The 127,064-nt window shown below is 40.9% G+C and overlaps 4 protein-coding genes and 1 long non-coding RNA gene across 10 annotated transcripts; 1 reads left to right on the forward strand and 4 right to left on the reverse strand.

Annotated features, from left to right (window-relative positions):
* Positions 1-3,409: 3,409 nt before the first annotated feature.
* On the reverse strand, positions 3,410-4,003 carry LOC119484886 (alpha-1-acid glycoprotein 1-like). The gene has a single exon (XM_037764061.1). The coding sequence runs from the start codon at positions 4,001-4,003 to the stop codon at positions 3,410-3,412; it is 594 nt and encodes a 197-aa protein (XP_037619989.1).
* A 6,628-nt stretch (positions 4,004-10,631) lies between these two features.
* Positions 10,632-12,864, reverse strand: LOC119485287. Its single transcript, XM_037764776.1, has 4 exons — positions 12,594-12,864; positions 12,241-12,396; positions 11,831-11,923; positions 10,632-11,010 (listed from the first exon to the last, which is right to left on the reverse strand). The coding sequence occupies exons 1-4, from the start codon at positions 12,693-12,695 to the stop codon at positions 10,702-10,704; spliced, it is 660 nt and encodes a 219-aa protein (XP_037620704.1). The 5' UTR covers positions 12,696-12,864; the 3' UTR covers positions 10,632-10,701.
* Positions 12,865-12,902: 38 nt separating this feature from the next.
* On the reverse strand, positions 12,903-16,503 carry LOC119485288. The gene is made up of 4 exons (XR_005206242.1): positions 16,208-16,503; positions 14,258-14,296; positions 14,011-14,062; positions 12,903-13,606 (listed from the first exon to the last, which is right to left on the reverse strand). It is a non-coding gene; the product is annotated as an uncharacterized LOC119485288 (long non-coding RNA).
* Positions 16,504-23,113: 6,610 nt separating this feature from the next.
* palm3 (paralemmin 3) lies at positions 23,114-61,812 on the reverse strand. Of its 4 annotated transcripts, XM_037764772.1 has the most exons (9): positions 61,315-61,812; positions 38,557-38,618; positions 35,991-36,043; positions 34,209-34,289; positions 29,410-29,555; positions 28,722-28,794; positions 27,588-27,618; positions 26,285-26,338; positions 23,114-25,100 (listed from the first exon to the last, which is right to left on the reverse strand). In XM_037764772.1, the coding sequence occupies exons 3-9, from the start codon at positions 36,033-36,035 to the stop codon at positions 24,091-24,093; spliced, it is 1,440 nt and encodes a 479-aa protein (XP_037620700.1). In that variant the 5' UTR covers positions 36,036-36,043; positions 38,557-38,618; positions 61,315-61,812; the 3' UTR covers positions 23,114-24,090. The 4 variants fall into 4 exon arrangements, with proteins under 4 accessions (XP_037620700.1, XP_037620699.1, XP_037620702.1 ...); XM_037764771.1 differs by lacking the exon at positions 38,557-38,618 and having other exon boundaries at positions 61,315-61,811; XM_037764774.1 differs by lacking the exon at positions 38,557-38,618 and having other exon boundaries at positions 61,736-61,756.
* Positions 61,813-69,674: 7,862 nt separating this feature from the next.
* On the forward strand, positions 69,675-123,898 carry plppr2b (phospholipid phosphatase related 2b). Of its 3 annotated transcripts, none has more exons than XM_037765312.1 (8): positions 69,675-70,189; positions 75,551-75,661; positions 94,373-94,561; positions 116,111-116,231; positions 117,526-117,776; positions 118,976-119,152; positions 120,946-121,076; positions 122,516-123,898. In XM_037765312.1, exons 2-8 carry the CDS (start codon positions 75,551-75,553, stop codon positions 122,622-122,624), a joined length of 1,089 nt encoding a protein of 362 aa, XP_037621240.1. In that variant the 5' UTR covers positions 69,675-70,189; the 3' UTR covers positions 122,625-123,898. The 3 variants fall into 3 exon arrangements, with proteins under 3 accessions (XP_037621240.1, XP_037621241.1, XP_037621242.1); XM_037765313.1 differs by having other exon boundaries at positions 69,676-70,189; positions 120,946-121,092; XM_037765314.1 differs by lacking the exons at positions 69,675-70,189; positions 75,551-75,661 and having other exon boundaries at positions 93,410-94,561; positions 120,946-121,092.
* The last annotated feature ends 3,166 nt before the right edge of the window (positions 123,899-127,064 follow it).

The following is a 127,064-nucleotide window of genomic DNA, read 5'->3' on the forward strand; positions in this document are numbered from 1 at the left end:
AGCCGGAGCAAACTTGCTCATTTTACAGCTAAACAGTACAGTACAAGATGTTTCTGAAAACATTTGAGGTGAGAAATAGACATTACAGTAACAGAATATTGATTCATATTTGATCAGCGCTGCCTAGTTTGACCATTTGATCTGAGTTTGGGAGTGATTGACAGCTGCTCAGAGACGGCAAGGCTCCAGATCGGCTCTGATTGGTTGTTTTTCTCCGGTCTGTGAAATCTTGCAGATGGCATTAGGAGCACCGGAGGACACCGGAGGACACCAGAGGACACAGAGACACAGAGACACATGATTGTTTTTTCTTTTGTCTCAGGATATAGTGACTGTATTATACAAATAACCTTTAAAATCGTATTTGCTCCACTTCTACCCACTGCAGCTTTAAATAACTGAGCATCTAGCTTAACTATAAAGATTTTTGCCTGAAACAACGCTAACTACTTAGCATTTTGCTTACAGGGGTAATTGTCGCCTTGTTATCACTCTACCTAGAATGAATGCTTATCAGCTTCCATGAAACTGAACACTTTCACCTGGGATGCCCCCAACACCATGTGCCTCTCTCACTCACTCTGCACCCTCATATAAACTTGAATAAACAAAAAAAGTACCCCAAATAGCAAGTGTCCACCCTAGAGGCATGCCAAATGCTTTTACTTACAGTATATTTTGATAATACAAGAAAAAAGTATTACAAGGTGAAAAAGGTTCTTATGTCTTATGTATGTTTAACCCTCATCCGACCAACTGCGGCCCTGCAGACCCCAGAGGTAACCTATACTATTTTGTCATATCTCACAGGTGCTTTATTCTATCATTACTATTTTTCATGACTTTGTCAATCAATTTGTTCCTAATGAATACATATCATTGTTTTCTGTCTCTGCTTTAATTAGTGCTTTTTATATAACACTTTTAAATATCAATATATTGGGGTCCTGGGGGACCCTAGTCAAAAGCACCCCATTGTAGCATATGCAGTTTTAATAGATGCAATAGAATAGATATAAAATGTTTGCCATGGGTCCCAATTTAAAGTATGACACACTGTCATTTTAAAGGAGATTTCCTCATGTACACAATATGCAAGTTAACTGTAACTTTCCTAAAATAATAATAATCTTTTTTTTCTTTTTTTTCCAATTAAGTTATACAAGAGTTTTTCTATTAAGGCAGGAACCTGCCACCAGAACAGTGGACTTTTCCAGTGTTCACTTCTAATCTCTTGCACAAGTGGTGCATTTGCAATTACTGTAAAGCATGCAATTAAAAGGTAAAAACCATTAAATCTTAATTTCTCTGTCTGTCAACCACATATGGATTTTGAAAGAATATACAATTGAAAATTGGCAATGATAGTTTTGCAGAAATGCAGGTTTTGTGTATTTTGCTTGTGAGCCACGTCAAAGAAAACGTCCCAGTGCCTTGTAATGGACAATAAAGTTGATCTGATTCTGAATGTTCAATATTCTGATTCACTGATCAAAGTAATCTGAATCTTAATGTAATTATCTGTATAAATAACATTGAGAGGAAATATGAGAAGGACACACATTATACTGCAACAAATAGTGAATAAAAAAGCCCTCTTAAAAATCATTTTTGCACATCCAACTAAACATGTTATTGATTTATTATTAATTTACAGACACAAATTTGAAGCAATTTTGTTTAATTCAAACTGAAATTTACAAAATACATCTTTGGATTCATTTACAGCAAGTTCAAATATGTGGCTTGAAATATAATGCTGGTATTAATCTTTTTACCACACATCATTTAGCATGAGTCTGTAACAAATGTATTTCTGGGAAACAATGCATTACAAAGTAACAAATACAAACATAATGCTTTGCTTACTCCTGCATCATATCAAGGATGCTGTATGTCTGCTTAAATAACATTATAGAGACATAAAACTCTTTCCCTGAAGTTATCCAGTCAGTCCATGTTATGTTGGCAGTGTCTGAAGACTGATTTAAGCATAGCATCATTTGTTATTCACTGCATTTCCCTCATTAACTCTGAATTATTTGCAAAAATAGGAGGAACAGCACAATTTAACATTTGTACAAAGCACCCGCTGATAATTCATTTAATCCATGTGACCATATATCATGAGCCAGAGTGTCTCTTAGGCCTCTGTTTTCTATTCAGGTTGAGCAGTTGGATTGCCGGCCGGCTCCTCTGGACAAAGTTCTTTGGTAGGATCCATCACAACAGGTGGAGGCATGTTCAGACACTCCACCTGAGCCCTGAACTCCTCCATCTCCTTCTTCTCCAGCTCCCTCCTCTTGCTGAACAGGAACAAACGCAGGGGTTCCTTTGACTCAATGCGTGCCACATAACAGTCTGGACAGGACGTACGGAGGTAGGTCACAGTGCTGTTTAGCTGATCCATGGTGAAGCCGCTGCCATGGTTGGTGATGTTGGAGGACTTATATTTACAGCTGTCATTGAAACCATAGATGCGTGTGAAGACCATTTTGGAGGCTTCGCTGGCATTGGCAAAGATGACCCAGGTACTGTCTATGCGTTTGAAGTCCTCCAGATTTTTTGCACCGCTCAGGCCGCCCGCAACTGAATTCCAACTCCCCTCCAAATGATGACGATACACTTGATCCAACGGCCGGACCAAGTCCTCACAGGCCGGAGGAGCTGAATGGCTCACAGCCATCGAGCAGAGGAGAGTGATGACATACACAGCCAACATGTCTTTGTGAAATACTGTCTGCTGTCTGTTGTATTGTGTGCAAGCAACACGGTCTAACTGAACTGACTGGCTGGTAATAAGGCCCTGCTGGTTTTATAGTTGTTTTAGAGACCTCCAATTCCTCAATGCCAAAGAGCAGAGTCCCCTTTTCCATGTGTTTTGACTATTAAACATTAACACTGGTTGCCTCTGTGATGTTGTTGTTGGTCCACTGTTATGTACGAATTCTTAATCAAATACAATTGTGCTGTTTTTTTTACATTTTCAGTACGTTTGTACTGAAATCATTTTATGAAATGCATTTTTTTGCCCACTATTTTGCAGGCAATGCTTTTATTTAGTGGTCCTGGAATTATATACACTCCTTTTCTCGTGGTATTTTATGTGATGAAAACATCTAAGCCAGAGAACACAAAATAAAGAGACTATCAAAATCTCCACTTTGCATACAGAGTATCTGGCTGTCAACTTGCACAAACAATGGTGGTATTGAGCAAAATGTGTGCCAACATGCAAGCATACATATGGATAAAACTTTTGAATAAATTGAAAATCATGTTTGTTCAGATCCATTTAATTAGTGAAATGATTGAAGTTCCAAAGCTAGAATGGCATCAGAGGCAAATTTAACTTTTAGATTTAACTTTAAACTCTACTTTAAATGTCACTTTATCTTCTAAATGTCTTTCAGTCTTTCTGTCCCTCTGTTTTCTCTTCAGTTTGAGCTGCTGGATCGCCGGCCGTCTCCTCCGGACAAAGCTCCTTGGAAGGATCCATGACAGCAGGTGGAGGCATGTTCAGACACTCCACCTGAGCCCTGAACTCCTCCATCTCCTTCTGCTCCAGCTCCCTCCTCCTGCTGTACAGGTAGAAATGCTGCCGCTTCCCCGACTCTACATCAAAGCTCATCAGTATGCAGTCACGACAGGATGTGTGGATGAAGGTGGTGGTGACGTTGCCATCGTCAAAGGTGAAGCTGTTGCCTTCCAGGGAGATGTTGGGGAAATGATAGTGGCACTTGTCATCTAAACGCATGCTGCGACTCAAGGCGATGTTGGTTTCACTGGTGTTGCTGGAGAAGGTAGCGGTGGCACTGTCTCTACGTCTTAACCGCTCCATGAATGGTAGATGACTCAGACTGCCTGCAACTAAAACCCATCTGCCCTCCAAATGACGAGGATCCAGGTGATCTAACGGTCGGACCAGGTCCTCACAGGCCAGAGGAGCTGAATGGCTCACACACACCATGCAGAGGAGAGTGATGGCACCCACAGCAAACATGTCTCTATATGCTGAAATCATGTGTTCTTGGGATAATTATGGTCTCAGTTGCATCTGTAGTATAAATAATATGGTGGTTTTCTGATTTTTATAGTTATTTAAGAAACCTCCAGTTTCACAATACTGAAAACACCAGAGAGCAGAGTCCCTATTTCACCTGTGGATTTCTGTGATTGTGAAATAATGTTATTGTGACTTTTGAATGTTTACACTGGAGGTTTATTCGTTGGCTCAATCTTACCTGCAGGAAATGCTGTTATTAATGCAAGAAAACCATTATTTTGGTGTTTTTACTTTTCTTGGATTAAAGCTGCGGTGGGTAGAATTGGAGCAAATATGATTAAAAGAAGTTTTTTAGAAAGAATTTTATAAAACGGTTACTGTATCCTGACAGTAATGCATGACACAGGTAATCTGAAAATAATCATGTGCCTCTGTATTAATTAGGTGCTCCTAATCAAGCCCCCAGGAGGAGCACTGGTCGTCGATGCCAATTTTCGTAGTGGCCAAATTGCAGTATTACAACTTCTGTGTCCGTCACGTGATGCTATTGGGCCCAAAAAGAATTTGCAACTTTTTGCACCATTGGGCCGAATCCAGAGTTATTTACCTTCCTCTATTCATGTGAATGAGACCCAGGCCGAGGCTGGAGATTTTTTAAAGCCTGAAAACAGCCATGAGGAGGTGCAGAAGTCTATTTATCTCTCAGAACACTTGAATTACAATATGCTGAAAGGTTATTATGGAATTTTTGCCTAATGATGCCAAAAATATTCTGCCTACTGAAGCTTTAAAATTTAATTTCAAATAGGTGTTAAACTTGAGGTCTGTCGTGACGACAGCTTTATTTTGCATGTTTTCTGCCATTCATCAGCTGAACTTCTCCTGTCATTCCCTGCTTATCCCTCTCCGTCAAGCAGTTGTCTTCACATCTGAAAATCATTTGTCTAATCAGCCTTTCAGTAGCTATACACTCACTGGCCACTTTATTAAGGTACACCTTGCTAGTACCGGGTGGTCTTCTGCTGCTGTAGCCCATCTGCTTCAAGGTTTGACGTGTTGTGCGTTCAGAGATGGTATTCTGCATACCTTGGTTGTAACGAGTGGTTATTTGAGTTACTGTTGCCTTTCTATCATCTCGAACCACTCTGCCCATTCTCCTCTGACCTCTGACATCAACAAGCCATTTCCGTCCACACAACTGCCGCTCACTGGATATTTTCTCTTTTTCGGACCATTCTCTGTAAACCCTAGAGATGGTTGTGCGTGAAAATCCCAATAGATCAGCAGTTTTTGAAATACTCAGACCAGCCCGTTTGGCACCAACAACCATGCCACGTTCAAAGTCACTTAAATCCCCTTTCTTCCCCATTCTGATGCTCTGTTTGAACTTCAGCAAGTCGTCTTCACCACGTCTAGATGCCTAAATGCATTGAGTTGCTGCCATGTTATTGGCTGATTAGCTATTAGTGTTAACAAGCAATTGAACAGGTGTGCCTAATAAAGTGGCCGGTGAGTGTGTACACACACCTGTTTGGACTCATTGCTTTAGCTAATGGATTAGCTGTTTCCGAGCCTTTTCCAAACCAACACCAAGTAAAGTAAACTGGCTTTTTTCCTTACCAAAATGTCATTCATGTATCCTGTGAATTATCTCTGTTTCTCTAATGAAGAATGCAATCCCTGCAGCACTATCCTTTTGTGACACTCAGTTATGTTATGGAGGCTACAGCATGTCTGACGGATGAATAAACTCAGTGATTATCATATTGCAAGTCAAAATCAGCAAAGTATCTTCAAAGGAGCTGAAAAACTTTCCAAAAGTTGCATCTTAAAAAACTATTTTATTTCCAGTTTAAAAGTAAGAACTACAGATGTGACGGTTTCATAACTTCTCCTGTATCACATGTTAATAACACAACAGAGAAAAACAGTCAAATCCAGTCTTTTTCATAGAGCCATGTTGATGTTGTTTTATTTAGAAGCGTACAAAACATAAAAGCAATTTAATATTACTACAAAACATCCACTGATATACACATTATCAACATTATGGGTTCTTTTCACTGTCTCTCAGTTGTTTAGTCCCTCTGTTTCCTCTTCAGTTTGAACTGCTGGATCTCCGGCCGGCTCCTCTGGACAAAGCTCCTTGGTAGGATCCTTCACGACAGGTGGAGGCATGTTCAGACACTCCACCTGAGCCCTGAACTCCTCCATCTCCTTCTGCTCCACCTCCCTCCTCCTGCTGAACAGGTAGAAATGCTGCCGCTTCCCCGACTCCAAGTCCATGCGCATCAGCATGCAGTCTGGGCAGGATGTGTGGACGAAGTTTGCTGTGAGGTTGCTTTTATCTCTCCCATCATAGGTGAAGCTGCTGCCTTCCAGGGTGATGTTATAGGACTTATACAGGCACTTGTTATCTAAACGGATGCCGCGAGAGTAGGACATGTGAGTGTCACTGGTGTTGCTGGAGACCTTTATGGCGGCACTGTCTCTTAGTTTGAATCGCTCCAGGTATGGGAGATGGCTCACACTGCCTGCAACTAGAGCCCATCTTCCCTCCATATGACGAAGATCCAGTCGATCCACTGGCCGGACCAGGTCTTCACAGGACAGAGGAGCTGAATGGCTCACACACACCAAACAGAGAAGAGTGATGGCAACAAAAAACATATTGTATTGTTTGAGGGCTGTCGGTCACTGTTGTGTTAAACAGAGAATGTGGACGGTGAAGAGGTCTAGCTAGTTATAGTTGTTTCAGAAACCTCCAGTTTCACAATACTGAAAATACCAGCGAGCAGAGTCCCTTTTTCACCTGTTGATTCTGTGACTGTGAAATGATATAACGTTTTGAGTCATCTTTTGTTTACTAGTTGTCTCTCTCTTATCTGTGGTAACGTTGCACTATAGTTCAAGTATACTTAATATTCAAGTTACCCCAGGTATACTTTATGTAGTAAATATACTAATATCAATGCACTAGTAGAATACTTGTAAGTGTACTACTTTAATACTTTTTAGGACTAAATTTTCCCACTTTTTAGTTTATAAAAGTATACTTTTAAGTGTATGAATAGTATACTTTGAATACACAACTAGTTTACATCTAAGTTGTATTTTGCACTGCAACCATACTATGAACTATAGTACAAGTGAATAGGTATATACGGTTAGTTTACTAGTTATATACCCACTTTTTAGTTTATGAAAGTACACTTTAAAGTACTCTCAGGAAACTAGTTTAAGAAGGATTTTAACAAACACCACATCCCTGTGTCGTTCAAGCCCAGTAACCCCCTCAGACAGAAACTGGTCCACCTTAAGGACCGCACACCCAAACACAAGCAAAGTAATTTGGTGTATGCAGTGAGGAGTGCACAGATTTGTACATTGGTGAAACCAAACAACCACTAAACAGACGGGCCAACTCCTCAGGTTTGGACTCAGCAGTCTATCTACACCGGAAGGACAAGGGACACTCTTTTGAGGACAATAACGTACATATTATTGCTCCAGTTGCAGCTGATTTAACCCTTACTCGGATACTAGTTCAATAGTTTTGCAAGTATACTTTTATATACTTGTAGCCTACTTTTTAGTCTATGAAAGTACATTTTATATACTTTAACTTATAGTACTTAGCCAACGATTTATGTATTACATAAAGAGACTTGCTCCTTTTGCTATTTGACTTGGTGTTTTGTGATGATTAAATGCCTCCATGGTGACGGGAGAATGTAAAAACATAAAAAATTCTTTATGAATTGAAGTAAATTTACTACACGACATCCGTTTACAAACTGTATTTGTATCAAAAAGTGAGCACGACCACAAGCCAAGTTGACCTTTCTGTAGGCCTATAAGGCAAGAATACTTAGTTATACTTTTCTTAAGTATACCTCTATTAAACGATTAAGTACAAGTATAAACCAAGTAAACTTTTGTTAAGTATATCTCTGATAAGTATAAACAAGTATAAAGTATAAACTGAATGTATACTATTTTAAGTTTAAGAAGAATTTTAAGAAGTATACTAATAGTACACTTGAATAAACTGTTTTGTTATCTTTTCTCCTGGATTGAAGTTCTGTAAAATGAACATTTGTAATGGAATAGTAGTAGTAGTAGATATAACAGTAGGTTGTCTGTGAATGCAAGCTGCACACACTCATTTTCTGATTTAGTTAACTTAATGTGATCAATACACATCTGAGTGGAGGATCTTTGGAGGACTTTAATTGTTTGGCATATTGCAACCAACTTGTCGTTAAAGTATAGAGCAATAGATATATTAACTGCTTCAAACTGAATAGAATAATAATAGATTTTGACAGGTCAAATTTGCTTTTTAGATTTGAAATTTTCCTTCATTCACATTGAGCTGCCTGAGACACATCTATCTGTATACTAAAATCATATAAGTGGTTATATTGTACATGCATGAAGGTAGTGGAAAGGATGTTTACTCTCTGCTGTCGCCCACGGTGTGTACAAATATACTTAGTTGGATCAGAAACCTCCAGTTTTGCAACACTGTCGATGTCAGAGGGCAAAGTCCCGTCTCTGCCTGTTGATTCTGTTGATTGTGAAATGATGAAATATTTTGGAGAAACCTTGACAAAATCTAATTTAATTCTAGATAAAAGATGTGAACTCCGACCAAACGGTCAAGCTGGGCAGAGCTGATCAAATATGAATCAATATTCTGTTACGTTAATGCCTATTTCTTGCCTCAAATGTTTTCAGAAACATCTAGTAGTGTACCGTTTAGCTGTAAAATGAGAAAGTGTGCTCCGACTGGTGGGCGGTGCTTGGTATTTCCTCAACTGATCTCAACATGGCTGCCAGGTCACAAACTTTCTAATTTTACAGCTAAAACCTAAGGAATCCATTGGTCCCAACCATGTCATACTAGTTTGTTGTGAAAGAGGCAAAATAACGCTTCAAACTTGTGCAAAATTTTGGCGAGGAAAAACTGGCATGGCCATTTTTAAAAGGGGTCCCCTTGACCTCTGACCTCAAGATACACTGAAAAAAATGTTACTTTGGATTAACTTAAAAAAATCAAGTTAATTTGTTACATCTAATTTTATTAGTTTTTCTCAAATTGTATTTATGATTTGGTTGAAACCGTAATTATGATTTAATATAAATCAAAATATTTGTTTGGCCAAAGTCAAAAACTTACATTCACACAAAGTAAAAAGATTATTTATTATGAAGACCATAAACTATTTTTTTACTTTGTTACAACTTAATTTTTCAATTTGGAAAAAACTAATATTTACCATTACATCCAAGTAGAGTTTTACTTTGGAATAAACTAATTAAAATGCTTTAATTTGTTACATGCAATTTATTACTTTGTTACAACTTAGAGTTTTACTTTGGATTAACTTAAAAAAATCAAGTTAATTTATTACATCTAATTTTATTAAGTTTTCTCAAGTCAAATTTCTGATTCAGTACAAACAAACTAAAATTTTAATTTACCTTAATCAATATATTTTCTTTAGTTGCAAGCCAAAATGATACTTTATCTGTGTCAATATAATAGCATTTTTTGCTTTTTTACAACTTACATTTTCACATAAACAAAAGCTAGTAGAATTTTCACATAAGATCAAATTCAAAAAACATTTTGTTACAGACAATGTTTAGTTTAGTTTACTATTAATAAAGACAGGAATATTCTCTTCAAATATCTAAATGTTTATTGTGATGTCCTTTTAAAATATGCATCACCTTTTCTGTTATGTACTAAAAAAAAGAAAAAAAAAAAAACCCAAAAAAGGAAACCCACAATGAATTGTGCGGCCAATAAAGCCAGCAAGTATACTCAACACTTGAGGAAAAATACATAGTAACTATAAAATCAAATAAATCATGATCTTTTCAATGTTTTTTAGACCTTATGCAACCTTTCTGTAACCTTAACCACAGATATCTTAACATGTGAAACGGGTTTGTACAGCTCTCCTTTAGAACCTGAGCTATGTAATGTAATAGCCATTAAGAAGTGTAAAAATAGATTCTAACAGTGTTAAAACTTAACTATCCTTTGATAAAATGACCAGAATGTATGAATGTCACATTATTTTGAACCATTACAAATGTGAGATCAAGAGACCCAAAAAAACAACCAAGGAAAAGTGCAGTTCAATTGCTGGGGGTGCAATCTATGAACAAAGCTTGCTCTTTTGTGCATAAGTCAGTTTAAGAACATTACCATTACTAGTACTGAATTGCTGGTCATTGTGAATTTAGCATTATTCACATTTCAGTGTTAATAACAGTGCCACAATATTTATATCACAGAAATAATTCTGTTAACAGGGAAAATCTGAAATTAAGGCCATCTATCTTTCAACTCTTCCACTCCTGATTCCTTTCCCATAATGTCCTGTCTTTGCAGTGAAAAAGTCTTGTCCATTTTGTCCTTTATCACTGCACAGTTGTTTCGCTTCTTCACATCACTTAAAAGTGACAGTCTCTGTTAGGTATGTCGTTGGCCTTTCCACTTTTTTTTGCTGGCAATGCATCCTCTGGAGCCAGTTTTGAATTAAAGTCTGTTTCTCTCTCTTATTTACAATTAACAATGAAACTCTTCCATCATCTTGTAATGTATTTGAATACAAGCTATAAAACAGAACAAAAAACATGCTGTATCCAAATGTCTTTCTTGATTGATCCAGTATTTAGAGCTTGACACTCAGACTGCACACTTTGCGTGTCATTTTCTTTGGCTCTATCTCCATGAATATTTTCTGTAGTGCATCAAAAGTGTATTTGAGCTCACCTGGATAGCTCAAGTTTAGAGCATAGATGAAGCCAAATAACATGGCACATGCATGTGCGACCGATGGCAACTCATTAAGGACTTCCACACCTTCAAGAACAATCCCAATGTCATGTGGTGGCTGGAGAGGATCCTCCTCCTCCCTGATGACAAACACTGCCATTGTACACCTCTCAAGCTCGGTTTCAGCTTCATCCTTCTGCACAACCTGATAAAAAACAAGACATTTATGAGAAAACGATTCTGATGAAACCACTGACTGATGTACCAATACAAGAAAATATCTATACAAACAATTCTCTCAATCAAATCTCAATAAAAAACTTAAATTGGGGTTCTAGTGATGCGAAAATGTTAATGACTTGCAAAGTCCAGCAGATTTAATGGCAGCTCCTCCAAATATTTTCCTCATAGCAAACATTTGACTTTATCGCAAGTAAAGCATTGGTACACGTATTAATAAAAGCTATATCCAAAAAGTTATAACATCTTAAATAGTACAATACAGTCGCATACATACCACTATAAGATTCACTATAATGTTAAAAGATACAACTGCCTTGTGTCTTCATATTTTCATTAATTTCAGAATCTTCAGACACTTTCCACAATCCAATATTTGGATGTAATATCCATTTTATGTCCAGGCTTTTCGCTACTCCATCTGCACTTCTGCTGCTGCTCTGAAGTGACAAATATTTCACACTGCAATTAAAATATCTTAATAGGTTCCAGCCAAATATAGCCACACTATATAGTGTTTTACAAAATATAAAATATAAACCAGCACAGAGACTTAAGTCGTTGTGTTAGACATATTCAATTTAAAAAAAATTGTGATGATTAATGACCACTGGGGGGGCAGAGAACTCCACAATAATTATACGCAGTCAAATGTACAGTACATGCATGTACGATACGCTTGAGTATTTTTATAGGAACTGACACCATGTATATGAGCTTTAAAGTTTGAATATTCAATGTTTTATCTTGTGTATAGCTTAAGTGATTCATGCAAAACTACTTACCAGATACTCCTTGATAAGTTTGTCCACATCTTCCCCAAGGTACAGAATAAGGCACTTCAGCAGACACTCTCTTTTTTGATTCACCTCGAGGCTCTAGGTGAGAGCACAAACACACGCACATAATGCAAAACTATACTTTCCAATTTTTCAACTTGAAGATGCAACCTGAAGATTCAAACACTGCACAATGCAAAAATGGGAGTTACAGTAATTGTGATTTACAAATGCTTTGAGCAAACCAGTTATAAGGCCTGTCAAACTGAGAAGACAAACGTAGTACATCTTCCAACGTGTAATCTAACTCCACAATCAAATGTGTTGACAAGATGAGCACTATTGCTTCTATTTACAATGTTACTATTTATGTGATATAAGGCAAATGTTTATGCATTGTATGTACCAGTACATACTTGATCAAGAACTTTCAGTATGTTCCGGGTCTTCTCCCTGACAACTCCTCCCTTGTTTCTGATGATGTCAATCAGCTTGCTGTGGTGCTTGTCCAAGGAAGCCAGGAATCGCGGTTGAAGTGGAACAGTTGTGATCCTCATGAATTCAGCATTGACCTTTAAAAAACAAAATAGCACATGCAAATGTTCTTGCACTGCATGTTACATTACAGCTGTGTGATGCATGAGATTTTATTTTTGATATCAAGGGCCAAAACATGCATTTTAAATTGGTTCGGCTCCATTTCTTAGCAGGTTTCTTATGATAGGGGATAATATTATTTACTATACAGGCCACCACTGAAGTTACTTACCTCATCCATTGTGAACAATGCAGGCCATCTCTCTTTCATCTCTTCCACTCCTGATTCCTTTCCCACAACGTCCTGTCTTCGTAGTGAAAAAGTCTTGTCCATTTTGTCCTTTATCACTGCACAGTTGTTTCGCTTCTTCACTTCGCTTAAAAGTGTCAGTCTCTCATTTTCTAATTTTTCAGGGGTCTCTCCAGTTGGAATGTCAGGTATGTGGTTGGCCTCTCCTCTCCTAGGTCTCTTTACTTTTTTTGCTGGCAATGCATCCTCTGGAGCTTTGGACCTCAATGAATTTGTAAGTAATTCAGAACACCCGATGCCCTTGAGCTGAGTTCGGTAGTTGCACATTTTTGTCTTCAGTCGCTGCTTCCACCCGTAGCAACCGTTGTACGAACCAGGCTCAGAGAGGCATGGATGCTTCTTGATTAGTGTTTCGGCAATGTCACTGAAGTCAGCATCTGTTGGGTAGGCTTTGTACTTGAATATCTCTTCAGCTACCTTTTCCAGAATATCTGAATTTGTTTTTGAACTCAGTGTCAACCTTGTCTTGTTTGACCTATACACGGCATTTCCCTTTCCTAACTGCAGTTCAGTGTCATAGGAAAATGTTGGTATTGGAAATTATCTTGGCCACATCTGAGTTCTTGTAGAGACAGTGCTGGAGGGTGTGGACAGGAGCTCTGTGTCATCTGATTGAGTTGACACTAAATCATCACAGAAAGTGAGAATAAATTCTTGGCTGCAATCATCAGTTATGGGGACGACCTTGACGGTTGCAAAATCCTCAAGTTCCGCAGTAGATGTCAAGTTCACTAGTGCATCTCCAAAGTCTCTGTCTTGGTACTGCAGTCTAAAATTCCCATATAATCCACATACTTCCCTGACTTCATTCATAAGCTGCTCCATTGACTCTGGTATTCCATCAGGCAGAATTAGCTTCCTGGTGTCATCAGAATTCAGAATAACTCGCAACTTGGCTGGCCTTTTCACGGCCATGGCAGCCCATCCAAAAGGATCTAGTAAAAGCAAGAATAAAAACAGTAGTGTTAGTTGGAGTGCAAAATCGGCCATTAACTTACATCTGATTCATATTCACAAATTCATTGATTCACAATTCTGGTGAAAAGAAGTTGTTTTTTATTTGTGTTTATAATTCTTAAAATATAATAATAAATTAAACATGTAAAAATACTGATATGAAGTGAACCTGCCAATAAATGTTCATACTGTCATGTAATTTCCACTGCATTACTAATTCAACTGAAATTATTGAAATTGCATTTATATACTACATTAGTAAGTTGGCCTATACATCTGTGGTAACTTATTCTCTAAAGTGCTGTATTTCTATTTTGGGTTTGTCATTCCTATTTAAACATACATGAAAATGATGTTCACTGTTGTTCATTTTGGGACTTACCAAATTCAGCAATGTGGCTAAATTGTGACCTTTTCATGAAACAACAGCAAACCTGTAAACACAAAGCAAAAGGTGAGATTTCACATTTAGTTTTTTGTTGGGATAGTTAACATTGTCCATAATTGTCACTACAGACTCTAATTTAATAATTAGGCCATAGACATACTGGTGGTATTACAGTATACTGCATTAACATTGACAAATGAGAGAATGTGATATGAATTCTTCCTCTTTAATCGATACTCACCGTCTAGTACTCAATCCATTCTCATCATTTTTGATTATGCTTAAAAAGAGTAAAAGTAATATTCATATGAGTTCACAATATTTATATTACAACATGTTGTTTCAAGAGCAAAAAGAGCAAAGTCACCATATAAACTAACGTATTCCTCTTAGCAAAACGGTAACTCTGGATTAAAAAATGTGTAGGGCACAGAAAATTGTCATTCACCTGTCGTACTATCAATCCCTCCCTGTGTTGCTAATCTGAGCGGATTCACTGCTTGGAGGGTACCCTGATAGAGGGAGGTGGGGGTCTGGAGGGTACCCTGATAGAGGGAGGTGGGGGTCTGGAGGAGCTGCATGGTTTTTCTGGCCTTTTCAGACATGGGATACCTAACTTTTAAAATAAACGAGGTTCCATGCAGTAACCAGAGAGAGAGCTGAGGCTGTAAACAGACCGGCTGTGGATGAGAGACGGCCGGTGAACGTGCGTCACCTCCGTCAAATTACGTTTTGTTTGTTAAACACAAGTTTTAATAAATTGATTTCGTTTTTACTCCAAAGGTTTATGACACTTACAGTAACGTTCATTATGGTCGTCAATTCAGTAACGTTAAAGTGTCCGCGGAGTTTCACCATGTCCTCCTCACCTGGCTCTGCTTGCTGCAGCTCTCTGTGTGTCTCTGTGTGTCTCTGTGTCTCTGTGTGTCTCTGTGTCTCTGTGTGTCTCTGTGTCTCTGTGTGTCTCTGTGTCTCTGTGTCTCTGTGTCTCTGTGTCTCTGTGTGTCTCTGTGTGTCTCTGTGTCTCTGTGTGTCTCTGTGTCTTGTGTGTCTCTGTGTCTCTGTGTGTCTCTGTGTGTCTCTGTGTTGTCTCTGTGTGTCTCTGTGTGTCTCTGTGTCTCTGTGTCTCTGTGTGTCTCTGTGTCTCTGTGTGTCTCTGTGTCTCTGTGTGTCTCTTGTGTCTCTGTTGTCTCTGTGTCCTGTGTGTCCTCTTGTGTGTCCTGTGTGTCCTGTGTGTCCTGTGTTGTCTCTGTGTCTCTGTGTGTCCTCTGTGTGTCTCTGTCTCTGTGTTTGTCTCTGTGTCTCTGTGTGTCTCTGTGTGTCTCTGTGTGTCTCTGTGTCTCTGTGTGTCTCTGTGTGTCTCTGTGTCTCTGTGTCTCTGTGTGTCTCTGTGTCTCTGTGTGTCTCTGTGTGTCTGTGTGTCTCTGTGTGTCTCTGTGTGTCTGTGTGTCTCTGTGTGTCTCTGTGTCTCTCTGTGTCTCTGTGAGTCTCTGTGTGTCTCTGTGTGTCTGTGTGTCTCTGTGTGTCTCTGTGTGTCTCTGTGTGTCTGTGTGTCTCTGTGTGTCTGTGTGTCTCTGTGTGTCTCTGTGTGTCTCTGTGTCTCTGTGTGTCTCTGTGTCTCTCTGTGTCTCTGTGTGTCTGTGTGTCTCTGTGTGTCTCTGTGTGTCTCTCTGTGTCTCTGTGTGTCTCTGTGTCTCTGTGTGTCTCTGTGTGTCTCTGTGTCTCTGTGTGTCTCTGTGTCTCTGTGTGTCTCTGTGTGTCTCTGTGTCTCTGTGTGTCTCTGTGTGTGAGAGCGGCGGAGGAGCCCAGCCCAGCCCTGGTAGAAACATGTCCAGACCCGCCGGCCCTCTACCCTTCTCCCGGTCTCCCGGTCTCCCGGTATAACAGCCATGCCTCTCCCGAGCACTTTTCTCAGGTGAACTCCGGACAATGTCCGAAGAAAATGACTTTAGCTAACAACATTAGCATTAGCATTAGCGCCAGTATTGACTTAGCACTTGTGAAACGTTGGTAAAGAAAGGTTTCTCTCTACATGAGACATTAAAGCAGATAACCTGGTTCAGCTAGTGTTAGCTAACAACCGCGCAAAATACAAGAGACAGTGTAAAATAGTTGTCCATCCTGCCACTAACCATAAATGTACACGGAAAACACACGTGCCCCTAAAAACAACACAATTCAGAGTTCTTACCTTGTTTAAAAGAGTCTTCTTGAACAGCAGTCGTCCTCTCTGTTGAAGCGAGGTAATGGCGGACAGCACACTTCAGGAAGGAGCGAGCTGATGTGACGTCATGTGGTCACGTGACATGAAAATCTCTGGTTTGAAGTGAAAATACTATTTGAGTTAAATTATTGCTTTACTTTACTCCAGGGGGAGTATTATTTGCTTTAAAGCAAAGTGAAAAAAACTGGTTTAAACCAGAAAGCATGATTTTCAATCAGACCAATATAGAAATGCACTTTAAATGAATGACACAGTCGTTGCACTTTTTTCAGTGTATGTGAATGAAAATGGGTTCTATGGGTACCCACGAGTCTCCCCTTTACAGACATGCCCACTTTATGATAATCACATGCAGTTTTGTGCAAGTCATAGTCAAGTCAGCACACTGATTTCCAATAATAAATATATACATTTGCATAAAGCAAGCATATTTGTCCACTCCCATGTTGATAAGAGTATTAAATACTTGACAAATCTCCTTTTAAGGTACATTTTGAACTGTCAAAAAATGTGTGATTTGTGATTAATCGTGTTTAACTATGGACAATCATGCGATTAATCACGATTAATTATTTGAATCGATTGACAGCCGTAATGCATACACATACGTACAGTACATACCTGTCAAATTCTCACTACCAACAACTGCGTCAACATAATGTATTAACTGCTTGGTTGTAAACTCTGAAGCCTGGAGCACACAGCGCGCTTCATGCTCGCGTGACGGCAACGTCGCGTGTTGTTTTTTATTTCGGCGTCCATGTTAACAGGTTAGAGTGGACACACTGCCCGCATGAGACGCACGTCAGACGCGCGTCAGACGCACGTCAGACGCGCGTCTATTTTATAGAATAGAAGGCTCGCCTATTTTACACGCTAGCCGCTTACCTCTCGGCTGCGTCTTCCAGCAGCAACAGACAGTGACGCCGGTGCCACACAGCACGCATCATGGCCGCGTGACGGCAACGTCACGTCGTGGTCGCATCATGCCCACCTAGGGTGTTCACACTAGACGCGAGTTACCAACGTCTCGGGAGCGTCCCGGAGCTACCTGTCAGCTGTGTTTTTGCTGTTGCTGACAGCCCTTTCTTTCTACATAGAGTTTGCCTTTTAATGGCCATTTAACTTCATAATAAATGTGATTTATATTTATTTAAGACAAAAAAGGGTAAGAACTGTGTGGTAATTTGTAAATATTATTAAAAACAAGCAAATAAATGCATACATAAATATTAATATATAGCCCATATAAATCCCTCTTTTCTGTCAGTGAAGAGGGATTTATATATATATATATATAAATCCCTCTTCACTGACAGTGAGGAGGGATTTCTATGGGCTATATATATAAATCCCTCTTCATTGACAGTGAAGAGGGATTTCTATGGGCTATATATATATAAATCCCTCTTCATTGACAGTGAAGAGGGATTTCTGTGGGCTATATATTAATACAAAAAAATAAATAAATACATTAGTAGTAAGAGAGAGCCTACAGCAATCCCTCTTCACTTTGACTGGCACAGTTTTAAACAACATTTCCATTTTTTCGGGTTCCTGTTCTACAGCATTCCAGGTTGCGGCTTTTATCGAAAACGACTTCATTTACATTATAAATGCTGATGTTCCGACATCTCAGGCAACTTGGAGCTTTTCACCACCTTGTTGCTGAACTTCGCCTTGATGGAGAAAAACACCTGAAGTATTTCAGAATGATAAATATAAGTAAATTGGTTTTTTTTATTATTATAAAACAAAGTAAAATAAACAGTTTCGTTATTTGTTAACCTTTAGAAAACGAAAATTATTATTAAATATCTTTAAAAAAATTAAATAACACCTCTAAAAGAAAGAACAATAAAGTTACGTGGTGTTTGTTGAGAGAGAGAGAGAGAGAGAGAGAGGGAGAGAGAGAGAGAGAGAGAGAGAGAGAGAGCATCGAAAAATACTGCCCATCACCTGATGTTCTTATAACCTATTAACCCAGTCTATTATATTTATAGCATATGTAGGGTTTCTGCTATGACTACTACAGTGTTTACAAAATTAAAAGCCTGTACTATATTAACTTGATGGAAACCTGCAAGTAGACAACTGCTTTATTTAGAGTATTTCAGAATAAAAGCATTGTGTTAATGAATGAATGATTCTGTGCACTAAAAACGCTAGAGGACTTTTATTTTGAAATCTAGATAGGAAGTGTAAAATATTGATGTCTAGACATGGAAACTGTAGTAATCTTGCTGGTATGATGTTCATATACTGTCAATAGATCACCTTCACTGTCTGTTGCTGCTGGGAGACGCAGCCGAGAGGTAAGCGGCACGCGTGAAAAATAGGCGAGCCTTCTATTCTATAAAATTGACGCGCGTCTGACGTGCGTCTCATGCGGGCAGTGTGTCCACTCTAACCTGTTAACATGGACGCCGAAATGAAAAACAACACGCGACGTTGCCGTCACGCGGCCATGATGCGTCCTGTGTGGTCCGGACTTGAAGCGCGCTGTGTGGCCCCAGCGTCAGAAAGCATGGTATGGGAATATGGAAGAAGAGATCAGTAGCTGCGCAGTTGTGTGATTGAAATGTGTAAATACATGAGTTATAGATGAAATATAAGGGAGTATCACTAAATTTGTAGTTTTATTCTTGAAATTGTTCATTCGGTGACAACTGTGACCGGTGGTTGCATCAAGAATATTTTCATAATACATATCAATCTGTGTTTCTGGAAAGCTGAATGCTAAATAGAGTAGGTATCTAATATTGCATGTGCAAGTGAAATTTGAGGTTTTCAGCGTTGTAATAAAGATATAGTAGTGATTATTTTGTTATCATTTAGCTACACCGCAGGAGGCTTTATTATTATTGTTTTATCTCAATTACCCCAGACAACAGGAATCCATGTTTTCTAAAATCATTTATTTTTCACTGATGGAATAAAATTGAAATGCATTAACATTTATTGACTTTGTGTGAACAGACACCATGAATCAAAGTCTCTTAAGCCTCTTGTCACTCTGTTTTCTCCTCAGTTTCAGCTGCTGGTTCGCTGGCAGTCTGCTCTGGACAAAGTTCCTGGGTTCCATCCATTACGACAGGTGGCGGCAATTTCAGACACTCCACCTGAGCTCGGAACTCCTCCATGTCTTTCTGCTCCACCGCCCTGCTCCTGCTGAACAGGTAGAAGTCTACCGACTCGTATTTTAGTGCTACCAGGTCTAACTTCAACACCATACAGTCTTGACAGGACGTATGGACGAAGGTCCCGGTAAAGTTAAAGCCCCTCACTTTGAGCGTAACGGTCTGGCCTTCGATTGAGAAGTTGCGGGAATGATATTGACACTGGTCAGCATTACGGTTGGCTTGGGTGAATGAACCATTGTGGAGATCAATAGTTACACTGAGTCTTGCTTTTAAGACGTCCGCAGCTGCGCTGTCATTCAGACCGCCTGCAATGAAAGCCCACCTTCCCTGCAGATGACCAGGATCCAGTTGAGCCAAAGGCCGAATCAGGTCTTCACAGGCCAGAGGAGCTGAATGGCTCAAAGACGCCAAGCACAGAACGGTTAAAAATACAGCAAACATCTCTCCGTCTGTTGTCTTGTTGTCGGATATTTATATCACGTCTCAGTTGCACTGCGGTGTCTGACTGAAAATGTGTCTGTTAAAGAGGCTTTGCTGGTTTTATAGTCCCTTATCCAACTGTGGATTTAGTGATTGCAAAATAAGGAGACAGTTGATGTATTACTCATAGTTTACTGGGTTCACAGTCTGACTCACACATATTGTTAATCAAATAAAATGAGGGGGAAAAACATTATAATGTTTGTATTCATCCTGACTTGAAGTTCTGTACATATTCAGTGCTGGAACACCAGTAGTTTTCTTGTAGTATTTTAGAAAATGTATTGCGATGAATATACATTTGAGGATGGGAAGGCATAAAAAAAGCACTATTAAAAACGTGCATACTGCTAAGCTTTTAGATGTTAAAGTCTGGAGATTAGTGCCAGCATACAATATATATATAACTATTCAAACTGAATAAGACCTGTCAGGTAAAATGGGCTTTCCAATTTGATATTCATCATTCTTTATTCCCAAAGTGAGATACATTTCTGGAAATTAAGGACACACAAGCAAACAGTATGTGCTGAAATCATAAGATTTCACCTGTGCTTTTCCTACTGTGACATGCCGAAGTGTTTTACATGAAAGGGCCTGCTGTGAAATAAAATGTTTTTTCGAAAACTGAAGTTTTTATCAAGCCAAACTAAACAAGAAGACAGTATATGCTTATTACCCGTACTTTGTTTGCTAAACTATATTATCTGCTTTGTTGTGAACCCTCACAAGGAGTGTAAGTATTGAAACTGCAGATTGAATTTGAAACATATTAGAAAATTAAATTATTGGTGAGTGAAGATGAAGCCAATACACTAAGGGAGTGTAAATTAATTTATTTTTTAATCACATTTTCATTTGGTTACATCTGAAGTGGTTGCATCAAGAATATTTTCACAACACATTTTTTATTATATCAAACATATCAGTAGGAGAGGATGTTTGGAGATTAGCAAATGAGCTTCCTTCCACTGGATTTATTTGAGGATATGTCATTAAGGAAGACATATTTCACCTTTAATTAAGAATTTTTAAATTGGTTATTGTCGCTCACATAGATCATCATGCAGGGGATGAACTGAGTGTGGCTGACCAAGCAGTTCATCTGTCTTTCTGTGAACCTGAAACATAATACTGTATGATTGTTTACTGTTGTACTTGTAAGTAAAAGCACCTTATGATCACAGTGGGAGAGTTTTTCTGATTATTCATGAAATCTCACATTCACTTTTTACCATAAAAGCAATCACAGACACTGTATATTATATCGACATCTATTTTATTGACACTGTGAACAGATATCATGTACCAAAGTGTCCCAAAGCCTTTGGATCCTCTGTTTTCTCCTCAGTCTGCTCAGCTGCGAGGGGACTGGATTGGACAAAGCTCTTTGGTAGGATCCATCACAACATGTTTAGGCATGTTCAGACACTCCACCTGAGCTTTGAACTCCTCCAACTCCTTCTGGGTCACCTCCCTCCTCCTGCTGAACAGGCACAATTCCATCGCCTTCAAATTTGGTGACTCCACGGTGAAGCTCAGCGTCACACAGTCTGGACAGGACGTATGGAATATGGTCCCGGTGAAGTTAGCCATATGCCCAACGTCGAAGTGAAAGTTAGGCCCCTTTATAGAGACCTCACGTGAACTATAGTGGCAAGAGTCACCATAACGATTGGCTTGGGTGTACGTCGTGTTGAAGAAATCAACAGCTATGCTGTCGATGTGTCGATGTGGCTCTGCAGATTCAATGATTTTCATACTGTCTGCAACCAAAGACCATCTGCCCTCCATGTCACGAGGATCCACTTGACCCAAAGGCTCAGCCAGGTCTTTACAGTCCAGAGGAGCTGCACGGCTCACAGACACCAAGCAGAGGAGAGCGATGGCGAACACAGCAAACATGTCTCTGTATGTTGAAATCAAACGCCTGTACATTTAGCCTCAGCGGAACAGCAGCGTCTGTCTGAAAGTGGTGCCGTTAAAGACTCTCGTCTAGTTTTATAGTTGCATCAGAAAAATCCAGTTTCACAATACTGAGAGCAAAGTCTACCTGTGTGTTCTGCGATAGTAAAATAAGAATAATTTGAAGACTGATCATTTATTCTTTTGTAACTCATCTTACATGGAATATTGGAGTGAGTTCACTGTAACTCAGATATTGTACTTGAATCTTATTGGCTATCATTAAGAGCTACAACTTCAACATGTGCATTGCGTTTGTTGAAATCATTATAAAATATAACCGCACAATGTTAAAATCATTGTCCACCTCAACTCACTCTCACTGTGGTTTTCAACTAAAATGTTTAATTTTATTGGCGAAATTTGTTGCAATGTTTGTTTATTAGGATGAGTTATTTGCTTTTGAATGAGCGAAGGACATTTTCGCCAACTCAACAGCGGAGAACGTCAGTATCATCTTTGCAACACTAAACACACAATCTGCCCCCTTAGATTCATTGATTTTTATGCTGTACAAATGTGTCATCTGCAAATACAGGCACCAAAATCTGGTTCTTGTGTTCTCAGTTTTCTTAGAAACTCTAGTATGAAGAAATTCTTTTTAGTTCACTGAAGAAAAGTAAACATTTAAACACATTGAATTCATGTTTTTTAAAAATATATCAAAAAGGTACTGGCTCCTCATGCAATGGTTTCTCTGTAATCCCATTGCTGTTGGACAGGACCCCCCGTGGGAGCTCTCAGCTCAGCAGGACTCATTCTCACAGTTACAGGGACCATCGCTGCATCCCTTTTCCCCAACAACACAGGCTTTGGTTTGGCCCTTGAGATGACTGTGCTGTTAGCCATGGAACTACCACGAGGGCAGCTAGAGACTCTGCTGGGACCTCAGGCAGCTTTGACAAGCTCCGTGTACTTGCGTAAGTGGGGGATTTTTTAGACTTGTTGCAGGGAACACCAGGCACATCATCTCATGTTCGGTCCCTGTGATCTGCAAAATGTCTCATAGATGGATCCTGTTCCCTTCTGGGGGACGTTTAGCACAACTAAAGCTGCATGGATTGAGAAATACCGGTTGTCTGAGGGGGACTATAGGCCCCCACTCATGACAGACAGCTGCCTTAAACCAGTTGTCCCTGGTTTAGGAATAAGAAATAAATAACATTATGAAACAAATGGTAAAACATTATCCAGTTGTTGATTTTTCATGAAGCAATGTGGTTGCTTTGGGACAAATCCACTGTTTGAGGAACAGAAATGCTGGATGAACATCAAGTACATCAAGCAGTGTATCACAAATGTCAGTTTAATCATTAAACCATTCATCAATCATTTCAAAAGCTGACATCTCTCAATTCCACATGTGTATACATCCATGCACTGAGCTATGTCAGGAGCTCTGGAGCCCCTCTTTCAAAAAAAGCATTTCTGGTAAAAATACAAAATTCTTACTTTCAGGTAAAATAATCTCTCTTTTAAAACTGACAACGTCCCACAAAATATTCAGTGGTGCGCGCTGTTGTTTATAAATTAGACCATTTCATACTATTAGTCTGTGCATTGTCAAAACCTGTATTACAGCGAATAAAAATGTTCAGGCCCCATAGTTGGATTAAAAGAATCTCTAATAAAAGACAAAAAAAAAAAAATCAATAAAATAATTCAGCTTTAAAGTCATTAAATTAGAAGAATATCCTCTCTGAAACTCTGCAAATCTTTGGACGTTAAATCTCATATTTAGGTTATGAAAATTACCCAATGAATTATACATGTAGATACAACAGTTTAAAATAATACATCTTTAGTGTATTTGCTTAACTGCATTTAATATGTGGGTTTTATGATCCTATGGCTCATCTGCTAACCAGGAAAAAAAAATCAAACTCCAACAGTGTAAAAAATAAAACATCTCATATTTTGGTCCACATTGGGTGAGAAGAGAAATTAAAAATTTTGTTCTGGGTAGAGAGCTCCTCGAGGCACTTAAACACTGACGAGTCCAGTCCACACCTCCTCACTTGTCTTCGCGTTGGAGAGAGCTCACTTCCTCTCGGAGTATCAAAACTCAAGAGTGGGATGAGGACGTTTCAAGATGTATGAGGGCGGAGAGTAGGGGAGGAAAAGGAAGTAGCTTGTGGACTGATTTGAAAAAGGATGGGTGCGTAAAACAAAGAGACGAGGGAAGGAGTGTGTTATGATTTGAAGAGCAGAGAGACAGACTGAAGAAGGCGGGAGAGGACGTCAATGTACAGAGAGGGCAGTTTACATGACGGAGCAGCACATGCAGGCTTTGTGTTTGGGCGCCCCGGTCTCCTCTCCCTGGCTCGCCCTGGTCAGGCTGTGTGTCTCTGTGCTGGTAGCTGCTGCTGGCTCTGCTGCTTGGGTGTCAGGGGCTTTGGCCTGCGACAGAAGGGGTTCCCGCTCCCCCGGCCTTGCCTCTGTCCTCCGGTTCTCCCGGGGTTCAGCCAGGGGCACCTCCTGGAACTGTCCAGGCAGCGTGGCAAGGTCTTGGGCTTTTACTGCTGCCTCAGCTCCCTCTGGCGACGCTGCAGCTTCACCCTCAGCCTCTAGCTCGGGGGTGAGAGTGGAGAGTTGGGCCTCAGAGTAGACTGGCACTGAAGCCACTGCAGTGCCCCCTAGGGCATTGGCTGGGGACTGCACCTGCACAGTTTGGGTTGGGTCTTCCGATTCTTTGTCCCGTCCTTCAGATTTTGTCTCTCCATCTCCGTTTGTGTCCACGCCACCCTGCACGTCTCCATCTCCAGTTGCTGTTTGTGTGTCTGCACTGTTTTCGGTTGCCTCACTCTTCTCTGGCTGTGTGAACGCTTCTGGAGCTGCTTCCGTTGTTATTACCCCCTTCACAGCCTCCCCTCCCTCTTGGCCCGCTTCTTGGTGCGGCAGAGGGGTTTCCTCTGACTGTGCGGTCTCCTGCTGATCTTCCCGGCGTGTAACATCCTCAGGTATATCATCCCCTTCATCTGTGACGATCACACGTTCTGCTCTCATCACCACGGTCCCTTCTTCTTCCTCCTCCTCCTCATTAATGTTGACATTTGGAACCTGACCAGGCTCTGCCTCAGAAGCACCCAGGCTCAACCCTGGCTCCCATTTCATGCTAATAACACCTTCAGAGGCTCCAATGAGTCCGTTGGTGGCGGACTGAGTGTCGTGATTGGTGTCTGCTTCTAAGTGTCCTCCGCCATTGGTTAGGACAGCTGCAGTTTCATCCAGTAGCGCGCCTAGGTTCGTCTGCACTTCATCTTCAGTTGTCTCTGAAGACAAAACATCAAATATATATAAATAAATATACAACAAATATCACTGTGAGTAAAGGAGGAGATATCTGTGCAATTGTATTCATTAGAAAAGGTATTGCTCTTCATGCATTTAGATGATGTTGAGTGTTGCAATCAATATTCCACACTGACATTAACCCTGATTATTAGCTTTCATTGTAGGCAGAGTAGAAGCACCGTGACTTTGATTGCAATTAGAGGCTGCTTTTGCAACTCAATACAGCTAATTCAGGTATTGTAATGCAGTTAACAAAAGGCCATCTATGAATCTTAATGAAAAGTCATTCACCTCTGCTCTATTATAAAATGCAGAAGCTAATAAAAGGTAGATCTGTTTTAGCTACAGGCCATGAAGTGTGTACTAATGAACGAAGGCTTCTATTGGTTACAGAGCAGAATGTAACAATCAACCCAAGTGGATATTTGTACCATCGTGACAAAAGACAAGCTACAAAATGCATCAAAAGAAATCAAAAAAAGAGAGAAAACTAAAATATTATAAGCATTTTAAGGCTACGTCGTGACAGATGGGAGACAACATTTAATGACGAAGTTAGACACAAGACGGCAGATGAACTAGCATCAGAATAAAGAGCATGCATTAGATGCAAATATAGATTCTGCAGTCTGAATTATAGACCGTGGAAGATTTAAATACTCCTGTCCGCTTCAGTAGCTTGAGTATCTGTCCATGTACCGGCTGCCTTCTAAAAATGCAAGTTATGCACCTCAGTGCGTGTTAGCATAAATATGTATGCACAATCTTATTTAACATGCGTGAATATTAATCACAGCATGTATGAACTTTTTGTGAAGTATGGGTATGCCTGCGCCCCTCCTTCCTTTATAATGCAAATGTCTTAAGATCAGTATATACAGTGCATACAGACACATATTCCTATAGGGGATTTCATGGTCTCTGAGGGGTTGGGGTAAGATGGTGATTACTGTAGCTAAGAATTAACAATAAGGTAAGATGTTTTCAGGTTCAAAGTGATGAGAGAGATGTTGACTTCATAAAGAATATAGATGTGATTTAACGTGTGCAGGATTTATTTCTGGATAACTGGGGTTTTTGCACTCCGCACCTGAGCTTTATGAGAATATTGTGGTGTATGTCTGTGTGCATTTTATAACACTGGAGTCAACTCCATACCCACCCCATCCTGTTGCATTGTTTTCTCCGTTCTGCACAACAGCATCTTGGATCATTTCTGAGGAAGAAAAAGAAAATTGGATTTACTGCAGGTAGCAGTGCAGTAGACATGCAGTATAGAAATCATTCAGAATCGTTTTTTTAGGTTGTAGCGGCTCAGTTCAGTGAAGATACTGGCATCATATGAAACTAGGAATCCATTGGTACAACCATGTCATACTAGCTTGTTGCGAAGAAGGATAAATAACGCTTCAAACTTATGCTAAAGTTTGGCGAGGAAAAACTGGCATGGCCATTTTCAAAGGGGTCGCTTGACCTCTGACTTCATAATATGTGAATGAAAATGGGTTCTATGGGTACCCACAATTCTCCTCTTTACAGATATGCCCACTTTATGATAATCACATGCATTTTGGGGCAAGTCATAGTCAAGTCAGCACACTGACAGCTGACAGCAATGTAATGATTTGAGCATATTTTTTATGCTAAATGCAGTACCTGTGAGGGTTTTTGGACAATATTTGTCATCGTTTTGTGTTCATAATTGATTTCATAAATAGATACATACATTTGCTGAAAGCAATCATACACTCCCATGTTGATAAGAGTGTTAAATACTTGAAAAATCTCCCTTTAAGGTACATTTTGAACAAAATGTGTGATTAATTATTAATCACGATTAAATATTTTAATCGATTAACAGCCCTAATTCAAACTAAGAAGCACCTGTAACTGTATGAGGTCCTCACTGAAGACAGAATTACAACATGGCTTAATCAACACACCTTTGCCTCTTTGGATAACTTCTCTTGTCATAATATCGACGCACAGGTGCAACATTAGAAGATGGCTAAATCCTAACTAAGAATGTGCTGCCTTACAGTGTAATTTCATTTCATTATAAGCAAAGAGAGAAAAAATGGGAACGAGTCAAAGCATTAAACAAATGAAATCTAATCAATATGTACTGATGTAATTAAGTAGGAGTAGCATTAGAAGCGCAGCTGTGGTAGCAGCCAGAAAAGCAGCGTGTCTGCACACACGTGGTTTTAACATGATAAAGTGTTGCAGGATTGACATGTATTGGACAGAATACAGTGTCGAAAAAAGGCAGGCGGCAAAGCTTTGTTCTGCACTGAGCTTGTCAAATTGCATGAAAACGCTCATGTTAACTCTTATGCAGTGTGACATTTGCATTGATTTATCACTTTCTCTGGTAAAAAAAAAGCTAATGGAAATGCAATTTTCTAAAAATGTCCACTGTAATTTTAACATTTGTACCAAAAAGTTCATCTGATCCCACTCACCTGCTCGGGCCTCTGTCACTTTCACTGCCACCTGTTGGGTAAGAGAGACAGTGGAGGGATTACATTTTCTGTGACTCAAACGGTGAAACAGTTTGTGTTTGTGTGTTGCCTGAACTTCTGATGCATTTCGAAGGGATATAAAAAGACAACAAATGAAAATGCAAATACTGGAACATCACACAAGCTTTAAGGTAACGGACACCATCCAGAATATTTGTCCTCATCATCGTCTAAATAAGTTTCTATCCTACCCTCTAAGCAGCACAGACTGTACTGAGATAATTCATGCATCCTCTGTGGTGTCTCAGATGGATGATATAGAGATGAGTTTAGCTTGTTATATGACCATGACATCCTGCCTGGTCACAAGAGGGAGTGATTGAGCTGAAAAGCCCTTCCTGACCTTTTGAAGAGTTGACCCCTTTCAACAATTTGGTGTAGCATAATACTTAACTACATTAGAGCTGCATAGATAAACACTAATCATATGTGTACCTTTCACAGTTTATTCAAGGACCTGAATATATCAACACATTCCTCATCTCATCAGAAACCATTAAGCAAACAAAGTGATAAAAAAAATCTGTTTGAGCTGCCAGATATTAGCTGTCACTCACTCTCAGTCTGCCCACTAAACCAATGCTTTTGCTGGCAGAGCCCGTTTTCACACAGAATAAGGTCATACATTCAGAGTCTCTTCCATCACAGGCTGGTACAGCTATTAAAAATGTAATCCTCTGAAGCGGACGTGAGAAGAGGAGGGACAACTCTTTTGTTCTACTATAAAGACCTTCAGCGCGGTGAGGTAAACATACTTGCGCTTGGCTTGAGGTGAAACAATAATTCCAGAGTGGATCAAGTGTTGAATTGTTTATGTAACAGGGCTGCTTACATTCACAGAGTTCCTGCTTTTGAACAAGAGGTGCTACATCAAAGGTACATTAAGAGAGGAAATGAATTATTCATGGCAAAAAGCCACAGACAGAAGTTGTGGGAAATTTTCGGCGTAATGGAAGATGATGGAGCAAGCTTGTTCAACACATATTCCCACCCCCTTTGTGTCCACAGAGTGAGTGGGCGAGTGTGCGTGAGTGGGCGAGAGTGTGTGTGTGTGTGTGTGTGTAAGTTCCTCACCGTTTGGCCATCCTCCATCTGTTCCTTCAGCTTCTCTTCCTCCTCTGCCAACCGCTGACTCCCTGATTCCAGCCTGAGACGGACACACAGTTGTTCACACAGAAACAAACACATCAAATCTATACTAAATATGCTCTCTTAGTTTATGTTTTAATTTGATGCTTACATATAATATAACCTTATTTTATGATCCCAATCTAAGTAACACTAAAGTAGGCACATTTTTTTGAATTCCCCCAGAGGCCATGTGCAGTGTGTGTGACGAGCCTTCTTGGAAAGCGAGGCAGAGCTGTGGACCTTTTTCAATAATAAGATTGGGATCTTGGGAGTGTAGTCTTCAGGTAACTAGACAACATTGTCCACTGCAATAAAGAAAAGTCTAATCCTGTCTGGCAAGTGTGCACGGCTGGATCACCCTCTCGCTCTGTGCCTGCGTGCAATTCAGCACTGGCAGAATTAAAACTTTGCCAAAGCATACATAATGTACGACAACAGCAAAAATTACAAGAAAACTAAAATAGAAAAGGGAATGCTGCAACTATCAATTATACATGAAGTTTCCGACTATACAAATACAACCAAAATGTGTCAGTTCTCTCCAGCTCTGTCAGCTCACAAACTGTCTCCTTGTCTTCTAGCTTTCACACACACACACACACACACACACACACACACACTGTGGCTGTACTTGTCAGTGCGCTTTTCCATCTCCTGGGCCTGGGAGCCCCAAAGAGGGGAGCGGGGGCTCTGGGCGTCCGGGGAGGTCGGGGAGGTCGGGGAGGTCGGGGACAACGGAGCTCCTTCCATCAACCACTGGTCCCTCAGAGACTTTCTCTGGAGGTGAGGAAGAGGAAGGAAGAGAGAGATGATAGTCAACTTTCAGCAGCATTGTATTGTGGTGATACGTTATATTATGTTATCTAAGCAAACTGTAATTAATTGATTTTTCTATAAACCATTTCACAGTTGTAAACGTAATCATTCCAAATGTGTCCCAGGTTATTTCCTGTTGCAGTGTATGTGAATGAAATCAGCTGACAGGAAGTTAACATGGACCCAAGCTGTTGTCTAGAAATGCAATTCCGTTTAACGGTCTATACAGTACCGTTTATACAACAGTTGCTATCCCTTTAATATCTCTAGTTGTATTGGCCGATTGTAAGCAGTACTGCAAATCAATAAGCAGAAGTGATTACTGGCAGTATTGGATTTTTAGATTTTTTTTGTGCCACTGTGATGGACTTTTATGATTTGGTACTTCATTTGCTGGATAAGCCAAAAAGAGACAGACCTGCTTGGTTATTTTTTCCATAAACTGTTTATCAATTGATTTTCCGGAAAACTTACGACGTATATCAATATATAAAATTACTATACAGTGATAGAGTTTATCCTTAATGCCCACTCTTACAGTGGAACAATGCTCTTTGAATGGAACATCAATTTGATTATTTTACTACATGTGATTTTACATGCATTTGTCATATTGTGATATTTACTGTAGTAGATATCGGAAAACATTCTTATTAATATCTTAATATTAATCTCAATGATATTACCTAGCCCAAGTGTAGGTGGCCTTTTTTAAGTTTTTACTGGGAGCAGTTGTAAAACTGTAAAAGCTGCAATATTTTTTACTATGAGGTATGGATATTAATATTTGTGAGCTAGTTTTTTCTAACATAAACAAATGTTTTCTGGTTATTGAAGAATTGTGACCAAGATATGTACAGTAGGCTACTCAGCAGGACATTTTACAGTTGTTAGATAACTTGTCAATGCTCTCTGGTGCACAAACTAACATATGTAATGTTGACACTGCTAATAAATTACATTGCAACACATCTTTAGCATTGCTGGGAGTTACTACAATTTCTATTTTCCTGTCAGCTGACATATATACGGATACAGATAAGCTAATGTCGACTGATAGTATCAGCCTGCTGACTTGCAGCCTGCTAGTTGCAGGTTAAAAAAAGAAAACTATACAATAAACAAGACGTAGACCAAAGGTATTTTAGCACTGAATTAACTACTAACATTAGTCAGCCAACTGGATTTACAAAAGTAACTGTTATAGGCTATGTCAGACAAATAAAGTATTGACTATATATTAAACATCCACCAGAGAAATCAAATACAGCAGCTCACATCAATGTTTATTTTAGTATGTACACTGACTCTTTTAAGTATACTTGCAGTGTGAACTCACTACATACTCAAAACCTGCTTAGTTAGTACATGAATTGGGACACAGCCTACTTTTTACTAAGAATCCCAAAATTCAATGTGCTGCAGATACAAAAATTAGAGTCATGCCACATTACACTTATCAGTTAAAATGCAAAATGTTAATGACTCAAAATGTAAATCTCAATGTACTTCTCACTATAGAGTTAAATACAGGCTGTTTTATTATGTAACTAGTGACTGAAGAAGTGATTTATGGCCCAGCGTAAAAGAAAGAGAGAGAAATGAAGAGAAAAAGAGAGGAGAAGTAAAGCTGTATAGAGCAGTGACATGCCAGAGTGAGAAACTGTGATGGGGAGGGAGGCAAAATGTGCTTATTTGAGGGTGCGAAGGTGAGAAAGAAGGTGAGAGACAGTAACACCTGCTGTGAGCCAATGTCACCAGTCTTCATCTCAGATATCCAATAGAGAGAATACAAGCATGAATTTATAGCATATGTGTGCACTTTTTTACTTTCATCTTATTCCTACACTCCCTACTCCAGTAAATAGAGATGACCCAGTGAACGAAAGATGCCCGAGGCTGCTTACCATTCCCTCCTAACAGAACACCAAAACAACCACTTTTAAGTTTTACAAAAACAGGAGCGCAATTCTCAGTAGTTTGTAGAGCAGACTACTCTCTGCACATCCTCTTCTTAACAGACTGTTACAAGACACACAACAGTCCTTAAAGTCTAATACTCATTTAAATAACGTCCCACTTCTGCTTTTTTACCTTTTGTTCCAGAGCCCCACTGGACATCTGGCACAAACTCTTTAAAAGCCCTGTGTTTGCATATGTGACAATGGGCCTAATGCAGGAAGCGATGAGAAGAACATGAGTAAGAACAAACCTCTTACTTTTGTTCACGATTTGGGCTTCACCATTGTTTTCTTATTTTTGCTCTTCTCTTAGGTAAGAGAAAATGTTAGGAGTGCTTGAAAGCCCTCTTAAGATAGAAAAGAAAAACATGTTTTCCACAGTCCACAAATTGTTTGTCGAATGCAAGGAGAGAAAGCGGAACGTAAAAAAACACATGACTATCATATAATCAAATTTAGCTTATTGTATGTTTTAGAGTCATTATAAAGATTGGATTATTAAAGAAATACTATTGGTCCATTGATCCCAATTAAGACCATAAAACCCTTAAATGATATTGTGTGCGTTCAGCTTCTAAACGGTGTACATACCGTTTAATGGATGTTACCTATGCTAATATCTGCCTCTATATAGTGTTTAAGGGGCGCTACTTATAATATTAATAATAAACAATCGGCCACACGCCTCCAATTTATGATCAAGTGGGATTTATCATTCGGCACATTTGGATGGTAAAGAACGTTTGGTGCATCTGGAGTTGTCTTCGCTAATTTTTTCTCTTAACGGAAAATTAAGAGAAAACATAAGATGAAATTTAAGAGAATATTGCTGCATGAGGCCCAATGACCCAACTGCATGAGTTTCCATTGCAATCCTGAGTCCACCTCAAACTACAAAATCTATTATAGATTTCATATCGTTTCAAAAAATAAAAACTTAATTTCACCTGAACGAAATAGTGCTAGACATATGGACTTTGACCTTAGACTAAAGCAAGTAAATCATGTGCCAACAAGGAAAAAGTCCTTCAACAAAAGTTGGACATATTTCATGCTACATCCAGAAATCACAACAAACAAACAAACATGGTGATATACTACTGCACAATCAAAAAGAGAACCCAGGAAATGAAAATGACGTCACGATGATCGTGGTTACAGCGCCATTTGTCAGGCTAATCAAACCAAGCCTGCCAATATTTACTCTACAACTATATTTCCACGGATATTTGCAGAACAAAATAAAGACAAAATATCACTTTAAAAAATGACTGGAAGCTTTTCATATGGTTGCCCAATGTAGATATTAAACACTTCATGAAACTGTCAAGAAAGAGAGGCATTTTTCCCTAAAACCATTTGTGTTTCCCTGTTTGTCAGGACTAACAGGGGCTGCAGGGCGACTTAGTAACAGCCGCGTTGCAACCCAGCTGACCTTGGTTCAAGGGCTTGTTTCAGCAAGCATCTGCGCCGCTAAAGTGCCCTTGAGCCGGACAATAAACTCTTGCCAGCTCTAGGAACGCTGGTCTGTAGCTGACCCTGGCAAGCGGAAATAAACACAGTCTGTCTGCAGGGAACTTTTACTGTAGTATATATAATCCATAAAATAGCCAGGGTTATCATTCTCATCATAAAAATGTGTCTATATGCTATAAAATCCAGTACAAAGTACTCACAGCAGCTATACTTTCCCTTAAAGCCAGGTGATGTCTGCAAGCTTCTCATTCACTACTGAGGTGAAAGCATCTGAAAACTCATACTCCCCTCCAGCCTATATGGCCCCATGTTTCCAAAAATGTGGCAACCGTTAGCCAGTAGCTACCTACTTAAGCGTCACAAAACCATCTCTGTGTTTTCTCCTGCAGTGCAGAACAAGTCCCGCTCTGTTCCCCTCCCTGTGCCTTTGGCTGACTGGACACAGCCCTCTCTAAACTTTCCTGCAGGTCAGGAGCTGCGTGAAAGCTGCTGCTCCCTCCTATCACATCCTTACATCTACCCTGGGGTTAGAGTCAATGTCAAAGCTAATGAATGTTCTAAAAGCAATGATGATATCACCTCCTGTGAGAGAGCAAGTATAGACATAATCATTTTAGATTAATCTCCGAGGCCTCTTGCAACTTGATTATACACATGCAAATCTCGGTTTGGAGCACCGTGCACAAACACACACAAATATGGCGAGCATATGCAAAATATTCTCCTGCATGACCACACCAGCACACACAGGCATAGCCTGCCCGCTTGCACACAAACACACACACACATACTGCACAAATTTCACACAATTTGAGGAATGTGCCCCCGGGCCAGCGTAGCACAGAGGAGTAGGAAGTGGGAACGCCAGTCTGGAAATGATGTGAAAACAATAGAGCAGCTCTGTGACTTGTAGAGTGTGTAAACACATAAAAACTGATTTCAGCAAAGGAAGGCTTGACTCTAACCCTGCTAGAGACTGGTAGAACCAGGAAGGGTGGAAGGTTGTACAGTTCATCCGTGTGTGTGTTAATGTGTGAAAATGAAATACATTTAGAGGCTAACGAGATGGAATGGGCCTGGAGAGGATTTTGGCTGAGTGAAATTAAAGCTGCATATGTGTGTGTGTGTGTGTTAACGAATGAGACGGGTTAGATCATCCTGTGTATGTGTGTCAGACCTTGAGCTGCTGTAGTCTGAGCTTCTCATCCTCCATGTCTCTCCTGGCTCGATCCTGCTCCTCCTGCAGCCGACGCTTCTCCTGACGGAGAAAAAGAAAGACGGTGGGGGGAGAAATTGCAAAGTAAGAAAATGAATATAGACAGATGGCTAGTTAAGGTAGAGAGAGAGTGAGAGCAAGAGGAGAACAGTTTTATTCAAATGAAGAGAAAGATGGAGGAACTCAGCAGTTGGACATGTTCGAGCTGATGTAAATTAATGAACAGAAACAAAGAAAGGGAAGAGGCGGCGGTGAATAAAACATCACTGGGAAAAGAGTAAAACGGGGACACCTGGTCAACCATCTGTCACAAGGACACTGTCACCATAGACATCAGGTATACTCTATATCCCATAATGCTCAGTAGCAGCTGTCCCCATGGCAACCCGGTGTTGTTTTCGTGGGACCAGGGACACCCTGGCTCACCACATTGCACACTCAATGAATTATTTAGGTGTTACGGACAGCTCAGAGAGCTTAGTCTCCTTATCCTCTCTTTCTCTATGTAGACGAATCTGAAGTAGACAAGTAGTAGATACCTCACTTGTAAACCTGCCTAGAACACTGTAATATATGAAACATGACTTCACTTTTTAAGCAATTTTGCTGAGAGACTGTCCAGGAGATCATGTAGAAATAGTTAAATGTTGAAAATGTAGTCGTCAAATGCCGTTAAATTAAGATTATAATCTACAAAATTGAAAGCCTCTGAACATACAGGTGTTTTCAGTTATTCTGGCTGATTAGACCTGCAGGTTGAAGGTGGGTGGAGCTATGATGAGAATCTATTAGGTCACAAATCTTTAGGGCTGCCCCCTCTTAGTCGATTAGTTGACTAATCGGTCGTTTTGGTCTTAGTCTAAGATTTCTTTTGTCAATTAGTCTTTTGTATGCTTTTTTCATGCTGAATGACTTATTTCCGAGAAACTTATGAGCAGATAAACACAAGATTTAAAGTGGTGCCTTTGTGTGATTAAGAATTTCTTTGGTCGAGGACAGCCTTACAAATCTTCCAATGACAATGATAAAGGTGCAATTTGTCCCACCCTGTCCTGAGAAGAGGTTTAATCAACCAGATTAACTGAGAACATCTGTGTGGGTGTTCAGAGGCTTTCAAACTTTTCCAAGAAATTTTGTCCAGTTTTAACAGACAGCTAGACGTCTTTTCTGTGCTGTATTATCAGCGGCTCCAATAGCGAAAAAGGGGAACGTAAAAGACACAAGCCTCAGCTGAATTTTACTTTCCTAAATCTCCATTAAATCCTCATGTTTCCATCACACCCTGGGCAGCTTGCCAACAAAGGATGGACCAGAACTGTTAAAGACCAAGCGACCAGACTACACGTGGTCGATGGTGAACCATCACTCCACTATAGGTTGGTACCATAGACTGCATATATAGATGGACGACACATCTCCACTTCCCACTGTACAAAAGTGAAGCCAAAATATCCCGGATACGGGAACTGCCATCTTGAGATTTTGACATCATTTGAAGCCAAAATCCTGCCCACACACACACACACGCCTGAGCCAATCACGAGCCAAGCACGGCCCCAGCTTGTTAGCGTAAGCCACCTAGCTACTACTTTAGCAACATGGTAGACTGCCGACTGTGATTACCCCAAACATTTCTTTTCTTGATGGCGGCCGTGCTTTAGAGCGCAACATATACATCAGTCGTTGGATTTGTCTATACACAGGTAATTGTATGTGTGTGTGTGTGTATGTGCATGGACTCACAGCAATGGCCTCCAATCGCTGTTTGTACTTCTCCGTCTCGTCCATTCTGGCACCTGTGACACAACACAGCAGGGTTGAAGGTTAGAGGTCAGAGGTTAAACAAACACAAGTCAACCGAATCCATTTATTCTCAGTATTGACTGTGTTCACTGGCTAGACAGAATGAACCATTTCAGATGAATCCTCTGCGATTCTCTTAAAACTATACAGTATTTAGCATTTTTCTTCTGTTGAGATGTCCATTCTTTGTGCTGTAATGCCTGTGTTTTGGGGTCTTGGCAATTGTAGTTGTCTGTGGTCCAAAGAGTGTGTTAAAAAGAGAATCAAACAGCATTTCTGCATTTAGCCCCCTATAACTCCTCGAGTCGCACCCCGTGCTGCTACATCAGAGGATATAGACCATTTCAACAGAACTGCATTGCTAGGCAACAGCTTGGGTCCATGTTAAATTCCTGTCAACTGATTTCATTCACTGCAACAGGAAATAAACTGGGGCACATTTACATTTACAACTGTGAAACGATCTATAGAGGCAGCCGATGAGCGGCTTCAGTGACTCTGCTATTTGTGAAGCATGTAATTGGACAAGTATCATGGTAGCACGTGCCTTCGTGAATCATGACCCACAAATACTCCACGCCGTTCCAACCCTCACCAAAAATAGTCTCCCCCACACCCCCATTAAGCCTTTTGTTTCTGTCATGCCACAGCCTCTGGCATCTCGAAGAAAATGAGCAAAGGCAATATTTGTTTTCCCCTGCAGCTGACACTAAATGGGACAATATTTGAGCTCCACAAAAGTCAGAGGCACATGAGAGAGCATAGACTAGAGTCATACATAGCAACCAGCTCGCAGCAACTCAGTCATTAGTGAGTTCCTGCCATCACAAGCCATAACTCTGCTTTTAGTCAACTTCTCAGGAGAGAAACAACACTTATTTTTGGCCCACATGGAATTCTGCACAAAAAAAAATACTTTATATGATAAGAATAATTATAGTGAAAACACTCTTATTGGAAATTGGATCTTTATAAGCAATGGCAGCAATAATCTTCCAGTCGCTGACAATCCCGTGTGGTGTGTAAAGAGATCTGTTCTACACCAGAAAACACATTTAGCCATCACAGGGGACTGGGCTCTCATATTGGGGGAGATCTGAGCAATACAGCGCCCTATTTCTGTAGCAAATACCACACTGTCAGAGCCGCTGTTGCTAATCGCCATCACAGAGCTTTGAAGCGCAAAATATGTGCTTACCAATGCACACACACACACACACACACACACACACACACACACACAACATGCATAACCTGCAAAACCTCATAAACAAGCTAATGTCAATGGACACCAATAGGAAGATACAACTTAAAGGGATAGTTCAGGTGTTTTGAAGTGGGGTTGTATGAGGAACTTATCCATAGTAGGTGTATTACTTACAGTAGATGACGGTCAGCACACTCCCAGCGTGGAGAAACAGACAGGAGCACCAGCCCCGGAGCAAAGCAATACAGTGCTGTGGACGGGGACGGCAGAAAAAAAATATTTTAGCCACCTAAAAGAAAGGCTCACCTTAAAAAAAATGCAACACCAGCTTAAGTGTACGCTATATTTAGAATATTTTCCGACGACGAACTGGACTGAAAGTGAAACGTATCTATACCGTTTTTGTCATCTGAGCCTGCTGGCTTTTTCAGTTCCCTGTTAAAAAGGAGAAGGAGAGGGCTGTCTGACGGCAAGTAAAGCAGTGAAAGTATTATAAATATAACGCACACTTACACATATATAGCTTTTTTTAGGTGAGCCTTTCTTTTAGGTGGCTAAAATACGTTTTGCTGACGTCCCCGTCCACAGCATTGTAATACTTTGCTCCCCAGTGTCTGTTTCTCGATGCTGGGATGGATACCTCATACAACACCACTTCAAAACACCTGAACTATCCCTTTAAATGGTGACCTTACCTCAACTACAACTGCACATTAACACCTCCTGTTTAACAAAAAAAAAAAACTCGCATGCAAACTGCCAAAATAAGCTTTGGCACATCAGCCACATTACTCATTTCTCCCAAAACCCCCCGCCCCACATACGACACTCACATTCTCTACAAATGAGGGTTCTCATTTCTCCCCAGAAGGCAACTCAGTAGAGCTGATGCTATTGTTGCTCTTCCAACATGGCAGCTCTTTCAGGTGCTTAAGGGGTGATAGTTAACATGGTGAGAAAACCTTCCCTCCTTGTGGGGTCAAAGGGGAAAAGGGCCCACATAAAAACAATGTGAAAAATGTAGGTGCACTGTGTATGGAGGGGAAAAGGATGAAAGACGAAGAGGGAAGGGGAATTTTTTTGATGGGGAAACAACCTCTAGGGTGCCTTTCATTACACTGGAGTAGAGAAGAACTGAGGTGGCGAGACAGAGAGGAAGGATCAGCAGAAAGACATATGAGAATATATATAGAGAGATTGAGAAGACACAAGATACCCTTCAGGAGCAACAGAGGTAGAAAGAGACAAAATCTCATTTTGGCAGTGTTTTGAATGACTGGAGGTGCAGTGACAGCTTACAGTATAAGCCTCCGTAGGGAGTAGATGCTTGTGTCTCATCAGGGCTCCAGGAGAGCGAGCGCCTAGAATAGCAGCCAGAGATAAACAAGCAAACACAAACAGAGGCTTTGATGAGGAGGTATTGAGGAGCTCCCCGTAGACACGCACTGACTTCGATAATTAGACATGATACAGGAGGGTAGAGAAGGGAAGGCTGACAAAGTCAAAGAGTTAAGAGGCAGAGAAAGTCAAGATGGTTGGAAAGAAGAGCGGCAGAGAAGGAGAAGACGAGGGGGGATGAGGTGACGGGAAAGATAGCAACTGGTTTGGGATTCAGATCCCTTAATGTCCACAAAATGGGACGACCTGTGACAAACGTAAAAACAAATCTTGTACAGGACAGACAAAACAAGAGATTGTTAAACCCATTTTGTAATCTTGGATAGTTTCATTTGAAGGATTGTCAGCACGGCCGAACCCACCATTGAGGTCACCGAGGTCGAGATCTCTGCATTTTTTTCCGAGGTGTTTATAATAAAAGTTGTGAAATAATTACATAAAAATCACTTTACTTTCGTGCAGCAAAGACATTGTGCAATGCCAAGATTATGGACATGCTCATCTGATCGCCGTCATTGCTTAGTGACGGTGGTGAAGTGGATGATATTGTCATTGCTACAAAATCTTTACTCAACTTTGACTATGTCAACAACTTGAGGAAACTGGACACAAAACACAGCTGAATCCATGCAAAGCGCGATTCAGAAAATGTTACTGGTGGACTGCTTGTACTTAGATGCCATTCATCATCCCCAGACATCATCTGACTAGAGCTGAAACGATTAATCAATTAGTTGACAACTATTAGATTAATCACCAACTATTTTCATAATCGATTAATCGGTTTAAGTAATTTTTTTAAGATGAAGACATGGAAGTATTTAAATGCGAAATTGCAATAAAAATATTTTGTCTCTTAAAATCAATGAATAATCATGATAAATAGTTGTGATCTCAATATTGATAAAAGCTATCGTGATTATCATTTTGGCCATAATCGTGCAGCCTTAGTACCTGTATATATTGTTATTTTCATTGCAAGATTATTCTAGTGGAGGGCAGTAATATTTACACATAAATATCAATTGACCCTGTGTTTACTTTCTCCACTGAGACGGACTAAAATGAAAAGACTCTTGTCAATCAAAGCTCAGCTTTGGGAAGGGAAGAGATACGGGGCAAGATGAGGAGACAGAGAGAGAAAGAAAGCGTGAAGGTGATGGAGATGAGGGAGGAAGAGCAGGTACCGGATTAGCATTATGTCCCTGTGCTGCTCAACACAAACAAAAACTGACCAATTCAAACAGTGTAATTACCACAGAGAGATATATATATATGTTCCTTGGTAATTACAGTGGAACTAAGTTCAATTTAACAACAACACAAACACCTAGCATAATTATTATAGTGTAATAATATAGTATTATTGTAGGCTATCATATATTGTTGTATAACACAAATCTTGCTTACGTTTATGTACGGTTTGAGACACATTTCTATAATTCAAATCCAAAATGATGCAAACTCAAACACAAAGATGAAATAAAGAAGGTGTATAATTTAACTGAATTATTTTCAATACACTGTGAGGAGTCACAGAGAAAGAGACTACAGAGGGTGAGAGAGAACAAAGAGTAGAGGACGGAGAGAGATATGAACAAAAAGAATGTAATGTTGAAGGCAGAGAGACAAGAAGATATGAAATACACATATTTAGATCAGGGGAATCAAAAATGGCATGAACCCCCCCTAGCAAGCTCAGTCTTTGAACCTCAGGATTTCTAAAATCTGGCGTACACTCCTGATTGTCAGTGGCCCAAAGAGCTGAAAGTATTCAGCATTTCACAAGAAAAAGCCAAAATTCAATAAAAGTGTGAAAAAGACATGTATTTCTTTTGTAATAGAAATATGTTTTTTTGTTTCTAATTCAAGAGGCTCCCTTTTCCGGGATGGACCGACATGCAATAGATGTAATGTAGACCAAAACAGCAATAGTAAAATAACAATATGGAAAGTCAGGGTGACAATATTATAGATACTTAAAATCATTCAGGATTTGTTATAAACCAAGCCTGTTCTTTATTTGGCAGTGTCCACATTATAAAACCAATCAGAAGTGTGAAATCTTTACTTTCACCATGAATCTTTGCACCTTAACTGTGAATTTTCACACAACTCCCACAAACCCTCTTGTGGTATTCAGAAAGCACAGCATAAATGTGATGCGAGACTGGTTCCCTGCACACACTTATCCAAAACATCTCCGAACCAAACAGCAGCAGCAAAAGACCAATATAATGGCACCCGGCCATAAACACAGCTCGGCTGTAACACCTTCTACATGCCAACACAGATGACTAAAATCAGCCTCAGTTCCTTTAAAACTGACAGGTTTTGTGTTTTCAAGGCAATAATATGTGTCCTACACAAACACTTGCCAGGTGAGCAAGTTGTAGGCTGGTTGACCTCAGAGGTATGACGTCCCACACACTGAGTCTCTCCCAGTTTACATCTCCCCATACCCCACTCACACTTAGGGCGCTTTCACAAGACACAGTCCTTTTTGGCTAGTCCGAATCAGAGTAAAATTTATAATTTTGGTTCGTTTTCTGTTTAGTGTTGTTTGGTTTCACAGTGCACAAATTAAAGCGGACTAAATAATTGCTGAGGCGCGTGTACGAAGGAGCAAATTTATCTCTTTGTCTCGAGAGCTGCCACTTCAATGCAGGGAATCACAGACTTTGATATGTTGCTGTTGAAATTTTTTCAAATTTGACTCGGCACTGATCTACTGTGCGCATGAATCCCTTCTCCTCCAATTTCTCTTGAATGACTTTATAAGCGTCACCATTTTTGTGGACTTTATTTAGCATATTACGTATGTTCTCTTCAGCCGAGATATCAAGTAAACATCGGACTTCTGCAGAAGTCCAGGTCAGTCCTCTCCCCCTTCATGCTAACCTGTCGTTTACCGTGTCCATCCCAACAAATGCCCGCGCAGGCAGCATTCGTTTTGGTTCACTTGAAAATAGTCCACCTCTCGCAAGCGGTCTTGGACCGGTTGTTTTGGCCCAAACAAACCGCGGCAGAGTTCGATTAAACACACTAAATGTTGGCTTGTGAAAGTACCCCAAGAAGCTGGAACTCAGGAATCTTTGGCATTTTGAAAAAAATTCATAATAACAGTTGGCAATACATTTTTGGTCATTGACTAATTGATTAATTGGATAGCTGTTTTCGCTCTATATTGGTTAATAAAAATAACAGATAGATGACTTGAAAACAATCCTATATTGCAGCTCTATTTTAAATTACGAGAAATAAACAGTATGCGTATAGGAAGGTCCAGCTGCCTCTCAGTCATTCAGTCTTCCTGCAAACTGTCAGCGTGAAACATTCCTCCTGCCCTGGTGCAAAAGAATGTATATTTGCCTTCAGTGCATGTGTGCATGTTTATATAACAATGTATATTTGTCTAGTGGGGTGCCATGAAGTCTATATGCTGAGTGCTGGTGTAGCGGCTTTAGCTCTGTGGGAACAGATGGAAGCACAGTAGGGTGTCTGCTATGAAAAACTATAAGAATCATTTAGTAGCACAGCTCACTGCGCTTGTATTTCTCTTGACACACACTCGCAGGCAGCCAACAACTGACGGTATACAAGAATGAAAATCTTGAGAAATACTATTCCTACAAGGCGAGAAGCAGCAGTGTTTTTGTTAAATCAAAATATCAGCAGACCTTCTCCGCAAACTATTTTTGGTGTTCAGCTAAAACCAAATCACAGTGCATGTAAAGAAAAGTCATTATTTTCAAACTGAGCAAAATAGCATAAAAGCCACTTTAAAAAAAGGGGCTTGAAAAGAAGGTGAAAAGACTGTGGGAGAGGCAATCAGTACAATCATTGTGAGCTGGTAGGTAGCACTTACAACCATGCCTCTGTATTAATGGCATGTAGAAATAACATCAGTGGTGGCACACAGGAGCTACACCAGATGAAATGTAGATAAGTTGTCTATGAAAAGCACATGTTTCAGGAATTTAAATCCCATTTCACGATATGTGACACTATGGAATCAGGAAGCTCATTCAAATGCAATAATAATAAAAAAATGGGTATGGATGAACATGTTATTACAAAAGGTTGTTGACTTTGACTTCACAGGGATGGACACAGACAGCAGTGGAGCATGAGAGCTGTGAACATTCGGTCACGAGACTCGAACAAGTCTGCAGCACCGGACACCTTTCAGTCCAGGACATTCCATAGACTTGACAAAACTATCATATAGCCCAGTGGTTCTGGTTCCCAACCTGGGGTCCGGATCAAGATCACAGGAGGTGAGCCATGACTCGTCTGCTCTTAGGTTGTGAAAATTATATTTGCGCATGTAGAACTACAATCTTTATATAAATTCTCTATATAAAACAATTTAAAAAGATATATGTTTTGCTACTTAGTAGCAAAATCTAACAAAATATTTTGCTTCAATCCATATTTGTTGGCGTTTAGCCTTTCAAAAACAACATTTGCTTCTCTGGCTTAATGCACATGAAGAGAGGCACGCAGCTGTATGGGGAGGTCTAGCATCAATCTAACAGCACCATAAATTACATTAATTTAACCACAATAACAAAAACATCTATTTTAGCTCTAATTCCATTATAGTAAATAAATTAAGTCGTTACAAAAAAATATCATGTTATGTATCCGCATTCGCTTGGGGAATCCGTCAATTTTAATACACTTTATTCAAATTGAGGATTTTGTTTGAGGATTTTTAATTTGTTTTTAGGGTTATGATGTCGGGGATGTCAGCTTTTCTTGGATACAAGTAGGGGGGGCTTCAAGGAAAATAGGTTGGGAACCACTGATACAGCCTATGATGTACTTGATGTCAGGAAGGTATGTTGAACGATCAAAGAGCAACGGTCTTCTGTAAATAGTGGCCACTGAATACACAGTGTACACCCGGTTGCTAAAATAGCTTCAGGTCTATAGGGGTTGGGGAGTCATTAAATGGCCACCCAGTGACATTTTGTTTTTGTGCAATGATGCAATTACGCTGCTGTTAGACCGCTGGCCACCCTGCTTCTCTGCACTTTGAAGTTTCTGCTCCATTTCTTGGAGACAAGAGGGGATGGAGGTGGGGGATGATTATAGTGAAGACAGAGGAGAGGGAGAGCGAGAGAGTGGGAGGCAGAGGTAAGGTTGGAGCATTAGATTTTATGCCCTCAATTACATACAGTGCTGTAAGCGCCTTTGAGTACTAACATTAATAGTTTTATTAATTTCTAATACCAGTATTAGTGATGCCACGCTGGAATCATCTTTGCTTTGAAGTGCAGTTCATCTGCTAGAGGCTCATTTACAGCACTATCCTGCTTCTATTCAACATTACTGTCTTTTCTTAGGGATTAAAGCACAGCGCTAGAGTGTCGGATGTAACCTGCAAGAACAGAAAAGAGCAGAACCGGGCAAGATAGGAGCAGAGAAGTAGAAGGTTGACTGGCTGACTGACTGAAGGACAGTTTCAGGCCTGTGAGACAGAATGAAACAGAAAATGTGTATTCCAAGGCCACTGTAAACTGAAAATATCCTTCCACTCCACATGTGTTTGGGAACAGGAAGAGTACAAACACCGCCGTCCTCGAGACGATTAGAGACAGAACATGCAATCGCGACGACCCTGATCTCTGAACTAGCGCATCCTCTGCTGTCGTCACCGGCCGTTGCTCAGGAAGAGCCTGCCTTAAACAGACAGCCGGCTAACTGTAAAACAAATTCCTCGATGGAACTTCAATCGGAGACGGGGCGGTCGAAGAGGCGGTAACTCTCTAGCTTGACGGATGGACACAGCGGATTGTTGTAAAGTGCTTTTTCATCAGCTATTGATTTTCAGTTGCTTTACAGACTGCAGCAGAAATTGCATTATTGGAGATGGAATGCTTATCTGGAAAGAAATAAATCTGACACACAGTGTGAGGGTGTGTGTGTGTGTGTGTGTGTGTGTGTGCGCTGCATGTGTGGGTGGCATGGGTGGAATTTGTGGAGCTTGGATGGTGCTGCTGCAACAGCAATACAGCCAAGTTCCTCTGATTGACAGTCCAGGTCGGAGGAATGAAAACACTGCATTCCACTGCTGTGTGTGTGTGTGTGTGTGTGTGTGTGTGTGTGTGTGTATATCAGTAAAAGATGGGAGGTTAATGTGTGATATGTGTGCGCCTCCTACGTCACAGAGCTAACAGTGTAATAGACTTTGGAGCGTGTTGGGGATTATTGAAGTCAACAACATGCATCACAGATTTACTCAAAGTGATTTATTACTGCTGCACTTCACAGGCACGTCAGTCCTACTACAGTCTAACCTCCGACACAGAGGTTCAAATAATGCGTGCGCTTCAAAAAGCATCAAAAGACGCCATTAACCCACCAATCCCGTATATATATATATATCAGGGTAGTAACTGCGCAGCTTACTATATACAGTAAGCTCGCACAAATGATCACAACGGGACGCGCGCGCTCCAGAGCATCAAAGGCATCGCTGCGAGAGGGAATATCAAAAAGAAATCTTCCAACAGGTCGCGGTGTTCAGTGGTTAGACTAAAGCAAGTTTAATGCGCTGACAATTTGACTAAATCGTGTTGAGAGAGGAGACTATGATGAAACAATAGCATCTCAAAGGAGCAAATTCCTTTGCTCTCATTTTGTCTCCACGTTTTATAGCCATAAAAAGGATTGAGGGGGGGATCAGTGGGAATCTGTCAGGTACCACGCGCATACACACACACACACACGCACGCACGCACGCACGCACGCACACACACACACACGCACACACACACATCACAATAGAGCCTCTGTTCAGCAGGAGGTAGGCTGGTCTTAGCCTGGCTCTGTCTACTGGATCCTAATGCATAAAAAAAAAAACACTTATATACACAACACACACCCACAGCACTCCCCGATCTCTGTTTGGGCTGATCCAGAAAGTAATGTGACATGTACATCGAAGTTTAACTGTGAAGGTCGCGGGGACTCTGAGGTCGCTTTCACACCTGCATTTTTACCTTTTAGTTCTGGTCCACTGCGTGTTCACGCTGACTGACTAACAAACAAAGGGGGTGTAAAAATGATGTTGCATGAACTGACAGGTGGCTCATTCATTGGGCCGTTTTGGCAACGTCAATCTGCATCATTACCGCTACGTGGATTCACGTGCGAAAATCTAACTGCAGCGATTGACAGCAAGTCATGCTGCACTTTAGAGGCCGTTCAGACTGAAAAGAGCACCTGCATGAAAACAATGGAAGGGGGCTGCTTGGGTGGGGGTGTGTTGCTGCAGGTACCAGTAAGACATAAAATATGAAACATGAAGTCCAGTTTGAGTAAGACATTATTGAGGTTGGAGGCAATTTAGACGCCAAAACACTGCCCAGCAGTTTCTAATACTTTGGGACATGATTTTATAACAGCAGAAATACTCTGCTCACGTTACCGACAATCACAAAGTGTTCGATTGACAGCTTTCAGACCAGCCAAAAAGAAACAACCCAAACAGGCAAATGCACCAGAGTTTGTTTGAACCAACCCAAACAGGTTAGGTGTAGTGGACTGAGACGTGAAGCCAATGCTGAAGTGCCTTAAACTTGCATTCTTTCTAACAGCCAGCAGGGGGCGACTCCTCTGGTTGCAAAAAGAAGTCTGATTGTATAAAAGTCGATGAGCCTACTTCTCACTTGATTTATTACCTCAGTAAACATTGTAAACATGGGTTTATGGTCTCAATCACTAGTTTCAAGTCTTCTTTAATACAGCATGATGTTCATTTAGTAAATTATGGTCCCATTTAGAGTCAGACAGACCATAAAGCAAGGTATGCCTTAGGGCGTGGCTACCTTGTGATTGACAGGTCGTTACCACGGCGTAGTCCGGTCATGGAGTTGTCTGTGTTTTCGTCTTAGAACTTTAACCCTTTCACAGTGTGTTTTCAGTTCATGAGAGTTCATTATAACCTTTTTGGTCGCCTAAAAATGTCTTATTCAGCGTTTGATTGTACTTAGCTCCACCCTCTCGTGTCAATTCTGGTTGCAAAAAAAACAAGGTGACAGCCAAAATGCCGAACTTGAGGCTTCAAAACGGCAGTCTACAAACCAAATGTAACGAACTGAACTGAACTGAACTGGTGGAAACGCGGCTAAATTCTTAGTATGTTTACCTTGATCCAGCAGGTTTGTCTTACTGTGCCCACTGACATATTCTACGCTGTCAGCCATCATCTCATCAGCCAAACACACAGATGGTTGACATAAAGCTAAATATTGTTTATGGCTGCATACTGCTTGATATTGCCCTCTGCATGGTTCCCAATGTGGGCAAGCTTCTGATCACTAATCGTGTCAAAATCACCATCTGCCGCACACATTTAAAATATTAAGTCTGGAAGGATTTTGGGTGAGAAAATCAGTTGGGCAGCCATTAAGCTGAGCAACAGATCAAAAGTGACAGCATGGTGAAGCCTTTGTGAAAAACCTTGTCATCGACCCATCAAATCAGCAGAGGGGCCACAGAGATTAACACGGTCATCCGGAACATACATATGCATGGTGCATCTGAAGAATAACGTGCTATGCAGCTCGGATGAGTCATTTTGGCTCGCTGAGTATGATTAACATGCGGGATTAACTATTTAATCCGACTGTGAAGAAGTCACATTGTTGCGTTGGTCTAAGTGTGTGCGTTTCCTAGAATGGCTCAGTTTTAGAAGTGTCAATCAGTTAAATTACAAACAGCTTTGTGATCAGTGGAGTTGCTCCTGTGAAGAAGGTTTGTATGCAGTCAGTCAGTTTAGGGAATTTTAGAAAAAAAGAGCTATTAAGGGTTTATTAGACTGGATGTACAAATACTCACTGCGTTAACACAGATTATGATTTTCTGAATATGTTATGTTTATAAACAACACATTAACTAGTTTTACGTCATGTTACTTTCCTCAAACCAGTTCAAACATCAGACATTGGGACTTCCTCATGCATATAAAGAGAATTTAAAATAGCCGTTAAACTACTCATGCAATATTTTCATTATTAATTATTTAGGCTGCAGGATCACACATAAAAGTATCTCTGCACACCATATATTAAAACGATAAATACAGCAATAAGTGTTTTTTACTATGTTTTACGGGGGAAATAATTCACCCTCTGTTAACAAGATAAGCCAACAAGAATGTGATTATGTGTACAGGTCAAAAACAATTTGGTATGGAGTTCCTCTTTAAAAAGGGAAATATGTGAATATATATTTTTTTATTGCAATTGTGTTTGACTTTATTGTCTTTATGCTCACTTGTACATCTACATTCTGTGTGTATATTAGGGGTGGGGAAATTGATTCACCTATGTATCTCAATTTTTTTTTTTTTTACGATTTCGAAATTGATTTCGAAATGCCAGAATCAATATATTTGCTTCATTTGAGTCTATGCGGAGGTAGAAGGAAGTTACCGCTTTTATTGTTGTATCCGCCCAGCCCTAGTGTACATACTGTATAATCCAAATTGAGGGCATCATATGTTGCTTAGATTGTAAAGACCTCAAAGACAAGTTTAGGACTTTAGGCTATTTCAATAAAAAAACAATGCCTGGGATAAATGATGAAAATTAATACCATTACAATCGTATATATTTAATCGTAAATATAATCTACTTGAGGTTTGAATTCGTCTTGCACATATTTACTGTTATAACAGTCAGACCTGGAGTAAAGCCCTTCAAAACACTTAGAAAAGTTATTGAAAATGCCAGCATGACAGTATTAGTAAAGTGTTGGTTTTGCTGCCCAGCAGCTCTACACGTAGTCTACATATATCGCACTCGGTAAAGACTTCAAAGCAGGAGACGATGGGTTATCAACTGTCGCCCTTACGCTGCCAGACAGACTGAATCACTGGTTTCAATGTTTTGGCATTCATTTACTCTTCTATCTACGGCTTTATCTCCTCAAACACTGTGCACGGTGAGGCACATATTAGCGCTCATGATAAGAGGGGGAGATGTTTTTAGCCCTGAGGTGGAATGCAGTGTGTGTGAAGATTACAGGTTGAGGCTTCATGGGAAACATAGACAGTGTGATTGAGTCATCCTGAGCCACTAACTGAATGTCATTATAGCCTTTTTTACAATATATTTGAGTTTAATAGACAGTGCAAGTGTCATGCATGACATATGTTGTATATGTAACGTCTCAAGCAAAGTACATGTTCCTGTAATTTTAGGGAATCTCAGACAGTTTGGAATAAGTCAAGTCTCTGCGTGATGGCATCAAATGACGATGTAAGGAGGAGGGAGGGAGAAAAAGATAAACAGAAAAGGAAGTAAAAGGTCAGCACTTTTTCATAGAGTCTCTGTTCAAACAAAACCCAGCGCAAGAACCTGGACTGACACAAGATTGAGTCCTCGTCATGACCTGTCTCACCTGCCAAACTGCTGACAGGCCATGAAGAGAAAATGTAAGAAGAGAATGATAGAAATGAAGACGGATAAGACACAGAGACATCATATAAATGGAAAGCCCTGCAGGGAACCAGAGGTTGAAACGAATGAGAGAGTATGCACCCGAGGAAGCGTTGTGAAGAGCAGGGATCGGAGTTTGAGACATCTGTTCTGACAAGTCCTGATGAGACACTTGAGGCTGTCGACCGAAACCAAGCTCAAAGACGCACGTCAAGTTCGCACTGAGAGACACCTTACAAGATGTGCCAGTTTCCATTTTGTCGCTGTCTCACATGCACAGAGGTTTCACAAGACTCACGGAGTGACAGTTACTTTAACCGCAAAGGTGAACCTACAGTTAGCAGCAACCTTGTCAGCGGCAAAAAGAAAAAAAACAGTGTCTCCAACAGAATGACATTCCCATACAGCTAAACTGCGTTCTCAATTACGTTTCGAGGAAAACATATTCTCTTCCAGCTTACAGTCACAGTTGGGCAACTACTTCATTAGGTTTAGTGAAAAAACATCATGGTTTGGCTTAAAATGACTACGTAAATGAACGTTGACTTTTAGTTTCACACGGGACACAAACAGCGGTCTACTGAGTGAAAGTCCTGTGTTTGTTTGACCCACTCACCCACCAACCCTCCCTCCAACCCGTAGAGGACTTTTTTACTTGTTATACTCGTTATTATACATACGTAACATTCAGTAACGTTATTATTCCACGTAACTTCCATTAACAGTCGCTCGATATACTACGTCACCTGCTGCGTGACGCTCGTTATACTAAGTCACTTAGAAACGCATTTGTGATACGTTAAAGACAAACCTAATCCACGACCAAATACGTTCCCCTCAAAATGCAATATTGTTGCAATATCTATATCAAGGTATTTGATCACAAATATTGTGTTATTAGATTTTCTCCATATCGCCCAGCCCTACAAATAAATAGTCATTTTTCAAGCAAAAATGCCAAACGTTTCCTGTTCCAGCTTGTGGGGATTTGTTGCGTTTCTCTGTTTTTAATTACTGTGAATTGATATCTTTGAGATTTGGCAAGCAATTTGAAGATATCACCATGGGTGCGGGGGAAATGTGATGATGAAAATAATTCAGCTGTTGTGACTAGCTAGCATTGTCAAAATTATCGAAGTATCGATACATATCGATATTGAATATTTGAAACCGTTTCAATACTCATTTTCCACAATATCGATACACGGGTACCAGCTGTGCTTTCTGCTCTCTCATCTCTCCAACATCGAGTTGACACACACACACACACACACACACACACACACACACACACACCGCTATTCATCTTTTAATTACAATCTAAAATGTTATGCTCTCAATGTTGTGTACATTTTTCCCTGTGGTATCGAAAATGCTATCGAATATTGATATTTTTCAAGGTACTGTACTGAAGATAGAAATTCCACTATCGTGATGGCACTAGTTGTGACCGGAAGGATTCGACAAGATTTGGGCAGACGTCCCTTTCATGAAAAAAAAAAAAAAATGGAAGTTCAATTGTGGTTTTCATCCAACAGTAGTACTTCAGAGGCATTGTGCACCTGGAAAATGCCACTAAAATAAAGGCAAAGTGACCTTTTTTTAAACCCAAAGTGGCTTTCCCTCCTCTGCTCAGTGACGCACTCAGTCAGTGTGGGTCTTCATTGAAATTGCAGACTGCAGGTCATTCGTTCATCCTGCTCTATGATTTAATCACTCACCACGCTGTGCACTAGGAAGAGGTTCAACCGTGCTAATGGAAAGCAGGTTTTGACGGGTGGCGTTCCCACAGCGCAATGGAATACAATAAACAAAAGGGTGTGAAGACCAGCCAATTAAAAAATGCCTACAGCTGATAATGCAGATTGGCTCTGGACTTTTTTTTTACTCACAATTTAGCACACAACAGTGCTGTAGCAGCACCCATTAACCACAGGGTAACTCACTCATTGTGAGACTCTTCAATGATATGGCCTGTTTTTAATTGAACTATTCTAGGATTTCCCACTAATGAGTTTTCTGATTCCCCATGTTCACACATGCAGTTGGTACATTTTCTCTTTAAACTGGCAGAAAGTGTGTGTAAGACATGTATTGGCTTGCTTGCAGTGATTTGTCTGTCTGTGTGCGCAGGATTAGTGTGTGTGTGTGCGTGTGTGTGTGTGAAACAGGTTTGGAGAGGAATGCAGGACTGGTGTAATCCGGTCTCGGTTCATTTTCGCTATTGTCATGGAGTCAAAAGCCTGGAGGCCTATGTGCCTCGTAGCTCAGTCCCGCTTACACACATATTATCTCCCAAAACACAACGCAGTACAACATTACAAATACATCTGTAGGTCATTCACTACCAGCTGATAAGACCTCGCAATGTTGAGCTTCAATCTCTAATGCAAGGGTGCCCAGCAGTCACCTTGTGAATGTTTAGTCGGGCAACGTAATGTTTAACTTTCCTCCTTCCTCATCATCATGTGGACAAACAAACGGAATTCCAGCCCATAATTAAATAAATTACAGAGACACAAAGCACTTGTCTTTCAACACCCGCAGCTGTTCACCATCTCTGAGATTATTGTTGTGAAGGCGATGAAGGATGAAAACATAAATGTTAATTTCAGCACTGAGGAGTATTGATTTGAGAGACTTGATCAAAATCCCATTCATAATGTCAACAGGATCAGATCTCAGTTATGCAATGATTTGAATTCACCTCTGCGATGAGCTCAATGTCAGAATGTCTTCCTTTGGGAGCAAGCCAGACTTTTGTTGCCATATAAATGAGAACGTAAAACCTCCAAATTGCTTTATATTTTATTAAGTATCTTGCCTACCAAGCTCAAAGATGTGGAAACAAAAATGCTGCCCTCTCTGTTTAATATCTCACTTGGAAACTCAGTTAACTGGGATCTCGTTGGCAATTTCCAACAGAGTTATATTCCATTTTGACAGACATGATGATCTCTTTATACTCACAGAGTTATTATTAAAATACTTGGTGCACAATTGGATTTACAGTGTACCTCATAATTTGCAGGTTTCCTCTGCTCAGCTGTCTTTCATTTCTCTCTCACTTACATCTGCCCTCATCCACTTCTCTCTCTTTTAAAAGGTCTTGCCTTTGTTATTTAGTAACAGCTCGTTCTCTAACTTTCTACTGATTTCAAATCTTAATGGAAGTAAATCTCCAATCTGACAAAAAGGTCGGTAACTTGACACGGTAAGAGTACACCAGATTTAAAAAATGATTCAACCATAAAACCCTTTGCTGCCAACTCTTTTCCAATGAAAGTAGCGAGCAGCACAAGCTCCAAAAGTCTCTAAAAACTAGCGAGAAAGTCACCAAGCAGGCTACACTGACAGTCCGTCCGTTCAAGCTTCCCTCCAAAGCCACACCCCAAAATTATCATAATGAACAATAACATATCATAATGAATGTAAACAACAAACATGGCTATTGTTAGTACTCACAGCTGTCAAGCTAGCAGCTTGTGGAAGACTCTGGTGATGCTTAATGAGTGCACGGACAGAGTGCACATAGGTAGACAGACAGGTAGCCCGTCCAATCATTTCATTCATTTTATTACAGTCCTGCGACAGCCACAGATACCAGTTGTTTTTTGTCAGAGCATTTATTGGTTGCTGTTGGGATGTAATGATCATTTCAACTAATATAACAAAAAATGTATTTGAACAGTACTACCAACCCTACCTTAAACCAACAGCCCCGGCTACATTATCAAAAAGCCTTGTTAAAAGAATGTCTGACAGTAATGCCAGCCTTTCACAAGTTATGTACAAAGTACACAGTTCATAATACATTCCCCTCTTGTAATATATAAAAAGACCAGCATGGACCCTTAGATAAACTGTAACTAGTAACTTGTCAGATGGACAACTTAATATCTTATCTTCCATGTAACAGGCCTTTCACACAGAATGCGCCAACGGAAACACAAGCTGTGTTCTGTGTTGTTGAAATGTCTGGGATGTTTAAATGAACAACACAAACATCTGAAATTAAATTCTTTAACTAATATACATTTTTCACCCATGTCTGGTTCCAAAGCCATTTGTACCAGGGTTAAAGGTCTTGGACGGTTCCCAGGACCCAACACTGTGGGGTTTCAATAACAACTTTGTCAACAGCACCTTGGCTGGACCGGGGTCAACAGCCTGGTGCAGAGGAATGCCACCTCTTTTACATAATGGGTTCTTTAGGTTTTAGTTAACACAAGGTCATAAACACATCTAGGTAACTCAAGATACACTCTCTTGACCCGGGCAGGCAAATAATGTGAGTTGTCCACCACTGAGCATCACGACTGAAAAAGGACAGATGGCCTTTTGCTAATAACAGATACAGAACGAAACTCACTGCAAGACTAATATTCTGCTGTAGGGATGGTTAAACGTCTCCATCAGGAGACTGTGTGCCTGGTGTACAGCTAGAGCATGCACACTAGATTTGGATATAATACTGCGTAACACCGCTTAATGAAAATCAAACAGCGTGGGACTGCAAACAGTATTCAAAGCGCACTTTGAGATAACAATAGGCATGACACACAAGTTTCTTAAACCATCCCCAAAAAAGCCTATTTCACGGTTTTTAAAAAATCAATATGTCAAGAACACTATAATCCTGAGAAATACTGGTTATAGCAACACCATGCTTTGCTTTAAGTAGTGCAAAAGAGCGACCCCTCAACAGTCTGACAAGGCCACATCTTAATATGGACAACTGTTCCTCCCTGGGCATTGCCTTTAAGTGTGATTGACAAATTAATTAATTAGTCAGTCTTGGGAGAATAGCATCCCGTGCTGATAGAGCTGCAGTTTTAAGCAGCGCAACAAGAGCTTGAATATTTTAAGCGAACGCCAGACAAAAAGCATGCCTGTAAGCATGAAAAGAAGATGTTAATAAATCCCAAGCCTCCTCTGATGATGAAAAGGGATGTTTATACTGTGCATACAGAACAAAGCCACAGCTACCAAAACCACACAAACAAAAATCGGCTCGGCAAATCAGTTCATTTCAGTGTGAGATGTGGATCTGTTGTTGGCATTCTGAGCAATTCAGCAACAGGTGAGCTTCTTCCAAATTAGTTGTGAATTGACAGTGATGAGATTTTGACTTGACAACAACATCACACATTAGCTGCAGCTTTGGAAGGACGTGTAACATTAGACAGCTTGCTGGCATCGCTTCCTCCATCTCTTCCTCTCTCCCACCACCAACATGATATACACACACACACACCATGAAAAATGTGGGCCTAATTCTGCCATCCATTATGTGATGTGTTCAATCAATTTGGTGCATGTAACCTATCTGCACTCGTTCTTTGCCAGCATTTAAAATACATACTCACATTTCAGTAAACAAGCATCATTCAGGTAATGTTGGCTTCTGTGTATGTCACCTCTGAGCTGTGCTCTTTAGCTAGCCAGACATTGTGACCTAGTAACCACAGCCATGTTTATTTGTTTTTGCACGGCGTCTTGAGGTTGCATTATTACCTACGTCAAGGAGGTAATGTTTTTGGCTCGGTTTGTTGGCTGGTTTGTTTGTCAGCAGGATTACAGGAAAAATGACAAGCCCAATTTTCATGAAACTTGGTGGAAGGGTGTAGCATGTTCACTTCCGTTAACATTGCGAGATAGGGCATGACCTTGGCGGAGGTCTGCGCTCTCAGAGTGCCCTCTTAGTTTACAGTATGTTGTCCTCTTAGTTTCATTTGCACATAAATAGGAACATCGTGTGCACGTCCATCAGAAAAGCCAGACTGAACTACAAAAAAAACAACTAATGCAGTTTAATACAAACAATCCTGCAATAACTCGTGAAGGTTATAATTGCATTATACTGACAGGGGTTTCTATTATTTTGTCCACTCAATTTAAACCAATGAGGGTAGGCTAAATAGAAACACTTATATAATGTAATATGTTTCTATTCTATAAATATATATACCCAGTATCTATAATATCACAGCTTTTTGTCAAGTTTCCTACAGTTTTTAAAACTTATTCATAATTTTTTATATATTATATATTCACAAGCCACTGATGTGCAGGCAAAAGAAAGTAGACTTTCATGAAAGAGGTAAATGCTGGTGGGCGAAGAAGCTAAAATATTATCCTGTCAGACAGCTCAGGTCTTTCTTGAAGTTATCTCCTCAGACCATTACCGTTACAACCACAACACATTACTTAACTGTCTAATCCTTGTCTGCTTGATTAATACATTGTTGCCGGTGTCAAAAGAAGGGCATGCGTACTGTGTACAACGGACATAAAGTAAACTGAAGATGGTAAATGTTTTTTCTATCCTCCTCCTTCTTTCACCAACTGTCAGCTGGGATTTCTGAGGCTTCGAGTCAACAGATTATTGCAAATGAAAGGAATACCACACACAGACGTTCACAAGCAGAATGATTAAAGAGCGTCGTCTGAAAACCGCCTCTTCTGCCTAAACAAGACACAAAGGAAAAGAGGACGGACAAAAAGAGGAGTCGGAGATGAATAGTTCACACTTAAAGGCTGGGGCGTGCCTGGTATCTCAGGTATGTTGACATGGATGGTGACATTATGCAGAAACATGCTGTAGGTCAAATGAGCTCACTGGAGAGCAATTTAGCACGTGTCAATCATCAATTTCAATATTTCTCAATATTGAAAATGAAGCCATCGCACATTTTGTTAACACAGACAGACAGCAATAATCTCCATCTATTTTACACATGAATATCAGTTCACTTATCATTGTGAGTACTACGCAGTCAAATAAAGAAGCTCTGCAAAGTCTGAGAAAATAACCCTGGTGACGTCATAGTGATCTCAAATATCTCCTCTGGTGCAAATCTCTCTCTTCACGTCTTCCAACTTCATAGACGTGAAATTAAATATTGATGGAGTAGCCCTTTAAAGTTACTTTTAACTGGTTATGAAACAGTCTCAATTTAATACTGATGCCTCTATATGATCTACGTAAGTAAACAAGAACATCAGCGAGAAGATTGGCTATTTCTAAACAGTTATTCTTAATGCTCGTCATCGGTGCCACCGGTCGGATTCGGCGCAAAATCAGAAACTCGTTCAGCTCAGACTCCTGCGGGGCCCATAGCAGCGACAAGCACGCCTTTGACCTCGTCGGAGCCCTCCACCTCCCGCCAGAGCTCCGACTTGAGACTGCAGTCTGTCAGAACCTGCTGCAGTAAAATTAAAGATTTTCCAAAGGGACTCTGGTGCTCGGAAAAAAATACCGCTTTTTGGGACCGCCAAAATCAAAACAAAATTAGTTCCTCATAGTAGCTTTAAGATAGAAACTGCAGTATAAATAGGATCAAAAAGCATGCTAACACACATCGAACCATGACTACTGGAGTTTTCAACTGCCAACGTTGTGAACAAACTATTATTTATCACTTCCATTGTTCCCTCCCTCTACCACTAAAAGACAAAAAAGACTTTCTATGTGGCCAGTGTCTTACTGATCTCTTATTTTCAGGTGAACCATCTTTGTTCACTGTGCCTGACTCTAATCCTCTGTATAGCCATAATAATAACAGCTTGAAGCACAGTCACAGACAGTCAGGGCGGTGGCAACATGACATACAGAGAGGGAATGGAAGGTGGAACTCGGAAACTCTAGAAATTGTAATGTACTGTAATGTTCAAGGGGCATCATTTATCAGGCTATGCTTCTCAACCCATGTAAACAGCTTAGTTGAAACATGGAAATGTACTAACAGCCAGTGGAGTTTGTTTCTGATGACAATGCTAGGCTAAAGAAATGTGAAAATCTAATATTACTTTAGCTGAGGATGGACAGACAGACAGAGAGAGAGAGAGATGCTGGAGGCAATGTGGCAGTGAGGAATTTCCCTCCTGCTGAAAATCTATCCATCACCCAGTTCGCCAAGCAAGGAAGTGGTGGATTTCATCTCCCAGCTACTCTTTTGTTCCCTCCCCTTTATCCTGCAGGCTTTTAATCTCCCTCCACCTTGTTACTCTCTCCTACTCTCTTCAACACGATTTGAAAAGATAAAACTCTGTGCTGATTGGTGCTGCTGACGACCACACAGTTTCTCCTGCGCTTTTATCCGTCTTTGGCAGCTATCTCGCCAACTCTACCCGGCTCCCTCCTCCTCTTTGTACATTTGTAGATTTCTGCAGATTCATAACAAAACGAAACTGCTTTGCAAGTGAATGGCACATCGACCCGGGCTCTATATTTTGCATGCATCAAAGAAGAAAACATTTTTAGCTGAACAGCAACAAACAGGTCAGCAGATCAGTAAAAGACAAATCCTTTTGAATTTGGCTTTATGCACAAAGCAACAGAGATGTTCGTTACACTTGGAATATCTTATTTGACTGTTGCACAAGAGAGATGGATGACCACAACGAGCTCTGCGTTACACTGCATTCAAGATAGCATTTTCATTATAGCCCAACCGATACAGGCTTTTTGACACCGATACTGATATTGATATTTGAGAGTTTGAAAGATCCGATAATTATATACAGTATCAGTCTGTAGTCATTTTCTTTACACAACCCATAACATAAATAAACATTTCTGACAAGGTTCCCTTAAACGTCCAGGGGACGCACCCTATTTTTTCCCTGAAAATGCTACATTAATAACAACAAATCCCTGTTAAAATCGGCAGGACAAAGGCCAGTTAACGTTAGCTGTTAGCTGCGTGCAGGACTGTGCTGCTCACCGGCTGCTAACAGCTAACGTTAACTAGACCCCGTCCTGCCAATTTCAACACGGAAGGTGCCGTTGATTTACATTATGATGCATTCAGGCTCTATTCAGTCAAAAATTTAGTATTTGGTGAAGGTAATTCTAACGTTATCATGATGTGTTGAAATGTAATCCTGTAAAATGCAGTTTTTGGCGAGAATTGAATAAATCCACTTGTTTTAAAGAGATGTTTTAACAGCAATATTAAACAGATATTAGAGAAGGAATTATGACCTGTTTAACTTCCTTACAAAAGCCATTCTGCAAATGGTAATAAAGGAGTGGATGTTGAAGTACATTTATTGTTTGACTTTAGTTTTTTACCGTTGTATCGAATTGGTGTGGAACTTCACTGGTATTTTGGTATTGACTACTACATTTCTGGTATGGTGACCAAGAAATGTACTGGGCATGACATTTTACAATTGAAAAATAAACGTGTCACTGTATTACTCTCAGGTGGACAAAACTTTGGCATTTCTGTACTTCGATTTCTTGTTATTTATCGGCTGATATATATACATGCTAACACGATATATCTGCAATGAGCTAATACTAGTCAGGCTCAAAATGTCACAAATACTACAATACCACAGCCAAAGACTGAATTTGAAAATACATGTCATGTATGTTACAAATTACGTTGAACATGATGCAAAGATGAAAGACTGGCGTAGACAGATGTGCTGTGTGACTAATCACAGTAGAAAGTAGTGAGATTTACGAGACTAAAAAGTGCCTGTGTGCAAGAATAGACCTTTTTCACAGCAGACATGATGACATGCCACAGCGGGAAAAGCACTAATAACATTAATGACGGCTGCATTCCACTTAAGGGAGGTCCTGTAGTCTCACTGGGACACTTTATGCAACTGAGCCATCGTTAATGTTATCAGCTTCACCTGTGCATTACCTGCTATGACAAGTCAAAATGTCTGCTGTGAAAAAAAAGGTCTATAGCAGCAGTCAGAATGACAAAACCAGTGATATGTGAAGCTGATGTATCAAAACCCTGCACAGATTTAATACATACATGCAATGTTTTAGACTTGGAAGGCTTGTCTGAGGTTGACAGCAGCTGAAGTTTATTTAATAATAGTAATTTTCCTATTTATTGTGTCATAAAACAGCAGTGCTGCTCTGTAATCAGCTTGCTTCTTCTTTGGCTGCTGTGACATTTATATATTTCCATGTATCCTGTGCACTGATCCTTTATGTGCAACTTGTCTTTGAAACCTCAGGCATATATATATACTTGTTATACAAACCCTGAAGAAAAGTAACTGTTTCCTGAGAGTCAGATTAAGCCAGAGGTGAGTAACACCCCCCGGATATGGCCTCAAGGCCCTCCGTTCTTCAGCCTGACAGAAGAAGAGCCATGTCAGGAGCTCCTGCTGGGATCTCTGCTTGTAAATCAGTATGCTCAGCTGCATGCTAAGCAGCATTTGTTTGATGGCTTGTAAGGCTAGAAAACAAAGCTATAGCACAGACCTAGCATAGCTGTGGTAAAACAGATGTGTGTGTTTTGCCGTAAAATATGTGAGTCAAACATATCAAAGTCAGATGACAAATGTGTGGTTAATCTGGTAGACAAAACTTGAGATCTTGACTGCATGGTGTTGGTTTTATGTATGTGTATGTGTATGTATGTGTTGGTGGGGAGGTGCAGCTGCAAGCAGCAAGGAAAGTGTCAAAAGATAGCTTCACTATCTTAACTACTGCATCATAAAAGTGTTGTAAATGGCCTGCAGACGTGAGGCTTTTGGACTTAATTACTCATAAAACTGACAAAAAAACTTGCAGTAAAGAGCAAGTCTTTCACTTTATGCTGAAAGAAACGGCATAGGCTATGCTACTGTACACACACGATAGATAGACTTTGTTGATCCCCAAAGGGAAATTGATGTGTTACAGCAGCAATTAACTTACATCACAAAAACGCGCATCACTCACACAAACGACAAAACACACTGTATTTACAAATCTCTATATACATACCAACTACTACTTTAAAAAGGTACTATATGTGACAATTTACGTGTTTTAATCGCTTTATATTGACAATGTTTGTACGGATTGTAACGTAACTTAAAAACGGGACCTTCCCCGACTTTCTCGGTTGCCTATAACATCCTGTGGACTCATTGATTTCTATGTAAAGGACTCGGGATGTTTTCCCGGGAAAATCCAAAGAACGTTTAAGCGGGCTCCCGAGCACCTTGCCTCTCTTCAGCTCCCCTAAAGCGCCAACAGTGTGCAGCTAAAATATTTGTCTTGAGTGCTTAAGCTATGGTTGGCCAGCTTGCTATAACTTACATTAGCTACACAGCATGGATATGCTAGGTTGCTTCACAACATTAGCTGATGACGTAATTTGCTAGCTGCAAGCTAGTTCAAGATTCAAGATTCCTTTAACTTGAAGCAGTCCTGATAGTGCAATCACACATAACATACAGCATAAAAGATGAAATAAAACCTTTGTCCAATACAAGCTTAACCTAAACTACTTAATAAAATAAGTAAATATATATATAGACAATACAATAACAATACGGTCAAGGCAGTATACAGTACAGTCAAGGCAGTGAGTTATTGCACAGTAATAATAGCACATATAGCACATGTATCAGTAGTGCAGTTGATAAATTACAAGAAATAATGTATCTGAATGTGCGGTAGGATGTAAACATGTAATAAGTTGAGCAAGGGTTATGTTTTCTGACAAGTATCTAACAGTTAGTATCATGGAGTCAATTGTCCAAATAAAATAAAGGAACATTAGAGAACATTATGTAAGGGATAATGCCAAACGAGCTGTACATTATCAGGAATTAATGGACTACATGGAGGGGCGTCAGGATGCTGACTGCAGTTCACTTAACGACCACAGGTGTCATTAATATCAAGGATCTGAAAGTTACATACAGTACCTTTAAACTAGATAAAAGAAATAAAAATAAAATACAATAAAAATAGAATTAAAGCTATATCTCTGCTGTGCAAAATTGAATATAATTAAAATATGTGATGTGCAAATTGAAGTAGATGGCATATCTTTTAAGATTAAAAAACTACAATGATAAGGTGTTAATTATAAAGTCACAACTGTCCACAGTGAACATGTTTTCTGTATTCAAGAAGTGCAGAATGTACCAAGCCAAAAGAGTGAAAGAAATCATCACTGGTGAATTTTGAACAGCCACATTATATATTTCAAAAGGCTTTTTAATCAATATGTGACTCTTTTGGTTTGCAATGCTTATTAACAGAGGTCAGACAAGTCACCAGCTGCTGGGCTGGCTGTCCAGCTCCAGCTCAGACTCACTGGGCTCAACTTCCACCTCTCTCTCTTGGCCCAGTTTCAAAAGGTGTCAACCGACCACGTACACCGACCAAACGTGTTACAATTAATGCAGAAAAAAATATGTTGGCCGAAGATGCTCTTACCTGTTCAAACTCTTCCACTTGATAGTTTAAGTCCAATAAACTTGAAGGAGGGAAACGAAAGTAGCAAAGTGGAGACACGCGATAAAAAAGCGAAAGATAAATCCTCTTTCCAGCGTAAATTTGTTAGAAAACAGGACACAAACTTCTCCGTGGTAGTTAGTTAGTTAGTTAGTTGAACACCTGAGTCGCCTCCTGCACGCTGAGCTGAGCTCGCTCTCCAAATGCGACGTTCGAGAACACCGGACGTTATGTATCAAACTTTTTGCAACTTTGTTTCAAAGAGAAGGTCGCAGCGACATTGAGATAAAAACACACGAGGTGAAACCGTCCCGGGAGTGGAAAAGCCTGCTCTCACACCGCCTCCCTTCAGTGTGTGAACCCGTCTGAGAGGAGCAATAGAGTCGGTCTGTCCGGTGGTTACCTGACTCCAGTCATTACCGTGAGGCCAGCCCTCCACACACACAGCAGACAGCTCCACACAGCAGCAGCAGCAGCCTCATGTTTCCTGTTGTTGTTTGTGTCGCCTCCTCTGACTGACTTGCACAGCACATAAACAGCTTTTTACTCCAAAGTAACAGGTTGTGAGATGCTTTCTGCTTTTTATTAACGACCAATATGACACGCCATCTGGTGATTTAATGTTGTGGAGGAGAGAAACTTAAAAAAAAAGTCACTGTGATATTAACTTTTCTTTATAAGGCTCATTCAAAGATCAAACTCAGCATATGCATTTTTCCTTCTTTTTGTAATTTATGCCAACTTGATTATTCTACTATCATAGTCTCATGTGTATAGCCTATATATTTTAATAATGTTTTATATTTATTATTGATAGATCCAGTGCAAACCTTAAAAAGAAAACAGCAAGTCTTGCACTTTATGCTTAAAGAAATGTGCATAGGCTATGCCACTGTACATAAACGATAGATAGATGGTATAGAATGGTAAAGAAATGTGTCAGGAGAGGTCAAGAAGCCTGAGGCTTATACAAAGTTTCTTATTTTTGGGCTTTTATTGCCATAATCCTATGTATTTTTATTGTTCTTATTGTAACTTGTCCCTCCAACTGCCCCATGCCTTTAATATGTTTCCTTTGACTTAACTAATTATTGGTTGTCTGTTGTATGTATGGATGTATCGACTGGGAATGCTACAAATGAATTGCCCCCTTAGGGATAAATAAAGTTGTCTGAACTGAACTGAACTGAACTGAAAGGACCTCCCCCACAACCCCAGGAGAAAAAAAAAGAATAACAAAAAAGAAAGAAAGATCTAAACTAACATAATTTTAAAAATACAACAAAAGTTAAACAACAACAAGAAGTAAACAAAATGTGCAGAAAAAACCTAACCAAACATTGGAAAACAATCCAATAAAAACAATGAAATACATACAAAAAACAGTAGAGAATAAAAGAAAAATATATCTAAACATATCAAAAGATAATTGGACATCATGAATTAAATGTGATGATAATTTCCTTTTAAAATGTTCTAAGGATAACGAGCTCTTGATAACATGTATTTTGGTGTTCCATATTTGTACACCACCGTATCTGAGGGAGTACTGGCCATGTTTTGTTTTGTAAAAAGGAAGGTGAAGATGATTAACCTGTCTAGTTTTATGTGAATGAATTTGAGAATTAGATTTAAAGAAGTTGCTAAACGATGACGGTAAAGAAGAAGGCAAGAACATATATTTATATATAAACACACAAACTTTTAACTTTTAACTTTTCTTTAAGGCTCATTCAAAGATCAAACTCAGCATGTGCACTTCTTTTCCTTCTTTTTGTAATTTGTGCCAGCATGATTATTCTACTATCATAGTCTCATGTGTAGCCTATATACATTTTAATCATGTTTTATATTTATTATTGATAGATTCAGTGCCAACCTTAAAATTCATCTCCAGCCTCACCATGTGGTCTGTTTCTTCTGCAGGAGCTAAAAGGCCATTTCATGTTCTCAGAATAAGTGATTCAATGAGGCATCTGTGCAATATTTGCTTGTATTGAACTATATCTCATGAATTAAAGTCTAACCAGAATATGTCTAGAACTATTACATGCCATGTAAAACGTTTCTCTGAATGAAAGCTGTGCCTCAAAAGTGTAAAATCCCTTTCAGCTCATATTGAGGATTCAACATCCTGCCTTTTTAACATGAAAAGGGAATATGGGCGTAAAATGATTGCCTTACTTTTCTAATAATGCTTTTGGGGGGTTGCTCTTATTTAGAGGACACAACTCTTAACAATTTCAACCATTTAAAAAAAAAAAAACAGAACTCCAATAACAAGCATGTGTAGCCTACATTTTAATAATCTTTAATATCATTATTTTGTATTGATAGATTCAGTGCATGTTTGGGTGCAACTACTCAACCTTAAATCTCATCTAACATCATCTCTATGTGGTCTGTTTCTTGCAGGAGCTAAAGGCCATTTCATGCTCTCAGAAAAAAGCGATTTTGATTAAATGAGGCATTTGTGCAATAGATAATATGTGCTCGGGAACCTATTGAACTATAGCTCATGAATAAAAATCTAACCAGAATTTGGGCAAAACTATTACATGCCATGCAAAACGCTTCTCTGAATGAAAGCTGTGCCTCGTAAGTGTAAAATCCCTTTCAGCTCATATTGAGGATTCAACATCCTGCTTTTTAACATGAAAAGGGAATATGGGTGTAAAATGATTGCCTTACTTTTCTAATAATGCAGTGCTTTTGGGGGGTTGCTCTCGTGTGTAGGTATTTAGAGGCGGATTGGGGACGCAATTCAAACAGTTTCACCCATTTTAAAAACAGAACTGCAATAACAAGCACTGTTAGTTCTCCATCCAGTTATTTTCATGGAAAAGAAGGAATGTAAATAGTCTGAAAGCTCAAAAATAATGACGAAACTGTAGAGGACAATAAAACTTTATATTCACCATGTTATTAGTCACTATAGAGGATATTATGATGGTATGTTTATAGCTGGATTAAACAGTTTTTGCAACACATTCTCATCCCAACTCGGCACATAGTGAGGCTTTGTCAGACCGCTTAGCGTCACTTTTCGGTCGTAGCAACAAAAAAATACCATTTAGTTTTGTGACTCTAGTTAACTACAAACAGATAATTTTCTATTTATTGAGAAGGAAGAAGGAAGCGAGAATATTTTGCATGAAATTTGAACCATACTGGCCCAAGTTTCCCCTTATGTTACACCAAAAGAAAAGCAATTTCCTTGAAGTGTCCTGGCTGTATTACATCATATCACATAACACCTACGTCAACCCTGGTGTGGGAAAGATAAAAAGTTTTGTTCATGAGCGACAGCAAGGACAGACCAAAGGCACCATTCAGCTCCTCTATAGCTCCATGAAATACAACTAGGCCAAGCTATTTTTATGTATATTTCATTATAACTTACTCATGTTTAATTTCTACTACGATATAATTCAGGCTCATTTTGTCACGATTAATTGCTTTTTATAATTTGTCCAAATCTAGAGTGTGAACCCCTGATGTACGATCGTACTGTAGAGAGGGACAGTGTTTTGGTCACATGAATTACAGCTTAGCTGACCTGTGCTATATCTTCTTTATAATCCCATTTTGCTAAAAATCTGATTAATTCTTTATGGCTGAAATTCCCCACCATGGCAATTTGAAGCAAGAATGTCCTTGGCTGTGATCCACAGTGATAGTGTATGAAATGAGCACATCCACTGACTCGGCCTACTTCTGATTCCCCAAGACAAGAGAGAGTGTTCACATGAACAGCCAGATAGTGGGAGCACACAGGCTCATATCACACAGCTTTCCCTTAACAATACGGCAAAACAGGCTCTCTGTCTTTTGTGAGTTTGTGTGGTGGGGGGGGGGGGGGAGGGGGGGTAGGTATTTGTCAGTATAGCAACCTTTCCTCAACAATACTGCATGCATGTGCTTTTGTACCTGTGTGTTCATGCATGCGAGTACCAGCACCTTCTAAACGCCGCTCTTTGTTTGCTTGTGTGTGCGCTTGTATGTGCTTTTGTTGCTTACTGTAGAAAGAGAAGCATTTGTGTCCATGCATACAATACACATGTAAAAAGGGGACTAGAGCAGTGGTTTGTAATGTGGACTGCCTACATTTTTCAACAACATTTTGTGAGCAAAAATGTCATGGGAACCATGGATACTCAGCCATCCTAGTGCCATATAAGTGAGTGTGAAAACACTTAATGTGAAGAGATACTTGCATGTGTATGGTTGTGTATGTTTGTGTACATATGTGACAGAGGGCCGCAACCCTATGGCAAGTCAAGAAAGTCAATATTGGACATTGGACTTTGATTTTGCAAGACTTTTTATTCAAGGTTAGCCCTTTTTTTTACGTCCAATAGCAACGTTTTTGAAATAGCAATATATCACCTTTTTTCAACACTCAAGCCAGCTAGACTGATATCAGGCCATTAAATAAGCATTATCGGTTGTTATACGCACCATAGATGTGGGTCAGTAGTGCTCTGCTACACCAAATATTAGATTTTATCATCTAGTCACATAGTCGATGACCGAAAGAAGGTAAAAGAACACGACAGCGACCTCTAGCCACCGTAGTAATTATGTCAGGAGCAGAAACGGAAGTCATGCGCAGCATGAAACGCCATATGTGGTGTAGGTCAGTGGCGATTATTTTAAGCCAAACACAATGTTTTTCTCTAAACTTAACTAAGTGTTTTTGTTGCCTTAACCTAAAGAAGTTGTAGTTTTGTTGCCTAAACCTAAAAAAAAGTTGTAGTTTTGTTACCTAAAGCTAAAAAAAGTTGTAGTTTTGTTACCTAAACCTTAAGAAGGTGTTTTGTAAAAATGTAACATTTCATTTAATTTTTCATTGGTTAGAACTTGTTGCTTTCAAGTTTTTCTTTCACATTTACACGTAGTAAGCGTAGTAGGCCCCCAATGACCCATATCTATGGCGCTTATAGTGACCGATAATGCACATTTAATAGCCTGATAACAGTCGAATCGGGTGCAGGTGCACAAGCAGTCACGTGATCCAATTTTCATATGGAAATATTGATTAAAGCCACGTTAAGGTTAGGTTAGAGTTCAGCAACTTAAACCCTTACCGTTAGGGAAGGATTGTGTTGTTAATGATCTGCAACAGGAAACAAACTCTGGTCTCCTGCACAAAAGTCGGATCCGTCACATGCCAATCCACAAGCCAAACCTCCACACCTTGTACCTCACTACATATAGGGCAAAATACTTGCTGCAAGAAGTTTGAAAGAAGTTTGTAAAAAATAAAGTGAGGACAAGTGTACTGCAAGTTCGTGTCAATGTGTGCATGTGCATGGCTGCGCTTGTGTGTGTGTGTCTCACTATTTGCAGGCAACACATGCCACCCCTGTGTGCTTGCTCTATTTACAGAGTCCTACAGTGTCTTACCTTCCCCCACTCGCCCTTGATTTTGACAACTCCTCTTTCTCTTTACATTCTTATAATGTACGATGCTTCCTGACTTATTTTATCACATACATCACTCTATAAGACCTGGTATCAACCGTCACGGAAGAGATGCTGCTTGAAAACCACACACCTGCAGAGCGTGAGTTAAAGTGATGGGGCGGATGATATACAGTAGATGCCCTTTGGGAGGCTGTAAGAGACAGATATTAATATAGTCACTGAAATACACTGCAGTTGTTTCTATGTCCTTGCAGCAACCAGGTGCTGGTGTTACGTAAAAACCTTGCATCTAAGGAAAATGTCCAACTCTCATGATGCTTTTAAAGGCGATGCCACTTACGGCTTGACATTGCTGGAACTGTACAATGGGGGATGGCTTTCGTGGACTTAGGGTTTATACAAGTGGCGGTAATAATGATGATAATGAAAAGAAAAAGAGGATGAAAATTCAGCGTCTTAACTCGCTTGATATGATACTGCCTTTTGAGCTTTTGATCACAATGTCAGCGATATAAAATCGTTAACAGAGTCATGTAATTTTTACTGTTTGAGCTTATTTTCTTTTCTCTTTGTCATCAACTGCCACTCACTGAACTTTAGGTCAGCTCAGACAGCTTTGAGTGAGGCTAGTTACATTAAGTGTGTTTTTTACATTCAGCTATAGGAATTCAGTAGTTTGTGAGCAAGGCCATTTTTAAGTACCACTTGTTTCATCTTGTATGTGCACTTTTAAACATGCAAGTGTGTGTATATCTGCATATGCGCATTTCCTCGCTTGTCATTTCACTCTATGAATGCAGCGTGTTGCCATGGGAACTATGACATCGTGACACCATGTGATTTTTATCCATGATTCAATCGGGGAAAAAAAGACATTTTCCCTGTGAGTGGTCCGTGCCCTCTCCAGCTGTGAATGATTTGTTTGAGTGCAGCGAGAGGGTGGGCAGCTTTTATAAGGCTCTTTCCTTACACATTAGTCTTTTGTAGGAATGGAGATGTATTTGGAAATTTGGATTGGCAAGAGGGATGCCGTACCTTTTCACTGGCCACCTATTCTCCTGAGATTTCTCTTAAGGCTCTACTCCGACTGTGCACTTTGCCATAATTGTTCCACTCGAACTTAATTTCAAAGTGATGGAGATACAGTAGTGCTGCCCCCTCTTTGTCGATTAGTCGACTAAACGGTCAGTTTGGTCTCAGTCGACTAAGATTTCTTTAGTCAATTAGTATTTTTTATACTGTTTTCACACTGAATTACTTATTACGAAGAAACATATGAGCACATATCTGCTAAAGTCAAGATTTAAAGTGGTGCTTTTGAGTGATTCTTTGTGGAAAAACTCTTTACAGATTCGTCGATTAAATCAAATACTCGATTAGTCGACAAAAATGTAGGAATTTCATTCGTCGAGGACAGCCCTAGATGGTGGGTGTCATCGCCCTGATTAATTTGTTCATATTTACCCTCCTGAAATGTTAAAGATTAGTTTTCCATTTTGGGAAATCTGCTTATTTGCTTTCTTGCCTATGGTTAGATAAGAAGATTGAAACCACTCTTGTGAATGTACAGTAAATATGAAGCTGTTTCTAGCAGTCAGTTAGCTTAGCTTAGCATAAAGACTATTACGCCAATATTGGGAGTTTGTTCATTGAGATAAGCACTAATTGAGTCCTAAAATCCGTAAATGAAATTTTTGCCTTTGCAGTTCCCTCCTCTGGAAGTCAATGGTTTTTTTTTTGTAGTTAGATGCCTGAAATAATATCTGTGGTTAACATAAGCTGAAGAGAGTTTAAGGTTTTGTTCTACGATATAAAATACGTCAATAAATAACCCACTCTTGAATTTTGAAGGTTTTACGTGTCTTAAAAAAGGCGGTTGCTAACAGGTGGCTAAATGAGATTTTGAAATAGAAAAATCCCATTGGCTTTTTGTCGAAGGAACCCAGGGCGATGCTAACTTCATGGTTGGCCTACAAAACTACGTGATCCCCGCAGCACTCTAATAAACCACTGCAGAAGAAGAGGGCGCAACGAGATGACTTAATTAAAAGAGCATCAATGAAAACCCAAATGGTGGGGAAAAAATGAAAGAACATAAAGAAATGCACATAATCACACTAGGTAGAGACCTATATGTGGCGATGCTTGACCGGCAGTCCACATGGTGCCATTGTAGTTGTCTTAACATGTACCAACATGCATCAATACAAACAATACACATGTACAGACACTGCCTGTGTTTTAGCCCTGAGGAGGCAGAGAATTTGCTAATCCGTACCATTATGCAAGTATACACCAATGCACACACACACACACACACACACAAACAGCCAAAAGCTGCTGGTGAGCTTGCACCTGAGAGCCTCTGACCCACATAGGACCATGATGCGCAGGATGCGTCCCACTTTTCCACTTGATGCATCATTAACCCGCTGTCTACTGTCCAGAGGGCTGAGCTGGATTGTGGTCCCGGCTCACCTGAGCTCACATTGTTGTTATTATTATTATTATTGTCATTCATCACACACACAAACACACAAACACTGACACTGTACCTTCAGACTACTCGTGGCTTTCCATGTTCTCATTATTGCACAGAGAAACACACACCTGTGTACTCACACTCTCACGGTGCCCATGGTGTCTGCCAGTATCAAAGTGGTTTCCTGGGGTACTAAAGTGCACAGTGTCTCCCATTTTAGCCACCGTGTTGCCTCAGACAGTCCCTCCTTCTCTCTCTACCTTACTCCCTCCCTCTCTCTCTCTCTCCCTCCCTCTCTCTCTCTCTTTCTCTCTCTCTCTCACACACACATGCTGGCTCTTTTCTGCTTTCTGTCTCCTCTCTAGCTGTCTCATTCTCTTATTCCCTCTTCCCACTCTCTGTTTTCTCCTCCTCCTATTTGCCTCTCCTTCTCTTTCTCTCTCTCACACACAAGCATACAGATGCGCGCACACACACACACACACACACACACACACACACACTCTCTTCTTCTCTCTCCTCGTATCCACCGGCAACTGCGCAGAGAAGCTTCCCCTCACCAAGCCTGTGGATCCCTTCACTTGACTAATTAGCCTTGAAGTACTGTTGAAGATCATCATATTTAGCTTTGCGACCTAGAGGCAGAGTGCAGACAGATATAGACTAGGCTGGCTGGAGGCTGGCTGCCTGGCAGTGGGCAAGCTCTCTATCTCTTTCTCTCTCTATTCTCACTCAGTGCCGAAGGCTTCTCAGTGGCGGAGCGGCGGAAGTGAGGGGTGTTTTTTTTTTTGCTTTGAAAGAGACGAAAAGGGGGAAAAGAGACCACAACGCAACCACAGAATGGGAGTCCGCTGCAGGAGCAAATCCTCCTAGAGACGGAGACTCGGAGGAGGCAACGGTCACTGTGCAGCAGCAGATACTGTTTCCAAGATACAGAGATTTAAGGTGAGTTTTCAAACCAGTCAGTACTGCCCTGCTCATCTGGTTCTGTTTGGAAATGGGTTGTTCCTGAATATGTATATGTGTGTGTGTGTGTGTGTGTGTGTATATGTGAGGGAGACTGTGTGTGTGAGGGTGACGATGTGTGTGAGTGTGCATCTCTACGACCCCTATTGTTGAACCTGAGGTGCAGCACAGGAGGGATTCATGTTCAGGATGCTCTCTCTCTCTCTCTCTCTGTCACACACACACACACACACACACACACACACACACACGCAGGCATCAGCTGTGCAGCGCCACTTGTTGGACTGACATCCAAGTTGACATGTAATACGATGATGGTCACTTGTGCGTATGAACGAGACTGTGCATACAGGTGTGTGAATGTCAGTGTCTGTAAGTGTGTGTAATGCACCTCTGTGTGTGTGTGTGTGTGTGTGCGTGTGTGTGTGTGTGTCTGTGCCAGCGAGATAGTGAGTGGGCTCTTTTGTTGCCGTGGTGCCAGTGCGGAGCTTAAGGATGCACATCATAGTGAACAACATGGACAGCAACACAAGAGACAATCGGTCATGCCAACCTTATGCCTGATTGCTTCTCTCTGCTTTGGATGATGGGTACATAAAGGGAGACAACCTCCTCTCTCTGTGTGTGTGTGTATGTTTGCGTGTGTTTGTGTGTGTGTGCATGTGTGTGTGTGTGTGTGTGTGTGTGTGTGTCTCTTTGCAATCCCTTGATCCTCTGCCACAACTTGTATAACCTGTTCTCTCTTTAATATCAATGAACGCCGTTTCACCAATCAAAGCACTTTGTGCTGTGGCTGAGGCTCCACTGTAGTAGACGCTTGTACTTATATTGGAATAGTGGGATAATAGTGAGATAGTGTTTCCCATGAGGCAGACGGGCAATAGTGGAGAAAACAAGTACATGAACCACAGCATGAATAATTAACCCACTTAAACACAGGGAGTGTAGCCTGTACGGCTCGGCTAAACATCGCACGATGCATAGACACAGAAATAGTGTACGTGTGTGCAAAGACCAAGATTTTTGAAGGGACATTTTGAGACATTTCATCCATTTGCTGCCACAAACAAGAAGTCTCACGTGCATCTATAAATAGAGGGCCACGATGATAAATCTCTGACGTGGAACAGAAACTGCCAAAAGGGACTTCATTGCCAGATAATTGAAGTTCAAGTTTGTGGACACTGTGACAGCACCTGAGGCAGAAATAATGATGATCTAATACCCCAAAATCCTGTATGTTTAAATTGAAGAGACCATTATTCAGTAGCTGTGTAATACAGACGGGTGCATTTTCTGGCGTGTAGCTTGCTTTACGTTTTGTTTTTTTATTTAAAGGATATCCAAGTTTGAATGATTCTTTGAATCTCAGCTTGTTGCTGGTTCAGTAGTTACATTTTTCTGTTAGATTAAATGGTTCCAGATGAGAGAAGATCTAAGGGAATTTAGGTTATTGGGAGTATTACATCTTTAATGCTTTAGTTATTAATGCATATACTGTAATGAATATTTTGCAGCAATATTTAGGAATCGTGTCCTGTTCTCCTTATATGAAAATACACACTTTCCATCTTGATGGCGAATGATGGTGAAGATGGTGTATTTTTTGTATTTGTGTAAACATGAATTAAAGCCTCAGTGGGCAAAATTTCCAGAATAACCTTTCAGCATATTGTAATTCAAGTGTTCTGAGAGACTTCTGCACCTCCTCATGGCTCTGTTTTCAGGCTTTAAAAAATCTAGTCCGTGACGGGAGGCTTTGACCAATCACAGGTCATTTCAGAGAGAGAGAGCGTTCCTATTGGTTGTGCTCCGGCTGGTGGACGGTGCTTGGTATTTCCTAAACTGATCTCGACATGGCTGCCGGGTCACAAACTTTCTCATTTTACAGCTAAACAGTACACTACAAGATGTTTCTGAAAACATTTGAGGCAATAAATAGACATTACAGTAACATAATATTGATTCATATTTGATCAGCGCTGCCTAGTTTGACCGTTTGATCGGAGTCAGTGAGTGAATGACAGCTGCTCATAGATGGCAGACTCCAGCTCGGCTCTGATTGGTTGTTTTCCTCCGGTCTGTGAAATCTTACAGATGCCATTAGGAGCACCGGAGGACACAGAGGCACATGATTTTTTTCAGATTACCTGTCTCATGCACTACTGTCAGGACATAGTGACCGTTTTATAAAAATTAACTTTTTTTAATCATATTTGCTCCACTTCTAACTACTGCTGCTTTAAGATGCAAATATACACTTAGTATCTTCATGGCGAATGCTGGTGAACATGGTGTATTTGTTGTATTTGTGTAAACAGGAATTAATTATGTTTTACTTTAAAAAGTGCTTTGAAGAATTAGATTCATTTCAGGATTGAAATGTTGGTTCCTGTCATTGTTTCATGTTTCAGAGGTAACATTTTACTACTGTATATCACCGATGAAGACGTGGACACATTCCAACCTTGTGCGGTGGCTTCCTCCCCTCTCACCAAAAAATGACCATTGATTGTAGAAAGGGCTGACAGGGCAGCAGAGATCTGCCCTCAGTCATAAAGCCAGCGAGATAATTGTTGTCAAGGAGATGAGGGAATAGGCTCGATATCTGAGAGGAGAACCAATTGGTGTTTGAATGAATAAAATTACACAGAAGGCTGCTGAGGGCAGTGGCTTTATGATTGATAAAATCATGATTTCAAAGTTCTTAGAAAAACTGCATTTGCCGTTTGATTCAAAGAGGATATTGAATGCCTTTTGAGGCATCCCTTAAAAAAAAAGCAGGAGCTGACATTATTCAGCATGAGTGAAGTCATTTGCATGTCTGAAACCCCTGAGCATCTCATCAGCTGGCCTTCCTGCACTAACTTTCTCTTCCCCCTGTCTCCTTCTATTCCCACTTTGGAGACTGAAGCTGTTTTTCCTCAACTTCTACCTGTTATCCCCCGAATGCTGTTTTTTCCCGTTGCTGAGTCTGCTGGCTTTCACCCCACCCTCCTCACTTCTGAAGAGTCTCCGAACGTCTGCATCATGACTTTGTCTCTCTCTTATCTCTTTCTGTCAGGCTTTTGTTTTTGATCATCGCTCCTCTGTTTCCACTCTACTTCTCCTCCTTTCAACCTCATTCCCCCCCTCTAACTCTTTTGATTGCCTACCTACAGTACACTGGTGTGTGTGTGTGTGTGTGTGCGCACCTGTATGTGTGCAGTTTTGATGCAGAATAAGTCTTTGTGCATCTCTGCATCTGGGTGAGTGAGTTTGTGTGCCGTGTGTGTGTATAAGTACTGTACGTGTGCGCATAAAAATAGGCGGTTTTACTCTGTTGGCAGATGATAAAAGGATTCTCGTTTTGTGCTCAGACATGATTATTGGTAAAATTGGAGCACACGGGCGTTCAGCGGTGTTGAAGTTCCCTTGTTTACTAATGGATGGATGGCACATTATGAGCTCCAGGCGTAAAGAGTGCACATTACGATTGAAGCTCGGGGTCTCGCTTTCAGAAAGCAGGTTTAACAAACTTTGAGCCTAAGCCTGAACTCTGAGTTCACTAATCAGATTCAGATCAATCAACTCTTGAGTAGGTTGAACTTGAACCAAATAACGTATATTGCTAAGAAGTGAAAGTCAATGAAACAAAAGAACATTATTTCTATTATATTGTCATAATTTGAATGTCTCCACCAAAATGGCCTGTGTTGAACAAATATTATAAATATGCACACTATTACAACTATTTACTTACTTAAATTTGTATATATTACTATTTCTATTACTATTACTACAACTGTCAGATAAATGTAGAAGAGTAAAAAGTACAATAGTTCCCTCTGAAATGTAGATAGCATAAAGTAGCATAACGTAGAAATGCAAGTATCTCTAAACTGTACGTAAGTCTGAGATGGGCCTTGAATGTTGCCATTGGACGTAATTTCATGCAGTCATCAGCCGCATCACCAACAGGAGCAACACTAATGTAATACACACAGAGTTTAAAACTGTTTCTGCCAAGCGACGGCTTTGTGTATCAGGACATTTTACTTGTGTGTGTGTTTTTTTTTTTTTTTTAGCTGGTAGCATATTGCTCAAAAAGATCAAAACTTACAGGCGCTCAACAAAACATGATTTTCTTCTTGCAACTCAACAGACTCTGAAACCCTCTCACCCTAAGATTTACTAAAAACCAGGCACTGAATATAAATAGACTTGTATTTACACTCTTGTGGAACTCAGACAACTGTTTAGTGACTCATTGTTGTCACAAAGTTATGACTAAATCGAGGTGCCAGTCAGGTCTAATTCCTTGCCAATAAGTCTGTCCACTTATTATCCACAGCCACGCTTATCGCACAGGTTGACTTTGGATGAGTTTGTCTCAATACAAGTGGTATACCGTATCATCTAAATAGCCTGAATTCTATGCCTCTTCTGTATTACTTATTACGATGCCTCAGAGTCACCCAGGCTGCTCTCATAGTGTCAGCAAACATTGCATTTGTTGTTTTGTATTATGAACATTACAAAACATTGAAAAACTAGAAGTGCAGATCTCCGCCAGGTGTGTCTCCCTCTCCCCTCACAAACAAAGAAGAGTTGAATCTCATTACCGGCTCCCTTACAGTCAAGATGGCAGCGAAGATAACAAAAACAGGGATTTATTCATCTCGTATCGCACTAACTTAAGTAGATCATAACATATCGTGTATGAATAGATGTTCCGGTTCAAAATGAGACCAAACTTTTCTATGGATGTCAGTTTTTGAGCCATGACAAAAGGCCAATATGTGCATGCAACATACTGGGTAAGGATTGTTTTTTTGGCTTAGCCGATTGCCAGAAATGCCTTTAGCTATGGAAGCAGTTGTCAATCACTTGCAGCCCCTACCGGCCGGTTAAGAGGAGTGAGGAGTCAGCAGTCCATGACAGTGTAAAAACAGTCAATAAAATACGTTTTTTTAAAGATTGAGAATCACCACGACGATGAGGGGTCCTTGAGCATGCAATTGAAAATGTGCACAAAGACATATTAAGCTGCTGGGTCCAGTAGTATGCAAGATTAGCTGCGGACAGACAAACAGAGAGAGCGACACACATGATCCCTTTGACCTGGTGGAGATAATGATAAAAAAATTATCCACATCTTTATGAACTTTAAATGTTTTTCTGTGTTTGTATGATAATATATTTTTATGATGTCAAGTTCAACATTTGCATTTTTAGCTTTTGCCAAACACAAAGTAGTTTGCGTTCTTACTGTCCATTAGCTCCGCCGCCAGCATATCCTTTTGACGCAAACAGAACAAAGTAAACTAAAGCTTTGCAATGACCTTTGACCCCCCACAGATGATTGACAGTCAGCTGTCGGCACAGAGGAGGGCGATGAGGAGCCTTCCCGATGACAGCGGCCAGCAGAAGACCAGCACCTACATCGTGCCCTGCTTCCTCTTGGTGGAGGTGAGTGTCTGGATGTGTTTCATTCAAAAGAGACTAGAATGCAGCACTGTGGTCACGTGTTATGCTCCTCAGACTTGACTCACGTCTGAAAATGTGAGCCTGATCTGACCTGAACATTGAACTTGGTTTGCTCCTCGCTTTAGTAGTTATGAACCTACAACTGAAGGCAATATTTATCATATTTGACCTAACTTCACCTAAATCTCAGGCTTCCATCTGCTGATGTTGTACAGTAGGCAAGGTTATGGTGCAATTTTCTGTGTAAATGCTGCCTGGTTGTATGTGAAAGTTGGCAGAAATGAAGAGTTAGCTGTATATTTAACTCTATGATTTATAAAACTCTGGGAACTTGGAGTCATACAGAGCAAACTGATGGACACATGAAAGCACATTTTTACATTCGTCTGCCTGTAAATCTTCCTCTTCTCTTTTATTTCTCTCCTTCTTCCATCATTTCACATGTTTCTCATGGCAGATTAACAATAATGTGCGCCAGTTGGGGAACTGCATGAATTAGCAGGCTCTGTTTTCAATTCGCTGACTCCCAAAAGCAGTGATTGATTTGATTGAATTGTCCCAAAATGGGTAATTACCCTCAGTCCGTGAATCATTTAGAGATAACATTCAGCGGGAGGATGATGGGGTCTATCGCTGAGGTATTCTCGCAAAACAAAGGCCCTCTCAAGTGACCCTTTTTTGCTCATAAGCTCCTGGATTCCTTTCCTCTGCTCCTCTACTCTTCCCACGACTCTTCTCCTCTCCCTGTAATCCCTAAATGACCTGATGGAGCGCTCATGGCCTCAGCTGCATATCCTAATTAATTGGCCTAATTAAGAACGGAAACCCAATTAGCCCGTGCCACCGCTAACACGCTTCAGGCCCGCAGGTCCTTGCAGCTACAGCGACGACAGCTGAATTAGCTGTTTTTTGGCTTCTTTTTTTTTGCATTAAAATAAAAATCTTTGCTTTTGAATTCACCCTAAAAATGTGATTCTTATACAGGTTGAAATATTTAAAGTTTGAGGTTGGTGAAAAGTCAAATGGTGTTATAGAAAGTTGGCTTGCTGAGTCAGAAGTTCAGGTTTTGCAATAGTAGATATAGCCTGCAGGCAAACAAGAGAGCTGAGGAGAGATATGGATGTTTTTCTGTCCCACAGGTTGAGACAAACTTAAGTAAACACACATCTTGTGAAGCATTTTTTTTTAACTTTTCTGGCGTAAACTATCTTTAGCGAACTGCATCTTTCTTTAGTGCACCTGCAACTGAATCTCTGAAGGATTCCTCTCTTCTCTTTGTACTCATTCACTGTTTCACAACTTCCTCTTGATATAATGTCATCTGCTCTTTGTGCCTCATCCAACGCATGAATGCAACACTTTTTTGCACACAACTATACTTTTCAACACACACGCCAGTTACCGCTGCATCTCTTTAGAGCACAAATATTCCATAATCCCTGCAGGTTTACACGCTGTCTTCATTTCTTTCATTGTGCTTTGGTATTGGCTCTCAGCGTCCTCTTGAGGACTTGTTATAATGATTTTCCAGCTTTCTAATTTTTTCATAGCGCAGCCTATAATATCTCTAGGCTTATATCTGTCAGTGGTGCTCCTCCCCTCCTCCAGTATTCTCTTTGACGGTCTCTCGAGTACTGCCCAGTCACTCTTTTTATACAGAGCCTCCACATCATTCCTCTCCTGCACTTATTCCCCTGAGTAATTACATTTTTTGCACCATGGATCTCTCCATTATTCCCCTTTACTTGTAAAAAGCTTCATCTCCTCCTCCCACTCAAAAGCCGGTCTGCTATCGCAAAGACCTCCTTTTCTCCTCGTTCCTCCTCTCCAGCTTCATGTTCCCTCATGGGTCTCCATCGGTTCTCTCGTTTTCTGCTCACCCCACTTGTCCTCGCGCTCACCTCGTATCACACACCTGAGGGTGAACATCTACGCTCCGGTGTATCTGTAATCGCCCCTCTCTCCAGGGCTGCATCTATTGTTTTTATTTTTTGTTCAAACAGGGCCGGAGGTGGGATGATGTAAATATAATCTGACTTTTATCACAGCCTGAATGAATCTGTGTACATTGCAGGAGTTTAATAAAGGGCATTTTTTAAATTTGAATCCTCCCTTTAATGTGTTCATACTGAAGCAGCTTGCTGTAGCATAGCTCCCCCCGGAGGGCACTCACTCCTTTGTTGTTACATTAGCATCTCATTACCCATTTCTTCTCAATTCAAACGCCCTGTCTTATTCCGTCTCTTGTGATCTCGTTGCAGATTCCCTCTCTCTTTCCGTCTTTTCCCACACAATCTTACTCACCGCTCTCTCTTCCTTCGTCATTTTATTCATGACGATGGCCTTTTTCCTCTTTCTCGGTCAAGTCCCGCTGTCACTTTCGTCGCCGCTTTAATCTCAAGGCTTGTCTACTGTCTCGAACTTTGATTACTGTATATCTCTCTCTCCCTCTGTTCCCACTTTCCATGTTTCTTTCTTCTACTGTCTCTCATCGTTTTCTTCTTCTTCTCCTAGATTAAAATGTGAGAACTGGCCTTATCAGTTTCACACAATTTCACTCTTAGCTGCATAGGATTAAAGCAACATAATGGAAAGCAGATAAACCACCCCCTCTCTCTCTTTATCTCTCTCTCTCTATCTGTATCTTTCACCCTTCTCTCTTGTTTTCACTCCATGCTGCTGCTGCTATCGCTGCCATCGTGCTGTGAAGCCACACAGGGGACTGGTCTGCAGCACTGACAGAGGCACTGCTTCAAAGGACCCTGTTTAAAAAGTCATTTTGATACAACTGATTCCTGACTCGCTTTTTGACGCTGGTGGATGGGAGGAGGGTTGCGAGTCGGTGTGATCCAGACCGGCCCACTGTGAAAACCTGTACTGAAGTTGACTTACAGAGTGACTACAAGTGGACTCTTTGAGTGGATCTCAGTGAGCGGTGGTGTGGCACCAGCTGTAATAATACTGTAGTAAGATGTGTTAATCATTACAGCGGATGTACTGTAGCTGCTAATTCATATGGCACCCAGCCTTTGTAGTGTGTATCCTGGCTTTGCTGTTCAGAATCGACTGCCAGCTCGGAGTAGCTGAGCCTCCTCCTCCTCCTCCTCTTCCTCATCCTCCTCTGCGCTCCTTCCTCATGCCTCGTTGGCTGCATCCTCATGTGGCACAACGAGTTCTGTAAAGTAAACAGACTGCTGAGCATCGGACCACGTAATGTTTCATGTCTGCGGCCGACGCTGTCTCTGATGATACTCTAAGGTCTCAGTTTACGTCTGCTTGCATCTCTCATTTCCCAGGTTCCCTATAGTTGCCCTAATCGGTGCCTGCTCAGTTATATTTCTGTAATTGACTTATTATGCTTCATGCAAAAATGTGGTGCATAGGTCTCAGTTTACATCTACCACTAATTTGCAACAGCAAAATAAGTTTTGAAGGAAATGTAATTCGGCCCCAACTTCATTTTCTATCAACATACCGAGGAGATGTTGTTAAACTAACTAAAACTAAAACCATGTAATTCTCTTCCGCCCACTATCTGATTCTCTGCCACTATTGAGACCTTCGAGATCTTAAAATACTTCTGCTCATTATCATCACTCCGATTTTTCTTCTCTTCTATTGTGTGTTTTTTTTCCTTCTTCTGTTTTAGTTTTCCTCTGTGTGAGCTGTGACTTTGGCTCGACTGTTGGGTGTAAAGTGCTAGTTGAGCTGAGTTTAACATATCTGGCAAGTTCTTGCAATGCAATAGTTGCTCGTAGCAACTAAAGCAGGATTTTACTTTTTAATGGTTATAAAGAACAGCGTGTAGCATTTATGGGGATCTATTGGCAGAAATGGAATATAATATTCATAACTATGTTTTCATCTGCGTATAATCACCTGAATCTAAAAATTGTTATGCTTTTGTTAGCTTAGAATGAGCCCTTCATATCTACATAGGGAGCAGGTCTTCTTCACGGAGTCTGCCATGTTGCTCCACCATGTTCCTATAGTTGCCCAGAACGGACAAACCAAACACTGGCTCCAGAGAGAGACTTTCACGTTTTTACGTTACCTGAAGGCCACCGTAGTTCTCTGAAACTCCCTAGAAACTTTTAAACTAAGTCTCGTTGATCCAAAATAAAGACAGATCCAGCAACTGCGTAGCTTATTTCTCGCATAAAATGTTTTCAGAAACACATTTCGGTGAACTACTTTCGTGATATAAGAGTAGAAAGTTTCTAAACGAGCCACCATGTTGGTTCTGGTTTGAAAGCTGGAAGCAGCAGCCCATGAGGGAGAGCGTTCGTCCAATCAGGTGCCGAGTGCTTTGTGTCTAGTGGAAGCCCATCAAGCATCCAATGCTGGGAAGTGACGCCGTCCCTCGCGATAAAAAACGCCCATGTGGACATGTACCATCAACCCTTTCGTGGCTCCAGAGGGAGCTGTGCAAAATCTGCCTCAAGTGATGTCACTGTGTCTGAGTCAATGTTGGTTGGGGCTGAAGACTACAAGGCCAGACCTCTGTAGCCCGCTCCTCATCTCTGCTTGAGGCTAGCGGCCAAAATGTTGACATTGAATATGTGTGACCATATTCATCTCCCTACTGCTCTTTGATAAAGCATCACGACTGAACATAATCCAACAAGGGAATTACATTTCCTACATGAAATATTTGGCAGAATTAGTAGTATATAAATCTAGTTTCTTGGAGACAGGGTTGATCTGAACGATTACAGACCAAACTTCTGTTGTGTTTCATCGTCTTCTTGCTGATCTTAGACTTTTCAGTGCAACTCCAGGAAACACCTTACCTTGCTTGTCGACATTATAAGTGTTGCTGTGTGAGCACGGACGGCTACTGGCGTCTTTCACCGTTTTTTTTGGTTTAGATGTGAAGGCAGCACGGCATCGGCTGCTCCAATAATGAACAACATCCTGAAAGCATCAGGCCTAACAGTTCCCTACAACAAAGCATCTTCCTCTCTGCATTCCCTGCTGGGTTTGATACTGCCTCAGTACATCTTCTACCTCCGAGCAATGCATTTGTTGCGTGTGTTTACTCTTTTCTAAAGATATTTTGTTCCAAACAGCTTCACTTGTGCCAAGACCAAGACACCCCCAACCAAACTGTACTCACAATTCCTCCGTATCTAAGCACCAAACATGCTTACTAAACTACTAATAGTGCTCCTTTCCATACTAACTCCAGATTTACCTCACAAATTCTTCTGTTGGACTAAATCTAAATGCAGAAGCAGCTCAACTTCTCATACAGCGGCCCTTTAAAGCTTCAGTAGGCAGAATATTTTTGGCATCATTGAGCAAAAATTCCATAATAACCTTTCAGCATATTGTAATTGAAGTGCTCTGAGAGAAAACTAGACTTCTGTACCTCATCATGGCTCTGTTTTCAAGCTTTAAAAAAATCTAGACGGGAGACTTTGGCCAATCACAGTTCATTTCAGAGAGAGCGCGTTCCTATTGGCTGTGCTCCAGCTGGTGGGCGGTGCTTGGAATTTCCTCAACTGATCTTAACATGACTACCGGGTCACAAACTTTCTCATTTTACAGCTAAACTGTACACTGCAAGGTGTTTCTGAAAACATTTGAGGCACGATATAGGCATTACAGTAACAGAAAATTGATACATATTTGATCAGCGCTGCCTAGTTTGACCGTTTGATCGGAGTTTGCGAGTGATTGACAGCCGGCTGTGATTAGTTGTTTTCACCGGAGGACACAGAGACATACGTTTTTTCTTTCAGATTACCTGTCTCTTGCAATACTGTCAAGATATAGTGACCGTTTTTTAAAAATAACTTTTTTTAATCATATTTGCTCCATTTCTACCCACAGCTGCTTTAAGCCATTTCTTAATATACCACTAATGATTATCTTTAACCTCTTTCTTATTCATCACGTCCCTGAACGCATTACCTTCTAGTGGAATATATTATTGATTCATTCTCTGGTTGGTTTTCAGGCTCAGTTTATGAAAATGCTCACACAAATTATTTTCATGAGTCCCCTCCCTCTTCAACATACACACACACACACACACTGCCACAATGACACAGTAACGGCTCATTTTCACATTATTCTCTCCCTTAGTTTCTGCCTCATTATCTCTCAGACTCCATGAATAGCACCTGCCTGCCTGTCTGCTGCGTTGGGATTTCTCTGCACTCTGGATGGATGTTTGAAACACTTGTTAGCTGGCTGCTTCCCACCTGTTATCACTTTAGGGGGGAAGGGAGGGATGAGAGACCCTGTAAAGATATATATATATATCGCAATATAGGCTTGTATCATCCACGGATATTCAATAAAGTAGCCGCCTATCTAGGCTGCGGCGCCGTGGCTGAATTATCTTATCAGAAAAATAGAAATGTAAGATCTTTGCTGGAGTAAGTCTCTAAAATAAAATTGCTTATGTAAGATATAATCTTGCCCCTCTCTCTTGCTTCTTCTTTCTTAGCTACATTGTAGGATTCAGGATTGCAGTGCTGCTGCTCATGTGTTGCTCTGAATGATCTCAGCTATATAACTATATTATTAATATTCACAAATTATGAATTTAGCATCCTTTCCGGCTCAAGGACAGATTACATCAAAGTCAAACTTGTCAGTGAAATGATTTAATTGCCTGTGCTGCAAAAAAAAAACACATTAAAATGACACCAATCCTCTAAAAAAATAGGAATGCAAATCAGGCAATAGTTTATTTAGAAAATTAATACATGTTAATACTTGTTTATATGTGTAAGCAGGGAGCTCTGGAATGAAACGTTTAATTGCACTGTAGGGTTTTTTATTCAGGGAGCATGTTTGTATTGTGTGCGAGCCTGCATCTGCTTTTATTCTTCCGTTTGTAAAATGCGGGGGCATGTTTGCTTGAGGACTGGGGATTTTGTAGAATTATGCGATTGTTGCTGCAATAAAGAGAGAGAGAGAGGGAGAAGAGGGAAAAGAGGGAGAAGAGGAAGAATGGGTGAAGGGAAGCAAAGCAGATACACTGTAGATACAGAGAGACAAAGTGTGAGAGAGCAGATAGGGGTTTTGACAGCGAGGATGATTGAGAGACGTGGAGGGAAATGGGGGGAGACAAGAGAGCGTGGGTTTGAAAATGATTGAGGTAAAGATGTTTTTTTGACAGATAACGGAAGGGGGGGAAAAGCTGATGAGTTTAAGATAAAGATAGAATAAACCCAGACAAACAAAAGAGGTGAAAGAAGAAGAAGCGAGAGGGGGAGGGCGTGTGGGATGAATGCCTGCTTTGATCCTCTCCCTCTCCCTCTTTGTGTTTCACCTTTCTCTCCACTTCACGCTCTCATACATCCTCATTTGCTCCCTTTCACCTCCTATGCCCTTTTGTTTTCTCCTCTCTATGCTGCCTTCCTCGGCTTTTATTTCCCAGCGGCACGCTTCGGCTTCACCCTGCTGTATTTCTGTGATATACTAATGTCTTATTAACGGTTTTATCCGTCTGTTTATCTTCTTCCACTTTCCCTCTGCCTCTTCTCCCTGTCCTCTCTTTAAGCCCTCTACCCCCTCTGGCTCGTCCACTCTCTCCTATCAGTCAGCTTATCTATCTTGCACTCGTCTCGCTCAGTGTGTTGCATTACAATCTGGTGACACCAGGCGGCAGTCAAGCCCATTCATTTGCTTGTTATCCATGTTGATTCTATGATATGCAGGGGTTTTTTTGGAGGCTTTTTGTTCCATCACTTATACGTTATTTATGCAGATGAGTGAGTGAATGTGTGAGGGTGGTGTGTGTTTGTTCTTTTATCTTCAGTTTACTTCTGACTGTGTGTGTGTGTGTATTTGTGTGTTTGTAATCATCTGCTGAAAATCAGAGAGATGAAACCTCAACTGCTGTGAGATATTCCCCAGCTCTAATCACGTGAGCGAGCGTGATTATGTGAGCTCATCAGGAAACCAAATCACACGAAAAAGGAGGAGAGGTGTCTCAGCCTCATCTCATGCTAATTTAGGGAGCTTTTTTAGTGCTGAACGCTGTCAGGATAGTAACTCTGTGAATCCAAACCTGACTGACACTAATGAAAGAAGTGGTGCTGTTGGTGATGCCACGTTTTTCGGTGCTTATCTCACCATGCTCTCGTGAGGATATGTTTTAAATTTGTCAATTCATTTTGAGGCTGATTAATGAGCACAAACAGATTTACTAAAATAAAAGTAGGGAGCATAATGTTGCATATGATTGAAAAAAGCAGAGATCTTTATTTGCCCAGTTGATACCACTCAATGTTTGGCAACACATTACTTTCAGTCCTCCAGTCATGAGCATTAAAAACATTTGATAATAGGTTTATATCCCAATAAGTGTCAGTTATAAGTGTTTATTGATGTATTCGTCAACAACTATAACTCCTCCTGTGGGCACCCACCCATAAGTGGGGCTGGTGTATAAACAGATAATAAATAACAACAGGTGTAATGATATAAAATGTCTTCATAGAAGAAGTAATAATACATTATTACACAGATTTGTTGAATACTCAATTCTGATTGGTCAATCACGGCGTTCTACGGTCTGTTATTTCTTTATAACAGGCCGTTGCATGGATGCAGTTCTGATGTTGGACTCTATAGAGGACCATTTTTGTGTCAAATTATTGATTTATTAAGTAAGTGAACATGTAATAAGTGAGATAATGTACAGCGAGCAGGTCATTATTGTGAAATAAACCCCTTCAGGGTGCTTTGCGTCGTTGTTTATTTCACAATAATGACCCGCTCGCTGTACATTATCCCTGACTTAATAAATACCTAAACATGTCCTTGTGCTGCTATTGTGTTACAAACCCTTTATTACATGTTTATATACTGCTTATAAATGCTAAATATTCACCCACGGCTTGAGATCTACCTTTGCAGAGGTGCGCCATATTTTTCTCACAAGTCAATCAGGGCAAACAGGGCTTTTTCAGGAGGCGCTCTTAAAGAGACAGGCGCTAAAATGGAGCGTTTCAGACAGAGGGTGAATACAGGTATATTCAGACACACAGTGTGAGAACGATAATGTGTTTTTTGAACAGTAAAGCATGTAAACATCTTCTAGTAGAAACCCAAAATACAAATATGAACCTGGAAATGAGCATGATATGTCCTCTTTAAAGTAAAAGTGTTAACTGAACAGTTTCAGTCTGGATAAAGAAAAGTGGGTTTGTTCAATGTGCCATCTTAACGATATAGACAACTGGTTTTATTTGTTGATATTTAATTATGTATCTATTGTCCTTTTTACTGGGAACCAACCACTTTGTTTTGTAAATTATAAAGAAAAAAAATCGAAGAAATTGATTTTGTAAATATGGATAATGCACAAAAACTTAGTTGGCTATTCACAAATGAAACATTTAAATTAACCAGTTACTCAGAGGAAGCCCACGAGATGAGGAAAAAAAGCCCTCAATTAGAGTAAAGTTTGGTCTTGTTTAGCTTTCCTTTTCTCTCTTCTGCTATTCGGTGTACAATTTATTTGAAAATGTTCACGTAATTATGTTATTTCAAAGTATATAGAGCAAAATATAATGTTGTTTATGAAGATAATGTCCTGTAATGTTGGACTGGCCAAATGTTTGGCATGACACCGGAGTATAAATATATATTATAACTGTAACTAACTAAGAAATCCATTAAAATGTCGGCTCTTTCTAATGTGCTGCTGTGTGCAGCGCATCCTGAGTTTCTCAGCCTCCCGGATGCTCCGTATAGGACTCATTCATACGTTTGTTCTCCTTCAAAAACACATCAGACATTTTGAGAGCAAAACGAAGCAGCATGTGTGCTGTTCACCCTGAGCAGTGTGACATTCGGCGTCTCCCAGCAGGGCGCTGTCATCTCAACACCAGCCTCCGTCCACACACTCTCACCCTCTGTAAACATGTTTGACTTTATCAGTTGACTTCCCTGCCATCTGGCCACTCCACACAGGCCAAGGGGAGACATGCAACACTTATGTGCAAGCTCACAGTTTGGCCCCAGGAGACATTAGCGATGCCTACATCTATTTTCACCGCCCTCTTCCCTTCCCATAACACATTATTATTATGTCACATTTTATTTTTCCGCTTCTCTGGTTAAAGGGCTTTTGAGGGCAGGAGATTTCCTTCTGTTTTTGTCACATCAGTGCCATATTAGTCTCTTTGATTTCCTTGCTTTTACTCGCTTTGAAGTGCAGAGGTATGAGCTTTACATCTTAATTACAAGGCCTGAAAAGCCCATTTAGTTTACTGGGTCAGCTAGAGAGGGGTCATCATCTTAAATGTGCCTTATTTAGTAAACTCTGGTTTCATCCTGTGGCTAAATGTATGCTGACAGAATTAATTGGGTTTCATTGCATAACAGTTTAATCCTTCGTTTATCATGCCTGTCGGTGAAACCACCTCCGATTTTTAAGTTGTGAGTTACCAAATCTGTACGACTCATACAAAATCACCTGTTACTGCATTTTGCTGTGATATGAACAGGATTTGGTTTGAAGTGCAGAAAGCATCAGATTGTGTACATCTGATTATTACAGTCAGTGTGACCAACATTTTCAAGAGGCTGTAAAATTTATGTTATTTTTCACTCTTGAGTTGAATGTTTACAAGGCGGTTTATGTTTGAGTGGGAGTTTGTGATCCGCGAGCCTTTGAAACCGCATAGTTCTGTATGTTGTGACTTCAAACATGCATGGTGGCGTCTTCATACTTGAAAAGCATACGTCTTCTTAGGATTTTTTTCAAACATATATGAGTGGACAGAAACCATTGTCTTTTATATTGCTGGACTGGTGTACCGCTGATTTTAAAAGGAAAAGATAAGAGTGTGTGATTTGCTAGAAGACGAGGAAACAGAAGAGGTTAGTGTCTGATACTCTGAGAGGTCTTAATCTCAAACTGCCAAATCTCTTGAGATGAAACAGAGTAAGAGACAGAGCTGAGGGGCAAAGTCTTATTTGATATTTAATTAAAAAAAAAGTCTATGACCTTTCTGTCATTTCACAAGAACAGATAAACCTGATTTAATGCTCGCACCACTGAACTATTCCAACTTATTCCACTTAAACTGTCTACTTACACGCCCAGCAGACGCAGAGCAACATGAGCATCCCATTTAAATCCTCAAGTATTTAGAATCAATGAACATCTGGGTCTTTAGCTTGCTGTATTATATATATATATATACTGTATATAATAAACCAGTTGAGCATTCGTTTAGCGCATCTCTTGGTCAGAGGTCGTCATTTTGTGTTGGGAAGTAGTAGACTTCTGTCTACGATGTGTTCAATATCTGTTACTCAATAAACATCATTTAAATTCACACACTGTATATAAGAAGTGGACGTATGTCACCGTGACGTCATTCATTGGTTTGTGGACTATCGTTTTGAAGCCTTGAGTTCTGCATTTTGGCCGTCGCCATCTTGTTTTTTTTTGCAACCAGAAGCGACACAAGAGGGTGGAGCAAACTACAACCGAACGCTGAATAAGACATTTTTAGGCGACCAAAAAGGTTATAATTAACCTTCACGAACTGAAAACACACTGTGAAAAGGTTAAAGTTGCAAGACAAAAACATGGACAACTCCCAGACTGGACAATGCCGTGGTAGCGACCTGTCAATCAAAAGGTAGCCACGCCCTAAAGCATACCCTGCTTTATGGTCTATTTGACTCTAATTGGACCATAATTTACTAAATGAAAATCATGCTGTATTGAAGAAGATGTGAAACTAGCGATTGTCCCCCTTAAACTCATGTTTACAATGTTTACTGAGGTAATAAATCAAGTGAGAAGTAGGCTCATTTTCTCATAGACTTCTATGCAATCAGACTTTTTTTTTTGCAACCAGAGGAGTCGCCCCCTGCTGGCTGTTAGAATGCAAGTTTAAGTCACTTCAACATTGGCTTCACTTCTCAGACCAGGAGGTTGCCACCTGAATAAGACTGGGCGGAGGGGGGATCACCTGTGGTCTCAGCCTCATCTCAGATGGTACACATGTACTGCATATACAAGGACCTGAATAAACTAGACAGAGCAAGAGCAATAGAGACTCACACCGCAGTCACATGATAATCAATCAACTCCTGTGCTTGTGTGCCGGGAGCAGCTGTCTATGGTTTTATATTCAGGAAGTTGAGCGACAGGGCTTCTCATCTATACAGACTTGTGTATGAAAACAATGTGCAGACAATGCAATGTTCAGGGTGTTGATTTTCAGTGGGATTAGCAGTACCAGCAACCACCTGCACTAGTTAATATTTTCTTTGCATTGTAGGAGAAACAAAGCCAAACAAAGTAATAATGAGGAAGAAGGATGAAGTGAGGTGACTGAGGTTATTACCGAGCGACAAAGTCTGCATAGGAAGGAAGTCGTGGTGGATGGGTCAACAGAAACATCAGACTTTAACACGGCTGTTTCTCATCTCATATTGATAATCAACGTTTCTTTTTTAACCACGACCACGATCGCTTCATAAACTTAACCATGTTTATTATTGTAACCATGGTGACAAAGGTTATTTTAACCCACGATGTTTCCCTAAACTTAACGAAGTCGTGTTTGTGCCTAAACCTAATCAAACCTTAACCATAGCGTTGTCACATCATAAAGATTAAAAAAAAAAACGCATATGAAATATAGGGACTTGGTGTGTAAAGACCTTTAGGGCAGGACTAATAACACCTTTATCATTTTTATTGGTAGATTAAGATTTGTGACCTCATAAATTCCCATCAAAGCTCCGGCCCACCTTCAACCTGCACGTCTACTCAGCCAGAATAACTGAAAACACCTGTGTGGGAGGCTTTAAGATAGCTGCCATGTGTGTGTGAATAAACAGCCTGCGTGGAGTTTAGTCATGTGACAGATCAATGACGGCCTGTCTTGACCCTCCATGACCCTCCTGCAGCTTAAGGTTGTCAGTAGTTTCATACTGAACATGCACGTGATACTTCAGAAATAATGTATTATGCAAATGAATAGTCCAAGGTGACCTGAGCAGGATGTGTGCTAATTAGAAACCATCAACTTGAAGTTGCTTTGACCTTTATTAATATTTAGACAAACTGGCTTTGGCTGCAGAGTGTGCAGGAAGTTTGTTCATGTGGGAGGGAAGTGAGATGAAATGTCATATAAGAGCTCTAAAGCCTGTCGTCAATAGGGAGGCTGTTTCCTGTTTGTGTAAATGAGACGTTAGTCGACTCCACTTACTGGAACTTTTGTATTTTAGTATTTTACTGTGATAATCTTGTCTCAGCATGAATATAACTTGTGTCTCCTCATGTATTATTCCGCATACACGGTTGCTACTCTCAGACTGACAGTGTTGTCAATAAGCGCAGACGATTTTTAGTGCGAAAGTAGATGCAAAACAACGTGCGTAATCTCCCAGGGAGGCTTTCCGCAGTTGCCTTCAAATGTTTGTTTAAACTTTGATGGTTTTTTCGTAGACCTCCCTCGCTCGCCTCCTCCCACCTCTCTACACCTCCCTCCCTCGCTCCCTCCCTCAAGCCTTCTGTAGCTCGGTGAGAAGAGAGGAACGGATGATGGAGAGAAATGTTCAACACAGCATGCCCGTGTCAGAGTTCCTCCTCAGACATGGGAATGCACCCACATGCCTGCAGACATACTCGAACACACACATGGAAACACACACCCACCCACGAACTCAAACACACAAAGCGCATGTAGATGGAAAAGAACATGGAAAAACATGGAGCTGCTCGTTGTTCTTGGACTATATATAAACTACAAGCTGGAGGTGTGCGATGGTTCGCCATCGTGTGTGCATGCATGTGTGTTTCTGTGTCCCTCATTTTTTTGCTTTTAAGGGCCTCGGGGCACATGTGTTGTCACCGAACACATCGTCCCCTCCAGTATGATGCTCAGTGCAGAGACTATAGTACAACGTCAGCCACAAACAAATTCAAATAGATTAGGTTTCACGTTGCCATGGGAACGTACAGATCAATTATTTGATTTAAAGGGACTCATCCACAGATTTTCAGTGACTGTAAAGGAAACAAGAAAGTGGCAGATGTTAAGCCCCTACAAAAATACAATGATTTACAAAATACAACAACGGGAAATGCATCTTTTTAGAGAGTAATAGAAAGTAAATAACCTTTTTCACAGTATTTACCTGAGCCATACTTCTTATTACCTCCTTCAAGGCCCTTGGTTATGTTTTCACCGGCGTTGGTTTGTCTGTCTGTCTGTCTGTCTGTCTGTCTGTCTGTCTGTCTGTCTGTTAGCAGGATTACAATGAATCCTGCAATGAACAATCCATTAGATTTTGGTGGCGATCCGGATCATGATCCGAATTCAGGAATTTGTTGATGACGCATGGACCCGCCTTCTTCTGAGAGCAGAGAGATACGTGTGTCGATGTGTGGCGAGATTTTGAGGTGCGGGAGCTGCTGGGCGTCCGCGGTGAGAAAGATAAAAGCGGTAGATGACGGGATGAGAGACAACATAGTGTAACGTTATACAGACATAACAAGGCTGCTGAATGAGAGAGGCATCCGCCGTTACGTTACACAGAAACACACCGTGTTAATAATAAGCCGACCACCTCACGGAGCTGTGATCTGTTTTTAAAGTCAGGCACCTTGGTGGAGGTCTGCGCTCTCCGAGTGCCATTCTAGTCTTCTCTAATATTACTGTCACCACAAAGTAGCTTAAGGCAATAAACTCTCATACAAATCAATAAAGTGCATGAAACATTATTATAGCAACAACAGTGCAAAAACATACAACAATATGTGTACATGTAAATTCACGAAGTGGCGGCGGCACTTGGTACGGCCATGGCCGCTCTATGCTACCAGGCGGGGACATGTAAACGGATTATTACAGTCATGTTAATGTTGTTTAGCCCCGAAAACATACCTGAAAAATGGGGAGAAAATAATCACGAGAGTGATGGTGATGTTTCCTCAGCGAGAGCTTTACTCTAATGAGGAAAATATCGCAATTTATGTGGGTGGAGACAAAAGTAAGCGATCTCAGGACCCTGGATTGACACCATCGTGTAGATCACATATCACCACTTTTACATCTTACATTAAACCATAAAGAATAACGTTTAACCATTTTTAAACAACATATGACAGGTTTGAACTATTTTACCCATAATTGTTTTAGACAAACCTTGTATGTATGATGTAATGTATGATCTTTTTAAGCTCATTCCAGATTTTAACATCATTACTTACTATGAACTTACTATGTTTAGGGTACCGTATTAAGAGTAATACACTCATAGCCTTTTTTAACTTGTCACACAGAGAAGCAGATGTGACAGTGGAGCAGAGCATGTAATGTATAGAGTTTGAATTAGGTCATCCTCTCATGCTCATTATCACTCTTCCGTGTGTACTAAGAGTGTGAGATGTGTTACGTGTAACAAGTTCCCCCCCCTTCGCCTCCCTAAAGCACTCTGGGGTACTCTGTCACTTTGCTAAGGAGGATAAACATGTTGGAGGAGGTTCTCTCAGTGGTTTCTCACTTGTTCAGCCATCTGCCACTGTGAGACTTTTCCTGTTTAGTGCCGTAAAGCATCAAGAGGATTCTCCATCAAAGTCCTTCAAAATATCGTTTTAAATAAATAACAACAAAATCAGCACAAACACAGATAACAAGTTGTTAATTTAAACGGTGAACACTACATTCATCCACTATTACAACACAACAAACTGCCAGTTTTTACATTTTGTGCAAAAAACGTTTAGGCGACTGAAACAACTGTGGTAAAAATTAAAGGAATAGTTTGACATTTTGGGAAACGTGCTTTCCAGTTGAGATGAGAAGGTCACCCAGCATGGTGTCTTACTGGTGCGTTGCCAGGCAACCAGCGTAACTCCCCATAAAACTTCACAACTTGTCTTTTTTTTCAGTTTGAGTTCAGACTGAACAAAGAAGATGCAATGTGTTTTTTAATGAGCTTTAGGGGTGCTCGTGGGTGGATTTTTCTATTCTTGGAACAGAGTTAGGCTAGCTGTTTCCCCCTGCTTCCAGTTTTTATGCTAAGCTAAGCGTATCGACTCCCAGCTCCAGCTTCGTAGTTAATGCATCTACAAGAGTGGAATTTATATTCTCATCTAAATTTCGGTAAGAAAGGAATTGTGTGAAGTGTATTTCCCAAAACTATTCCATTAAAGGGCAAATGTGTAGGATTTCGGGGATCTATTAGCAGAAATGGAATATAAATAAGTATGTTTTCTTTAGTATATAATCACCTGAAACTAAGAATCGTTGTGTTTTCGTTAACTTAGAATGAGCCCTTCATATTTACATAGGGAGCAGGTCCTCTTCACGGAGTCCGCTATGTTTCTACAGTAGCCAAGAAGAGACAAACCAAACACTGACCCTAGAGAGCCTTTGCATTTTTACGTTACCTGAAGGCCACCGTAGTTCTCTGACACACATTTGTGAAACTGCGGTAACGTGAGCTGCAGAGTTCAAAACCTTGGTACTGCTAGCCACCGTCTGACTTCTGTTGCTCCTAAAGTAGTGTTATTATGGTAAGGATGACCTCTGAGCGAGGCGAATGGCATTACCACGGTTTTGCACTCGACGGCTCACATTACCACAGTCTTGGAAAGGGAGGAGTGAGTGGAGGGGTACTCAGTTGGTTGCAATCTGCAACCGCACCACTAGATGCCGCCTACACACTGTACCTTTAAAGCTTCACTCAGAATAGATATCACTTGGTGTAATTTGGGAATTAAACACAGAGGACCGCATTTTAAGGCAAATATCCACAATCTACCCTCCCAAACACATCATTTTAATTCATTTGCACTACACTATTTCAACAAACATTGTCAGGAACTGCAGGACCTGCTTGTTTCTAATGTCAAAAGTCAATTTGAAAATGTATCAAAAGTCAACCTTTGCCCAAACCCTTTATGTGCAAAAGACAGAAAGGCTCTCCCAGTATACTGACAGTGAATGAGCTTCTTCATAATATGTATTTAATCGATGTTGTTTGCTGATTAGCATCACGTGTTCATCTTTTCCTCTTTGTGAAAACACTAAATCTTGGACTTAACACGTATTTTTGCTCTCTGACTAAATTTAGCTAACCTGAGTCTTGATCGTGTCACCATGAGAGAACTCTTGTTCTTTTATCGCTAGCAAATGAATCACATTCACAGACGTTTCTCACTGCAGACGTTGTGACCTGTCTGTCATAGCAGGAGGAGCTCAAGTGGAACTAATGGCAGACAGGATGTCTCCTTTCCAGCAATTATTGCAATGCAATGTACCACTTAATAATGTCATTAGTTACACCTGTGACAGACAAGTCAAAATGTCTGCTGTGAGAAAGGTTTATTCAGCCCACCTCCTTGCTTGGTGTCTGGCTCTGACATATCTTTTTTTTGTTTAGTTAATAATTACTATCATTAATCTGGTAATTTACAATGATATTGTATTATTAACCTTCAAATGCTACACATATTGTAACCCCCTTTAACGTAACAGAACAATTCGTAACCAACAGCTGCCAAACTGCTGTTTCTTTCCCGCCTCGTGTGTCTCCAACCAGCAGCTCATCCTGCCAGCAGAGGCTCCTCGTGTTTTGGTGCTGATAAATTTGTCCTTCGCACACAATAGAAGTTCATCTAGCAAACATTCAGCCTGCAGATTAGGATGAAACTAATCAGCAGCTTCGCTATATTTAAACTTCCTTTTTTTAACTTGTAGTTTTTGTGTCAGGCCTTTTCCCGCAGGGCGAACAAATATTACACAAAAAAAACCTTTTTCTGTTAAAGAAGCTTACTATACAGTTGTATTTTATTTCCCCTCCCGTAGGGTACTGGGCAAAGGAGTTAAAGTGCTGTTTACTAGAGTATAAATGAATAATTAGTACTTGTGCATCTGTCTCATCTGTGCAGAATAGCATGTATTTTTTAATTCTCCCTCTCTTACTCTCTCTCTCTCACATTCAATCTGTGATACATTTTTATTATGAGCTCTTTTAAATAGTTATGAAGATCATATTTTATGCGTCATGGCGTGTGCTTTGCATACAGCTGGTATTTTAAAAGGCAGAATAGTAGAGTGGTACAACTTAAGTTATGCAGATAGTCACACACACACACATCATTTCTCACCGACCCTCTGCTTTTCCCAGTGTTGTTTCTCTCTCTCTCTCTTTTCATCTTCTCCACCGCTCTGCTCTTTTTCACCCCATCTGTGTCTCACCCTCCCTCCCACCTCTCTCCCGTCCTCGTTCAGTTCTTCTTCTCTTCCACCATACAGCGTTATTTTCTTTGATCGGTCTCCATTTGTGTCTTTACCCTCCCACTCTGCATACTGACACAGCTGAAGGGATCTCTCTCTCTCTCTCTCTGTATCTCTGTCAGTGCTCTCTCTTTACCCCCTCTCTATCTGTCTTCTCCTTATTTGTCTCCCTCTGTCTCTATCTCTACCTCCCTCCCTCCCTCTCCCTCTCCCTCTCATCCTCATCCTTCACTATCTCGCCACGCACACTTGATTCATTTTACACATTACCGAAGCATCCATCATTTTTGCTCTGTGAAGGAAAAATCTTTTTTTTTTCAAATCCGTGACAATATTTTTCCACTTCTCTCTCTTTTTTCCGGCTGTCTTTTCTTTTTTCCCCAACTCCTACACTCTTCTTGTGGAATCCAATCCTAAAGCTGGAACCAATATGTTTTATTTCCAGCTGGTCATCATGGCAGGGACCGTTCTGTTGGCGTACTACTTTGAGTACACGGACACGTTCCCCGTGCACATCCAGGGCTTCTTCTGCTTCGACAAAGCCTACTCCAAGCCGTACCCGGGACCGGAGGACAACAGCAAGGCGCCGCCTGTCCTCGTCTACTCCCTAGTCACCGCCATCCCCACTGTGACGGTGAGTCTGTGTTCAACTTGTACTTCCACAGGTGCTCATCATGCACACGCACGACTACACACACATAATGGACTTCAAACCACACACACACACATATAGTTCCTCCTCATCTACACGTGGTGTTTGTGGATTGAAAGAGAGGAGAGCTGTGTAGGTGTGTATCCTCGTGGTCTCACCGCTCCGTTTGTGTGGATGTGTTCTCTGTAATAACCATGGCAACGGGCACTATATTTGTCCTCCGTAGAGCAGTGAGAGATACAGTGTACAGAGTGTCTGTCCTTATTTCAAGACTGCACAAAACCGAATAAAACATCCTCTCTAAATGGCTTCCCCTATCCATGCACAAGAACAGAAACAGTTTTCACTATTTTTTCACCCAGACCGTCTTCATCCAAGGCTTTAAAATGCTTATTGAAGCATCTTTAATAATTAAACGTCCGTACAGATTTGTAATTTGTAGGTCACCAGTTCTTGGCAACATGCAGTGAATCCGAAATGAATATTCAGCCTCTCTTTATTTTTGACATTCGTTCACTAAATCAGTTTAAAATGTAAGGCACAGTAATGTTATTAGTCTAGATGCTGAATTGCATCACAGCGGCCATGCCTTCTTGTCAGTGCAGTGGGATATTATTAATAATGAAACATTGGTTCACATCCTCATCAAAGCTCCGTCTCCATGTCTGTCTTGTCCCCCAGGGCTTGTCTCTTTGATGTCCTCCAGTTAAGTGGCATTACGACATGGCTGCCTCTGAGCCACATATCTGGGCAGCACACACACACACACACGCAGACACACACACACACACACACACACACACAGAAGCAGCATAAACACAAGCAGATGCACATAATCACACGTATAGATACAGGCCATCCTGTGTCATTTGCGCCTGTATAGATGAGATCCACTTCTGTCACCCCATCGTCTTTTCTCAGTTTGTCATTATTGGAAATATAGGCCTGTTTTAGTCCCGTATTGACAAGAATGCTCGATGATAACAACGACAATTGCAATATGTTTGCAGATGCTCTCTAGGGTAATACTCTGAGACTTGTTTGTCAGTTCGGGGGTGATGGGATCAGGTAGCACTATCCTTTTGTTTACATTTTGGATCAGAGATTGTGCTTAAAGAGAGACACTAATGATTGTATCTAACACAACAGGCACAAAATGAACACGTGTGACAGATGCGCAGGTGGACTGTGTTTTATTTGTGTGTTTGTTTGGAGGCACTGGACTGGATGGGGGCTGCAGGCACCAGGGTGTGGGAGCGGTGTGGCGTGATTTTTGCCTGGAGTGTGAAGCGGCTTTTTTGAAAAATCTGAGCATCTGTGTTCTCTCTCGCTCCAAGATACCACCGCGCCATCCCATGAGCCTCTGTTCAGATACAATAAAAGAATATTCATCTCTCTTTTCTCTCAATTTTGACTCAGACTTTTAGCCACAAACAGACGATGGACGAGTTCCTCGACTGACATATACCGACTTTGTATCTTTATGACAGCTCAAACTGATTTTTACACCAGAAACTGCACAGATTTCTTTTATTTTCCCCCAGACCCTCTCTCTCTTTTTGATGCTGTCTCTTTGTATAATGATGGGGGAGGCATACAACTCAGGATCACTGAAGTTTCTTGCTCAACTTAAAACATTTCAAGTCCGGGTAAAGGAAAATCAGAGATTTGGTTCTAAACCGATATACATGGCTGAAAACATGAAAACACTGTGAACTATATAGTACTGAATTGTGGAGTTAGACCATTGAACTGTTGGTCTTTATTTTCGTGTTCAGGATTTTTTGGGCGGGCCTGAAACAGTCGGAAATCTTGGCTCAATGACGCACTGGAGCCATCCTTAGCATAACCCTAACATTATATAAAAAGTAGAGCACATAGCATCAGTGGTTCTCCCACTCAGTCACCAGTTACAACACTTACTAACCATATTGAGTGGTGTACCGGCCATCTGGCGTACGGGACAAATCCCACTGGGCCTTCAACAATCCAAAAAGTTTTAACCGGCCGTTCAGCCCGTCTGTCTCTCACCACCGGCCTTCTCTGTGTGCCTGTAATTCGGGCTGCGCATGAGAGTGTGCTGCGTGCATGTTCCAGGACTGGGCTCACTGGCCAATCAAAACCAAGTTAGTTAAACTTGTTCTTACATCATAAGCTGCCCCATAACCTACTCCGTCGCTACTGTTATGGCTGTAAAAGGGTGGATAAATTGTTTTGAGCGTCACAACTGCCGCAAAATGACTTGTTTCACTATCAGAATTTGATCGAGTAAGCACAGGGCTAAACCATTAGATAGCTCGACCGGCGGAAGTCTCTGGTTTGCTCTGCATAGAGCTTCGCGCGTTAACATTCTGCAAAAGTAGCGCGCAGCAGATAATTGTACATATGTAATCATTTTGCACAATTTGGAAATCTAATTTTTTATTTTAATTTGGCTGGGTGGTTAATAAAACATTTTCTGTGGTGTGACAAAACTCCAAACACATATTCATTTTTTGCTTTACCCGGAATTTACGATATTCCAGACATTTAGTGTTAGTGCGTCCATTCGGTGGGAGACAGTTTATAAAAATTGTGGTCAAATTGTTTCAGCAGGCTGAGATATCCTGACCTTTATTCCTTAGTGTGAGTCCAAAAAAATGCTGGATCCTACACTTCCCATAATGCAACTCAAAAGCTTCTCTCATTTGACCTGGTAAACAAGTCCACACTCATAGTGCAAGCTTTTTGTTATACAGTAAATCTCCTAGTTTAATCAGAGATGACCCAGGCAACATAATTTTCTCAGACTTGACAAACCTCCCTTTAGAGCCACAGAAGATATTAAACCGTGAACAATTTTCACTCCCTGTGATGAGTAAAATCAATGGAGTTCCCCCAGAAACATCTTCGCCTCAATTTGTGCCGCCTTTAAGTGAATCTGCTAAATCTTTGTTGAGAAAAGCTTTGAGCGATGTCCTCTAAGAGACTGTGGCAGCCGCTGCCCGGCCCACACTTACACTCGAGGCTAATGTTGCTGCCCCTGCTTTTAAGTTCACCACACATACAGTAGAGCACATTACACTGTAGAGCTTTGAGTCCAAGCCATTAAAGTCTGTTAAAATGAGAGAAAGTGACATGAATCAATCTGTCAATACTTTTATATCACACAATCTACATCATGCTGCTTTAATGTGTAAATTCATGACTTTATAATAAATAATAACTGTACTTGAGTGAGGTGAGAAGATATCGTGATGGAAATCTCGCGAACAGATTAATTGGAGACTGAAGAAGCAACAGGAGACTCTCGATGTCTTAAGCTGGAGGTTTATTGTAGCTTGAAGTCAGGGAGAACTGAGCAATACAAGTGATATACGTATAGGAGAGTAGTCACAGTGCATCACCACACTCAATTCTGGTAACAGCTTTCGGAGGAGTATTTAATCCGTGCTGGCATACAAAAGTAGGTTGTCCCAAATATGGTCTTTTCTCTGCTAAACAACACTATGTGCTCAGCTGTAATTGGATCGCATAAACGTAAATGTGCACAACTAATTAGAGGTCATGTGATATGTGCTTCAGGTCACAGTGATTACAGTCAATCAGTAAGACACTAGCATCTGGAGATGTCTGGAGCAAAAGGCATCACATTATCTAAGTGTCTGTGTGTTTGTTTTCTCCTGCGAATGTGTGTAGAAGTTGTGCGAAGCGCTGCTCCCACATGTCAACCACGGAGCCCAGAGACGAGTAAACAGACTGTTTATCTGTCTGTAACCTTGAGACAGTCAAACTTGGAGCTCAGAGCTGTGAGCCACCGCTCTGAGCTAAAGAAGGTCATGACCTGCTGAATGTAAATTTGGTAGTGACTGCTCTTGCAACAAATGATCCTGAGAAACTATTACAGGGGAATAAACAAATTATTTCCCAACAGATATCACAGACACGACTCTGGATGCCCCGCCATCTTTGTTGCAAATTTAAACAGACATAGACTGTATATAAGAAGTGGACGTAGTCACCGTGACATCACTCATTAGTTTGTGGACTGCCATTTTAAAGCCTCGAGTTTTGTATTTTGCCATGTTAGTTTTTTGCAACCAAAAGTGACACGAGAGGGTGGAGCAAAGTACAACCGAATACTGAATAAGACATTTTTAGGCGACCAAAAAGGTTATAATTAACTTTCATGGACTGAAAACACACTGTGAAAGGGTTAAAGTTGTAAGACGAAAACATAGACAACTCCAAGACCGGACAACGCCGTGGTAGCGACCTGTCAATCACAAGGTAGCTACGCCCTAAAGCATAAAGTTTGAAATAATTGAAAAAATATTTTACACCTAGCAAAGTGAAATCGTATACTTACACTTGAATTGAAGCGTTGTTGATGTGACAGAGCCGTACGCCATTGTTTGTTATGAACGTTGTCGTCACTACCGCATTGCATTGTAGGATATTTATGCCGCCGTAGTGTCCAGCGTTTGCATACTGTAATATTTCACTGGAAATATTAGGCAATTTGCATAATATAGGTCTCATACTAAGGTTTCGGCATGCTAAAATTCTCGCATACTGTTTTAGCGTACTAAATAGCATGTCAGTATGGAATTTCTGACGCAACCAAAGAGTTTGATTCTGCAACAGCTTATGACACTCGTAGGCCATTGAAAGGTGAAAATGTGGGTTGTACCATGATTGGGTTTGGGCTTTAAAGGGACTGTATGTAAGTTTTTACATGTATAAACGCTTTTAATCGTTTTTTTATTGCCCATGTGTGAACAGGTTGTAACCTAACCAAAAAAAAGTGAGACCTTCCACGATATTCTGGGTTTCCTGTATCAGCCTGTAGACTGCTTTTAATGTGAAAAATGCGGGCCATTTTTTTCCAGGAAAATCCAACGGATGTAACGTTGTTTGCGCTCACAAATGCCTTTACTCTCTTCAGCCCCACTACAGGGCTAACAGTGTACAATCATAGCTAACGTTCAGTTAGAAATGGAATCTGCTAACACAAAAACAACAATGTTATATCTAGTGAAGCCCGTTTTGAAAAACAGGAGTGTAGTGCTATTGGGGTTTTAGCTGTCATCAGGTTCAGTCTCGTGTGTGTCGCCTCACTGTTTTGACCGATGCTCGCTCGTCTACATAATGCGAGCAACAGGGCGCTGTCTGACGTTGACTTAACGGCCACAGATGTCACTGTTAACAAGCTATTTCTGATTCTCACATCGAGCTCTTTTAAACCGCAGCAGGTTAAAAACAGAATCCACCACGTCTCTTGAGTCTGATCAAAAGTCTTGAAACTGACAATGTTGAAAAGCAGTGGTTATATCTCGGGGCTTTCATGGCAATCTGAACCTGTACGATTTGGGCATCGACCACATACGAGTATTGATGTGGTTACTGGATTAGAATGAGAGCAGAATACTGTGTGTGTGTGTGTGAGGCAGAGAGAGACAAAGAGACAGGAAGTGAGAGGGTGAGAGAAATAGAAGCACTTGTGTGGTACTTGTGCTGTAAGTTTCAGTGGATCAGTGAAGGTAAGTGTGTGGGTGGATGACGGCGCATATCTTCTCCTCCACTGCCACTGAAAACGGATTCTGCGTGTGCAGGTGGGAGTCGATGTGTGTGTGTGTGTGTGTCTGACTAGTGTTGGGATCTGAGTACTAGTCAGAGCGGCTGCAGGCGATCTATATGACTCTCCACTATAGCTAAAGCCTATATACAATACACGCACCAAACGCAGCACAGGTGACATTTCAGCATTCGTGTTGCTAATTATCGTGCCAAGCTAGCTGAAAGAGCAGGGTAAAGGGCTATTTGAACTATTTGCTCATTATTAGTGTGTCCGTGTGTGTGTGTGAGGGTGTGTATTATGTAATGGACACTGTGTGTGTGTGTGCTGATTGCACACCAATCAGTCGATTTAGTTCAGCTGTGACCAATCACAGGATCAAATGGTAATTGTAGGCTTAAGATCCATGTGACACAACGTGAGCCTTCGCAGCACGTGGAGACTCACACACTGCGCCAACACAAACACACACACACTCGTAAGCTCAAGCAAGAGAATATGAGGCTGTGAATGAACAAAGTTTTGAATGTAGAGGTTTATTTCCCCACCTTTTTTTTATGTGGGTCAGGAGCATAATGCTAAATACTTTTGCCCTGGAGAGCCCCGTTCTCATGCTGCTAAATATAAGCCTCTCAAACAGCGCGGGGAGGCAAAGCGAGGGCGCGCTTTGAGAGGAGAGACAGAGTAGGTTCAAGGGGGAAAATGAGAAACACAAGAAACAGACGTACCAGAGAGAAAACAAGAGAAAACAAAACCAAAAAAAGAAGACAGCCAAAGGAGGAAGAGGGAACAAGAGAGTCCGTACGATGCCGCTCAGTGGCAACTCGCTGCTCCAAGTTTGTTTTCTGTTGTCTGTTAAACCGTCATGCATAATGCAGCTCCATGTGACAGAAAGATGGGGATTGGGGCAAACCATGGAGGCAGACCATATCATCCAGTCATGCCAGAGTCTATTAAGTGAGAGCTCTTGATATGCAGAAAGAAAACTGCATTGTTCTGTTGTTGCCGTCATATCTTCAAAAACAGATGCTGGATGTGGTCAAAGCCATATTGTGTGTGTGTGTGTGGACGTTTTAATAGTAGGATCAACGTCAGTGGGAAGAAGGACAATAGTCCGAGTTGAAGAGGAAGACTGGCAGAATAAAGATTTAAGTAAATGCAGGATGCTTCGGAAGGTGATTCTCTTTGCTTTCCAGGTCAAAGGTCAGGGTGAGCTAGAAGGAAAAGAAGCAGGGCTCTGTTTTTAGAGATGTTTTTTGGTGGTTTACCCCAAAGATAACTTGACAAACGAACAGTAGATCATATGAAGTCATTTGGAGATATTGCTAGAGCTAATATAATGAAGTTTGCCAGCAAATATAGTTTGGATATCTTTGACATAAACAGCAGCAGAGTGATGCTGCTTTGGACCAAATTTCAACAATCATGCTGGTAGAAGTCCACCGAGAAGAAGAAGCTGAGATACCAAGTTCTCCACAAACAGTAGCTACAATATGCCAGAAGGCAAAAACAGCCAAAAGATGCTATGTTTTAAGGGACTGGATCTGGCTATGTTGCTCTTTCAGTATCATCACTGTTGCTTTTGCTTTTTGTTACTGTCTTGTATAACTCACATTTCAGTACAACTCGTTCTTGGGGTAACCAAAAAGGCATTTTTGGTGAGAAAAAAAATGTGGTTACCAAAAAGTACATTCTTCACAGAATAACACAAAATATTGCAAGTTATTGAGTCACACAGTTGCAGTCTAAATACCAGGTCACACCAACTTTATTCAGGAAAATTCATTTGTGCATCCTCGTGAAAGTAGACGCGCTGGAGGCTTGCAGTGGCTACCATTGTTGTGGTTAGTTTCATTTGTGGCATAATGGATACAAAGAGGAAGCAGCAGAGTTGAATTGTGAGACCCAGCTGATATGATAGCTCCCTTCTCTATGGACTCTCTTGTTTCCTCAAAGATGCTGCAGGTCAAATGTGTGAATTCACATGTCAAATAATCCCCCTCCTTCTTCCCCTCCGCCGATTGTGGCAGTTTCATTGAAGTGAATCTATTTCAATCCAAATTTAGCTATTATAAATGCGTTGTCGCTGAGTAACCGCCTCCTCTCTAACCACAAGGCTGCTCTTCCAGCTGTGGTAACATGCAGCAAAAACACAAAATCCAATCTTCTTGATTGGATCTCAGAAATATGATGGAAATGTCAAATCTAACGGTACCCAGCAATACTTGGATGTGGATTTTTGTTCCCTTCTTTTCTCCCTGCTTAGGTGTTTGAGGTAGACACATGTGATTGGTGTTGGGAGGCTGTAGGTGCGCCCTGCTACAGCACAGTTCCCCTGTATTAACATGGCTCCCATCATGCTCCCTGACTGCTCTTTTGTTATGCTAATGTTTAACAAATGATGTTGTTCAGAAAACCCAGGCTTTTCCTGTTCTCATTTTTCGCCTTCCTCTGTTCTATATTTACCTTCTATTGTTCTTGCAATCAGAGTTGTCATCTTTGACGAGCAAACCCCAAAGAAATCTGCTCACACACACACACCAACGCGCATGGACATAGACAATCACACACTCCCACGCATGCACTAGAAAGTAAGGCTGAAGTAAGCGTCTTCGTAGCTCTTGAAACAGGAGAACTCAGGCGGTTCATTCGCGCAATCATCCCTTCTTTCTGACATTTTCGAGTTGATTGCAGTTGTCATAGGCCTTGTATTTTACTGCACAAGCTGTCTGTATACACACACACACACACACACAAGCACAGACTCTGTACACACTCATCCGTCCAATGCCCATATGCAAATTGGCCAGAAGTTTGCATACTGTTAAGCCCCGGGACAATCCTTCATGAATAATGGAGTCACATATGACAGACAGAGGAGGATTGGGAAGAACCATCGAGCGGGAGAACAGATTTGGGTGTCACACTGAAACTCTTCTATCGGATTGTGCAGAGATCAGTTCCCTTGATAATTTCCTCTCCAGGGAGGATGTAGGAGAGAGGAAGAAGACAAAAGTGCTTTTGCTGCTGATGTGAAAAGTCAATCAGTGTAGAAACCATTAAAGGCACTTTGTTTCAGCACATCACTTGTGCTCTGTGGTGGTGTATACATGTGCATGTATGAAGAAAGAAAAAAACAGATCTTATGTATTGAGTTGACATGGCTTGGCGATGTGCAGCTCATGACATCATGCTTTGGCCACCCGTCACGATTCATGGCTATCTTTGCTTTACAGAATAGCTAGAATTAGCTAATCATTTGCAAGGCATTTAGCATGCAATAAGAGTGCCGTTCGTGCTTTGGTGTATCATATGTATGGCATGTAGTCTGTATTGATGCAGTGTAAACGCATCGTCGTGAATATGCTATGGTCAGAGCTAGTGATGTAGAATAAAAAGTGAGAAAGACTGCTTAAGGCGGGAGGGGATATAGATGGGTCCAACAAACACATGACTTTTAACCAGGTGTATGTTACGTTAGTGATGTGTTTTCTGTACTTATATTTTGTTGTTTCCATACATATCTTACCTACTAAGCTGTCTCAAATTTAGTACACTTCCATGTAGTACATTGTGTACACTATGTACTTACTTATGTAGTGCGTGAATTTCGACAGGGTAGTGTTGCACACAGCTGTTGTGTATAACTTTAGCATAGTGGTACTTGAGAAAAAAAACACATGAAAAACACATGTATAACTTAAAATTTGTATAGTTTGGTGTTCGTGGTTTCAATTGCAACCGCTGCAGCTTCCTTCCCGCCATTTTCACGTTTGAAATAGGTTGACGACTTGGTAGTTGGCTAGCAAAATAGCCTACATGCGGTTGTTCGTAGAACAGATATAATGAATTTGCAAATCTACAATCACACAAAAGTCTTTGTCGCTGTCTCAACTCCTCTAAGTATATACAGTATACATTTATATAAACCAAATTATAAACCCAAAATTAAAACTCTCTTAAAAAAATGCACAGCGTTGTAAACGTAACTTATCACTTACACGGTCAAGTTCAACTTGGAAGAACGTAAGGTGCGTCATTCCCTTAAAGGAAACCACACATATTTTAAAGTGACAGAACATTGAACCAAAATACACATATATACTGTACAGCTCTGGTACAGTGGCAAGTGGAAACATTATTAACCATGTTGCTTGTACACAAGCAATTTACTGCGTCCATAGTACAATAGAAAAGTTTGTGAGGTCACTCCAAACTAGACAAAAGGGCTAAACTGTTATAACAGACAGAGAGAGAGAGAGAGAGAGAGAAGAGGATGGCTGGCCACTAAGGCAAAGGCACAAAATGTGCAGGGAGCAGAGGGGAAAGTGGCTGCAGGTACATATACACTTTAGGAGCTGATTAGGGTAATGAGGGGCAGGTTTGTGGGGTAGCCAGGTGGAGATTAGGTGACTGGGGAACAGCAGGAAGAGCTGAGGACAACTGCTGGAGGGTGAGAGAGTGAAACTATAGCAGGTTTTAAGTTGCTCTTGTCGACTATGACAAAGGTTTTAATTCTCAAATGAGATTATAGAAAATGTGACTCTCACGATTGCTGGCATCAGTGTTGTATTATTATTATAAGCTAATTTAATACCTATCCTAACTGAAATGCCATATTTGGTAAATCTGTTTTAGCATTAACCATCACCATCTGTCCTTCCATGTACATCTCTGTGTGTTTGCATGTGGAAGAGACAGAAAGAAGGGTAGACAGACAGATCGGTGCGTCAGCAGTCGTGCTTATGAGACAGAGCACTGAAAAAAGGGCAGGGGATAATAAGGGATAATCACGGCTTTATCCTGTCGCTGCCAATCACAATGGATAGAGAATTGAGAGATGAAGACAGCAGGCCATGCAGCCCCGTGCCGATACGCCTGACCAGCGATCCGCTCCCACTGCGATAGCCTGTAAGACGCGCTCTAACCCATAGATGAGAACCCTAATCCAGCAATACACTCACACTCTGGTAGATTAGCTGCAAGGTCTCCTCCCGCACCAATCCAGGATCCCTCTGTTTCTTCTTAAGGGGAGGCAGAGCGAAAGACACACAACTTATAGGAAGACTATGCGGAGGTGGATGGAGAGTAAGCAGGGTAAGGATAGAAAGGGAGGGGCTCGGGGGGGAATAGAGGAAAATGCAAAGAGACAATAAAAGAAAGGGGGGAAAGCGGGGAGAAGAGAAGACTAACGGGGTCATACTTCAAATCAAAAAGAGAGAGCAAGAAACAGGCGAGAAAGGACAATTTATATTTGAATCAGGAAAGAAATAAACAGAGAAAAAAGGTTTCTGTTAGCCTAGTTTCTCCTCCACAAAGACCTGGGAAAGCTGCCGGGCCATGAACGAATCACAGAATAAAAACAGGGTGACACAGAGAGAAAGAGATGGATAGAGAGAGTGTGGGTGATGATGAGGCTGAAGCAGCTAAATTGTCATGGTTACCATCGACGGTGCGCTGTGTGTGTGTGTGTGTGTGTGTGTTTGTGAGAAGGCTGCCTGTGTATATGTGTGTTTAAAGTAGAGCACTGGGCCTGCATTGTCAACAAATGTCATGTGATATACTTTATGTAGACATGGTGTAATACTATAATCAAGGTTTCTTTTCACAATAACGACTTTCAGTCAGTATTGCATCATGTTTAGAAGGCGCATAAATGACACACATAGAAATGCACAGATTAGGAATTTAACACTGCACCAGATGATTCACCATATAGCCCAGCAGTTCATGGTGTAAATGCGTAGCTAAATTTAGTGTTTTCTCACAATATCCCCGAGCTATTAATGATAATGAATTCCAAACACAGCTGTAAAAAAATGCACGGAGCATAAATTTCCACAATCCCCCTTGAGCTCATGTTGCTTTTTATATGTTGTGACGTCAAACCGGCATTTAATGCTGCATCACTTGTTCCTATTCTGATTGCTGTTACTCACAGTACACAGTGTTTTTATTATCCTCAGGTTTTAGTCTTGTTTTCCACATAAACATCCCTGTATGTGTCCTATGGTACACGTCCCAGCATTGGACGCTAGATGGGCAGCCACTAGACGCAAGGTGGGCTCAGGAAGGCCCCCAGGAAGAGCGCCTGTCGTTGATGGCAATTTCCGTAGTGGCCAAACGACGGTACTACAACTTCCGTGTCCGTCACGTGATGCCATTGGGCCCAAAAATACTTTTTCCCATAGATTTATATTGGGAAAGAGACGTTTGTAACTCAGCGGATAATTTTTTTTGAAGTGAATCAACTTCCCAGTATGAACACTCTAATAGCACTTATTTAAATCATTAGGTCCTAAAAGTTGTAAAACGCACTAATAGCTGAATCCAGATTTATTTCCTTTCCTCCATTCATGTAAATGAGATCCAGACCGAGGATGGAGCGAGGTCAGGGAGGCGGAGTTAGAAAGCCGTGACGACGGCGTGACGGCTGTTACCCTGTGACCGAGCCATGTGACCGAGCGCCTGCTCCATGGGCCCAATGGATGAGGAAGATCGCCGGAAGATCCGGGTACTTGTCCAGTCGGAAGTCGAGCCATTTTGGCTTCATGCGCCTCTGAGTAACTTTCATAGGAATGAACGGGGTCCCGCCTCCAACGCTGTATCCAGTTCTCATAATACATCCATGCGTGGGCTGCTGCTCCCGGCTCTCAAACCGGAACCAACATGGCGGCTCGTTTGTAAACTTTCTACTCTTATATCACGAAAATAGTTCACCGAAATATGTTTCTGAAAACATTTTACGCGAGAAATAAGCCATGCAGTTGCTGAATCTGTCTTCATTTTGGATCGACAACGCTTCGCTTAAAAGTTTCTCGGGAGTTTCCAGAGGCGTCGGACGCCTGTGATTTGCATAAAGTAGCCTAGACCTCAACCTTATGCAAATGAGGAGCAGCCAACGTGATGCCCCGTCTCTCGAATCGCGTTGCCACGCTACCAGAATGCATTGCATGACTCCTTACATAGACAATGAATGGGAAGCGTGGAAAGTATGGAGGCTGTGGACATCTACCGTTATGTGTATGATGTCTTTTTTTAAGCCACTTGTGTATTTCTTTGTGGAGAGGCTGTAAATTGAAAGTGATGGTTGAATGAGAATCCAGGTACAGCTATTGTTAAAAAGAAATCCACCCGTTTACAGTTCCTGTCTGTACAGTCGGAGCTTATTGTCTCTCTACGCATTCTTGGAAAATTAGGTTTTCAACTCCCGAAGTGCCCTTATATATTACGATCACCTTTTCATCCTTTTCTCTCTTCATGTTTTTCTTCTTTCGTTGTCATCTTTTGTCAAGTAAGACTGCACACTTCATCAGACGCACACAGACTTGTTTGGAGTCACGCTCACAAAAAGCAAAAAAGAACAACGTCCTACCATCGACTGTCACCGTGTCACAAAAGGTAGAAAATCAAAGGAAGCCAATTAAGTCGCGCTCAGCCTCCGGAGTTTCTCCCATCACTCTCCCACAAACACATTCCTGCGCTCTTCTTCTTCTTCTTCTGTGCCTCCCCTCATCATTTCAGTTCATCTATATAGTTGTCAGAGTTGGAAAAACTCCAGAGTTTCTACCCTCTTGATGAAAAAGTCTCCCTAACTGCTTCTACACACGTTTGCGTACATGTGCGCCTGCTCTCTCGACAAAGGAGGCCGTGTGATCTCTGCTCTCTGAGGCAGTTTGTGTCAGTCGTTCTTCATCTCCCTCTTCATCTGCCCTTTTTCTCTTTCTTATTCTCTTTCATCAACTCCTCTATTTTCTAGTCTCTCCCACCCTATTCTCTGGTCTCCATCATCTTTGCATCCCTTTCTCTCTCTTCAGGTGTTTACACACAAACATCTGCCTGAATCTTAATCACACACATCTCCTCTGACTAGTTGAGATCTCTCTTTATCCCTCTGACTATCCCAGGGTAAAATAGAAATTGCCTCCAGAAAACAGTGAACATCTGCTCAACAATAATTGGCTGCCAAGTGATTTTCACCTTGTTCCAGTTGAGAATAAAACTTTAGCCTCCACGAAGACTTCAGGAAATTGTAGTTTGATAGTAAACATTGAACCCATTGGCATGCCTCTCATGCCTGCCTTGTGCATTTAGATGTTAGGAAGACCAACTCGTTCTCACTCCCAACTCGTCAAATACCAACGCTTGGTCAGTGGCCCTAGGCATCTGATATCGACACACGCAGTGTCTGTATGAGACGCACCGGGCTTTCAACTAACTCCAATGTAAACCTATCCGTGTCAGTATGAGAACGAGAAAGTCCGCTTAGGGAGGAGGTTGGGGTTGACGGATGGGTCAAACAAACACAGATTTCACCCAGAAGAACGCTGTTCGTGTCCTGTTTGAAACCAAGACTTATTTTACCCAGGAGGTTACCTCCGGTTCTGAAAAGTGAAGCCAATGCTTAAGTGTCTTAAACTTGCATTCTTTCTAATAGCCAGCGGGGGGCGACTCCTCTGGTTGCAAAAAGAAGTCTGACTGTATAGAAGTCTATGAGAAAATGAGCCTACTTCTCACTTGATTTATTACCTCAGTAAATACTGTAAACATGAGTTTATGGTCTCAATCGCTAGTTTCAAGTCTTCTTCAATACAGCCTAACCCTAACCCTCCATGGACATTATTCATTGTCTGTTAAACTTTACTAAGATGGCTCAGGTGACATGTAGAAGTGTGCTTGAAGAATATAAATTCAAGCCATTAGTTTAGTAGAAAACTTGTCATTATCAGGTGCAGAACATGGAGCTTCCAGTCAAGCCTCCATTCTTTCTATTATTTTGATATTAAATTAACTACGGAGCTGCCATGAAAACATCTGTTAAAAATAATTTTTGTTTATTTTATTCAAGACCAAGAGATTGTAACTTTTGTGTATTCTTTGCATGAATATTGATCTCTTCCAACATAGAAGTGCCAAAAACTGCAGTTCTTCAAAAGAGCTACTTGATGCTCCAAAAGCGAGTCAACCCCCAGAGACCCCCATGTTAAAATGCCAAACTTACTACAGCAGAAATAAACATGTTTACAGCTTGGTACAATTGAATTTTTATATAACTCATCTGTTTAAATTATATTAAGGCTTAAAGTTAGATATAATGAGGGCGGGGTGGCTTTGAGTGACAGGTGGGGGTTGTGCCAGGTCGCTAGGTGTTAGCCATCTGCTCTGCTGCATCACCGGGCCCACCTCAGCTCTGGGAGTTAAGGTCTTTACACAACGGGGGCGTAACGAATAAAAGATACGGAAATGCGAAATACTCACCTGTGAATATTATATGTCTAGGGCTTTTATTGTGAAAGGTAAGAATGGAAGGAGTGGATCTGGTCTGCGTTGCCTTTGACAAGGTTGAAAGGAGTAATAAAGTTTGCCGTCCTGGTTTCGGACTATGGAGCCTCCGTGTTGTTGTTTAATACATATAGGCGCAACTCAACCCGTTCCGCACAACTTGATTGGTGTGAAAGCTCAAAAAATCAACCTCGTTCCGAAGAAAATTCTGTTGCTTTTTTGCAATGTAATATTCACGTTCTGTGTGAAAGTATTCATGACAAAAACAACAGTTTGGAAAAATATAGTGATGTGCCAATTTATTGCATGAAAAAAACGGTGTGTAAAGGCCTTTAGGCTGTGTCGTCACTGCCAAGAAGGCGACGGTCAGAGCCACCCACTTTGAGCTTCACAACGGCTCTTCAGAAACCTATGGATGACGTCCATATTTAATAGTCTATAATTACTGTACTGCACAGATACTTCTGAATTACAAGCTGCTGGAGAGAACCAAGGTTACCTCAGAGCCCAGAGCTATCAATACATTTTATATTTCTTTCTATAACCAACCTTTTATTGTGATTAAAGTAGAGCAGCAGGAAGTGGCCTTTCAGTGAGAGCATATGAAAATGGATTAGTATTGACACCAGATACTGTTGAATCCACGGCTGTGGGAGAAATGTAGCACATAACAACTCACCATTGAAGGTCGATGTGAACGCATTAGCTTGGGAGTAGTTGAGAAAAGTAACTGAGCGAATGATAAAGGAGTGGACATGGCAGCTGCTTCCTTAATGGGGACGTAGAGTTCCTTCTCCATCACAGTGAGTGAACATGCCAGATAGGTAAAGTAACAAGATGCTTCAGAGTCCGGTAGCTTTATGCGATACAACAGAAGCTCTAAAGCAAAATGAATAATTCATTCAAATGTAAACTGCATGTTTCAAAAATTCAGCGCCAACACCTGGAGCTTCTGTATCAAGTCAAGTCAATTTTTATTTGTATAGCCCAAAATCACAAATCACAAATTTGCCTCAGGGGGCTTTACAGTCTGTACACGATACGACACCGTCTGTCCTTTACAGTGCGACCCTCGAAAAAAACCTTTTAATGGGGAAAAAAGAAAAAATGGGAGAAAGAGCAACAGAGGAGGGATCCCCCTTCCAGGATGGACAGATGTGCAATAGATGTTGTGTGTACAGAGTAACAATATCATGAAAATACAACACAGACAATCCATATGACAAAAATTAATACATATAATGTGAACAGAAGGTGGATCCAAGAGGATGTCAAGCAGCTTCCCAGCGCCGCCAAACAGATAGAGCCAAAGCAACACGACCTCCTCTCCAAGCCAATACAGATTTAGCTAGAGCAACACAACCTCCTCTCTATGCCAAAATAGATAGAGCCAGAGCAACACAACCTCCTCTCCACGCAAAATAGGTAGAGCCAGAGCAACACAACCTCCTCTCCACGCCAAAACAGATAGAGCCAGAGCAACACAACCTCCTCTCCACGCCAAATAGATAGAGCCAGAGCAACACAACCTCCTCTCCACGCCAAAACAGATAGAGCCAGAGCAACACAACCTCCTCTCCACGCCAAATAGATAGAGCCAGAGCAACACAACCTCCTCTCCACGCAAAATAGGTAGAGCCAGAGCAACACAACCTCCTCTCCACGCCAAAACAGATAGAGCCAGAGCAACACAACCTCCTCTCCACCATGAAACCTAGAGAGGCCCAGATTTTTGTTCTAGGTCACAGTTGCTTGGAAATGTAAACGTATCTTTTCCATGCCAGTAAGCCAATTTGGACTGATATACTTTATATATACTGTATATATCATTAACAAACGTGCATATGTGCACATTGATGTCTCCCCCTCTGTGTTTCACAGAAATTAAGATGAATCTGTTCTGGGGTTTTCCCAAGTTTAGTTCATGAACTTTAAAAATTCTTTTCGTTTCTGTTTTCAACATCACTACCTTTATGTTTGGGCCATTATGTGTGTGTGGATGAGCATGTGCAGTACATGTGGCTGTTTATTAGCTCTGTGGCTGCCGCCCAGCAGAGACGTCTTCCTTTCTGAGGTGCTGCTACTCTAAAAGTATTTTTTTATTGTATGCATCTTCCTGTTGTGATGTGCACCACTTCAAATTGTTTTGGCCACGCTGCTGCATAGACAGCTGTTGAAGCCAGTTTGGGGAGTTTAAAATGAGCCTTTTGATTCGTTTTAATTATGTTGCAATCAGCCTCTTTTATTTAATCTGTAATCTCAATTTCACTGTGATTAACTGGCAACAAACACCATTTGCAAGTCTCTTATGCCTTCTGCCCTTTTGGCTGCTAGCTGACTATCATCAGTGGCTGCTGCTGTCTCCTCCACTCTTCTTCCTCCTCTTCTTCTCCTTCACTTCACTACAGCATCTCCACGAAACACATCAGGACAGTAACAGTTTCTTCAGAGCACCGTTGGCAGAGTTTTAACTTGAGCCAAGATGAGAAGTTTTTGATAATAAACTTTGTCCACATAGTTTTCTGATTCTGTTAGTTTTCTTCTTGGTGTTTGAATCCTTTCACGGTCTTGTTCCCTGAGTATATAATCACCTCACTACATATGTCCACACATACACACAGATGCTCTGATTCAGTTTTATACCACACCTAAATCCAGTTCAAAGAATTGAGGGAAGACTGCTTTCGTTTCCTGCAGCCCAAAGCTCTAAAAATCCGAGGCCTGTGGAAGTCACGTGTTGCAAGACTTACCTCTGTAGAGTTCAACAGGTTTGAGCAGCCAAATGAAATTTACATATACTAACTGGAACAATTAGGACCATTTGTTCAGAGTACCTGCTGTACAGTATATATCTATTAAGGCCATCACATACTAAGTCTGTCTCTGTTGCATAACAGGAAGCTCGCTCTGTGAAACTGAAGACGTTTCAGGAGAGGACGAATGAACACAAATCTCTCCCTGAGACCAACATGGCAGGATGAAATCTGTGATGCGTAGGCTACTGTATGCTTTAATGGAGCAACGCTATGAGCCCCTGCCTAATAGAAGTTTAAAGGAACGGTGTATAACATTCGGGGGATCAATTAGCAGAAATGAAATATAATATTCATAACTATGTTTTCATTAGTGTATAATCACCTGAAACTAAGAATCGTTTTGTTTTTGTTAGCTTAGAATGAGCCTTCATATTTACATAGGGAGCGAGTCCTCTTCATGGAGTCCACCATGTTGCTCCGCCATGTTTCTACAGTAGCCCAGAACGGACAAACCAAACACTGGCTCTAGTGAGAGCCTTTCATGTTTTTACGTTACCTGAATGCCACCGTAGTTCTCCGACATGCTTGTGAAACCGTGGTACCGCCAGCCGCCGTCTGACTTCTGTTGCTCCTAAAGTAGTTTTATTATGGTAAGGATGGCCTCTGAGGGAGGCGAACGGCGTTACCATGGTTTTGCATTCGGTGGCACACGTTACCGCAGTCTTGGAAAGGGAGGAGTGAGCAGAGGGTTACTCAGTTGGTTGCAATATGCAATCGCACCACTAGATGCCACCAAATTCTACACACTGCTCCTTTAATACACAAGACTGACCCAAGGAATGACTGAAAGAAAATGATGGTGACTGAGCTTGTGTGCAGGACCAGGCTCTGCCATTCAGGTCCCAAACAATAACACGGGTCTCATCTATGTACTGTTGTGCATTTGGAGGATGTATACGGTCTGTCAGCTGCTACAGTCAGGTGTAAGAGATTAACAGATTTTCTTTTCAACTGTTGTGTACTCATTTTAGCATCAACGCCAACATACATATGTGAACATAATGAACACTGATTTTACCACATAACAAAAATATACATCCAAACCTGATACACATTCATCTAGCTATTTTTTAAGTCTTCCTAGGTGGGAGTATGGAGTCATTTTCATAATGGGCAGCGGGTGATGGGATTTTGGAGCAGCCTGGAGGTAAAAATGTGCTGCAAATAATCCAGCTGTTTAATCTTTGGCGTCTACCAAGCTCTGCTAAAGTGCCTTCAGCAAGGTACCGAACCTCCACCAGCTCCAGGGATAATGATTTATGGCTGACCCTACACACCACCCTCCCTGCAGAAATAAATGAAGCGCAGCCAAACTTGTGTGTGCTCGGTGAGGAGAATATTTAAGCAGATTCTTATTTTACATGACATCTTTTGCAGAACATTTTATTCTTTGTACAATTTTCTTCTTTTTCTTTTTTTCTTTTTTTTGGAGTGTTTGTTGAGATTTAGCAGTTTATTTGTTTACTGATACAAACATTCTCACCTTGAGGCTTTCAAGTAATAGTTATCCTATCCTAGCAGTTTAACAGTTACATCTAAACAGTTGTTTAAACAGGTTAAAATGTTACTCATTGTCTCTCTTTCTTTACTTGCCAAATCAAATATGGCTTGTTCACGCAGCCAAAATGGAAAGGTTTACAACAAAACTATGCCCTGTTTTAGGCTGCTTTCTCTGCAGTTTGTGTAGGCTTTGCACAGCCTTGGTTATCAGCCACTAATAAATGCATCATCACCTTCAAATGGTCAACAATGTCATGTGATGGGCTGCTTCTCTCACATTTGTCCAGGGCTGCAGTTTTTCCTCCATGTCCCTGCAACTTGCTGCTCCTCCATCTAGCAAGGATGTCAAGTATAATAGCATTACGATAATGTTCACGGTAAAAGCGTGTAATAAGATCGCCATTCTTGCTTTAGGCATGTCATTTGTATGCCATGTACTCTGTATTGTCTGCAATGTAAATGCATCCACGTGAAAATGCTACTCTCAGAGCTAGTGACGTAGAATAAAAAGTGAGAAAAACTGAATGGTGGACGGACAGGAGGAGGATTGGTCCAACAAACACAGGGCTTTCAACCAGGAGACCGGTGTTGTGTCGGATACTGTTTCCCCGTCGATATGTGTTTCTCCCTTCCTAAACCTGAACCAAACCTTATCCTTAACCCTAATCACCGAGGGGGGCACTATCATTTTAACAGGAAGGAAACAACTATTCGATGGGGGAACAGACTTTGACATAACACCTGTGTTCGAGACTGGTGTTTTGTTTTGTAAGCTTTGTGACGTCTTTTAGTGACGTTTGTGACGTCTTTTTTTAGTGACGTTTGTGACGTGTTTTCTGTACTTATGTTGTGTTGTTTCTGTACATATTTTACTTAGTTTACCTACTTATTTTAAAGCTAAACATGATGTTTTTCCTTAACCTAACTAAGTGGTTTTGTTGCATAAACCTAAGTGATTGTTTCTGTTGCCCCCTGCTGGTACTGCACCTTAATACACGTGTGTAATATTCACACCTCGGCGAGGTGAAACGTGACACTGACACTTTATCATCTGGTGGACAGGCGGGTTTATTACACGCTTTGGCGTGATATTGGGTTGAGCATTACATTTTTGGAATTAGTTCTACAGCCTTTGCAAACCCAACAAACGGAGTTTAGTTTGGAGTATGCTGCCAATATATGGCTGCGGACAATAACTTAGCAGGTGAGGTTTTCACTTGATACGAAAAGAACTAAAAAAATCGGTGTGCTTTGACGTCGGAGTTAATGATCCAAAGCACCAGAAGACTTTCTGGAGTGTAAGTAAGTGTTACTGTTAATTTATGCAAACGCTTGAAGCTGCAAAAACAACCACACATCCATCATATCTTGAAACGCCGTCTGAAGGAACCCAGAACCTCTTTCGCCGACACACATGACTTCAGGGCTGCAAAGCTTTGCAGCACTCAGGTCGCGTCATACTCCAAAGACATAATTTATGTTGACACACAAGCCCCACAACTCTCACTTGGTGGTTCTTAGCCCATGCTAGTGTAAACCTCAGCCTTCATCTGTCACAGCACAGCTCAATGAGCTTTGGTGCATTAGCATCGTCCCACGCTCCTCCTGGCTGCGGGCCATGCATATTGTATGAGCATGTAACCTACATCTATCCATGCTTCTGTCAGCAGGGGTCCACTGATCAGACAAGTTCAGTATGCAGCGTGTAACGGTGTCCAGGAAGGTGTTTAGTTGATTCATTCCCCTGTCACAAGAGATCAATGTCCTGCTGATTTGACTTGCTTTTTAAACTCTTAAAAGTGCTTTTCAAACAGCTGCCTTGGGGGCTGTGCTCATTAAATGGGTGTTCTAAATGTGTTAAGGCTATAATAGTAAAGATATAATGGAGGTTTTTATTGAGGTGTGATCAGGGTGGGATAAAACATTAGCTAAGACATTTCAAATATTTCATGAAAGTAGTATAAGATGTGTTTGATTTGTGTTATCTGGCAAACCCAGTGTTCGCTTATGAGGTTATTAACCGGCATGGCATTAGTAATCAAATGCTTTTATGGAGCTGCAGTAAAAAAAAAGGAGAAATGGAGAGATAGAAGGTCTATGAGACATTGAGGTCGACAAACTCCCACTGGTGAGAGTGAATGGGAGGTGTTAATGTTGGGATTTACTAAAGCAGCATAAAATCAGCCAAATGGTGAGGGAAATATAAAGCAGGCTGGCCAAGGAGAGATGTAATTGTTGCGAGGCTGAGGGAGGAACACTCATGAATCATTTTACTGCGCACCATATTTAACTGACTTAATATTCCGTGAAGCTGATCAGTCTTTAACCAAACAATTTAAGCTTTAACAAAAAAATGTTCTCTCTTTCTGTAACCAGATCCTGATTGGGGAAGTGACCAGTTTCTTTGTGAAGACGGAGGGAGCTCAGGAGAAGACCATAGTGACCGCTGACTGCTGTTATTTCAACCCTCTCCTCCGAAGGATCGTACGTTTTCTGGGTCAGTTATAGTCCCAAAGATCAGAGGTTCTTTAGCTTGGACTAAATAGAGCCTCTGTACTCTGGGACCAAGGCTCATTTAGACTTGCACCAGTACTCCTCTATCATAAGGCCAGAAAGAGCCCTTGTCCTTGGTTTAGGTCTCCTGTGGACTCATTTCCTCTCTCTGCATGTCCTGTTCTGTTGATGTTCTGTGATCCTTTTTTCCTCATCTCTGTAGCCTGTATTTATGATGATGATGATGGATTATAGATATGAAGCACAAAAGCAAAGGCTATGTCTGTCTGGCCTTTCACTCCCACACAGTTAGCAGTCAGCATTCCCATTTAAGTGCTTGTTTCTGACTCTTGCCAGACTCATTGATTCACTTATTGACTGTATTCGAAGCCACATACTATACTAGCAGTACGTACTGATTTGGCAAAATGTAGCATGTAGTATGCAAACAAAAGCAAAATCTACAGTATCTATGCCAAAAATACCCGGATGTCGTACTGATTTGGAAAACATCCCCAGTATGCATCGGACCAGTTTTCCTCGCCTACTGTATCCCACAATGCAAAGTGCTGGAACGGCACAGTCTTTGCCATGGATGTATAAAGAGAAGTGGATACAGCGTCAGAGGCTGGCTCCTGTTCATTCCTATCAGAGTTACTCAGTGGCGCATGAAGCCAAAATGGCTCGACTGCCGAGTGATAAAGCATCCAGATCTGCCGGGCAATATTGCGCATCCATTGAGCATTTCTTTTAACTCCGCCTCCCAGCCCTCGGTCCAGCCTCAGACAGGGTCTCATTCACATGAATGGAGGAACGGAAATAACTCTGGATTCAGCTATTAGTGTATTTTGCAACTTTTAGGACATAATAATTTAAATAAGGGCTATTAGAGTGTTGATTCACCTCAACAAAATAATCCAGTGAATTACAGACATCTCTTTCCCAGTGTAAGTCTATGGGAAAAAGTATTTTTGGGTCCAATGGCATCAGATGACGGACACGGAAGTTGTAGTACCGCCGTTTGGGCACTATGAAAATTAGCTTCAAAGCCTGGCGCTCTGCCTGGGGGCTAGGTCTATGGTCCCAACAACAGTGGCAAGTTTTTTACAGCACCTGCCAGTGTCGCTACCTAGCCAGTCAGGCAGTCACGTTCGCTACTGCACGCTATGCAGTATGTACTGTGTACTGTATACTGCATACAGCATTCTTCAGTAGTATGTAGTAGGCGGTTTCAAATACAGCCCTAGTTTACATACACATACCTCCCTCTTTCTCACTTTGTCTCTTTTGCTCCACAGGTGTCTACTCCTTCGGCCTCTTCACCACCACCATCTTCGCCAATGCAGGTCAAGTTGTGACAGGAAACCAGACGCCTCACTTCCTGTCTGCCTGCAGGCCCAACTACACGGCTCTGGGCTGCCAGTCTCCAATGCACTACATCGCTGAGCGCCGCGCCTGCACAGGAAACCCGTACATTGTGGCGTCCGCCCGCAAATCCTTCCCCTCCAAAGACGCAGCGCTCAGCTTTTACTCAGCCATCTACACAGTGGTAGGGAACATTTGGGGGCAATGGGTGACGGGAGACACAGCAGGGGTTCTGTGGGATATGATGATGTTGTGTATGTTGATGCCTGTCTGGTCAAGCAAATACTGGAAAGTATACCACTAGGCTTTACTCGTTAAGTAAAAGAGCTCAGAATAAAAGTTTTGGTAACACTTTATATTAATGAAACCTTTATAAAGGATTTATAAGCTGTAACCAAGGGGTTTATTAATGCTAAATAAATAATTTGCTAGTGCTTTATAGATTAGATAAGAGCCATTAGAAACCACAAACTTTACTAAAATCCCTTTAGCTGGCCAAACTTACAACCTGGCAGCCCAAAGGTTTTTCTTATAATTGATTATTAAATTATTTATTTACCATTAATGAAGCTATAAGTTACAACTTATCAGCTATCTTTATAAAGGTTACCTTATTAGCAAGTGGTACCAAAGAAAATTAAGATGATGTAATGTGTTACGGATGAAAGGTGCAAATTAAGACAAATAAAACAGGACTTTATTGATTATTTATTACATTTTTCAGATCACTTCAGTAATTCATCTTCCAACACAAACCCCTCCTATAATAAATAACTAACATAAATGGTCTTCCAAAGACCTTTAAAGGCATGCACACACATTAAAATGCAAACAATAACTGAAGACTAAATAATACTGATATTGTCAGAATTATTTATCTCTATACATTTTCTTAAATTGAATAATAGTTGTGGAGAATTCCACATTTTGACTCCATACATCTGCTTTAACATAATACATGCATACCGACTTTTACAATTTAATCTACCTCCGTGGTATTCATCACCTGATCTTAACACAAATTACCTCCTTTTCCTAGGATAAAACAATGTGTGCATGTCTCTATTATTACATCAGTAGAAACATTTAGTTATTATTAAAGTACTGCTGCGTGGAGCCTTTGTTCTCTTTTTAATTACAGTGCCATGTTCCTGTCATTTTTTAGAAGCATTACACCAAAAATGGCAGTGTTTTTATGGTGCTTTCTCTTGTACCAACCCTTCAGCTGCTGTGAAATCACTGCAGAGTGCGGCCTCTTGTGGCTCGTTCAAGCTGTTCACTGTGTGAATTATCTCAGCATGGCTGACTGAAGACTTGTACCTGCTGGCTCAGCTCAAATAACATGAGGATTGTTTTAATTTCAAATATATTTCTGTCTCCCAGATGTACGTTACCCTGGTGTTCAGGACCAAAGGGACCCGTCTGACTAAGCCCACCTTGTGCCTGGTGCTGCTGTCTCTGGCCGTGCTGGTGGGGGTGGTGAGGGTGACTGAACACAGAAACCACTGGAACGATGTCCTGGCTGGGTTTGTCACCGGAGGGGCCATCGCCGCCTTCCTGGTGAGAAGGAGATGAGGGAGGGAGGGAGATATGGGGATGGGAAGGGAGGGAGGTGGAAAGAAGAGATGGATGGGATTTAAGGGGTCAAAAAAATGATGGAGGAGGAGGAGATAGTGGTAGATGGATGGAAGGAAAGGATACTGCCCTAAAAAAGCAGAGAGCAGTAACTACAGAAGCAATGACATTTTACCCCCAATCAGTGCTATAAAATAAGCTTCATATAGCTTAATACCAAAAAAACTGCACCCTCCCTTTTTTTCATCTTAAAGGAACGTGAGGGGAAAACACAGCATCTACAAACAACCGGTGTTCTTTCACCTTTCTTTCTATTTTAACTAGTTTGTTTAAAGGTGCTATTGATAACATTCAACCACTAGATGTCGCATTCTTCTTCCTGCGTTCCATTGCATTCACTTCACAACAAGTCATTGCCAGCCACTTACCATCAATCTCAGCTATTTATCCACTTTTTCCACACTAACCGACGACCCAGAGATACCACGTGATACCAACGTCGTTTTAGTATTTGCTCATAAGCCTTGCTAGAAATGGAAACCAAACGTCAGATATCTTCCACAGAGATAAACAAAACACTAATTTTGGACCCGCCAAAATCTTTGACATGATTAATTCACAATCATAATAGTTTTTTCAGGAAAAGACATAAAAATGTTATCAATAAAAAGAGCTTTAAGAAAATATTTTTTTGATTATTTAATTTGTATTATTTATTTGTCTACTGTTAATATTTATATTTATAAGTCAATACAATACATTAATTTACAATTTAATACATTTAAATGTGTGATTTATAGGTAGCCTAATAACACCAAATGCAATTAATTTCACCGGAGCCAAAAGCTGAGATATTAGTAACTGTTTCTCTGGAAGCTTTAGCAGGAGTTTAGCTGGGTTTTTCTCTCCATCATGATTAAATTTAGCCTCATTTAGCTATAAGTTAACTAACCAATGATGTTAATTAATTAAAATATGTAGTCTTTTTCAATTACAGATATCAGCTGGGAAAAATTGATAAGGCAATATTCTTGTCGTGGCTATCTCAGCTAGCTTGAACTTGCTATAGACTAGCGTGCTTGCTTTAACTCTGTGACAGAGTGAAGCTACTGCTGATTTAACATGCTGTTTTCATGGAAATTGTACCTTTCTGTGGCATAATATTCTTTAGATGGTAAAACAGGCACCAAAACGTCAACCCTCAACTCAGCGTTGGCCAAATATGTATCTAATAACCGTGGTGTTTTTTTGTGTTTGTATAGCAGGATATTATGATGAAGAGTGGAAGGATTGTATCAGGGAGAAATGCAGAGAGAGAAAGCTGTGTTGGTGTGACGTGGGTGCAGGAGAGATGGTGGGAGGATGAACTGATGATTAAGGCCAGCTTGAAAGAGCCTTACTGCCTGTGTGATAGAGGACTCACACACACTTTCACACCTATGAATGTGAATGGACTGATATGAATCTTTACCATGGCACATTCAAATGGTGTAATTTAGTCTTGGGGCCTCTTGGCCTTAATCAATTTTCTGGAACGACGTCTAGAGTCGGTGTTAACTTTAAAGATCAAAGTGCTCCCCGTGGTTCATCCCTCTCTTTCCATGCCTCCTCCCATGTTTCATTCTTTCTCTCCCTCTCATACTGTAGGCTAAGTGTCCTCTTCAGTATCTGGTCCTATGCACTCTTTCACGCACCAGAAAATCATCCATCTTCGTAGTGCACTGAAGCGAATCTCTCCCCTCCTTTTTCTTTTACCTCTTTTCTGTGCTCTCCATCAGGTGTCATGTGTGATCAACAATTTCCAGCAAACCCAGATAGGCATGCCGACTCCTCCACCTCCACAGCGTCCAGAGCCCTCGATGGGGCTTCCTCTGCTCAGCCTGCCCCGCGTGGAGAGTCCACTCGAAAAGTTAAGTGGCCTCCAGGTAAGGGTTGGGGGAAAACATTATGGAAAATAATTGGTAAAATAGTTGAAATAAACTACTGTATAGCAGTGCAAAATGTCCTTGATCTATTTGTTTTTGACTGAAAATTGGCTTTTGGTGAAATTCTTATTAGCCATGTTAGTAGCTCTGGAAATGTTGATCGGTCAGTTCAAAACTTTGGTTCAAAATGAAATATCTCAACAATTATTGGACGTTCATGTTCCCCAGAAGATGAATACTGACTTTGCCGAGACCCTGACTTTTCCCCTAGCGCCACCATGACTTTTTTTTTTAATGAAATATTTCGACAGTACACACAATTATACTCATGCAGTAATCACTTTGGTCATCACCAGGTCAGAATTTGTACTTTTGTACTTTTGTTTATGAATAAATACCATAGGAAGTGGACATAGTAACTGTGTCACCCATTGGTTTGTGGTTTTGAATCCTCAAATTTGGCAATTTGGCTGTCCCCATCTTGGTTTTTGGCCGTCGCAATCTTGTTTTTTTGCAACCAGAAGTGACACGAGAGGGTGGAGCTAAGTACAACCGAACGCTGAATAAAACAATTATAGGGGGCGTGTCTAGAAGGTAATGTGCAAATTGTGAAACTCTTGCGAGATGGTTAAGGTTAGGCCGTGGTAGCGACCTGTCAATCAAAACGTAGCCACGCCCTGAAGCATCCCCTGCTTTATGGTCTGTTTGACTTTAAATGGGACCATAATTTACTAAATGATCATCATGCTGTATTGAAGAAGACTTGAAACTAGTGATTAAGACCATAAACTCATGTTTACAATGTTTACTGAGGTAATAAAGGTCATTTTCTCATAGACTTCTATACAATCAGACTTCTTTTTGCAACCAGAGGAGTCGCCCCCTGCTGGCTATTAGAAAGAATGCAAGTTTAAGACACTTTCGCAATGGCTTCACTTTTCAGACCCAAAGTTTGCCCTATCAAACTGATACCATTCCCATCAGGCACAGCTGTACTTTGCATGTAGTGAAGCACATGTTAGCATGTTAACATGATAATGTTGATGTTCAAAGCACCACTGTGCCAAAGTGCAGCCTCGCAGAGCCGCTAGCATGGTTGCAGACCTTCAGCCCTGTTTTATAAATGTGTATCCGGCTATCTTTGACTCTTTTTTTGTCCTCACTGATAACCTTTGTTGTTTCATTGTATCTGGATTTATGCTTCCTTCTGTCGGATATCTCTGTTGTGTACACCCTATCTGTTGGTCGAGGTATTATTATCATTTTGCATTCTTGTCTCTGGCTGTCTCAGTCGAGTAAAGTGTATCAGCTCTATTCCCTCAGGCTTTAACTTCCCACATGTTTTGAAATGTTTAATACTCTTTACTTCCCTCCCTCTCTATCTCTCCTAATCTTCTCTCTTGTCCTGTTCCTTTCCTGTTAGGCTCCAGGGCTACCGTATTCTGAGATCACATGACCATCAGCCAATCCCGTCCCCCGCCCCTCCCGATGTGCTCCTCCCGTCACGGCGTTGCCTCACCAGCGCAGTTTAGACCTGCCCATCGAAATCCCCCCGCCCTGCCCCGCCCACTCCGTAGGACGACATCCTCTCAGACGAGTCAAATCCACGCAGGTCTGAAGGTCCGCCAATCACAGGAGGCAGAACAGCAACACGAGCACACGGCAAGCTGGAACCTGTTATCCGCTAACGACCAATAGGAGAGGATCCGTGTCCTTCTGTCCTGTTCTGTCCTGTTTGTCCTCCACGATGGCCTCCTTTTTCTTTCAGGTGTAAAAGACCCAATGAAAGAAACGCCAAAGCCAGAGCTGTTGAAGCAATACTGTGTCCTGTTTCCTTGTCCTGTTTCCCACAAAGACCCAACAGTGACTCTAAAGACTGTTGGCTGGGGATGACTTGATAAAACACTGAGGGTTTGGGGATCGTCCTCAACAGACCATTTTGCATCACTCAGGACAATACAATGGACAAAGGGACAAGATTAAAAGACCTTTATGTAATCAAAATGCAGGTACCGTCGAGTGTTATGCTACAGATTTTTATTTCCGTCCTCAAAACCAACAAATAGACGCGGTCAAAGAGGAAAGCACCTTTGTAAATGATGGCACAGATGAACCAATTTAGTGTTCAGTAAACTGTGTTGTATCTTATTTGTTTTGGGGATTTGGGTTTCATCTCTTGCTGTGTATTGTGTGAAGTGACAGAAGAGAGATTTATACACACTAGAGCTGTGCTTGTGATACCACATTTGTTTTGGGGCATCGGTTAATTCATCCCTGAAGTGAACTGAACTAGATTTCCATCAACTTTCCAAATATCATTTATCTACTTACTATTCAGGTGTGTGTTTCTAAATGTCTGTAGGTTCTACGTCCATGCTGTGAAATATTTGGAAGGTTTTATCAGTTGACTTACTGCCTATTCCCATGTGGACTTCTTTGTTAGTGTTAGTTTGCATAAAAGTCTCACTTTGTTTTTCCAATTCCTCCTTTAAAGGGAGACACGCCAGGCAAAAACATTGTTATTCATGCACTGGTCAATCTTGAGATTTTTAGCTATTTTGCTTAAATAACATGTCTTCTTTCAGACTAGTGGAATTTTACAACACTTTGTCTATTTGCACTTAGATTTCTCCTGAATTCACCGAAAGTTAGCATCCAATAATGCTCCCATCGTCGCCGCTGCTCTCTCTCTCTCTTGCTTCACCACTCACTTCCCACATACACACCTACTTTAAGCACTCTTCTCTTTCAACAACTGGCTCTACGGAGGGCCATTCACGTTTTCGCAACAGCCACTGTAACAATCCTACGCGCTTGGCACACAGGAGAAGTTGTAATCTGAAACCTCACTGCTAGATACCACTAGATCCTACACACTGTTCCTTTAAAGGCCGTTTTCTCAAAATTAGTTTTTTTCTCAGACTCTGAGCCAGAAATCTCCACTTCAGAAGCATTTACATACACCACACTTCCCAGTTTCATTCCTATCTATATTCTGAAGATTTGTACTGAGGGGCTTGTTCATTTATCATCCAGAGCCTGATTTATTCTTAACAACATGGCGAAAACAGATTTTTTTTGTATATCTGTTAACAGTATTTTCTGATTTATGGAGTGATAAAAAGAGATATCCAAATTTCTCTCTGAAAAAAACCTTTGTCACTAATATGTTAACAAAATGAAACAAGAATTTTTAACCTGACTTCATCCACAGATTTCTGTTCTGCAAAATGTATGCAAATTAGCACAAATTTGATAAGATTTGCATGTTTAAATAACAATTTTCAGAAACTTATAATACAAAAAATAGTTTTCTTAATGTAAGTAATCAACTGAGGAAGTTTCATGGTGATGTCTATTAGTTTATTTTTTACCCTATTCACCCGGGGTGTCTCCCCTTAACACTTTCACACCTGTGTTCTTTGTTTCCTTTATATTACCTGTATCTAAATGTTAATGTATTTACTCCCTTTGCTTTCCAAAATGAAGGTTTTATAAGAGTAGTTTTGGCGTCAGTTGTTGACGCTATTGTTTCTCCATCTGTCCTGTCCAGTTATTTCCTGCTTCAGTCCGCCATCCTCTCTTCACACTGACTTTATAGGAAACCAATGGCACAGACCAGTGTGTAACACAGAGGTAAGACCTCTGAGTTTTGTATAGTTTTGTACAGTATATAGGTTTCTTTACACAGTATATACTACATTATCATTATGTTTAAATTGTGTGAACAATGTGAAGCTACCTGAGCCTGTCCTGTAGGAACATGAGTAGTAAAGCAGGAACGTAGCACGCTGGAGAAGTGTGTGAAATCGAACCGCGTACAGTCGGTGTGTTTGGCTCACAACTTGCTTCGGTTCTGCTCAATTCAAAAGGACACTGCAGGCAGGTTATTCTAGTAGGAGAGTACGCAATGGGTTATATAAAGAAGACATTTTATTAAGCGTGTGTGTGTGTGTGTGTGTGTGTGTGTGTGTGTGTGCGTGCATGTGTGTGTGTGTGTGTGTGTGTGTGTGTGTGCGTGCGTGCTTATTGGGATCTGTGTGTATGTTTATAATGAGCACATCGTATGGCAGCGCAACTGTTAATTTGGCAATCTGTTTTCTTAAGTTAAACTGTCAAAAGTAGCTGCTATAATTACACACTTGTGCTTGTGTGTAACTGCAGGCCTTCAAAGGACCCCTGCCAAGGCGTCCTAACAATGCCTGTTATAGCAGAAGGTGCTCATTATAGCTCTGAGATTACCTACAGTAAAACTTTTCAGTCTGAATTTTTTTGTAAACAACTGAAGGGGTAGAGAACACAATAACTGTCCAAATAATGTTATTTTCATGTTGAAAATGTCTGTTTTGTATTTATTTACCAAAATAAATTGCAATTACCACACGTCGCTGCCCGAGTTACATTTTTCACTTGATTCGTTGTAATGCTTTGCACACTTCAGTGAGGATATATCTTTGTTTTATGCTGTTGCTTCAAATCCGTGACATGCAGTAGCCATGGACACTGTATGTGAAAGTATAAAGAGACACTTTGTGGGATGTCAACCATTACTTTTCTTTTTACTTTTAGTACATACTGCAGCTGCCCTCAAAAAGTACATACTGTTGCATGCAGTATACATACAACTGGGACATACTACTTCGTCGTAACATTGCGCCTTGAACTTTGACCCTCTTGCTCGTATGGTGCCTTCAAATCGGGTCGTGTTTACCGTGTTCACGAGAAAAGTCCATGTGAACGCCCCCCTCTTGTGGTATTCACGTCCTCGTAAGTGGAACGTTTCTGAAAGTTCAGAGTTCACGAGTTGTGACGTGTTTGTTGACGTTGTCAGAAATGGCGGAGGCCATGGAAGTTATGAGTCATATATTGTTTTTCTTCGTCATTTTATAATAGATCTGAGGATAATCTTGATATTCCCAACGGCCTCATCTGTTTCCTCTGTTATTATGCATTTGCATTTACTGCATCTTCTAGACGCTGACAGTAACATTAATATTGCCTTTGATTAGCAGCAGTGTCCTCACAACTTAACCACTTGAACGCCAAGCATATTGTGTACACGACTTCCTACGACCCCAATGATATGACGGGATATGACTATGTATTGGGACATACTAAATCTTTTTCTGGCATATTGGAACGCGCAGTTTGACAGCAGACATTTTGACTGGTCCTAGAAGGAAAAGAACAGGTGTTTCTAATCACATTAACGATGGCTCCTCTGAACAACCACACAGGTGTTTTCAGTTAATCTGGCTGATTAGACCTCTGCTCAGGACTGTGTCGGGTTGTACAGACTAATTCACATCTTCTGTTGCACCTGTTAGGGCGGGACAAATTACACCTTCATCATTCTTATTGGTGGATGAAGATTTGTGACCTCATAATTTCCCATGAAACCTCCGCTCCCTCAACCTGATCAGAGGTCTAATCAGCCAGAATAACTGAAAACACCTGTGCGGATGTCCAGAGGCTTTAAGTGCCCCAGTAAGTCATGACAGTGTGAAGCATCATTACTCTTCTGTCCTGGAGGGGATCCCTCCTCTGTTGCTCTTCCTGAGGTTTCTTATATTTTTTTCCCAGTTAAAAGGTTTTTTTGGGGGTTAAGTTTTTCCTAATGTAAAGGACAGAGGGTGTTGTATCCTGTACAGATTTGCAAATTTGTGATGCTGGGCTATACTAATAAATACATTGATTTGATTTCTATTGTTTACACCTGTGCTTTTCCTACAGTGACATGTCAAAATGTCTCATGAAAATTACCTACCTGTGCTGAAAGAGCTGTATAGCTGAAGATCTCTGTTAGGGCCTTGAAGAACTAAAACATTGGAGCTGTGCCTCAATTTTAGTTAATGATACACTAAAAAATCAAGCAGATTTAGTATGTATTGTCCATTTTATCACTCTCACCATGTAAACACACTAGAATCAGGAACTGAGACACTAATGGGAAAGTACTGCCCCTCAGTGGC

This window comes from Sebastes umbrosus, chromosome 3, assembly GCF_015220745.1.
Source record: "Sebastes umbrosus isolate fSebUmb1 chromosome 3, fSebUmb1.pri, whole genome shotgun sequence".
Lineage (NCBI taxonomy): Eukaryota > Metazoa > Chordata > Actinopteri > Perciformes > Sebastidae > Sebastes > Sebastes umbrosus.

Excerpts from the sequence above, each read along its gene's own strand:
- plppr2b (XM_037765312.1), top strand. The coding sequence starts at position 75,551 with ATGATTGACAGTCAGCTGTCGGCACAGAGGAGGGCGATGAGGAGCCTT. Across the intron at positions 94,562-116,110 it reads CCGCCATCCCCACTGTGACG|ATCCTGATTGGGGAAGTGAC; the intron begins GTGAGTCTGTGT and ends TTCTGTAACCAG. Across the intron at positions 116,232-117,525 it reads AAGGATCGTACGTTTTCTGG|GTGTCTACTCCTTCGGCCTC; the intron begins GTCAGTTATAGT and ends TTTGCTCCACAG.
- LOC119484886 (XM_037764061.1), bottom strand. The coding sequence starts at position 4,003 with ATGTTTGCTGTGGGTGCCATCACTCTCCTCTGCATGGTGTGTGTGAGC.
- LOC119485287 (XM_037764776.1), bottom strand. The coding sequence starts at position 12,695 with ATGGACAAGACTTTTTCACTACGAAGACAGGACGTTGTGGGAAAGGAA. Across the intron at positions 12,397-12,593 it reads CATTGTTCACAATGGATGAG|GTCAATGCTGAATTCATGAG; the intron begins GTAAGTAACTTC and ends TGTTTTTTAAAG. Across the intron at positions 11,011-11,830 it reads AACTTATCAAGGAGTATCTG|GTTGTGCAGAAGGATGAAGC; the intron begins GTAAGTAGTTTT and ends GTTTTTTATCAG.
- palm3 (XM_037764772.1), bottom strand. The coding sequence starts at position 36,035 with ATGGACGAGACGGAGAAGTACAAACAGCGATTGGAGGCCATTGCT. Across the intron at positions 34,290-35,990 it reads AGCGATTGGAGGCCATTGCT|GAGAAGCGTCGGCTGCAGGA; the intron begins GTGAGTCCATGC and ends TTTCTCCGTCAG. Across the intron at positions 26,339-27,587 it reads AGTGACAGAGGCCCGAGCAG|AAATGATCCAAGATGCTGTT; the intron begins GTGAGTGGGATC and ends TTTCTTCCTCAG.